Source organism: Pogoniulus pusillus, chromosome 25 (assembly GCF_015220805.1).
Source record: "Pogoniulus pusillus isolate bPogPus1 chromosome 25, bPogPus1.pri, whole genome shotgun sequence".
Classification (NCBI taxonomy): Eukaryota; Metazoa; Chordata; class Aves; order Piciformes; family Lybiidae; genus Pogoniulus; species Pogoniulus pusillus.
In genome coordinates, this window is record NC_087288.1 from 11,813,307 (window position 1) to 11,957,485 (window position 144,179).

Below are 144,179 nucleotides of genomic sequence, written 5' to 3' on the forward strand. Positions count from 1 at the left end.
CACTTAGTGCCATGGTCTGGTTGATCAGATGGGGCTGGATGATAGGTTGGACTGGATGATCTTGGAGGTCTCTTCCAATCTGGGTGATTCTGTGAAATATCAATGCAGATTTCTATGCAACATGGAGCATTTTTCCCAACACCTTGACCTAACTTTTTCCTAAGACAACAACACAACAAGGAATTCCATCATTGCTTCTTAGCATTTCCCAAGCAGGAGTGCAGCAGGACTAGTGCTCAGGTGAACTGTATAGTACAGGAACTCCATGGCATAGTGTGTTTGAACCAGAATACTATGAAAGATGTGCTTATCATTTACATCATGCTCCTTTCCCAGAACAGACCAGATTTTTAAGAAATGCACTCAGATGAGATGATACCTTTGGTCTGACAGAATGCCATCCTCTGCTCTACCTTCCAGAGAAGAAGCAGGTTGTGACTTTGGAGGCTGGGTTTGCACTTCATGCCAGGGTACTTTGCAACAGCATGGCAAACCCAAACATATATTGAATGGTATTCAGTATAAAAATAGTATCATTTTATGATTAAACATGACTGGGTAAAGATAAGTATGTGTTCAGCAAAATTTCAGATTAGAGCCCATTAAACATACTGAGATCAATTAATTTTCTACTGTTAAAAATGTTACATGTTAAAAAAATAGAGTTGGCTAATCTTTTAAGAATACTCAAACATATTTATCATTCCTGGCATTTGGCTACCTGTTTGTATTCACAAAGCTCTCTCCTGAAAGTGAAAATATGTCACTATTTTCTTGGCAATGTTTAACTTGCTGTTTCTTAAAACATGAAGCAGTACTGCTATTTAGGCTGCAAGAACAGAAAGGACACTTGCTCTGTTTAAATCTTCCCTTTCTGAAAGCATTGCTTACTTATTTCATAGAATCACAGAATGGTTTAGGTTGGAAGGGACCTCAAGGATTATACGATTCCAACCCCCTGCCATAGGCAAGGACACCTCCCACTAGAACAGGTTGCTCAAGGCCTCATCCAACCTGGCCTTGAACACCTCCAGGGAGGGAGCAGCCACAACCTCCCTGGGCAACCTGTGTCAGTGTCTCACCACCCTCACTGCAAAGAACCCTTTCCTAACATCTACTTTGAATCTCCCCTCTGCCAGTTTAAACCCATTACCTCTTGTCCTTTCATTACAAGACCTTGTCAATAGTCCCTCCACAGCCATTCTCTAGCCCCCTTCAGATACTGGAAGGCCACTCCAAGGTCTCCTCGAAGCCTTCTCCAGGCTGCAGAGCCCCAACTCTTGTAGCCTGTCCTCATAGCAGAGCTGCTGCAGTGCTCTAAGCATCTTTGTGGCCCTCCCCTGGACTGGCTCCAACAGTTCCATGTTCTTCTTGTGCTGGGGGCTCCAGAAGTGCACACAGTACTCCAGGAGGGGTCTGAGGAGAGCAGAGCAAAGGGGCAGAATCCCCTCCCTTGCCCTGCTGGCCACACTGCTCTTGATGCAGCCCAGCACAGGGTTGCTGTCTGGGCTACACTTACACTGCAGGCTCCTGTTGAGCTTTTCATCAGCCCAGACCCCCAGGTCCTTTTCCTCAGGGCTGCTCTCAGCCATTTGCCACCCAGCCTGAAGTTGTGTTTGCGATTACACCCACTCAGGTGCAGGACCTTACAAATTTATCTATAACATGTGGAAACATGCTTGAAAGGAAAAGAAGTTAAAAAATTATAAAAGTATCAAACATGAGTTATGAACTGAAATAATGGTATTAGAAGGCAAATACACAGAGGTTAAAAACACATCATGTTCATAATTCAGGGTGGAATTAATCAAAAATGGCAAGGATGCACATTGTCTAATCACATTCATACTACATTAATTGTTATTTAACTCAAAACCTTTGTCTTTTTAGTTGGTGTTGATCTAAGATATTAGAAATCATTGCAATGTAGAGAAACAAGGGGGGAAAAACCCATTTGTTAAACATGTCTGACTCTTGGAGATAATTCAAATGGAAAAAAATCCAGGTCATTGGCCTTTTTAAATAGACCCCCGGCAATATTTACTCCTCCCTAAATAGCACAGTCACATGAAATAAAACTGTGTTCAGTAAAGCCTGCAAAACAAAAGAACAATTTACAGACTGAAACGCAAACTGTGGCTCATGTGTTCACTGGGTAGGATTAAGTGAGCTTGCTGCCCAGTCTGTGCTTAGTGACTTGTGGTGTCAGACCCACTGGAAGGAGAGCAAGTCAGGTCACTGAAGGTGCTTCAACCTTCAGCAAAAAACGGAAATGCTGGGATCCTGCTCCAGTCAGTGACCTGTTAGAGGCAGCTTTGGCTACAATGTCACATTTCTGCCACAGTGAAACAAGATCCACAGCCTTTCCTATCATGACTAAGGGCACATCTACGTGAGGAAAAAATCACAGGCATCACTGTGCTGCTTTAATTCCACCACTATGGTTCTACTTCTCTAGGGAGGGCAGTACATTTCCCCAAAGCAGACAAGTCCTGATATGGAGGTACACACTTCAATAGCAGTAAGTCCATTTCACAGTATCACAGTATCACATTTATTTCATCTGCTGGCACAAATAAGTATTTTTGGTTGTTACCAACAAAAAGACAAGCAAATTACTTATAAACAGTGTTTACATGTCTCTAAAGCTCATGTCAAGCTCTTCTATGTGCTCAGTTACATTTATGAGTTTATCTCAAGTCTTGCTTATCAATATTTTTTTCCCCCAGCTCTGGAGATCATATTAGTGCTTAGGAACCACAGCTGCCTCTTATGTCTCTTTTGCAGTTCTCAAAATAGTTGAGAAAAACTTGACAACATGAAACAACTGCACACAAAAGCTGCATAAACTATACGACAGATTAGTAGTAGCCACAAGTGCATGTGACTTGATTTCATTCATTTCAACTGGGGAGTGGAAGGATTGATTATAATTAATCAATATTTAAGACTCCTTTTTACTAGTAGCACTCTCTCTGCTCTTGGGAAAACAAAAAAGAAAAAGAAAAGGCTTAAAGTATGTTCCTGAGGAGGTACAGTTTGAAATTGAGCCTGGTTAGACAGGACAAATTTGCAGACAGTGGGTGCCAGCCCACTTGCTAGTGGGCTGCACAGAACTGGCTGACAGACTTGGCTTTCTTTCCAGTTGCTAAATCACAGCACAGGCAGATGAAAATAAAAAGCCACTTCTCTGCTATTATTCTCCAAGGAGAATAGAATTACAAGGGGATAGAATTACAATTTGAGGTGCAAAACCAATTCCTTACAGGAAGTATTCTGCACTGAAAATGCTTGGAAATCCTGGTACAGCAAACTACTTCCACCTTGGATTTACAGAGAGATTTCCCAGTACTCTTCACTTCCCTTTGTGACAGCCTATATAACTGGTTTACATCCCTTAATCACGTTTTGTACTTTTCTGCCTGCCACATTCATGAAGTTTCCAAGAGCAGCTGATTCTTAGTATGCAGTAATTCTTTATAGCCTGCTGAGAAGCTGACAGAATAAACTTTGCTGTTTGATTCCCTTCACCAGGCATTAAGAATTATTGCTGAAAGAATTCAAGCTTCCAGGTGTTCACTTCTACATGCAAATGTTTCATAATACGAATAGATCCCTTTTATTTCCTGTAGAGATTGTTCAATATGGCATTTAGAAGACTATAACCCAGAGTATAGCACTTGCTGGCATTTACAAAGGTCTTGTTTGCCACAGACAAAAGCATTTTCAAAGTGCCAGAGGGCTGGCTGCAGTGTTTTTTGTTGTTAGCAGTGGTGGTTGTTTGTTGGGTTGGGTTTTTTTCTGCATTTTGGTGAATACAAGTGCCATTTGTTGTATTTTAAAATACCACAAATCCACTCCACTGGCTGAAGATCTTTCCCCACTTTATCCATAAAATGCAAACAAATCTTCATTAATAAATAATTAGGAAATACACATATGCTCATGTTCTGTAGCCTTTTGCTAAGGAAATGTCATTACAGCAAAGATGCTAACTGGTTTTGAAAGCTTAGTTGAAAACCTATATCCCTAAGGGATGCTTTGCATCTTATTGAGCCAGAAAGACTGCTGCTGAGTTCTCAGATAGCACTTTTTCCACCCAAAAAAAGGCAGGCAGAATTCAGCAGTTAAATTGGGATATGCTTCCATTGAGCTGCCAGTTTTGACGCTCAGTGTAGGTGTGCCTGTGTGCCTGTGTACACAAGCTTCTTAAAATACATTTTGTATTTGCAATGCAACCACTTTATTTACTTTAATTAAGAGGTTTTCAAAGTAACAACATACATCAGAGCTAGTTTTAACAATCCTTTGCCTGCAGATACCTGTACAGATAGTTTTGGTCTGAAAAGACTGTAATGATGTATTCATGCCAGAGGAAACTGAACTGATGGCCCTTACAAAGGTCCCACCAACTACTCTCCAAGTTACAGAATTTCAAATCCTGTTCTGGAAGGAATCTGTCATGTGGTCCCTGAGATAAACGGTGCTATATTAGCTAAGGATTTATACAGCAGAAGAGCAGGGAGAGCTTCTCATAGGTAGAAACTAGCCAGTGCTAGTAACCTAACATGTAAACATACAGTTTAACCTGAAATGTGTGAATAGATCACTTGGTTTAACTGGGACAGTCTAAGTGTTTAAACTTAATTCCATGCATAAGTATGTATGGAAAGCTCACAGCCCTAGCCCAGCAAGTATTTTCAGTTAGTTGAAACGATACAGTAGCAAACTAAGCATGGCTGCAGTCAACATGGCTTTTCCTTAAAACTTTCCTAGATGCTAAAAATATTCCTTCCACTGTCTCTGACAAGAGCTACATTTCTTGCAACTTGGCCTTTAAGCGTGTAAGTACAGAAGAATGGAAAAGCAGAGCTACAGTTAACTCATCATCTGCTGCTAACCAATCAACTTCCTGTAGCAAAACCTCAATGGCAACCTGGTGCTCAAAGCACCATGCTTCAGAGTCTGACAGGATTTTGCAAGTTAATGGTACATCACGTTCTCATCCACTTCGCCAAAGGTTGCACTCCTGAACAAAGGAGATGCTAAAGTGTAGGAGGTAAGCCTGTATGATTGAAAATGACTGCAAATGTGACTTTTAGTTAAATCTCTCCCAGAACATTGCTTCTCTGTTCTGAATAATCATCACAAATGCTAATGAGCTTTCTTCCAAGTCAAACTTGAGACATGAGGTTTTGCAGGATCAATGCCTCAGTGCATATTGAGGTCTCTGATTTAAGAGTGGGAATCATTTAGCATATAATTACTATTAACAACACTCTCTGTGGACATCTCAGACTTTTATGAATTTAATTTGAAGCCAACAGTTCATGACATGGCATCATCACTGTGTGCCTTTAAACTCACTCTAAAACCAAGGGGTTCAGAAGCTGACTCAGAGTAGCTCTAACACATGTAGAAAGCTGCATGTGCAGAAAGCAAGGAAGGGCAACCCTCAGCCTTCTTGAACGCAACTACTTCAGATTAACAGTCAGAGCTCTCACTTCTTTCTTTTTAATAGCCCAGTCCTGCAGGCCTGTACATTCCAATGGCTTCATGCATCCATGTAATTTCTGACTTCAAGTGTACATTAATTCAAACACTACCATTTCGCTTTGGAAAATGGCAGCTGGTCTACAAAGCTGCTGCTGATTCTTTTCTGAAACAGAAGTGCTACATAAAAAAGACAAAAGAAATCTCAACAGCTAAAAATATTACTCATTTACTCAAGGGAATAAACCAGGTTCTTTTTGTTTGCCTGACTCAGATTTCCCATTGTTTCTTTTATGAGTGACACATGAAGATATGGCCTGAAAATACTTTTCAGTGCAATTGACACAGAAATTCCACTATTGCAAGATTACACCTATTGTCACTGAGATCTTTGCATTATGAATTTCAACTGCCAACAGATTTTTACAAGTTTTAAACAGCACTGCAGTCATTAGAAAGCCTAGTAACCCTAAGCAAAATACTATGAAGTCTCAAAAAGATTGTTTTATATTACTTAGACTTTACATACGGCTTTCCATCCACACATTCCAAAATATGAAACTGATGAAATGAAGTTACAAGTCTTTCAAACTGGGAACAGGCAGCAAAGCTTGAGCTGCCAATAAACAGTGTAAAGAACACACTGGGCAGTGTTACATTCTAAAAATGGGTGCAGAGGAAAATGACAGCTGTTGGAGGGCAGGCAGGAGAGTCAAGGCCTTAGTGCTCTCTCAATAGGAGCTGCAGCCACCAAGGGAAACGTGAGTTCACTACATGAGCAACACAAGGATTTCCTTTACTGCAGTGAATAGGAGTTAGTAGTTTAAAGGAGATGTGCACAAAGACTGCCATTTTGTCTGTAAAATTGATTTTGTGATTTCTTTTTTTAATTAAATGCCTACATGGCCACAAAAAGGGTTACTGTCCCTTACTATTTCTAGATGGGTTGTATCCAGAATTGAATCTAAAGTATACAGGAAGGCATTCTTTTACTCTCCATCTGTTTCCAAACACTAAAGATTATTTCACCAAAAAAGACAGGAGGTACTCAAGTAATCCTACATTAAAAAGACAGTAGAGCTTGTGCTAACAAGAATGAGAGAAGGAAACAGATAACAGTTTCTACTGAGCAGGCCTCATCTTCTTTTATTATTGAGTCATTGTGATTGGAAAAGACCTTTAAGATCATTGAGTCTGTTGCGGAGGCAGGGAATTAACGCGGCCAAGCCAGGAATAGATATAAAAACAGATTTTATTTTCCTGAAACCCCACCCCCAAATATACATAGAGAATTTAAAATAGCAGACTCAGTTTCATTGAGAATATCTTATAAAATAGCCAAATTTATCTAGAGCATCCTTTCTAAGTCAGGAAATGGAAAAGGCTAAGCTATAAACACAGCTTTCCCACTATCAATCAGGCTGAGCAAAAAGTTACACTACTCCAGGTGAGTTAGGCTGAGAGAAAAGGCAGTCCAGATGCTTGTCAGCTCTCTCTCTTTCAAAAGACATCCGAGGAGGCTCATTAGGCCTATTAAGCTTGCACAAAGGGTGCTTATGATGGGGAGCCGTCCTAAGGAGGGACGGTCAGGTCCCTCAGGAGCTTATCCTTCACAGTGCCAGAGGACTCTTTCTGCAGGAACTATCCAGGTAGGGGAGAACTCGAAGTCGGGAAGCCCAAGGCGGGCAGTACCCCAATACTTATACCTTTCCTAGACAAAGAGTGGAGTTACCACTTCCCAGGCACAAAGACCACAGCCAATCACCAGCGCGATTCCGCGTGGGCCTCTCCACGTGCCCTAAGGACCCTTCACCCCCCCACCCCACCCTGCTCCTTCATGCCTGCAGGGCAGGGAAGGGAAAAACAGCTTTTTCGGCCTTTTCTCTCCCATTCAAACCACGGAGAGGAATTTTGGGGTCTCCAGGAATTCAGGACAGAGTCCAACCGTGATCTAGCTCTACCAGTTCTGGTGCTAACTATGCCCTTCAGCACCACATCTATGCATTACTTTATGTTCACATAACACTATCATGTATACTTGGCTTTGATTTATGGTTTATACATTTAAGATTAAACTCTAACTCATGAAGGCACTTAACAAGCATGTGGTATTTATGTCCTACCACTACTACTGAAACTTGAGAGTGTATTTAAAATACTACAAATACTTATTTGCTGAATTGATACCTAAAACTAGGCAGTAAGAAGAAATGTGCTGATGTGCAGGAAACTTACCTCTACATGAGCGACTATAAGCTAAGGCATCCCATGCTTGCAGTTCAAAAGGAGCCACTCATATATGGAAATATCTGAGCAAAAGTCACTTTAATGCAGTCATGCACTGTACACACAATCACGATTTTCATACGTTGCAGCAGTCACATTTTTTATAGCCTAAATTCTGCCTGAGCTACATCAATTGCACAAAACAGAAAGATTGCCCTATTAATATTCTGTCCTTCACAGTTAAGACACGTTCTTGTTTCAGGCACTTTTGTACCTCGAGCCTACAAAATGAGGCTGTGACTCAGTGCGAAAAATTAAACATCATGGAAACACAGGCTCCCAAGAGTCAAATTAATCCGAGAATGTGAAGAAGACTAAAACCGCTGAGGTGCTAGAAAGACAGGGAAAAAAGAAGCCACAACCCTTGGAGGATGATACAACGCATTCGCGCTGCCGAGTCCCGGCGCGCTCCGCTCACGGAACGCTCACTCTCCGTGAGGAGCATCTCCGGTTCAACGCGCCCGGCTGTTAGCGGCTTGCTGAAAGCACGGAGCGCCACTGTGGCTTTCCCCGCAGCTCCGCCACTGCCAGGGAAGCCCTGTCCGGCGGCCCTCAAGCCACCGGGGACAGCAGAGCCGTGATACTCCACTCCCTTATCTCGCCCACCGTCCGGCCCCAAGGACGGAGCATGCCTTGGACACGGGCCCTCTCTGCCGGCACACTCTTCTTTTCGACAATCCCCTCGCCCCTCGAATCAAACGCGTTAAGGCAGGGCGACTGCGGCGGGAAGAAAGCCTCGGCCCCGGGGCTGCGCCTCCTCCCGCCCGCCAGTCCCCCGATGGCTCGTGCCTCCACAGAAGGAACAGGGAGCGGGCTTGGGCTCAGCAAAGACAGAAGACCTCGGTCCCCAGAGGTGGCCACTGCGGGGTGGAGCGGCTCGGTGGCAGCGCGGCTGCAGGTCCAACATCCCCGCTCTGCCGCTTCCTCTCCCGCTCCTGCGCCCGACCACCCGCCCTCCAGCACCGACTGGCCGATGCTCGCCCCACCCACGAGCAGCGGCCCTTCCCCTTCCCGCGTGCTGTGCGTCTGCCAGGAGAGCCCCGCCCACCCCCGTTCCAGTCCTCCCGGTTAGAGAGCCTTGCTGTCAATCATCTGATCCCCGCGCCTGTCTCAGCTCCCGCGGCCCCCTCCGACCCCGGCCGGAGGAGGGAAGGGGTTGTCCTATCATCTTCCGCTTTCATTGGCTGTGCGGTGCCGTCAATCATATAGTGCCGTCAGCAGCGGCCTCTCCTCGCCCCTATCGCCGTTGCTACGGCCCCGCCCATTTCCCCTCTTCGCTCAACTCCGCTCGCTTCCTTAACTTGTACGGGCGCTCATCAGCCGTGTTTGGGCTTTTGGTGGTGGGGCTGCGGCGGCTAGAGGCACTTGTGGCGGCCCTCGGTGGAGCGGGAGCGGACAGAATGACGGCGGAGGCGCGGGGAGCACCCGGCAGTGGCTGAAGGCGGAGAAGGGGCGTGTGTGGAAGCAAGCGACTGGGGAACGGAGAGTGGAAACCGCCTCCCCGGCGAGCTCGGCCCAGGGGCGAGTCCGGCCGATGACAGGAGGCTCGGCGTGGGCTGGCGTAGGGAAGCCCGAGTGAGGGGGACGCGGAGCGAGCGAGGCGGGAGCGGGGCAGCGGTTGTGCCGAGGCCGGCCCCTGCCGCCTCGCGCCGCGCGCCTCGCGCCCGCCCTGAGGAGAGCGGCAGCCCTGTGCTCCTGCCGACGAAAGTTTGCCGCCCGCCCGCACTGCCGGGCAAAGTTGGCGCTGGGTTTGTTTGCTTTTCCCTTTCTTCCTGCCCTTCTTCCGCTCCCTCTCCGGCCGCCGCTTTCCCCTTCCTTCCCGGCAGCTGGCTCCACACGGAGAGGAAACGGCGGGGGAAGAAGGAGCTGAGGAGCGAGGCGGCGGCCCGTAGCCAGGAGCTTCTTCAGCGCCCAGCAGCCCGCGCCGGCTCTCCCGTCGGTGTGTTTGTGTACGCGGGCCGGGGTGAGGGCAGGGAGGACTTGGGTTTGGATTTTTAATTTTTTTTTTAAAGCCCCTTTTTTGCCCGCCCGCTTTCCCTCCGTTTTAATATATGCTTCTGGAGAGCGACGTCCCCCTGCGCCGCCTCACCGCCCAGCCATGTCGGCGGCCATCTCTGCCGCGGAGAAAGTGGATGGCTTCACACGGAAATCGGTGCGCAAGGCTCAGAGGCAGAAGCGCTCGCAGGGCTCCTCGCAGTTTCGCAGCCAGAGCAGCCAGGTGGAGCTCTCGCCGCTGCCCCAGCTCAAAGGTACTCCTCTGTGCTTCCCCCTTCTCGCACGCCCCTGCCCTCCGGTTACAGGTGCTGGTGCCCTTGACCGCCCGGGGCTTCCTCTTGTTGACGCCACAGTGCGCTACCCTGGCTTGTCCCGTGCCCCGTACCCGGTGCCCTTTACCTATCTGCTTCTGCCTTCCTTGTGCTTTCCAGGGAGGGACCCTGCAGGAATAATTCTGTTGGGCGGATGGGCTTGCTTCGTGTGCTGATACAGAAAAGTTGTATGGATCGGTTCTTATTTACTGTCCTGGGGGTTAACTTGCCACCCCGCTTTTCTGGGCAATTCAGGAATAAGGACAGGTCTACTTTTTGAGGACTCGCCACAGAAAACGTAGATGGTCCGTTGAGTTTAGGAGTGCAGGTAACAGAGCACGAAAACCTTGGAGCGAGTGGTGGCTCCTCCCATGGGGCAGTTTTGCAGAGAGGAACTCTGACTTAGTATCCTGAGTTACGGGAGAGAGTTCACGTTTGCCTTATTGTTTCCTTCTCATCACTTTTAGACAGTGTTTGAATGATGGTTTTCCTGCCTTATTTTAATGGTCAGGAATTGCCTCAGAGACCTTCTGCTGCAGAGTGCTGTTTGCAGTAGATCACAAGTGAATGAAAATTGCAGATGTTGGTATGGCTGACATTAAAATAGATAGCAAAGGTTTTAGCCCTTGTACTGGAGCTAAAAATCTTAAGAGACTCGAAAAATAGAAGTTAATTGCAACTTTCCACACCTTTTGAACATTACAGCGTTTCTGTATGTTTGTTCTATCAAAAATAATAATAAAGAAGTTACTAGACAATATATATTTATTTTTCAGTTCTCTGTAAAATATTATAGTAATAAGGGAGAGAGATTACAGTAACATGACCCAGCATATTAATTTCACTTCCACTAGTGGTGTTAAAGTCTAAGAATCTTTGAAGCTGCATCATATGATGAAAAAAATCACCGATGATTTGCAGGCAAATATCCAAAATCTAAATCAGATACAGATAACTTAGTACTTAATATCTGGGAGTATTTTTTTCGGCTTGATTTTGTGGCTTTGACAACTCTGCCTGTAATACTTAAAGGCATTTTTGTCCATTTGAGTGGACATGTACATGAACCATAAAATTGGCTATTAGCAGAAATGTTATGAAACAAATAAGTTTAGGCAGAAGAGTAACAAGGCAGGATACGTTTTATTGCACGTGCATTGAAGTGGCTCCAGGTGTTAGTTGTTACAGCATCAGGGATGTTCTTGCTGCTTAGGTTGGGCTTTCTTTGTGAAGCTGTGTCCTGTCTTGATACAGTGGTTTGGTTTAAGCTTATAACCAGAGTAATTTGTTTGGAATCAACGTTTAGTTTCTACTATTGACATGCTGTTTAGACAGTATATTTTCCTTCGAGATAATTTTTATAAAACAGTGTTTAAAACCTTGTAAAAACAACCTTATAAATCTTGCACATAGGTGGCAGACTTCAGAAAATTTGAGTCCTGATCCATCAAAGAGTTAAATATGCAAACTTTATGAAGGGACCAATTCCAGCTTAAATCAGCTAAATGTCCAAGTTTACATTCTTTGCTGAGTTGGGACTTCAGTGTTGAATTTTAAACTTTGTATGGTTAAGTTTTGTGAGTGTGATTTTACAGCTTTTTACTTACAACACAGAAATTTTGTGTGGTATCAACAACTTAGATGTTTGGACATTTGAGGCTGTAAACTCTTGGAGGAATTTCTTCAGTTGTGCAGAGTTTTACAGTTGTTTAAAGGCAGATGTAATTTTCAAAGACTTGCCCTCTAAAGCTGCTTTGGAACATTAATTATGGGCAGAATTTGCTTCTATGAGTTACACTATCCCAACTGGCCAGTTAGCAGAAAGTTGGATAGCACTCTTCTGTGTACTTTGTCCCTTGGATTTATCCTGTTAGATTTGTCCTGAATGTAGCAATGGGCATAGGATGATTTCTCATAAACTTACTTGAGGCTCACTCTCTCCCTTTCTCTCTTTAACCTCTCCTGCCCCCTAAACAAACAAACAAACAAAAAACTTCCAGTAATTGTTTGCTCTTTCTGTAAATGTGTCATTTTGTGTAACTTCTTGTTATAATCATACATGTCTTGAGAAGATGAAGTTTTGCTTTATTCTTTTAAATCTAATTTGGAATTTAGTTGTGATGCTGCCAGTGTGTAGTATCACATACAGAATAGTAGCTGCTGTTCCCAGAGAGGGGCTGAAAAGGAAAGTATAGTCATTATACTGATGCCTACCTAAGGGTGCTCAGCATACATTTACAAAATTAGATGAAGACTTTGCTTTTCCAGATACCTTAAAATAAATCTGGTTAAATCTGAGATATTTTTTCTTAAGCCTGTATTGGGAGAAAACTAGTATTTTGTAGATTAAAAAGCAGTTTGATATTATGCTACTGCAAAGTAATCTTATTTACAGTGATTGTTTTATCACCTCTAAGAAAAATATTATAAAAGAAACAGTTTCTAAAACTTACCAATTGGTTTGTCAAACTAGCCTAAAGTACTTGCATCTATTTTATTGGAAGGAGAGATGTTCCAGAAGGAAAATGAAAATTGCTCATCCACTTGAAAAAGTACTTTCTTGGGTATATAGTGCTTTGTTTTTGTTTTGTTTCGTTTATCTAGAGACTGTTGTTTGCCACTGAAGTGGCTAGATCAGACTGTGTAACACGCTTTCATACCTGTGTTGTTTGGAAGCTTACAGACAAGTAATCTCAAAAGTACTAGGGTTAATTGTACTAGTGCTGTGTATTAGCAAGTTCCTTAATTTCTCTGTGTATTTTATCACTGATAGGAAATAAAATATATCTGACTGGTACGTGTCACTCCCAGATAGCAGGTACTTTTTCCCTTCCCAAGTTTTGGTGGGGGAGTGAGATTGAGATGAGGAGCAGCAAGATTGTGTTGTCATTAATGTTCAGTTTACCATTGTGTGTGGTGGTATCTATCTTTTTCCTATGAAAGCTTGGCAAAATATGACTGGTGTCAGGATACACAAGTGAAAAAAATTAATTTGTGCTAGCAGTTTTCCTGTGTGTTATTCGGGAAAGTATCAATTTTATTGTATTTAAAAGCTGGTAATTGAAGACCTAGTGACTGTAGTTGGTGGGGGTGAAAGGCTTGTTAAACCTGTTAAAAGCTGAAGTACCTTCCCCCCCATCTCCTTTTCATTTTGTTACTTTATAGTTTACATAATACAAATCCTTGGAAAAATCTGCAGCCAAAATAACATGCTGGTTAACAACAGGATATTATCACTTCATGGACAAATCTGAGGGTGTTGAGTTTAAAGAAATCTGGGAAAGGAAGTACTTTGAACGTCTTAAGAAGTGGTAATTTTGTCTCAATAGCAAATCCTTTTAGAAGACTGCGGTGGCACATGCAGTTACTTTAATTTTTGAAAAAAAGTGGTGCAACTTGATCTTGGAACCTCACGTATAGTAAAACTATACACGTTTCTGTCTTTTTTGGTAGAAGCATGTGAAAATGACAGATGGGAAATGGCAAATGTAAAACACAACTTGTTGCTTTTGTTTAGCGCAGTTAATATGGTCTGTCAGCTAGCAAGGCAAATATAATCTTTTTATCTGTGTAACAACCATGTCAGGTGCATTTGGAACAAGTAAGCTGATGCCACTCTTTGGGCTTCTCAATAGTGAATATCCATTTGAGGGGATGTGTGTCACAACAGTCTCAATACCTATATCATACTTGGAGAACAAGTATATGAAAATAAATTCTTAGTATTTGCTTCAAATTAAACTGTCTCCCCACAGAGAAAACTCTGACCCTTACAACAGAATAGAGAGTAGTCAAAAAAACTTTCAGCTATAGACTAATGATTGTTACAATGATCTGTGTGAGGCTTAGAGTGATAGTACTGATGTATACTGCTATAAGATGTTTTTAAGACCACCTTCCAGTGTGTAATTTAAGCATTCAAATATGGGTCCAAAATAGATGTTAATAATATTACTTGCTTTACTGAAGCCCTTGAGAGAAAGAGCTTGGGTTTGGAAACTAGATACTGTGTTCAAGATAACCTTTTGCATATGGGTAAAGTTTTAGCATTATTACACCTATCATGGTCAGTTCAAACTTTAAGCTTTTGAATGTTTTGAATTATGGCTTGGATCAGAAAGGTTCTTAAAGCTCAGCTAGTTCCAACCCCCATACCCCAAGCATGGACATGTAGTTGTGTATGTAGTCATATAATATGTCCTTCACAGTAACAAAAATAAGTGGAGTTAAAAAGAGCTGAGAGGAATTATCTTCTTGTATTAAGTTGCCTTTGCTCCCCAAAGGACAGTATTCTTCAAAGTTTTAGAATGTTTTGCTACAGCTTTAGTAAATATTTTTAAGTGAAATGACAGTTCTCTGTCTCACCTTTGCACTTTTTTTGGTGTCCATCATGGTTCATTTTTATTTCCTCTTCTCTAGTACCCTGATCCTTCAGCTTTTGTAGTCAACATCCCTTGCAACTACAGACTTCTTGGGCAAGTTTTTTTTTGTCGAGAGAGAATCTCATATCAGATGAAAAATCAAGATGTTCTGTGAGGAATTTGCTCAAAGTGTGGGTACAATCTCAGTAGCCAAAACTTTCTTTAGTGGTTGCAGTCTTGAAGTAAGGAAGGTAAAAAAGCTCTAAGTTCAATATCCTAATGTAGTTCCCTGAAAAATGGACTGTTTAGGAACAGTTCCTTAATAAAAAAAAAAATAGTTTATGGAGTGGAACATTTAGTCTTTAATTCTTAACAAAATGACCTTTTTTTATTCTTAGATTTGGATTTTTGATCTTAGAATATACTTCCATCAAGAGACGCTCCTAAATATAGAGCCTATTGACAGTCTTCACATGAACTTTTCTATTTAAATCTTTCACATCTTCTGTGTGCCAGCTTAGTATCAGATTTCTTTTTCCGTATTCATTGCTTTCAAGTTTAGTCTGATATTAGTTTTGCAGGTGCTGAATTTAATGTTAGTTGCTGTAGAAAATAAAATTGGAATTGCTTACTGTTCCAGGTTGGTCAAAAGAAGATTACTTCATTCTACAGATTATGCACTTATCTATTTTTTTTAAAGTCTATATTACAATCATTCAGCGCTTCTGAAAAGATGTGATGCCAACAGTTCTGAGCAGATTAATGTTCTGTTCAGTCATTGAAGGTATACTTGTTGTGTTCCTATGGAAAAAAAATATAAAATGACACTTCCATGGGAAAGAGTATAAAATTCAGCTTCCTATCCTAGTGTAGTTCTGATGTCTGTTTGAATCTTAGCAGGCTAAAATTTATAGTCTCATAACAGCATGTGGATTTTGAAGACTGCAACCACAGCTGGACTAGATGAATAGGTTGTAAATAACATCTGTTTTATAAGACTCTATTGGCAAAAAGCTGTACTAAAAACTGGACTCGGTGACAGCTACTTTTCAATGTCTGAATCACTGATTTTTCTCACTCATCAAACTAGTTTCTCTTAAATTTTGCTGAGTTTGTGGCCAGTGAAGTATGTTGTCCACAAGATGCCTATTTTATGTTGTACTTTTGACCTGAAGGAAAAGCTCATCATAGTTAAGGTCACCTACAATTTTCCTTCACAAGACCTTATCCTCAGCTGCTTACAGCATTGCTGAACTGTTTGGACTGAAGTTTTCCATGCCAAGTATGGACAGTTTTATTTGGAACAGTTCCTCTGGCTAATTCTCTTAGTTTCAGCAAAAAAATAGTTCAAACTGCATTTAAGACTGGGGGGAAATAAATTGTATGGTGTCAATATTTAAAAAAAAAAAAAATCCCCCTGCCTTGAGGCTAATGCTTGTTTTACTTTGAAGCCTAGCACATAGTTCTTAATGAAGATACATTGAATTTGATCTAATTCTAAGACATGCCTGGTAGTTACTGTAGTTCAGTAGCAAGACTGACAATTTTGTATCTACTATGCTGTTTTGTCTAGATTCTTCAGGATCTATTGTGCTCTGTGAGGCTATGAGGCATGGTTTTAATTTGGCTTTCTTGCCTAATATTGATAGGCATGGCAACCAAGTGTGTAGAAAACATAGTTTTGTTTTCCTTTTCCTGCAAGCAAGAACCCAGAGTGTGTTACAGGTGGTTAGAGAATTACTGGGAAGAAAGAGCAGAGGCTGGTTCATTTCTGGGAGCTGCAGTAAGCTCAATATTTAGTCTCAATGATCCTGTTGGCTATGAAACTCTAGAATTGTTTCTTCTTGTACTCTCTTCTAATTTCTTCACTTTTTTTTTTAAATTGATTTATTGCAACCACAACTTCCCATGATCTTGAAACTTCATGAGCTTAGAGTTTTTGTTCTGTATATCAAGAACTGATTGCAGCTGAGTGATTTCATCCAATGAGAGCCTTGAGAATGTAAAAATGAGACCATGGAATTCTCTTGCAGTCCTTAAGTTTAGCAATACTGTTTCTGGTTACAGTATGTTTGGAGGTGTGTGGGAGGGGAAGCTAAGAAAGGTTGATGAAATGTAGATGCAGGATGTAGCCAACATGGATTTACCAAGGGGAGATCTTGCTTGACTAATCTGATAGTCTTCTATGAAACCATGTGTAGATGAAGGAAGAGCAGTGAATGTCATCTATCTTGACTTCCATAGTGCTTTTGATGCTTTTCCCTGTAACATCCTCATAGAAAAGCTCAGGACATGTGGCATAGACAATTGGTCTGTGAAGTGGATTGAAAACTGACTTGACAACAGAGTTTAGAGGGCTGTCATCAGTGGCACAGTCAAACTGGAGGCCTGTGGCCAGTGGTGTTCCCTGGGGATCAGTACTGGGTCCACTTTTGTTCAATACCTTTGTCAGTGATGTGGATGAGGAGATTGAGTGTACACTCAGCAAGTTCACTGATGATACAAAACTGGGGGGTGGGGTTGTTGACAGCCTGTTGGGCTGTGCTGGCATCCAACAAGATCTGGACAGGCTGGAGAGCTGGGTGGAGGCAAACCTCATGAAGTTCCATGAAGACAATGCAGAGTCATGCATCTGGAAAGGAATAACTAGAGGTACCAGTACAGGCTGGGAGCTGCCCTATTGGAAAGCAGCTCCATGGAGAAAGACCCTGGAGTCCTGGTAGACAGTGAGTTCTGCATGGGACAACAACGTGCCCTTGTGGCCAAGAGAGCCAATGGCATCCTGGGGTGCATCAAGAAAAATGTCCAGTGGGTCTAGAGACGTGGTTCTCCCTCTTTATTCTGCCCTAGTGAGACCACACCTGGAATACTGTGTCAAATTTTCAAGAGAGACAGGACCTGCTGGAGAGATTCCACTGGAGAGCCATGAGGCTGATTAGGGGACTTGAGCATCTCCCCTGTGGAGAGAGACTGAGACACCTGGAGCTGTTTCGTTTTGGGAAGAGAAGACTGAGAGGAGATCTGATCAATGTGTATAAATATCTGAGGGGTGGGTGTCAAGTGGATGGAGCCAATCTCTTTTCGGTGGTCCACAGCAATAAGACAAAGAGCAGTGGATACAAAATTGAACATAGAAGGTTTCACCTCAACATGAGGAGAAACTTCTTTATAGTGAAGCACTGGAACAGGATGTTCAGAGAGGTTGTGGAGTCTCCTTCTCTGGAGACTTTCAAAACTCACCTGGATGCATTTCTTTGCAGACTAACCTAGGTGATCCTGCTTTGGCAGAGGGGTTGGACTCAATGATCTCTGGAGGTCCCTTCCAACCTCTAATGTTCCATGGTTCTGTGATTCTATGATACTAGGCCTTAGCATTTTGAGGATATGGAAACTATGGGAAGAGAGTAGTCTGATCAGATTTGTAGATGGCCTGTAGCCTTCTGAAGTAGTATCATATAATGCTGCTGTGAATACAGTGAAAGAAAACTGATGTGGGTGTTTGGTTTGGTTTGTTTTTTAATGTAAGATTGTGCTGTTCTGTTGCCTGTCTGCTACTGCTAAAAGATTTCTCTCTTGCTCTTACCTCAGTTTTTCTCTCTGTCATTGTTTTCTCCATCTTACTAGTCTTTGGTGAAATTGGTAGTTTTTTTAGCTTTGTTGATAGGATTTAGAAGAGAATTACAAATTGTGCTGTGGGGCAGGGGTGTCAAGGCGCAAGCAGCAACAAAAATTGTATTTTCATGCACATATTCAAGAACAGTGCTACAAAACAAAGATGGTCTAATTTTGAGAAGTGATTTTTTTTTAAATCCTTTCAGATTTCAAGGCATTAAGGCTACCTCCCTACTGTAACAGGAAAGCTTTCAACATGCTGTACAAGCTTACTCTTCAATTTACTGATTTGAAGTTTATATCTGAGACCATCACACACTTGAAGAGTTGACAAGTCGTGGATAACAGGTGAAAGCAGCAGGGCAGAATTCAGAAGGACTGAAAGAGGAGGTGAGATGAGTGAGTTTAGAGAAAAGGACAGTGTAGCACAAAACAGGAAGGCTAATCTCAGGAAGCGCATTAAAAATAGCTACAGCAATTTGTCTGAATGTGAAGGGGGAAATGACCTTATTTATACTATTGCTGTATTTATAATTAGCAGGTTGCATCACTGCATAAACAAGAGAACTTTTAGAAGTGATTTTATGTGTTACTTTTTCTGTAGATGGTTAGTCCTTCAAAAAACAAAAGAGCAGCTTTTTCTTTATTAATGTCTTCCCAAGTTAACAAATAATAAATGTTGGTTCCATGTGTATGTAACAGCAACAAGTGAACTGAATTCAGCTTTTGAATTATATATGTGAAATGAATTTGTACAATTCAGCATTGTTGAATTCTATAGGAGAAAACTCATTATAAAATTAAGATGCAAATGTCAGAACTACCTGAACACTTATAGACTGGGTCCCACAGTACAGTGAGTAAAGATAGGGTTTGATAATTTATATTTCTGCATATTTTCTCCTTAAAGTAGGAAGCAGGAGCAAAACAGTACATCAAAATGGTGTAAATTATATTTTAAAAGAGCCAAGAGGGAATATATTTAAGTGTAGGATCCCTCTTACTGAACACTACTTTAACAGTTTCATTCTATCAAAAACTGGAAAGTAGTGTGGTTAAAATTGTTGAAAAGAGAAAGAAAAAAAAAACCTCAAACGTTTACTTATAAGGTTAAATGCTTAATTTAAATGAGTAAAGAGATGCTGCAAGTTATTGAATATTCATCTACTTAGGATGATCTGTTCACATGGAGGACAGTGGAAGTTAGGGCACTGAATGCAGCTGAAACAGGGTTTCACCTGTGTTTCCAGTGTAATGTTAGTTCTTCCTACTGTAACACCATTATAAAGTTTATCTTACTTTTCTAGGAAAATTTGGCAATTAATAAACACTGGTTTATCCAATTTGTAGAGCATATATTTATTTAAGGAATTAATCTAATACCTGTATCTTCCACTCAGATTTACACAGAGATTCAGGGGAAGAGGTTTTTCCTTGGCTGTCAAGCTATTGCATGCTTCCTTTGGCGCAGATTTCCTGTTGAATTACTCCCCTGTATATCATCTCTTCACACATTTGAAATAGCCAAGTGCTAAATTAACTGCAAAATGAGTTTCTGTGCTTCTGTGAAGTAATGTTAAACAGCTACCCCTTGGTTTCAAATAAAAGGTATTTTTATATTGCACTCAGCACTAATTTAGTGTGGTGTCAAACTAGAGCAACTTCAGCATCTTATTCAAAACTAATTTTATACTTGAGTAAGATGAGAAAATGACTAGGAAAAATACCAGTTAACAGACTTAAAAAAGAAATCCCATATCAGAGCCACTTCTGGCATAATTTATTGTCAATGCTAAGTATGATAAAATACCATCATTTCATTCAGAAGGTTTGCAGTTGACTTAGTAAAAAAAGAACTTATCAATTTGGAAATGCAGTTTCTCTCAAGATTAAAGTTCAGTTCAATTTACTTTAGTCTTCTGCTCAGTTAAAGTGTTTGTGTTCCTATGAATAATGTATAATGGACATTGAGTGTATTGACTGAGTCTGTGCACCATGCAACTTTGTCACCCATTTCTCAGCTGTCTATATTCTCTGGTAACGTATGTACAGAATACTGCAGCTGTGTAGGGGGTAAGAGAGGTAGCAGATTTGTTCAGATAGTCTTTTAATTCTGAAAGTAGATGTGTCTGTCACAACAAGAGTTGTTTTACATCTTAAAAATTGCATATGAAAATCCAAAATTGTATTAAACTCTTACACTTCAATAAATAGTGTGTCTTTAAGGGCAGATGTTTGGGGAAGAGTATAATTACCAGTTCATGTGTCAGGAACAAGAAACAAGGACTCATCCCTTCTCATCTTTTTCTGATTCAGCAGTCTCAGAAAATTGGTCTACAGTCTTTCTGTAGAGTCTGTTTGGTCTTGGTGGTTAATTTTCCCAGCACATGAGTTACCTGGAGTAACAGGTTGGGAGCCAGCCTTTTTGTGAGTGCTTTGAGCTTATGGCTAATATATGTAACCTGAGTTAAGCTTTCAAGAGAGGACCTGCGTATATACCCAGGACTTCACCTTGACCTTTATTTACCCATTCGTTAGGAGGATGTTTTGAAAGCATGTATGGTTTACCATAACAAACCCACTTGCATTTCAATATAACAAGAGCTATTTAGAAGTTGTGTTTTCAGCTTTGGGAAAGCAGTTTTAATTTTCAGGCCTTTGCATAAACTTCTGTAATTTTTAAGTTAAAGGTTGTCATATTTGCATCTCTGGAGAAATAATTTCCCATTCCAGAAATCACTTATTCTCTCCTTTCCCCAGTTTAATCACCTGGCTGTGCACGTGAATTCTATAATAGGATTTATCACCCTTCAATTTAGTACTATCTTTGAAGAGGCAGAGTCCCCATTTTAAGATTGCTAATGTTTAATAAACAAGATCTTTAAGCCAGTGAAACCATTGTTCGGGCTAATGTCTTGCATACAAGAGAGAATATCGAGCTCATATAACCTCTGGTTATACTCAGAATAGACTGATCCTGACATATGATCAGTCTTTGAGTTTTAAATGAGGACAGCAAGTACAGTAGTGGTAATGCTGTATGCCAGAGAAACACAAATTAACTTAAATAGTTGGCTTGATGGTTGAAGAAAGCTTGTTTCAAATACAAGAGGAATAGCGTAATTGGTTTTTGAGAGCATACACTTGAGCTGTGTAAGAACTGAAACTTCATTGCCTTTTATAATAAATACAGTATCACTCAGAACAGAATTTGCATACTGATGGCTGTATACAATCGTTCAACTTCCCAGTATTTTCAAAAGCACCATTGATTCATCTGTGTCAGGTCACGGGACAATTTTTTTTACCCCTTTTTTGTTTGCTTGCTTGTTTGTTTTGTTGTTGTCATTGATTTGAGCTGAATTTCAGTATAGAACTGAACTGATGAATGTGCTTTTGAGGAAATCTTTGTATTGTTCATGTTGTATCTTTTGTTATGGATGACTTCAGGGTGTTTTATGTCCCAGTTCCAGTGGCTGCAATGTTTTGATTTTTTTTTTTTTTTTAATTTAAGGAATCAGTGGTGTTTTAATTCTCCTTTTTGAGAAAGTGTGGTAGAAATTGGGTGAGTTGTGGCAGTTTGGTTATTAGAGCCTTACTATCTTAATTTTTTCAAGGACTGGGAGAGAGAAATTTGGCTACTAATATGAAAGGAGTTCAGCAGGGTGTTGTTGGAAGCGTCTTGGGTGACTCAAATCTTCATTAAAGTCAAGGGATTTAATGTGGTAGTAGCTAGAGACTCTTAACTATATGAGATTTTAAGAAAGCTTGGAAGATTGTTTCTACAATCTAAAAATGACACAGTTTACCAGCAAGGAATCATACTACAGAATTTGTGACAGATGCTGTTAGGTCAGCACAGACTTTTTAGGTCTTCTGAACTGATTTGTTAAGGTCAACTGCTGGCCATGTGGAAGGGCAGATAAGACTGTCTGAACAAACAAAATATTATTGGATGAAAGCTAACTTTCCAGGATTACTTTTAGTAAGTGACTTTAAAATTACCTGTACCCTAAACCTTTTAACTGACTTTGTAAACCATGATGCTGGCTGTGAATGAAAGTCATTGGTGATTATTATCCTCATCTAGTTTTACTTCTAATGTGTGAATAATCATAGAATCAACCAGGTTAGAAGAGACCTCCAAGCTCTTCCAGTCCAACCTATCACCCAGCCCAATCCAATCAATTAGATCATGGCACTAAGTGCCTCAAATAAAGTGTGCTGTAAGGACAGATGGGCAAGTATGGTGTTAAAATGTAATTTTGAAGTATTGCAGAACTCTCAGTGCAAGTCTTCCCTGATGATCATCTGCAGAATAGTTTACCTATAAGTGCAGTAAAAGTTTAGCTCACTCTTTTGATTTCTCCTTTGTAGTCCTTTTAATTTCTGAAGTAGAGGTTAAGTGTTAGTACGAGCACATGTCCTAGACAGGAGCAGCCAGTGTGCCTTCTGTACCTTTAATTCTGTCCCAGGTATTTGTTTTGGTTATCTCCTAGACATAGTATGGATTTCCTTGTAGCTCAGTATTTTAGAATATCATTCTACTTTGTCATCTTCCAAACCTCCTTCTCTAGCGAGCAAATATTTTACTGTATAGGGGGTTTGGTTGGTATCTTAGGTATGTTGTTCTGACTCCCTTAGATAACTTGGAAAGTTCGAGATCTATTCACTGAGAATTATGCAAATAATTCAACCCCTTCAGAGAACTAGCAACACCTGCAGACTTACTTTACAGGTGTATGGAATTACTGGCAAATGTTAGAGGCTACCAATACAGCCCTGTATACTGTGAGATTTTACAGGGACTACGTTTTTATTTAAAAGGGAACTTTAAAGTGGCTTTCTAAACAAACAAAAACCCCAGACCACCCATCCCCTCCCAAAAAAGCCCAGGTAAACAAAAGAATTCCAACAAAATGTGTTCTTCAGAGAAGTAGCTACTTAATGTGTAGATGGAATTTTTCAGTTGTCTCCTACCTCGGTAGGGGATTGATGTGGTTCTAAAGGAGATGGTGGACTCACTGCAGCTGCTCACTGCAGCTGAAAGGAGTTTCTGTTCCCACTACTAATCTCTTCCTGCAGCTGATGCACATCAGGCCCCTGCAGAAGCAATTTAACCTCACTAATATGGCCATGTTATTGAGTTAAAGCAGGTCGCAGAACTCTGACAAGTTCCAGAGCCATTATTGAGGGATGAATGTGAATGGGAGCAGAGGAAAAGAGAGGAGAAGGGGTTAGTGGTAAGAGCGACTTCTCTCAGGAGACTGAGCAGTAAGCTCATCAATGTTTATAAATATGTGAAGGTGAGTGCCAGGAGGCTGGAGCCAGGCTCCAGCAATTTTGGTGCAATTTTTGGTGCAATTTTGGTGGCAGGGATTGAGTGCATGAATACAGGTAGTGCTGATAAAACAGATCAGGTTTTCTTACTGCTCTATTGCTCTTTCCATAATTTACATCTCTTGCAGATGTGTTTTTTTTTTTAATTCCTCTTGTGAGTATGGAAGATGGGTGTGCATGTAGAATAGCACTTTGCATTGGTTTTAAGTAAGAGTAACAAAACAGATTAATGGATAGGTTTTTCATCTAAGAAAATGTGTTTGAGATCAATCATACTGCTAATTAAATGGGCTGGTAATACTTGGTAGGAGAGGTAAGATCTCACCCTAATGTCCAGCTAAAATTGGCTGATACATGGATTTTTTTGATATTCTAGGGAAGGTCATAAGTGATTTGATTATTTTGTCTGAATAGAATCATAGAATCAACTAGGCTGGAAGAGGCATCTGAGATAATCCCGTCCAACCTAGCACCCAGCCCTAGCCAGTCAGCTAGATCATGGCACTAAGTGCCCCATCCAGGCTTTTCTTGAACACCTCCATCCCTGGAGGTATTCAAGAAAAGCCCATTCCAATGCCAATCACTCCCTCTGGGAAGAACTTCCTCCTAACATGCAGCCTAGACCTCTCCTGGCACAACTTGAGACTCTGCCCTCTTATTCTGTTGCTGGTTACCTGGCAGAAGAGACTAACCTCACCTGGCTACAACCTCCCTTCAGGTAGTTGTAGACAGCAATGAAGTCTGTCCTGAGCCTCCTCTTCTGCAGGCTGCACACCCCCAGCTCCCTCAGCCTCTCCTCGCAGTTCTTGTTACTTGCTTTTAACCTTAGATCTTTAGTCTGTTTTAATGACTTAATATTAAGATGCTATCTGCTGGTTTGTAGTACTTTGAGGTAATTTTTTGTTAATGATATTTTATTGAGCATCAACTAAACACATTTCGTTAGCTGTGCCTCACTGCTGGGCTTTTGTAACTCGGACTGTAGTTAAATTTGTAGTGAGGAAAAACAAGAGTAGGTTTGACTCCTGCTTGAATCTATCAGCTTGGGGCTAATGTCAAAAAAAGCTGTCCTCTGTGTCAGTTCCTTAAATTAGGGGTTTTGGATTTTATCCTCAGCATGTCACTGCTATTGCTTTTGTTGCTATGATACAATACTTACTCATGCAGTCTGCTGTAGAATATTACAAGATCTGAGCTGAAGTGTTATGTAACTTACAAATGTTTTTACAGCTGATGTTCATTATCTTGCAGCATGTAACAATTCATGTCTTTGTAGTTATCTGTGTGAAGTAAGTATCTTGCAAGGTTTTTATTCAAAAGAAAAATGGTTAAAATTGCCAAATTAACAGTCAAAAATATGCATTGTTCTTTGGGGGAGTAGTAATTGCTAGCTTTTTTAAAAGCTCACCAGTGTTACGCTCAGTTAATAGGATCATGACTGTCTGCTGGGGAAAGGGAATACAATACAGGATTCTGATCTGCGAACTTCCAGGGCACTGTGAGTGATTGGGATTGCAGTGAGGTTTTTTCTTTCCATTTTAGCAATTACTTTTTGCTTATGGAAATGAAATCATTCTATCAGACAATTACTGAATATTAAAGTCACTGTTGACTGTTGTTGCAGGCAAGAAGTAGAAGGTGTTTTGGTGAGAAACTTGAGGGACTGGCATCAGTGTTTGAGACTTACTGACTTAAAATCAAGCTAGTGCAGTATCAATACTGCAGTGAATGGAGTTAATGGACTAGCAGTCTGGCTTTATGCATGGCTAAAATTCTTCAGAGGAGGAGATTTATATATAGAATTGGAAACTTTTTTTTCTAACAAAACAAGTGAAATCCCAAATAGATGATGTGATGCTACATTACTAGAGTGGCTTAGAACCTCAACAAACGGTTGAAAACAAGGATGAAAGGCACATTAAAGCAGCTTTTCATTTCAAAGTATGACTGCTTTTGTTGTGATCATGGAACTTTTGGACAGCTACAATATTCTAAGGATTTTTAAGTTTTCAAAGTGTGACATACTTAATACTAATGGAGTAATTTTACTTATCAGCTGATAAAGAAACTCAAATCTAAAATGAAAACGCTGAGTCATCCAAATACATCATCCTAATAAGCCGAAAAAGCTGGAAAACCTTACGTGACTAAGATTGCAATAAACTAGTTAGACCAAAGCTTGAAAATTCAGTATTAATCCTTTTGAAATATTGGAATTGATTCTCAGGAGAAACACTCATCACATGATGTTGAAAGTATGTGAAGTATTTTGCATTGGGTTGAAAAGACAAGGTTCCTTCAAAGCAGATTTTACAGTTTTTAAGCAGGTTACATAATAAGGGATTAGAGAACAGAATGAGACAAATCGGATGAATGGAAGGTTAGTATGATGCACTGCTTATGTACATGACTTTTGGTGAGGGAGAGTCGGTACTTATTAATGTCTGCACTTCAAACAGAGTTAATTCAGGAACTGATTTTCTGTAAATATATTTTCTGCTGTATGATTATCCATTTTTTTTTTCTTGTATGAAACACAAGTCATGAATGGCAGGTCTTTCATTCTAACATTCTTAAAGAAGTTATTTTCACTTCTGACAATATTGCATATTAATTTCCTGGCTGTGAAGCATATAATTTGCCATAGTAAAAACCTGATACCCATGGGTTCATTTTGGTTTTGTTTTGTTTTTCTTCTATAGATGCCACTTTCAATGAACAGCAGGATCTTTTTTGTCAGAAATTGCAACAGTGTTGCATACTCTTTGACTTCATGGACTCAGTTTCAGATCTGAAAAGCAAAGAAATTAAGAGAGCAACACTGAATGAACTGGTTGAATACGTTTCAACAAATCGTGGAGTGATTGTTGAATCAGCTTATGCTGACATAGTGAAAATGGTGAGTAGAATCTGGTAATATTTTGGATTTTAATAGAATATCTTAATTAGTTTATGACTCTAATGGCATCCAAATCAGAATTGCTGTTGATTCTGGTTATACAATATAATGTAATTTGTTAATGATAACTTGGCTTACAAGATTATTTAGAAAGGCTTGTAAAAACAAACAACTCATAAGTTGTAATTAGTAGCTGAAATATGATGCATTTGGGTTAATTAAGATGGAAGAACTGGTATATTGCAGATGCTAGCACTCTGGGTGAGCTTTGAAGTTGCTCTTACTCAGACAGTGGAGTGTCAGACTGAAGTTTTCTGGTAAAGCTTTTTGCTGGTACTAGTGTCAACAGAAAAGTTTATCAGTTAAGGAAGCAATCTTACTTAAGTACATCCTCTGTTTGGTTGATACTGTTTTGGCCTAGGAGAGCTGTGCTAGAGTGGCCTAAGTGATTTGCTCAAGTTGTAAACCACAGGATGACTTGTACTGTGAGTTCTCTACAAATGGCTTGTTGGATAAGCTACAAAATATTTGTGGTCATTCTCTGCTGACTTTCCCTTTTTATATATGCATTTTCCAATGCCACATAAGTGATTTTTTAGCTGTCAGAGCCTATACTCCATGTACAGGCGTCACAATTCAAAGACTTTAGTAACCTGAAGTATTTTCCAATTGTTTTTTTTCCTAGAAATTTGAAAAGTTAAAAAAAAAAAAAAAAAAAGAAATTAAATGCCTAGTGCCCATGCATTTAGGATAATGGTTCTCTCACCTTCAACTAACTTTATTCTGGCACAATGATCACTTTCAGAATAACTGTCAGGAATGTAAGTTATCCAACATACAGCCCAGGACTTTTGTGGCTTTCTATACAGTCTAAGATTAAGGTTTTGTTTGGTGGATTTTGTTTTCTTTCTGGGAGCAGCTGATACAGTTAATCAGATTTTTAATACAAATAAGCATAGCAATTTTTTCTGTTGTACTGAAGGGCTAGGATTGTTGAAACCCTTTTAATTATTTTGGCTGTATCACCAGATGCTTATTAAGTTTTACAAAAGATCTAGGACAGAGAGGTTTTTGTATGGCTAGACCCGTGTTTCTGTCCTAAATGTGTTATACACATCAGAAAAAGAAAGGCCAGAATATGGCCACCTCTTCTCTGGCTCACTTGGCTTTTGTTTTGTCTTCTGATGGTAGCAAACTTGAATCCTTGCAGTGTTTTCTTACTCTGTGTGCCCTCTTGTTAGAAGAAATACTATACAAAATAGCCTCTCTTACTTTATGAAGGGAGATTTTCTTTTGTATTGGAGTTGTTTTCTTTTTTTGGATATAAGGTGCTGTTGAGCTGTCCTCTTGAGGTGGTTGTTGTTGTGCAAATGATTTGGCCCTTTGGATGCTTACTTTTCCTTCCATGACAAATTTCCGTCTACTTTTCTCCCCTAAAATGACAGAAAATGAAGAAGGCCTTAAATACTTAGAGCTTTTTCAGACTTTGAGACAAAAGATCCTTCCGAGCCTGAATAGTACTTCTAATCTCCGTGGCAACTGGCAGGTCTTCCCTGTGAATTGGGACCAAGTACCAGCTTTCAGAAAGAATTCTGTATGGGTCTTTCCCTCCAAACAACACATGTGTCAGGCTTGAGGCCTTTCTTTGTAGTAAAACTTCTAGAAGATTTAAAAGGTTTTTTCTTTCTTTTTTTAATTTCCAACTGTTTAGTGTTACTATATTAAGACAAAAAGCATGTGAGGTTTTTTGCAGAATTTAAAGGACAATGTTTTGGCACATAAAAAAAAAATAGCCTTACTAAAAACCCAGAGATCATCTAACTGGTGGTAAAGTAGGAACAGACTACAAAAAATTCCCTGGAGAAAAACACTGTGGCAGAAAGTGGAGCCAGTTTCTTTCCAAAGCCCCTTGTCTTTCTCTAGGCCTGGGACACCTTTCCTCCAGCTTGCAGAGGAAGCAGCCCAGTTTCCTTGGAGTTGCCTGAGTCTTGGGGAGACAAAAATCAACAATCCCTTACAGATACCAAGAGGAAATAAATGTTGTTCCTGACCAGTGCATAGGCAAAGTCTGTGCAGGTGAGGAGGTCTCCTAGAATTCCTTCCCTTCACATGGTCTCTGCTACCATGATAGCTGCTGGGCTAGTACCACACAATGGCTTATGTAGTTAGCCCTGGTCTGCTTGGATCCTGAGGTAGGGAGCACTGTCTGCTACTAGTCTTTTCAAGACATCAAGGGTGGAACAAGTTTGAAGATAAATGGAGAAAACAAATCTTTGTTTAGGCAAATGCACGGGACATAGAATCATAGAATCATCCAGGTTGGAAGAGGCCTCCAAGTTCATCAAGTCCAACCTATCACCCAGCCCTATCCAATCAACTAGACCATGGCACTGAATGCACATAGGCCATGCACACAACAGCATTATGAGTATTTAAAGTTTTAAAACTTCCTGGGAAGTGAAGAAAGTTCTAGCCTTTAACAGATTTGGGAGCCAAACGGTAATGTTCCTCCAGTACACATCACTTTTCCATCTCCTTGTGTCTGCCAACCTCTTCTCCTTCCCTACCAGCATATAAAAACATCCAGTGTAAATTTAAATTTATCTTGGAAGCTTGTGGAAGCTGTGACTTCAGAACTTAAACTCATCAGGAATCCCTATCTACATGCTCAGAAATTATAATTGAATTCAATCTAGTATCTCTCCAAGAGCTCAGCTTCTAGGAAATCTACAGACAGTAAGGATTAAAAAACAAATAAATTTAATAACATTCAATTGCTGTATCTTAACATGTTAACTGTGACATTTTCAGATGTCACCTTTACAAAACTTTGTGAGATTTAATTTAGAACAGTAACACTAGGTTTCTCTGGAAACCTATCCAGCTGGAAAATCCTTTTACGATTCGTACTTCTCAAACAATTTTTGCGATAAGACCCCACTTAGGAAGGAAAAGGGATGTTTTAAATAGTTTAAGGGAATGCAGAGGAGAATTAGCCTATGTAAAAGCAACAGAGGTTTTAACAAATTTTTGATCCGTAATTGCAGGATCAATATTATTTAATCAATATTGGAATCATAGAATCCACCAGGCTGGAAGAGCCATCTGAGATCATCCATTCCAACCTAGCACCCAGCCCTAGCCAATCAACAAGACCATGGCACTAAGTGCCCCAGCCAGTCTCTTCTTGAACACCTCCAGGGATGGCGACTCCACCACCTCCCTGGGCAGCCTATTCCAATGCCAATCACTCTCTCTGGCAACAACTTCCTCCTAACATCCTAGCCCATTTCCTTTGTGCTCCGGAATCCCAGGTCCCTTGTGTTTGCAGAATTAAAGGACAACTGTACTGCTTTGTTTGGTTGGTATATTTTCCTGCTGCACAGTAAGCTGGGAGATTACTGTAGTGCCCATCCATACAGAACATCATTGCCCCTCCACTCTCGAGCAGCAGTGCCTGCAGCTTTGCCTTGTGCCAGTAGGAGACAGTGGCAGGATGTAGAATGAAGCACATTAGAGGAAATTCCCAAGTCAGTGTATGCAGTAGTTTTATTTGTTGTTTGATGAGGCAGACCCAGTTGGGTGACCTTGGGATTTTTTTTTATGTCCTTGCACAAGATTCATCAAACACCTTGGAGATTCCATGGAAGCTGTGCAGTAGCATTTGTTGCAAACTGTCAGATGTTTTCTTTTGTATTTAGTAATCTTGGGTGGTCAGCAGCTATTTAAAACAGAGTTAGTCAAAAGGACTGAAGGGTTTGAGAATTGATTAGAAAAGTTGTGCTAAAAGTTCCCAAAAAGAGTAGAAAATGCAGGACTTCGTTCAATTTCATGTTCTTTTTCATTTGCGTTAAGAGTTTAAATCCATTGTGATACAACTGGCATAAATGATCACATTGACATCAGAAAGATTGGTCTTTATCCAAACTTATATATACATCAAGTGCAGAGCCCAGCATCTAGGGAGGAAGAATAATCTGCACCAGTACAGGCTGGGAGGTGATCTGCTGGAGAGCAGCCCTGGGAGTGCTGGTGGTTAACATCTATGGGATAGCAATGTGCCCTTGTGGCCAAGAAGGCCAGTGAGTTCCTGGGGTGTATTAAGAAGAGTGTGTCCAGCACATCAAGGAAGGTTCTCCTTCCCCTCTACTCTGCCCTGATGAGACCTCATCTTGAATACAGTTTTGGGCTCCCCAATTTAAGAGGGACAGGGATCTGCTGCAGAGGGCTACAAGGATGATTAGGGGACTGGAGGGCATGTCTAATGAGGAGAGGCTGATGGACCTGGGGCTTTTTACTCTGGAAAAGAGAAGGCTGAGTGGGGCTTTAATAAATAAGTGAGGGCTGGGGGTCAGGAGTGGGGGGGCAGGCTCTGCTCACTTGCTTCCTGTGACAGGACAAGGAGCAATGGATGTGAGTTGCAGCACAGGAGGTTCCACCTCAACACAAGGGGGAACTTCTTTACTGTAAGGGTCACAGAGCACTGGAACAGGCTCCCCAGAGAGGTTGTGGAGTCTCCTTCCCTGGAGACTTTCAAGGCCTGTCTGGATGTGTTCTTTCATGACCTGAGCTAGATTGTATGGTCCTGCTCTGACAGGGAGGTTGGACTAGATGATCTTTTTGGGTCCCTTCCAACCCCTAACATCTTGTGAACCTGTGAAAATCCTTGAAGAAACTTCTTAAACTTGCCCTTTCGAAATTGATTTGTTATGACTATGTCCCAGTTAGAGTAACTTGGTAGCTCTCTTAATTTGCTTTTTTCAGAGTTGCTCTGTTAAAGCAACAAGCTGCAATTACTGTGTATTTCTGGCTTCTCAAAACCTTGACATATCTTAAAATTAGGAAAGGTGAAAAACTCTAAGCAGTTCTTCAGCTCTTATTTGAAAGTGAGAAATATCTTGGAATTCAATGAAGAACTCTAAAATTAGGTCTATTTTTGGGATTGTCTCATATGTGAAGAGAGCTTTGTTTAAACCATAGCTGGTTAATCACACTATTTGTAGTCTTATACTAAACCCCAGCTCTTGGTGTCACATAATTAAAAACTTATCTTTTTAAGGGAAAATGGATTTGTTTTTCTGTTACAACTTTTCTCTGAAACCGTGAAAATTAATTATGACCATGTTTAGCTATAAACCTGTAAAAGACCTGGGGCGAGTTGCTTTCTAGTTTTCATTGGCATATTTCAGACCTTTGGCTGTTTGGATTTAGCAGGTTTTAGAGAATAAAAGTGCATTATTGTATTACTTTTTTTTTCTTTTAAGATGGTTTTGTTTCTTGTAATTTTAGGATAAAATCATACCTTGCTGTGTGTGATTTGTGGAAACATAAAAAAATGATTAAATGATTTTTTTTTTTTTCTCTTGCAGATCAGTGCTAATATTTTCAGAACACTTCCACCAAGTGATAACCCAGATTTTGATCCAGAAGAAGATGAGCCAACTCTTGAAGCCTCATGGCCCCACATACAGGTATGTGATTCCTTTATTTTCAAGCCTTCTGATAAATCAGGAGTTGTGAATGGATACTTGAATCATTTTGTGTCTTTGGTAGGAACATCAAAACTGCTTTTATAATACAATTGAGTTTCTATACTTGGGAGGGAGAAATCTTGAGCTTTCTCATAGTGTCATTAAGTCATGGCAGGATGTAAGTCTTCCAAATCGCAAATAGTTTGTTGGGTTTTTTTCAAACTGTTGTTTGTTCCACTGTTGAAATGTGGTATGTCTTAGAATATATATGGATATTTTAGGTAATTATGTTTTCTGCACTTGAGCAGCTTTCTTATGTGATCTCAGTAAAATATAAGTGGATGTTAACAGCTCAGTTTCTTGCGACAGTAACAAAAAATGGACTAACAGCCTTTGTCTTTTGAGCAAGAAATAGATACTTCCTCATTCTTCCCACCCTCTTCCCTCCTTTCATGCAAAAACCTTACAATATAGGCATTGCTGTTGTTTGATAACAGTTGGTTAGTTATTCTATTGTTGCACTCCTATGCCAATCTCTTGATTTTTGTAGCATTGCTGTATCCATCACGTGACTTGCAGTGATTTTTTTTTTTTTGCTTAAATTAAAAGTTGAACAAACCTAAATTTCTTGTCATCAAGGTAGTATCTTAAATGTAGGAGCTCCTAGCAGTGGATAGAGAATTAATAGCTACTGCACATCTGAATACCATTCTGTCTCCAGAGAGTTGGAGTGCTACTTTCTACCTATCATAGAATGGTTTAGGTTGGAAGGGACCTCAAAGATCATCCAGTTTCAACCCCCTGCCATAGGCAGGGACACCTCCCACTAGAACAGGTTGCTCAAGGCCTCGTCCAGCCTGGCCTTGAACACCCCCAGGAATGGAGCAGCCACAACCTCCCTGGGCAACCTGTGCCAGTGTCTCACCACCCTCACTGCAAAGAACCCTTTCCTAACATCTAGTTTGAATCATCTCTCTGCCAGTTTAAACCCATTACTCCTTGTTCTGTCATTACAAGACCTTGTCAATGGTCCCCAGCCTTTCCATAGGTCCCCTTCGGATACTGGAAGGCCACTATAAGGTCTCCTCAAAGCCTTCTCTTCTCTAGGCTGCAGAGCCCCAACTCTTGTAGCCTGTCCTCATAACAGAGCTACTCCAGCCCTCTGATCATCTTCGTGGCCCTCCTCTGGACTCACTCTGACAGTTCCATGTCCTTCTTGTGTTAGGCCTTCAGAAGTGCACACAGTACTCCAGGTGGGGTCTGAGGAGAGCAGAGTAAAGGGGCAGAAGTCTTTTCAAACCTAAACTATTTTATGATTCTATGTCAGAGCACTTAATTTTGCCCTCAGTGTTGATTAGTGCTTGATAACATTTCTATATAGTATGTCCTTAATATAGTAGGATATCACAGTATATGTACCCCCCCCCTTTTTTTTTACCTTGTCCAATAGTTGTGTTTTCAGTAGATTATCTATTAAGCTGTGACTCTTCTGGGAATGAAAGTGTTCTTGATGCTTGCTGCAATTCTTTTAACAAACTGCAGTAGAGGCTATGATGCATGAGGTGTCTGTTTCCTTTTGTTGTTTATAAGCACGTGAATAGAACTGTGGTTGTGGTTCTGGTGGGGCTGAGATTTTTGTTGTAGTGTATTTAATAACTTGAAAATTTTCATTTCAACATTTACAGTTGGTGTATGAATTTTTCCTGAGGTTTTTGGAGAGCCCAGATTTTCAGCCCAGCATTGCAAAGCGATATATTGACCAGAAATTTGTACAACAGGTAAGCAGAGTGTTTTCCTGTTTTCAGAGTTGTAGACCTCTCAGGCTTAACTTAACAGATGACTGTACAGCTGAAGACAGTATTAAAGCTGTTGTCTTGATGCAGGGTTAAATTTTAGTGGTCCCAACAGTGATTTCTGCCAAACATGAAATGGACAGCAAGCACAGCATACCACACAGGCTATGTGTACTTTGTATGTTCAGAAACACTTGGTTTTCAGGTATCAACCTCAGTGCTTTGCAATGCCAAGCTATGTTTTTAATGGTTTGTAACTTCCAGTCGAAACAACAACATGCTGATTAGATTTTTTTAGTGCTTTTTTGTTTGTTTTCCATAGCTTTACCATGGGAAAAATTAAAGCAAGGTTCTTTTTCCTGTAAAAAGTTTATGTACAGTAAATGTGTTCCAGCATCTGCTAAGTTGTGACTAAGTAGTGTCATTCTCTTCACTGTTAATGTGTTAATCACAGAGTGAAGATCAATCAAGTACATACTTGAGAATGTACTTTACCTTGCAAAGTAATTATAAGCAAGAAGGTTAAGTGAGAGTTCATATTAAATGTAACTTCTCAACAAATTAGGCTGTAGAATACTATAACAATTTTTGTCCAAGGTTTGTGTTGTGGTGTTTTTTTGTTGTTAAACCACACCAAAATACTTGTGAAGGAAGTGCTCAGTATCTGAGTGCTGGCACTCAGTACAGCAGTGAAAAGTAAAAACAAAACGATACTTTCCCTCCCTATGTTCAGTGACTGCATTTAATTCCCACTCGGTTAGTTTTGCTGTTCTTGTTTATAGGTATTTTCTTCTTCTCTGGCTTGTTCAACTCTCCTGCAAAATTTAGGTCAGAAGATGCTGCTGATCTGTTAGTGTTGGGCATAGGTATCCAATGTACTGATGGATCCATGTCTTTTAAGAGCTTCAATTCCTGACATTTCACTTGGTCTTTCCCCAGAGTGCAAGAAAAACAATGCAATGAACAGATAGCTATATATGAGGGAAAAGTGGAGGAGTGAGCCTGAGAAATTCCTTCTAAATATAAAAATTAAATGAGACTGGACAAATTTCCTGAACAGCTGTTTCCAGTCTCTTATGCTACTTGGTATAGACATACCTAACCTCACAGACCTAGACTGAACAGGAGGCTGTAGTGACTGCTTGAGCTAAGCTACTAACTTGTTTAGGGCAGGTAGCATTTCTGAGTATGTCACTTGGACATGCAGGGGAAAAACTTCCCAAACAGCTAAAGTAATGGAACTGAGGTATCTTGATGTCTTCAAGTGGGTATGGTCTTTTCTGTATCCAAGAAAAATATGTATGGAATACCTTGCTAGCTTATTGCAGAATGTAATCAGTCAGTTAAAAAAATGCATATCTTATGGTTATTCTATTAAATCTCTCCATCTTAAATCATAAATCGTGACATTTCATATGTAAGAATGCTTTTGCTTAGGTTTCAACACACAAGTTGCTTTTTGAGATGAACAGTATAGTGGCTTAAGAAATTGTAAATATCTGACACAGAATTGATCTGATTTCTTAAAGACCAAATGTAAACTACTTAGCTAAGGTTTGATAACCTTATTCTTTCAATTCGGTTTTTATTTGCTAGTGTAGTGATTGTTGCAGTGGCTTTAGGCTTCTGAAGAGAGCGAAGCTGCTGAGTTTATAAGAAATCACCAACTTTATTAAAAATCTGATTTTGAAAATACAATACTGACGTCCAAACAATTTTTTATTAAACTGATTCTAATTTTAAGGTAAATGTGTAAATTAAAGGTAAAGCTTAACTAACAAAATGCAAGTAACAGGTTTCATTTTAACTTCTGTAGTTGCTGGAGCTCTTTGACAGTGAAGACCCACGAGAACGTGATTTCCTAAAGACAGTTCTTCATCGAATTTATGGGAAATTCCTGGGTTTAAGAGCATTCATCAGGAAACAGATAAACAACATTTTCCTCAGGTATCCTCTGTGTGTGCAAGTAGGTTGAGGAACATTTTATTTAGCCTTCATGGTGTGGGTTTGCAGCGATTTTGTTCTTGAAATAAAAACCTGATTTGGGTCTGTAATCTGGGTTTCAACTGTTTTGAGTTTATGAAAGGTTGTTTCTTTGAAATCTTCCATCCTCTGTTTTGATTTTTTTGGTGGTTGCATTTTTCATAACAGGTTTATATATGAAACAGAGCACTTCAATGGTGTTGCTGAACTTCTGGAGATATTAGGAAGGTAAGTCTGAGCTGACAGAGAAAAAGCAAAATGTTTTGGGTGTTTGCTGCAGCTTTCCTGCTTTAGGGATTGAGTGGGGGGGAAGAGAATTTTTACAGTAACAAATGAAGAAGTGCAGTCATTGATATCATCTAGTACCAGAGAATCAGTCAGGGTTGGAAGGGACCACAAGGATCATCTAGTTCCAACCTCCCTGCCGTGCCCAGGGACACCAGCCTGGCCTTAAACACCTTCAGGGGTGGGGCCTCAACCACCTCCCTGGGCAACCCATTCCAGGCTCTCACCACTCTCATGCTGAACAACTTCTTCCTCATGTCCACTCTGACTTTCCCTGCCTCCAGCTTTGCTCCATTCCGCCTTGTCCTGTCACGTGGGTTACCATGTGAATATCAAATCAGGATATAGAGTGGAAATCATTCTTTTTGGTGCAAGTTTTAAAAATGACTGGCAAAATATTTCACAAGGGTCCTTGTTTGTCTTGTATCTGGTGGCTTGTTCTTCAGTCAGAAAATGCATGTTAACTTTGCCCTTGTGCTTTAATCTTCAGCAGGCTGGTTTTCATTAAATTCTATTTGGGAAAGTCTTTTAAGTGCTAGGGACTTAGAGTTTTCTTTTTGTTATTATTTTAAAATTTTAAATTCTCACATTTTAGTGTTTTTTCCAAAACTCACACATATTTAACAGTAAAAAACCTTTGTAAATACTACTGGTCTAGTTGAAAATCAAAACCCTATGGAACTACTGTGAAACAAATTTTCATGCAGATCAAATGCAGGATACCATTATTTTCTCAGATCTATCTCAAGTACTGGGGGGAGGAGAACCCTAAAGTTCCTCCTGAAGGACTTTTGTCTGTTACACAACTCAACTCTTCAAAGTAAGATCACTGAATCAGTGAGACCACTTTTTAACTTGGTTTTGGAAGAAAAGATTGTTCAGTGATCTCAAAAGCAAATGTTCAAACTGGAGTGTTAAAATAGTTGAGAAGTGTATGCCACCTATTTGTTTCCTTTGCACGTTGCCAGTGGGTGAAATGGATCAACTTCCTGATGCATCTTTCTAAGCTTTACAGTTAGACAGCAAGACTTGCTATAGGTGATTTTACTTTGAATGGAGGTTACAACAAAAATAATTCAGCACATCAAATGAGTGGTTTTGACTACTACTGCAGTTCTCTGGTATTCCTACCAAGACCCTAAACTTGTGTGATACCAAGATTGTAAAGGATGTGTACGTGTAGAGCTGTTTTATGACTTTGAAATAATCAGGTGTAGAAATTGAATCAGAAACGGAGTGTCTCTTGAATTTACAGAAACTCTTGACTTCTAGGAAGAAATTATTACTAAAAATAAATCCTGCTTATTCATGTTTTCAGTATTATCAATGGTTTTGCACTGCCTCTGAAAGCAGAACACAAACAGTTCCTTATGAAAGTTCTGATTCCCATGCATACCGCAAAGGGATTGGCTTTGTTTCATGCACAGGTAAGCTTTTGCCTGTTCTTAAGAGCGGTGGGGTTTGTGTATTTGCATTTGAAACCAATGAAATCTGGAGTAGTCTGTGTTATAATACCAGTATGCAAAAATATTTGCAAGTTCAGTCACCTTTTGTTTTTTTTTTTTTAAAGATAATGAGAATCTTATGTCTAAATGTTACTTTTTAGTTATTTAGCATATATTAGAAGTTAAATAATACAACAGTGAGTCAACTGAAGTGGTGTCAACTGAAGCAGGAAGGTTTTTTGCTTGCCAGTTTCATTAGTCCTTAAGATTAATCCCAGGACCTTGTGCTGGTACCACTACTTCTATATAACTTGAAAGCTGTGGATAAAGGAACCTTGAGTAGGGCTGGGTACTTCCTTCAGAAGTACTTTTTCATTTCTAAAACCGTACCAGTTGTGAGGAGGAGAATGCTGGATATACACAACAAAAATATTACGTAGATCCCTGACACACTGTCAGAATGCTGCAGTTCTTGATTTGACTCCAACTCTTACACCTTACACAGTCAGCATTTTAATTGAGACATACTGCACTTGGGTATTGAATACCATTGATGCTAACTTGCAAGTAATCCTGTGGCTAGTTAAAAACTTGCTTTGTTAATTTAGCTCACTAATACAGTTTCTTGCAGCCTAAAGACAAAAGGAAATTATTTTCTAATTGAAGTGGAATCATTATGACTGTATAATCTACAAACAAGATCAAGTCAAGAGCTCAGTTAATTCCTAATTCTCATATGAAGTGTTAATTAAATTATTGTCTTCATGGCTTATTGCTGTGCAATAGACTGCTCCAAGCAGTGTGTAAGGGACCAGTGACTTGCCAAAGCTCTTCTTGCTAACAGATGAGTACAGCAAGCTCTCCTTTTTCCTATGATACGTTTAATCCGGTTCATAGTACTTCAAAGGACCCTGTTACAAGTTCAGCTTCACTCTGTACCTGAAAGTAGCTTTTGGTGCTCCTCTACATAAACTGTGTGAGGTTTTCAGCACTGTGTTTCTGGGTTTTGTATTATCCTGAAGGTGTAAAACGAGCATTAACTCAGCTTTACAATCAGGAGTGGCCTGGTTGCTTTGTTGCTACAGTATAAGTAGCCTACCCTTAAAAGTTAAAGCCTTAAAGCTAAATTAAATGTGAGTCTTTGTCTTTGAACAATGGAGCATTACTGTACAATACTGCATGATAGGATTTCATGAGACTAATATGTGACCTTTGTCTTTTAAATCTACACACATACATCCTTAGCCTAAGGGTAAAAAAACTTTATTAGACCTGTTGTAATTACAGTATTGTAGTTGCCTGCTTTGGGATTAAAAATTGTTGTGGTGGGTTTTGTTGGGCTTTGGTTTGGGCTGGTTGGGGTGTTTTTGTGTTGTGTTTTTTTTTCTGTTAAAGGAAAGGCAATGCCTGAATTTAAGGACATTAAATCTGCAATGTGTAGGTAGTGCATGCAAATAATTTTTGTCCTTGCTTTATCTTGTGAGATGAAAAATAGTGGGACTTAAAATCAGTCTTAATGCAATCTAGAATTGTAACTGCTTTAAAAGGTCTCTGTACAGGGTTCAAGTGCAGTTATTTAGTTATTTAACTAGGTACTAAGTAACTGAATAATTATAGAACATATAATACCATGTTTTGGCCTGAGAAGACCAGTGGACAAAAATCACAGGAAGCTGGGAGAGCATGCTGGTGAATCAATCTCATTGTGCCTTCCCCCACTTCATACAGTCTTCCACAGGTATTTGTTGTTGGCCATTCCAGGGGACAGGATACTTAGTTGGGCAGATGCTGCCTTATGTCTTGTGGCCACAGAATACTTAATAATTTCACCTGTAACCTTCTCCCTGGACGTTACATGCTGTAGATGCCTAGTACTTGAGCAGTGTGCTCTGTCAAACCTGTTTGATTGCTTTTTTGTTTGATTGAAAGTATCACTTTTTAAAATCCCATTCTAGATATTTGAAAACTATAGTTTTGTAATGCTAATACAGCAATTGATACTGAGAAAAATGTATCTGGGTACTAGGATCTGAGTTAAGGAAGCATCTGCCAAGCTTAATTTTCTTCTAGGAGGAAAAAATTTGAAGATTTCTGGTTTGCAAGAAGTTTTTTGTAATATAGAGCAGGCCTGTATGTCTTGCTGCTTTAATTGCTGTTTGGTTTAGTTTGGAAGGATTTTAAGTTACATTCTAGAGGTGGTGGGGTTGGGTTACCCCCCACGATCTGAAGTGCTTCTGTTCTTTGTCTTACTTTGTGATGCTGCCATTTTGAATAGTGTCCATTTAATAATTACCTGCCTTGTGTTCCAGCTCGCCTATTGTGTTGTACAGTTCCTGGAGAAAGATACAACTTTAACAGAACCTGTAAGTGGTCTTCAGTTGAATGTTCTTCTGGTTTTAATTTCAACTAAATATTCTAGTGTAACTTGCCAGGATGATATAGCAATGCCTTCTGTGAGTCTTGGTTCTGTGATGTGCTAGGGGTGTGTATGATGGGGTGAGTTTTTAGGGTTTGGGGTTTTTTACTTCAGGAATTTTTTGGTTGGTTGTTTTTTGCTTATTAGGTGGTTTTGTCTCCCACATACACTGAAAAAAAAAGTTTTAAAATCTAGAGTAGTTGTTAAGGAACTTCTGGATTTGATAGGGCAGTCAAAGTATGACCAAAATAGACCACAAATTTAAGTAACAGTTTGAAGCACTAACATAATGAAAATACCTCATCTGAGAAAGCATGTAACAACTGTATTCCCTCCTGGTAAGAGCTAAAACTTCAGTGGTTTTGGTTCTGATAGCTTGTGCCTAGCCATGGCTTAAAGCTGAAATGTTTTAGAGAATAAACAGTCTTAAAATAAAAGTTGGAGAGAAGAATAATACTTTATTTAGTCAGAACTCTGATGTTCCAAGTGCGATGTTTATTCTGTCTCCTCAGTTACTAGAATGCCACTTGGTAGCTCTCACGCAGGTGCTTCAGGCATCAGTGGCTTTTGCCAGACCCAATCTCACATGATAGGTATTGACAGGCCAGCTAGAAAGGGGCTTGCAGTGCTTCCTGCAAGGGCACTGCCAATGCCCGTAAAGGAGAATGGAGGTTCAAGGCAGTGCAGCAGTTCCTGAGGACACAGACTTGACAGGCCAGCTAGAACAGAAGCTGTTTTTAGTTGGACAATCAGGGATCTTTCAGTCAGGAGTATGTTGATTTTAAAATATTTTATCCCTTTTTGTGACAGAAAAGTGAAATTCCTATGCAAAATCTATTATTTTTCTATGAAGGGAAAAAGATAAAACAGTTTTGGGGAAACAGTGTAAATCTTCACTGATCTTTCAGTGAAAGCTCATTTTCTGCACTTAAATACTGATGTTCTTCATCAGAAGACAAGTTACAGTGTAGGTGATGGGAGATGGCTGACCTGCCTGGCTGTAATTTGACCTTGTCTGCTTGAAACATTTTCATTTCCCCTGTACTGCACTGTCGCCAGTTTATCTTTTTTTTGTTGGATGAGTGAGGAGAAAGGAAATGCCTTATTCCCTAAGCTAAATGATAAAACAGCCCTGGTGTTTTAACAGGTAAAGTTGAGCAGATAATGTGTAGCATTAAAAACCTATGAGATGGAATGAAGCAACAACATGACAAAAAGTCAGAACTTCCTGATAGGAATTTACAGAACTGTGATGCAGGATCCCAGCCCTAACTTTGAAGGTGGCAGGGCTTTCCAAGGAGTGCCACAGAGCAACACTGAGACTTTGTCTGAACTACAGTATATGGAATTCCAGATGTATCCTCATCAGTAAGGATGAATACAGAATGGAGGACACAGGAGAACTGCCTGTGTTTGCTTGGGCATTACTCTGAGGGTACAGTGAAGTTTGCTTTATGAAAGAGTGAAAGTCAGCAAGATAAGAACTAAAGCTTTAAGAAACTTTCCAAAGGGCTTGAAAAGTAAATACTAAATTTTGGGGCAACTGATGAGATGGCATTTGAATTTTTTTTGGCTTTAGGTCAAGTAATATTTTAAGAACTCCATCAGAAGGCTGTCTTCACCAGTACCTTACTGTTATTTTTCTGGCAGGAGCTGTCACTCAGGGTCAATTTAGAGGACATTCAATCTGAGCTTTTGTAACTATGGTAGCCTGCCTAAGGTCAGTCCTGATGTTTGCAGAGCTGACAAGAACAGTTTGTTACCTAACCCAGTGGCCTTTACGTTGAAGAAATCAGGCTAAACAAGCAGTCCTTGTACATAGGATAAGTTTTGTAGCAGGTGCCTACTGCTGTAAGTCACTTTGTGGGAATTTTGTAGCTCTGGGGAGAGCTAATACTAAGAGGTTTGTGTAGAAAGAGCAGCAAGACCTCAGATCTGTAGAGTATTTCTTTGAACATAAATGTACATGTATCGGCTTCTTAAGATGAGAGTGTAGTCAAGCTGGAAACTGATAGTTTCTCTGAGGAGCAAGAACTAGGCATCTTATGAGGAGGTCTGTGCTGTTATACTTGGAATGTGGTCTTTATTTACCAAGTTGATAATGTTAGTCTCTTTAGTGAAGTATATTCAACATTCTTACAATAATAAGTGTGAGAACTGTGCTTTTCCAGCTAATTCAATTTTATGCTTTCAAGACCAGTAAATTCATGCTTCAATTAAGGGGTTGTGGTAGGTAGCTTATCTTTGGCTTCCCTGAAATTGTTTGGCTTACTTGCATTGCTCTGGGAGAAGGGAAGATGCCGATAGAATGAGCTTTTATAGCTGTAAATGCTGAGGTTTAGTCTTTAAAAATGCAAAATCTCCATTGTATACAACTGAGTCATTCAGTTTAATGAACAGAAGTGGTCCTAGATTTCAAGTGTATTTATATAGACTAAATTATGAATAGAGAGAAATATAATTAATTAATGCAAATCTGACTCCTTGAGAATGGAGGAGGAGTGAGTGAGTGAAGGACTGCAAGATCAGGTAATTGCAGAGAAATGGGGGAACCTCCGCCCTTGCTGTGCTATCTGCCTTTCTACTCTTGTCCATGGAGATAACAAGGACACCAGGTCAGAACCAGATGAGCAGTTCAGGGAGGGAGCTCTGTGGGACCAATGGAGGTTATGTGTGTGGGCTGACCCAGGTGTTCTGATCCTTCATCAGGTGTCAGATGCAGGCCTTTGTATTGCAGTTGTGTGCACCTTTCAGACAGCAAGGCAGAACTTGTATGCTCAAGGCTCTGCAGAGAATCTGTTCTTCCTGTGTTCCTGTGGATGTGAGCATAGGACTTAGCAGTTGCCCTAGGTTTCTGCATTGGCTTAGCGTCACTTGAAGTGACATTCAGTTTTGTAGTATTAGGATGTATGGTAATCCTCAGATAAGATTTGTGGGCACTTCAACTCACAATAACTTTTTCTCTAGAAAGCTACTTTTGATAGTCCACATAGTTGTGAGTAAAACAGCCAGCTGGGAAACTGGGAGAAGAACTCAACATGGCACACCCCAAGTGTGACAGTTACTCAGCTGCATAGTTTTACAGTTGTATATAATCCATTAGATGCTATTATATCACAAAAATAGAGATCCTTTCCTCAGAAGGAAAACTTTTATAAGGTTCTGAGGTTTCTGCTTCTGAAATGTACAGCATTTATTGTATTTTTTAGGCAGCATTAATTTTGCAATTTAGATGTTGCTTTCTGGGAAACAGGCCTCCAGCCGTTCTTTGTTTCTCCCCCACTCCCAATTCCTCCTGGAGGCTGTATTTTCTAATTCAATTTCCCAAAGGGTTTTTCCAGTCTTGTGTCAGCTTCTAGTGTAGACCCTGGAATCTCTTTTCTCTGTATGTTCATGGCTATTTTGTGTTTTAGTTTCCAGTCTTTAATGGTGCAAATTCTGGAAGGAAAAAGGCTGGAGGCCATAGTTGCTCTGTAGAGCCCTGTTTGTGCAGTCAAGGTATACCCCTAGGCCTTGGGCTTCAAACCTTGGTGCCAAGACAAGTGCTCCTCAAAATATGGATGACTAAAAGACAAAGTATTACAGGGAATCAAGCTACAGGGGAGAGGACTTCCTTGTGATGCCTTCATGTGATCAGCATCCTGTACATGTACTGGGACCTGGGACAGGAGTGGAGTGTGAGCAGATAATCAAAAGTCTGTGAAGTGATGAGAGACTGAATAATTCTGATAACCTAAATGAGACAGCACAGTATTTATTTTCAGTGGAACTGCATTTAACTGCATTGAGTTTTCACTGAAACTGTAGATTAATACTTTAAAACCTTACCAAATATGTAATCGAAATATGTTCTGGTTTAACTTGTTTGTCTTTTTAATATAGGTAATCAGAGGACTGCTCAAATTTTGGCCAAAAACTTGCAGTCAGAAAGAGGTTGGTTTTGTCTTTTGTTTCTGCTGTCTGCTATGATGTAAAATGTAGTGTAGTGGGTAAAAACATCTCACCTCTGCTCTGCTTCTCAAGATCTTGCAGTTCTCGGGGTGCTTGTCTTTCTCGTGCAGCTCAGTGCAATTGTTTGCATGTCTGCTCTTGTTGTGGGGTTCCTATGTTAAAATTATATCAGAAGTTGCATTCTCTGCACTAAAATATTGTGTAGAGGAAATGCTTTTCTGAGAAGTATTTAGTAGACACAGACCAGGTGGGAGGTAGTTAGCTGCAATAGGACACAGATGCTGAGTGCCTGCGAGCCTGGATGTGTTTTTCTGTAGAATAAAAAGAACTCCTATTTCTCCCATTTATTTGAAATGAGTTTAAAACTCAGGAGCTCAGATCCCACCCCCTGACAGCTATTTAAAGGTGGGGTTCAACCACAGAGTGGGTTAGATTGGAGGAGAAGTTAAAGATAGAATGGTTTAGGTTGGATGAAGGGTCATCCAGCTCCAATCCCCTGCCATAGGCAGGGACACCTTCCACTAGAACAGGCTGTTCAAGGCCTCATCCAGCCTGGCCTTAAACACCCCCAAAGAGGAGGCATCTACAGCCACTCTGGGCAACCTGTCCAAGAGTCTCACCACCCTGTAACAGGGTTGTCTCTCTTTGTGTGAGTGGTGTTGCATTTTCCTGTGCGTTCTGCTTGGCCTAACTTAAATTAGGAATTCACTGTTCATCAGTTCAAAAGCTCAGGTACAGGCAGTCTCTGCAGACTTTCCTGAAGGAAGAAAATGCTCTGGCAGTTTTTTAGCTGTAAAAAAAACATTCTGCAGAAGCAATTCTGTATAGTGTTTAGAGCCATCACACAAAAGAAATAATACAAGATGTGAGCTGCAAATGACCATTGACAACTTTCAGGCTATAAAAAAACCGTGTTTGTCTAATGCATTGTAATTACAGACAGAGCTCCCTGAGGAATTCATGACTAGTGTAGAAGCCATAATGTTTTGTTTCTGTTTACAATGGTGTTATAAAACATTCTCAGACTTCTGGATATATTTCTTTTATACAAACAGGTAATGTTTTTAGGGGAAATTGAAGAAATCTTAGATGTAATAGAACCGACGCAGTTCAGGAAAATAGAAGAGCCTTTATTTAAGCAAATATCCAAGTGTGTGTCAAGTTCACATTTTCAGGTAAAAATGAAGAACTCTCTATTTTTTTTTTTTTTAATTACTTGTAGTAATTTATTTTGTGATTATTGACCCTTAAATTTTGTTTCAGGTTGCAGAAAGAGCTTTGTACTTCTGGAATAATGAATATATTCTTAGCCTGATTGAGGAGAACATTGATAAAATTCTGCCAATTATGTTTGGCAGTTTATACAAGATCTCCAAAGAACACTGGAACCCGTAAGTAACTTTTAACTTTCTTGTCCACTCTTTCAGGTTTGGATTGTAAGCTTGAAAATGTTCTTTTTCACTTTGTCAGGTTAAATCAGTGAGGTTACAGGTGGTAAAAGAGATGCCTTTTTTTGTGATATCATGCTTTCGTTGGTTTGCATGGGGATGGTGGAGACTTGGACTTTGTTCCTGTTTGAATGAGTTTAAACTGCAACAGAGGAGACTTAAACTGGATGTTAGGAAGAAGCTGTTGATAGTGAGGGTGGTGAGACATTGGCACAGAGCGTCCAGGGAGGCTGTGGATCACAGAATGTGATCAAAGATGACATTCTGTGATCCACAACCTCCCTGGAGGTGTGTTCAGGGCCAGACTGGATAAGGCCTTGAGTGATCTGTTCTAGGGGGAAGTGTCCCTGCCTATGGCACAGGGGATTTGGAACTGGATGAGCTTTGAGGTCCCTTCCAACCTAAACCATTCTATGAAAAACATATGAAGAGAAGAAGTCAAATGATGATCTTTGGGTACAAGCTAGAACACAGGAAGTTCCACCTCAACACAAGGAGGCACTTCTTTGTGGTGAGGGAGCACTGGAACAGGCTACCCAAAGAGGCTGTGGTGTCTCCCCTGGAGACTTTCAGTACTCTCCTGAATGCATTCCTGTGCAGCCTACACTAGATAACCCTTCCAACCCCTAACATTCTGTGATTCATTCTATAACCATATTGGGTTTTGTTAAAAATGCAGCTTAATTCTATCTAGATCAAAACAATTCCCATAGGATGCTTCTGCTATATTTATGCTTTTCTGTCCTTTACTACTTTTGTTCATCTAAACTTCAGAAGTAGTTATTGCTCAGTGAGATAACAAGGAGTTAAGGATGCTGCCAGAGAAGGGCAATGCCTACCCCTATACATGAGTGCCTACTGTTTGTTTTTTTTAATGCCACAATGCTGATATTTTAGGCTGGAAAGAGGCAGTAATTACAGTAAAATACTGAAAAGCAAAATGTGCATACATCCAGCATTCTGAGTTGAGCTGCAAGTCAATTTGTAGAATGTAAGGTTTGTACAGGCAAAAGCCAGGCTGGGCAGGAGCTTTCCTTGAATTAAATGAGGTGTTCTCTTCTAAGCCCTTGGAGGCTCTGAAATTATTCTGAGTGGATGTAGATGGTGTCCAGCTCTTATCAAGTCAAGAGAGATGCTGGAACATGTCCAGAGAAGGGTGACAAAGGGGCCTGGAGCACAGCCCTGCGAGGAGAAGGATGGGGAAGACAGTCTGGCTGCTTCTGCCAGTAGTGACAAGCTTAATGATTAAGTAGCTTCTTAATGTTTAATTTTATTGCTGGTTTTGCATTTGTTTGCATAATTAAGAATGAGTGTGAATGAGATAAACACTACAATATGCCCCTGGAAGTGTTCAAGAAAAGACTGGATGAGGCATTTAGTGTCATGGTCTAGTTGATTGGACAGGGCTGGGTGACAAGTTGGACTGGATGAGCTTGGAGGTCTCTTCCAACCTGGTTGATTCTATGAGATATTAATGTTTTCACAAAGAAAAGACTTAGCACCCAAGATGGATATGGACAGCCACATAAGACACAGCCAGTACTGCTCAAGCTGTTTAGTATCTTCAAGAAATTAAGGTCCTGGAAACCAATTATCTGTTGTTCTCAATTTGGTTCCCAAATGGAGCATATGCAGCAAAACCATCTGCTGTCCAGAACTGCTCAAAAAGCACAAAACTGTGGTTAAAACTCAGTTTACTAAGCATAACTGAAAGGCTTTCTAGTACACCACAGTACTAAGAATTATATACTGTGCAATTACTTGGGCTCAGGAAGCTAAGGTTACCAAAGCCACTTCAAAAAATGTCTGAATAGGCATTTTATTAATTTACAGGGGAAAACTTTAGCTAAAGGATTTTGTTTCAGAAACTCACTGACCTTGCAGCACCACCTTCATTTATTTTTTGGGGCTCTAAACTTTTTATTTGAGTGCTTATTTAGTGACAGTGACTTTGTGCTGCAGAATTCTAACATCTGTGTTCATTTTTTTTCTAGAACTATAGTGGCACTGGTGTATAATGTGCTGAAAACTCTGATGGAAATGAATGGCAAACTTTTTGATGAACTCACAAGCTCCTACAAGGCAGAAAGGCAAAGGTACTGCTTTTTCTTCCACACATACCTACTTTGTAGTAGCTGGAAAGAAATATTGTACCTCTTCTAGCTGCAGAGTTCTCTAGCGGCATTGCCTCTCAGGCATCTGCTGCAGACACTCACTGGGGTGAAGCACTGTGTCAGTAGTAGCCAGGGCACTGACAGGAAGGCCCTGGCTCACTGTCCTGCTTGGGCAGGGAGAGTCTACTCTAGGATGGAAAACCTGGGCTGAGTTGCTGCTATGAGGGGCTGCTGGTGCTGGCTCTGCTGTTTCAGGTGGTGGTGCCTGAAGAAAGGGGTTTTAGCTGAGCTACCTCATAGCTCAGCTAAAACCCCTCTCTATGCTACTCACCAGTGCTGCTGGAGGTAGGCCAGCTGAGACTGCATACCATCTCCTTTCAGTAGTTGTGCTTTTCTCCCCCCAAAATGCTTAGTCCCTTAATTTATTTGTCCATGCTAAAGAACCTCATTAGAACTGCAGCCATCTGCACAAACCACACTGCAGCAATTGTCCAAGTTTGCTGGAGCAAAGTTTGCTTCACCACCAACTGTTACCAATTTATTTGCCCCCATGCTTTTTGATCCAGGAAACTGTAAACTAAAAATAGCTTTGGAGAAAAAGTTTCAAGATGATTACTAGATGTAAATCATGCTTGTTAAGTGATTGCATCAAAAGATACCTAAACCTGACAGTTCACTTCTTTCCACAGAGAGAAAAAGAAAGAGTTAGAACGTGAAGAGCTGTGGAGAAAGCTAGAGGAGTTAAAGCTTAAGAAGGCCCTGGCAGAGAAGCAGAACAGCACTCACAGCGTGCTGAATGCACACAATCCAAGTGCCAAATAAAAGAGGTGCCCCAGCTCTACGTGGCAGACATACTTTTGTACCCTTCTGAAATATGTAAGGATTTGCAAAAGAAACCTCATGACTATTACAGGAACTGCCAGGTTTTTCCTCTGGCAACTGTAAAGATTTGAATTTCAATACAGCAGTTAAGTGATGTCATTACCACAGCATATTGTAAATTTGTCTAATTATTGATATACTGTCACTTCCAACGTTTCATAGAGCTATCATCCTTAATGAGTGAAATAATTATGGGAGTGGTGAGAATTATGACTTGAATTTCTGATTGTGTTGCACACAGGTGGTATAGTTTGCTATGTAAATTTTTTAGCCTGTTTTATATGTGCTTTTCACATCACTGCATCCTTTGGTTAAGGTGATAGAAAAGGCTTCTAGTTGTGCTGTATTTCCTCAAATAAAACCAAGGTAAGTTACCAGTAACTTGAGATATTCACAATATGTCCCTTCCAGCATTGAAATGAACTCTGATACAGTGCTGTCTTTCAATTCCTGATTGGATTCAGATTTAGATTTATGCCATGTTCACGTTAATTTAAATAAGGCTAAATAGGGGGAGACAGACAGCTTGAACAGGTTGAGGTGGTCCCTGTGTCTGGCCCACCATTTGGTGAGTGCCTCTACCCCTTGTTGCCTCTTGGTCCTGAGCTGCATAGAGACTTCCTCCTGCTGAGGATGGAGCTTCCTCCTGAGAGCCCATCAATGATGCTCCTCATCAGCCCAAAGACTACCTGTAGAGTAGTGAAGGTCTCTAGAGAGAGTCTTGGACAATACTGCATTAGTGATAGCAGCTCATGGACTGAAGAATGAGACCAAAATGGAGTTGTGTTTTGTTGATGGGTGTTTTAAGTTGGGATTTTTTGTTTTGTGAGGAGGGAAGGCTGCCAATAAACAGTTCTTGTTTTATTTAAGGAAAATGCAGCCTGCTTCTTAAAGGCATAAAGTTGACAATAGAAGTCTTTATCTGTTTGCTTGATCAAGTAATTTTTCACATCTTTTATCAGAGTACCATTCCAATCTCTTAAATTGCAGTTGTGTGGAAAACTTTTGTAATGAAATCTTTGGGGAATTGAGCAGCATTCAATAAAGTCTTTATGTTTGTATTTAGTGCTGTATATTACCTCTTTGTGTTTATAAAGACCAGGAGGACTAGAATGAATTTACAGACAGCTGCACACATCTCTGATGACCTGTAGCATTTTACAGCACAGCAGAAGCATTAGGAGATGCAGACCACTGGGGTTTCATTTTTGGTGAGTAGAGTGAAAGGCTTTGTTCTGCTCTGTGGTGATCAGAACAGCTGAGGCAGGTGTCCTGGGCTTTTCCTACCTGGTGCTTGGCTGGCTCACTGACAGGATTCAAGCAGTTTCCAGGGGGTAGAGCCTCTACTACAGTGCTCAACTATTATGTTTTCATTAACAACTTCATTTGTTTCTAAGCAGTTGTTCTACAGAGGAAGTGTGAATACTGTCCGAAGCAAGTGGCTTACACTTCTAGCTGTTCCACCTGATCAAAACCAATTAGCTGCTACTAGCTATGTGCAGGCATTGTAAGACAACTCTCTACTCACCTGACCAAGGAAGACTTTGCCATAGTAGGTGGCTGCCCAAATCTGGGGAAGAGAATTCATTACTTGTCATATGCTTCTTGCACAGGTAAACACTGGGGCTGGCAAGGGTGTACTTGGGCAGCTCAGCAGCAGACGCCTGTCCTGCAGACAGCTTGCCCTTTTTTTCCTGTAGACAAATAACCCCCCAGCTTGAGAGCAAAACCATTTTCAGTTGTCCTACAGAGAAACACTGGGAAATGTAGCTCTTACCTTGTGGTGTGTGGTAATCTTCTCCTGAACATGAAAATCACCACCTTGTGAAGGTGGTCATTACATTAGGAACATGAAAAGCATCTCCACAACGACCACCCTGAAAGACCTGCCTGATGTGTCAGCTGTGCTGGTAGTGGCTAAGAGAGACTGCAGTCACTCAGCGCTGATCCCTGAAAGCCCTCAGGGAGGCATCGGGAAGTCACATATGCGTCGTAATGTGATGATGGTGTGGGCCAGGTGCAGCTACGACAAAGGAAGCATGAACAGTATATGCCAGCTGAGCTGGGGAAACATCGCCTGGGACATCTCAGGCTGGAGACAACAGCCCCGGAAAGTCTCCCACCACCACCACCCTGCTGAAGAAGAACCCCAGGGCGGTAATTACCTCTCCAGCTCTCTTTTCCATTCTCTTTCTCTCTCTTTCTCAATCTCTTCTTTCTCTGCCGTAAGTAAGTCTTGTTTTGCTGTATCATACATTTGTGTCTTAAATTCACTCACGGGAATGCTCAAAAGAACCACTGCCTCCTTCCTGACTTCCAGACTGTTCCACCCTGTCTCAAAGGAAAAATGTCTGACATTTGGAATTATTAGGAGTTTTAAAAACTTAAAAATACAGACAAGGAGTAAGTAAAACAACACAGCTGTCAGGAGCCATTCCACACAAAATGCACACCACTTGCTACTGGAATCGCTCCTATAAATGTGCATATAAAAGAAAGGTTTCTTGGCTGGAATTTGCTGGTCTGCTCTAGGGAAAAAAAACCTCCATCTACCTGTCCTGCCTGAAGCTGTCAGCTGCTTCCATGCCTGCACTTGCTGTGACTCTTGTTCTTATTACATGGAGCTGACACTCCTTTGGCCAAGGCTGTCTTTGGTCAATGTTCTGCCTTGATTTCCTCTGGAAAGAAGCTGAAAGGAGTCAATTTTATTCCAAAATGCCTCCTTAGAAAGCAGAAGAAAGAATGAGGGAGTACTTTAGATATTGCTTACCACTGCATTAACACTTCATTGGAGGATGGAAGAAGCAAACTATGACTTGGCATGTTCTTCCCCTTGCCAAAAAGCCTTGGGAGCAAACATGCAGTGGTGCACTGCTGCCCTGTAGATGCCTTGCTGGTTCGTGGTGGCTGGACTCATAAGGAAGAAGACAACTGCACCACCACAGCACAGTGACTGCACAGACCTCCTCTGTAATACAGAATCACACTGAAATGCCAGACTGAGGAAAGACTTTAACTTCCTTAGCAAAGACTGGAGGGAAGAGCAACATCCTGGGACAGGCACCTGATCTGATGGAGTTGAAAGTCTAAGTACTGAGTTGCTTGAGTTTACTTTCAGTTGGGCTGATCAGGAACAGACTTTGACCTCACTCCTCTTGCTGTAAAGCTCCAGCTGGAAGCACTTGCTGTCATATCCAAACAATGTACACAGTATCTTAACAGAAGTATTTTTTAATATTAGGTCAATATCCTTTAAATCAAAACAGACACCTAACAGAATTCCAGTGTATTCTGTTCAAACCCATGCTGTGGCGAGGGGAGGCCAGATGCTTCTCTTGAGTGCTTTACCTTCCACTAAACCTGTGAAGGAAGTAACTGTGTTACAGCAGCAGATGCAGGTTACTGCTCATGCAGAAGTTACAAGGTCTCCTGTGCCAAGCAGCATTCACATGGTTTGGGAACTCAACTACTATGGTGCTGATTTTCTGAACATCTCCTTCTTCCTTAATGCCCCAAAATACTGAGGTAAGCTTGTTAAATTTGGAATAGAAAATCATGAGTTTGTTAGACCTGTCCTAGAGTTAGCTGCTTTCTGAAGTTCAAAGGCCAGAAGTTCACAAGGCTGTTCCTCCTAATGTCCTTTTTTCCTGGAGAAAACATACCTGGTTTGCATCTTTAATTGCTGATGGGAGTTTATTCCAGTTACTCTCTATGAACAGTTAAAAAGTAACCTCAGTTTATGTGGTTCATTGCTTGACTTCTCTTCAGATGCCTCTTTCGGATTTTGATCATCCACTTCACGCTTAACTTAGCAAAGTCTGCTGCCTTAAACAGAGCCAAGAAGATACCACAAAGAAGAGCAATCATGTTCCAGGGATTTGCTGTGATGATCTGAAAGACAGTAAAGACAATATATGCTGAATGGGCAAGGGCAGTAATCACCTATTTGATGGCAACTCCATTTTGCACAATGATGTTTTTTGCAGCATATTCCTTTGTGCTGCGTAAGGTGGCCTGGAGTGACATCTCCACACATCTTCCTTGCACTGTGGGTTTTGCTGATGGAAAAGAAAACACACTGCAGTAGCTGCTACATTATTTGTTTACTATTTTGGAACACAATTATTTAAGGCTTTATAGATATACTTGAATTATTATTTAATCTTAAAATAAGCAGAGTAAATTGAATCTAAAAACATGTACAAAAACAAGCAGTCACATGAAAGATCTTCAAGAAGCAACTCTAAAAGCAACCTAAAAGCAACTCTACTGGAAAGCTTTAACAGGACAGCATTATAACACTAAACCAGGGTTTGACAGCAGTAACTCTTTCTGCAGACTTACAAGAAGCATTTTATTTTTCCACTTTTAACTACGTTTGATGCAAGAGTAGTGGCATTTACTTATGGTAATCAATTCTCCTTGCACCCTCCAGGCACAAAGATGACTTCTGGGATCTCAAATGAAGCAAGCAGAGGTAGGCAAAAGTAGCACACAGCTTTGCTGTGGAGTCTGCAGATCTGACACCTGGAGTCCTGTGTGCAGTTCTGGAGACCCCACCATAACAAGGACATGGAACTGTTGGAGCCAGTCCAGAGGAGGGCCACAAAGAAGTTCAGAGGGCTGCAGCAGCTCTGCTATGAGAACAGGCTACAAGAGTTGGGGCTCTGCAGCCTGGAGAAAAGAAGGCTTCGAGAAGAACTTATAGTGGCCTTCCAGTATCTGAAGGGGATCTAGAGGAAGGCTGGGGAGGAGCTATTGACAAGGTCTTGTAATGACAGGACAAGGGGGAATGGGTTTAAACTGGTAGAGGGGAGATTTGGACTAGATGTTAGGAAAGGGTTCTTTGCAGTGAGAGTGGCGAGACACTGGCACAGGTTTCCAGGGAGGTTGTGGCTGCTCCCTCCCTAGAGTTGTTCAAGGCCAGGTTGGATGAGGCCTTGAGCAACCTATTCTAGTGGGAAGTGCCCCTGTCTATAGCAGGGGGGGTGGAACTGGATGATCCTTGAGGTCCCTTCAAACCTAAACCATTCTATGATAAAATTCATTAACTCAAGCACAATTATTTAAGCATGAAGTTCAGAGCTGACCTGAAGCTACACTTTGCTAGAACCCAAGGGCACAGCACAAGCAGGTACAGACAGAACACAATGCCAGAAGGGACCAGTGAGTTACTCACGTCTTGAACAGTCTGGATGAAAGGATCTTTCCATTCGAATACCACAAAAAACAGCTGGTCACTTCTTGCTTTAGTTCTCTGGTCAATATAGTTCACTACACTAGTCTGAGGAGAAGGAAAAAGACAGAAATGCAGGTTATTTTCTTTGGTGTAACAACTTCCAATTCAGCCTTCTAAACCTGGAACAACAGGCTCCCAAAATGCAGAAAGAGCAGCTTCCTCCGTCTCCTCTTCACATCCTTTCCCTATTTCTCACTCAGTAAAACACTGCAATACCATTTTCACATCAGAAGCCAGGGACTTGACACTATTACAGATTTTTTTCCCTTCCAAGGGGGGCAATTTAATTTATAAAAATTCATCTCCTTTGAGCAATACATCATTTGGGAAGTTCTGATGAACAAATGAATGCTCAATTGTTTTTATTCACCAGAGAACTAGACAATGGTCCAGGAAGAAATTTCTAATCTTCTTTCAAAATATCAGGTGTAGAATCAACTAGAATATGCCAGCAAGTGCAGAATGAAACTGGGAGGGAAAGAAGCTTAGATGTTGACAATTAAACCATGCTTCCCAATACTGGGAGGCTCATTTACTAGGCTACCATTTGAAACAACTACAGACAGGCAGAGCACTTTAGCACAATTCCACCAGGCTACAGCTTTGGATCAGTGTTAACAGCCACATGAAACCAGTCCTAAGAATCACAATCAGGCCTCAGAATAACAATTAGGTTGTTTTGCCACACAGCTCCAGCCCAAAGCAGGAGCACACCAGGTTCGTACATAGACAGCAACATCACAGTTGTCTCCCCTGCTGCTAGGGGATGAGGGAAACTGCTCAAGAACTGCCTACTTAGGTAACAGGGAAGCACATGAGTTACAGCTTAACAGGGGGTGGACAAACTTCTCCCTGCTCCAGCTGTCAAAGGGATACTTACATCTGGGTATGTGGATAAAGGAGTACTGCTGCTCTTCCTCCATGAGCTTAAGGCTGTACTGAATAAATCTGACAGGGTCATGACAGGAACAAGACTGCTGGATCAAACTGCCCGCTTTGTATGTTAGGAACTTATTGTTCCAGGCAGAGTAGAGCTGAGCTGGAAGTCCCTTATCAGTCTGCTATTTTCACCTTCTTACAAGCCTTTCTGCTGTAAGAGGGATGACCTACTACAACCTCCACCTCACCCTCCACCTAGCATGACTTAGTTTCTGTACAAGCACTTCAAGATTTCTTCACAAAGCCACACACTCTGCCCTAGCCAGACTTTAGGTTGCAAACATATAGAAGCAGCAGCAGCTGTAGGTTTATTCAGAGCATATGTGGGCTCTACTGCCCCATGTTTTCTGGTTAAACACAGCTGCTGCTCTATTTCTACAGCTTGTTTACTGATTGCAATGGACCATCACCCTGACTATGCTCATCCAAGAAAGCTGCACACCAGTAAACAAACCATATACAAAGCTAAATGAAGGCAACAAGAAAGGAAGGAAAGACAAAGTCATGACTACCTGGGCTAGTCAGCAGACCAACAGACTCTACTGTCTGACCTAACATTTGTATCCATCTTTCTGCTATGCCACCTTCCCGTTTTAGATCTGAAAGGCCAATGGACTTCCCTTATGCCATCTGAGCAGATGTACTGTCAAATAAAGCAAGTGCTATTTATGTTTGAGCTACTTCAGCTTCTATTGAAACCCAAAATTCACATCTGCACTGATTCTATTTCTTAGGTTTCATTAAAAAAAACAAAGAGCAAACCAAGCCACAAAACAATAAAATAACAACCCACACAGTGTTCACCTACCCAGACGATCAGTGCCCATAATTGCTGGGCTAAAAAGATGATAATGCTCACAAAAAGACCAGCTTTTTACGAGTGCAAGTCAGTCTTTTGTTCCCACGTTGACATGTGAGAGACTTGGGCACACAAAGGACTTTAAAAAACCCTGCACTTGGTAAGCACCCAACTGCAAGTGACACAGAGCTGTAGGTGATGAAGGACAGACAGACAACTGCTGTTAGCACTTATGCAGCAACAGCTGACTGATAGATTCTTTCCTCCAAACTAAGGCTTTGGTTTGGGACTTGGAGGACTCTGAAATTTAGCTCCTGTCCTCCTCCAGTGGAGCAGTAAGGGTACCCACCTCACAGTCACAGCTCTGTTAAGGCTGTGTCACACAATGCCCTAACTCTGAGAACTACAGGTGTGAGAACTGAAGATTCTGCTTCATTTTGATAGCCACAAAAATTTGACTAAGAGAAAGTGTAGTCACTGAAAAACACACTCTGCATTTTCATTTCTCACCACTCATGAGACACTTCAACCAACACTGGGAACAAGACAACAAACTCAAAACCCAATTATTTTCCAGTCCATAAAAGAGAAGAAAGCAAGCCAAATTTAATTTCTAGTCAAGTGTGCATCTCCCACCTGCCTATTTTCTACTTTTAAATGATGCAGGGAGTTACTCCATGTTTCTAAGGATACTCAGCAGCTGAAAATTCCAAACCTAAGTAAAAAGCAGGCATGAGAAGTCTACCAAGGATACAAGGCTTACATTTTTACTTCTTCATCTTAACATCAGCCCTTGTGGTAACCTACACCAGACTTCTTTCCAATACTAGCTACTATTTCTGCAACTGCTTTGGCAATTGTTCCCCAGCCTGAACTAAAGGGAGCTCTGTTAATACTCTGTGGTGCTCCCTTTGGACCCTTACCTACAGCTGTCACTTATAACACATTCCAGGGCTGGCTTTTCCAACCTTCTCAGGAGGTGTTTTCTTCAGATGTCTCACAAGGCCATACCAACAGACATTAATGCTTTTACTAAATCTCTCTGTATTAAGAAAGAGTGCAAGTAACTATCCAAAACTGCACAGCACAAGGAGCATAAACAAACCCAAGCTCCTGACATTTCACTTGCACAACCACCCTACTTACTCTTCGCCTAACTCACACTGCTATTCATCCCAAGAACCGATTCTGTTGGCGGTCACTAAAACCGTGGCAGTAACTAGTTTAAAATAAACTCAGAGGTCCCCCAAAACCCTCTTCCCAAGTACTTTTTTTCATTGCTGGTGGTTTGTTTGTGTTTTTTTTACCTCTTGTTTGAATTCAACGGTCTCACTACCATCTTCTTCTTTTGTTTTCACCAAGGACATCTTCACCCAGGTTCGAAAACCTCCAGAGAACTTCCAGCTGGAATATGAACTTTCACAGTCCTTCATGAATTCTGCTTTTTCTGGACTAAAGGGAAAATGCCATTACTGACCACACTCAGAGCATTATCTAAGCACCACACATCAGACCCACAAGCACTGCAAAATATGTTCACAGTTCCTTTTATGTTTCAACCGCTAAAATTCAGTGCATTTAAACCACTGTGCACAGTGAGGTTTTGATTAATGGTAGCACTTGTACTCATGTCTTCTTAAGTGCTGAAGACTGCCCTGGTATTCTGCCTGCCCTTGGGACTGTTCTGCCTTACAGGAGAGATTTCTTCTGCTCATCTGTCATCTCTGGGACAGAGAGGAGCAGAGCCAAGAACCCTGGAAACTACTCCCCACAATGCTAGGAAGCAAGAGATGGAAGGAACAGCATTGAGGCAGGGCAGCCTGCTTCACCCAGTTTCTGGGATGCAAATAAACTGGTTGCAATACAGACTTACTTTAAATGCTTTGAAATGTACATTCAGCCTATTCCTGTTATTTTGGAAATGCTACCACAGGTATTTGTAGTCCCAGAAGAGGGGAACTGCTTTGTCTGTTAATACCATGACCAGAGGTTTCCAGTACTCCTTGTGCTGCAGGAGTGATTGTGCCCTTGTGCTTGGCATTGGCGAAGCCACACCTCGAGTATTGCATTCAGTTTTGGGCAGCAAAATACAAGAGAGAGATCGAGGTGCTGGAGCGAGTGCAGAGGAGGGCAATGAAGCTGGTGAAAGGCCTGGAGGATAAATCCTATGAAGAGTAACTGAAGGAGCTAGGGATGGTTAGTTTGAAGAACATGAGGCTGAGGCGAGACTTCATTGCTGTCTACAGCTACCTGAAAGGGCTTTGTGGAGAGGTTTTTGCTGGTCTCTTCTCACAGGTAATTAGTGATAAAAGAAGAGGGAATGGCCTCAAGCTGCAGCTGGGTAGGTTTAGACTGGACATTAGGAAAACAGAGAGAAGAAATCTTTCCAGAAAGGAAAACTAACCTGCTCAGCTACCCAGCATGACCAATGACAGTTCCAAGAGTGTTTTAGCAAGTTAGGAGTGCCTTTATCTATTCATAGCATTAGGTGCTTGTTTAGTGATCCCAGCAGAATGGCAGTACACCTTCCCAACCTCCACAAGGAAGATATGGGCAAAGTGTAGGGACAAAGGCCACAGCCTGTCTGCTCCTCACCATACAAGCCAATGGCACAGGGAGACCTAATCTGACAATGGTTCTTCCCCTTCAGTAACAGCTGACAGGGCAGTACAGAAGAGCACAGTGCCTTGCCACTCAGAGGAACACACGTAATTAGCACTCTGCCTATCAGTCACATGCCCAATGCCTGACTACATACAGCATCCTAGAAAAGCTTTCCAACCAACATGGAAAATTGAGGCAGGAGGTTATGACACTGAGCGGAACGCTGCAGCCACAACTACATGGTAAGCAGACAGCAACAGTATACTTTGTCTTCGACACTAATTGTAGGCTTGATAAAGGAAGATTAATAACAATTTAGGAGAAACTGTGGAGAAGTGATCTGAGAAGACATCTCCTTGCATGTGCCCATAATCCAGACCACTGCCACAGAGTCAGGGAAGAAAAAAGGAGGGTAGGGTTGGGCACAGCAGAGCACAAGGGCACAAGCTTTACATTAATGATAGCAGTGGACAAATAATGCAGCTCAAAAAACACACACAACTAAGTGAAGACAAGACAGGAAAGGGATTTTACCCTGAAGATCCACTCTCCAAGAAGTTTCTTTTAATTCCCTCTTTGCCCCCAAAGACAGACAACCTGCAAAAGCTGCACTTTTCTAAGGGGGAATTGGTTGGACATGTTAGTTTGGTATGTTGTTCTATTACATTGCCCATGGTAAGGTTCCCGGAATACTCTGCACCAGGCTCTCCCAAGACATTAATGGTATCTTAAGATTATCAAAAAATCCTATATCCCAGGAGAGAAAAAAGTGCAAGAGGTGAACTACAAAACCCTGATCTTCTCTTAGGCAATGCTCTCTGGTAACCATCAACAGTTCAATCTCTTAACAAGGGATCCCAATGCCCTAGCACAGCTGATCAACATCAGACCACAAGAGACAGAGTTTGTCCCAGTTGTGGGAGTTGCTAATTTATTTCTGGACTGGGCTGTGGAACTGCAGTGGATCTCTCTATGGCAAATCTCTATGGACCAACCCCTAAGAGCCAGAGGGAGCTCATGACATCCCACCAGCTGATTCCAACACAATGGTAAGAGCCAAAATGACAGATGGGTCAAAACCAGTTTATGTTTATTGCTTTAGCTTTTATCTAGACTAGGGCTCTTAGCAGGATCAAGACTTTTGGTACCACACCATCTGACTCTTTATTAGATCCTATGGCTATGTTAGGCACACAGCAATCTAGACCAAAGATGTAAAAGTGGAGCTCTGTTTAGACCCTTAAGTAATCACTGATCTGTTCAGATTGGTATCCATCACTTTCCACAACGGAGTGATTTAAGATAGTACACTAACAGCAGTTTTGTCAGTGGTATGTTCAGAGCAGTTTCTTTTTAAACCCACATATTACACTAATGACAGCTCAGGAAAGGAACTGGTATTTTTAGCTACACTTTTTTTGTAATTTACAAGAGTTTCATTATTTCCTTCCCTTTAATTAATGTGCTACAGACAGCAGCAGCCACTGTCTAAAAGGAAAAAGAAAGAAGAAGCTGAAGTCCGTGGCAGTAACCATTCAACTCATTGGCCAGAAACAGCACACACACCAGCAGCGTTCTGTGAAGGCCAGCACAAAACCAGCAAGCAGTGCCAGTTTCATGTGGTTTGTCAATTCAATGTCAACAGAAAAGCTGCAGAGAATAAAACCCCTGACAGAGGCAACTGGACCTCACTTGAATCCTCACCACTGGCTAAGCCTCAAAAAATCCCTTTCAGGATAGAGTTCCAAAGATTACCATGTACAGCTGTACATTATGCTGTCTACAGAGAAACTATTATAGATACAGCAGGTCTCTCACCAGTTTCAAGGGGGGGAGGGTAGATTGCAAAATACATGTGTAGGTTATTCCCTCATCTTAAGTCACAGTCTTCTGCATCAGCCCAATCTAAACTGATTGCAGCCATAGCAAAAAAAAATGTAAGGCTATGGTATCTCAGGAGTTTTAGCATACATCTCAGCATCTTTGCTAACACTCAAGGTGAACTGCTGGGCATAGTGCTACTAATATGCTTTCATAACCACTAAGTGATATACTTGGCCAGGAAAAGTAGCTAACTGGAACCACTAGTTGAAGTTTGTGGAGGCTGCATGGAAGGACACACAACAGTGTCTACAGTATCTTGAGTCCAGATTTCCCATCAACTAAATTTAGCATCTGCTGATGAACCAGAAAAAAACATTCTGTTTCCTCTTCTGCTGGAAACTGGACAGTACAAGTACATTCCATATATGCATGTGCTTTTCATACTCAGGAGAAAACAAACTTTCAATCTGCCCTGAGCTTGTCCAGTTTGTGCCCTGGATGCCAAGACAGCGATCCACAGTACTGAGCCAAAAAAAGCCATGCAATCTTTGGAGGATGCTACAGAAGAGACAGTACTGGCCTCCTGTGCACAGTCAGTTCCCTCACTGGATTTTACCTAGCCATGCAGATAATTTACTGCTAAGTTTAAGGCCTACATGCCTTTGTCAATTTTACCATTCTCCAGATTAGTCCAAAGCCCATTTTAATTTCTATTTTAACCGTCTCCTGCAAACAGGCACAGAAGATGCAGCCCCAAACAGATACCACCATTTCCCACCTTTTCACTTCACTTCAAACAGGCTCAACCTTCACTCTCACAGCTTTAATTTTGGCACCTTCCAACACTGAGACAAGGCAACTTCTCTATGAATAAAGCAACATTTGCTCATCTCTTCTGGGACTGATTGTGCAAGTTTGACCTGGCAAACCTAGAAGCAGGAGGTTGCAATCCAGGTTTCTCCCAGGCGACATAAGATGATTCTAACTGATTCACCTTCACTGGAAGAACCACAGCGCTAAAACTAGGACTTTTGCCTTTGCACAATATGTGGCACAAGTGTTTGGGACAGCAGCAAGAATGCTTGCAGCTTGCTTGCAGAAATACTGCCTATTTAAGTAGGACATAAATGTTTTACCTCGGGAAGAAAGAGCTCTGTAAAACAGCTTATCTGCAAATTGATGCAATAAGCACACAAATGCTGCTTCCAAGACTTGAGCACATATGGACCAAGCTGCATCTGGGTAAACTGGCTCATCCTGCAAAGAGCCAGGAACTAGATGCTCCACAACCCTGTCCTCTGCTCTGTGTTTCCAGGAATCAGTGTTGGGCCCGGTCTTGTCCAATATCTTTACTGATGATTTGGACCAGGGGATTGAGTCCAGCATCAGTAAGTTTGCAGATGACACCAAGCTAGGAGCAGGTGCAGATCTGTCAGAGGGTAGGAGAGCCCTGCAGGGAGACCTTGCCAGATTGGATGGGTAGGCAGAGGCCAATGGGATGAGATTGAACAAGACTAAGTGCAGGGTTCTACACTTTGGCCACAACAACCCCAAGCAGCACTACAGGCTGGGGACAGAGTGGCTGGAGAGCAGCCAGGCAGAAAGGGACCTGGGGGTGCTGGTAGATAGTAGCTGAATATGACCCAGCAGTGTGTGCCAGTCCAAATTATCATCCATCGCTATCCAGTCAACTAGACCATGGCAATAAGTGCCCCAGCCAGGCTTTTCTTGAACACCTCCAGGGACGGTGCCTCCACCACCTCCTGGGCAGCCCATTCCAACGCAAATCACTCTCTCTGGCAGCAACTTCCTCCTAACATCCAGCCTGTACTTCCCCTGGCACAACTTGAGACTGTCCTCTTGTTCTGTTGCTCGTTGCCTGGGAGAAGAGACCAACCCCCACCTGGCTACAGCCTCCCTTCAGGTAGTTGTAGGCAGCAATGAGATGACCCCTGAGCCACCTGTGACTAATATCTCATCTAGCTTGTAATTTGGATGACAGGAAGAAGATCAGAACTTGAATTTAAATTAAAAATTAAACAAATATGCATTGAATTTTCTCTCACAAGCTGGGAAAAAGAATGAGGCTTTTGAGAAAGTTCAAGACAGGATTAATTTCCTTTCTGTTAAAGTCAGAAGGTGGCTGAATGGTCCAGTGGCACCAAGGTTGAATCAATAAAAAGCAATTTTGAAATCCCCATCTATGACATTACATGAGCCTGTAGAAATTTACATGAAGGTAGTAGTACAATGAAATATAGTTAACCTTTCAGCAGAATCACATGAAAGAGCATCAATATAACACACTTCAAGAAAAAAAAAAAAAGAACATAAAAGCCAGTATGAGTTCTTCTCTAAAACCTCCTGATTTCACTTTTATTGTTGTAGCAAGTTCAACACATTCACAGACTCATCCCTTTACATACCTGTTGATGAATTCTTGGAAAGAAGAAAACAGAAGGTAGTCAATGGCACTAAAATCTTGGTCTGTCCCATTTAAATGGAACTGCAGAAATACTAGTTCCTTTTTCTTCACATCTCGAGGGCCTTGAACAACCAAAGCATACTTCTGCAAGCAAACAGAGAGGCAGTGAGAGCAGCTAAGGAATCCTCATTTGCTGTTTATCAATTTGCCATCTGTCACCAATACTCTCTAAAAATCTACTGTACACCAAGATTTTCTTGGCCACTATTAAGTTTACATCTATTACAGCATCTAACAAGAATGCAAACTCTATCCCTCCTTTTAGTTTAGAAGTTAAGACTTAACATCAAAATTTAGCATTTTACTGAGACTGCTTTAGTTCTACCACAGTCTTCTGGGTTCATGTGGAACTGCCAGTCAAGGTCCTGCAACCTGCATTCTGCAGGATAATCAAAACTGTCTTGAGCAATAAAATCAAGGAACTTTCAGCACTTAATATACAAGTTAACATGAAGTGTGACAAAGAGAACATCCTTGAGAAAGAGGAACAGTGCCCAGCACCTCAAGTGAGCTGCTGAAAGAAAACCAACCAAATTAAAAAAACCAACAAAAAAACAACAAAAAGCCACAGAAAAAAAAGTTAGCAGGCATAATACAACTTCAGCAGCACAGGCCTTGGATCACACAGCAAGCTGCTGCCTGCAAAAGGACTCAGACAATTCAAACTCTACAGAGTCCTCTCTGCTCTGCTGCAAGACCATAATCTATTGAAACAGAAAGCTTCTAAATGAAGCTACCATACAGCAAAAAATGGGTGTTGTTAAAGCACACAGAAAGAGCATGCTAGTAGCAGAACGTACATTAACTTTGCACTCAAAATATTACTTCCAAATATACTAAGGAGCTGCTTCCCAGAAAGCAATGCTGGCTAGCCAAAAGGCAAAACATGAAGAGGAAAAAAAGCTCAGCAAATGAGTACCTAGAAAGTTTGTTTACTCTCAGTTAAGTTTCTTTAAGAACAATCAAAGCAATCATTTTAGGTACTGGTGATCACATTTAATGCTTTGTTCTTTGAAGATTTATTTACAGAGAAGCTAGAGTCTTTGCATTATTAAGGGCAGCTTAAGACACTGGCACTTCATTGTACCCAGTTAAGACTTTTGCAAGCGTGACAAAACCAGTATGAAATTCCCAGCAAACATACAAAAAAGATAAGTTATCCTGTTCTATTAACTGCTACTGCTTTCAATCAAAGCTAGATTTACTGTGCCAAGGAATATGCCTGCCAGTTGATTTAAGAGCAGAATGAAGTGAGAATTTAATTGTTGAAAATGTGTCTGGTTCAGGTTTTCCTTCTGCACACACCCACACGACAGCTGATCTTCCAGAACATATATACAGACAGACTGAGCTCTCTTACATTTCTGAGAACAGAGACATGGCTTGGGAAAAGATAGAAGTCAGGAGTTTTTTGCAGCACTTATTAAATATTTTTACTTTCAAATATCATTATGCTTACTCAATAAGCTTTGTGCTATTATTGTTATTACCATAGTTTGATTTGTAAAAGGATCTGTGTAGTTGATTCTCTGAGTGGTGCACTCAATATCTCCTGGCTGACCCGGATTTATCAGAGGTGGAATGTGGTCATAGTAATGATGCTTGCAGCTAAGGAGCTGAGCCTTGCCTGGGTAAAAGGCAATACCTGTTTTGGGAGACAAAACATTGAAGAGAGCCAATTTCTTTCCCAAGCACATAGATTTTGTCATTTAATCCCAGAGAATACTGAGCGATCCTCAAGATCCAGCAAAACAATCAAATTAAACCACATGCTTCAGCAGTTTTTTGGAGCAGGGCAAAGAGTGCCATCTTGTCCTGACAAGGACAAAACCCCTACAATGCAACTGAAAAAAGTCAGGAATTATATTTTGCTACAATTCAAGGTTCACAGAAAATAACTTTCTCTAGTCTTCTCACAATCCAGCAGCCAATACATCAGTTCCTCTCACCCAAATGAAATGTAGACGTCAAGTAAGTTAGGAGGCTACAGAAGTCAAATGGGACAGAGTGCTTTGGTGTGTACAAGTTCTCAGATATCATTTAACTTGTCAAATTTTAATTGGAAGTAATGTATGTACTATGCACAATGGTTCAAAGATCACAGGATGACCAATAAAAGTGAAACGATGATCTCCAAAATATGGAGCGTTTGCTGTTCATTGAATACCATGTAATGACAAAAATCACAGAATCATAGAATCAACCAGGTTGGAAGAGACCTCCAAGATCACCCAGTCCAAATCAAAATCATCAAGCAAGTACTAATGGTTGCTAATACTTCACCTGTATGGAAATTCATATATACCATAAACCTACCACTTCAGACCCATAACATGCACAAGAACCTCAGCTGTAGAAGGCTATCAAAATAAAAGGCCCAAATCCCAAAATCTTATTAAGCCACATTACTGGAAACAAGCTTGCTTGAAAATAATCTAGACCAACTACCAAAATAAAAATCTGTGATTTATTAGATATGATTAACTTTCACAACTGAGATGACCTGTCCACCAAAACATGAAACACCAAAGCAGTCAGCACGGATCAAAGTAAAAATGCTTTATCCTTGTCTTCAGTGCTCCACACTTGCAGCTTGCCATCTCATCACTGCAATAGCACAGTGAAGTGGATTGGTTTAGGTTGTCTAATCTGACAGATTTCTGACAATACTTTTATATGTGCATTGGTCTGGTTCTTTAAATGGTATTTTACTGTTGCTGTATGAAAAGCTCACATGCAAAAAAGATCCATATGGTCCTACATAAGGACCTACTTATAAAGCAGAGCCTAACAAATCATATAGAAGAGCAACAACAGGAGTATACATACAGTTTGAAACACCTTTCAGCCACAATTACTGGAGTGGTCATTTCTAAAATGTGGTAAAAATAGTACTTGTTTGAAGTGTTAAGTGGGAAACTGATTTATGATTGAGGTGCATTTGCTGCCACAGCTCTATTTATGAATGGTTACTGGATAATTAACAAAAAAATAATTAGAGAACCTACTATTCATAAATGTTTCTGCAGCATAATTCCTCCAGCAAACTGCAACACAGTTTTCTGATGCGACACAGCATTTTTATGCCAACATTATTCCCTGCAGTCACATCACATTTTCATTGCCTGCTGAGGTAACAGCAAGTTGTAAACAAAGCATAACCCAAGTAGAAAGTAGCAGTGTGCTTATTTTGTAGTTGGTTTGAGAAATTCACCACCTTTACTGTCAATACTATCTTACTGTCCAGTGCAGTGCTGAGAGTCTGATGTACATTCTATACGGTACCCTGTTTGAATGATACCCTTTGGGAAACATTCCCATATGGAATTATCTTCCTTTCCTAAAAGGAAACTTATTCTATGGTCTGGAAACACTTCTTGCCTAACAACTACGGCATAACATAATGGCTACTGTCACAGAGAGGGACTTGCCATTGGAATGGGCTGCCCAGGGAGGTGGTGGAGTTGCTGTCTCTGGAGGTGTTAAAAAAAAAGACTGGATAAGGCACTTAGTGCCATGGTCTGGTTGATTGGACAGGGCTGGGTGACAGGTTGGACCGGATGATCTTGGAGGTCTCTTCCAAGCTGGCTGATTCTATGATTCATTCATATTACTGGCACGAAAGCTCCCCAAATCTCTCACACAGCATTAACACTTCTGTGCAAAGTCAACACAACATAGATTAAAAAACAGGAAGTGAAAGGCCTGGGTCAAAGCATTATATTCATCTCAGCCCCAAAGAACCAACATGAAAGCTTTAAAGCAATTGAAGACAAATGTGAACAACGATTTAACCAGTTTTGTTTGTTACCACTCTTACCCGGTGCATCATACAAGGACACTTCCTTGTAAGAGACAGACATCACTGGGTGGTTAAGTTTCTCCCTGAAGTCACTGATGGTTTGGTAGACAAGGAACACAGCTACAGCCATAAGCAGCAGATAAATAAACAGGAGAATTACTGAAAAAACATTCTTTAGGCAAGTCTTGCTGAAACGCAAAGAAGGGGCAGTGGTACCCAGTTCACTATCTGGAACCAAACAGAATATGGATTAGGACTTAAAATACAGATATTTGGACTGAATTTAGGTAGTGTGCATTTAATGATCAATCACTTGAAAAGAAACTTAAATCAGGCTAAGTCTGAAGCCTAAAAATCCACAACTCCTGCTGGTACTGATGATCAGTCAGATTTTTTTTTCAAGCATAAGGTCTAATCATCCAAAGATTGTGCCTCTCACTCACATGTTGAACTTGGCACTCTGCTTAAGGACACAGAAGGCAGGAAACTAGGCTTATTTTCAAGGAGGACAACTCAGAAACAAAGTTCAAAGCAAAAAAGTTTGCTGACAGTCATTCTTTCCTCCAGGAAAAAAACAACTCCTTTCCCCCCTCTCATTCCCACTCAGCATATGCAGCAGCAGAGAGATTTAATCTTCTGATGCTCTAAACCAGCTATGTGCATTGCATCTCCACCCTGGCAGGAGTCACTAGGTTCCCCTCTCATTTTTGGACTCTTGTTTCTAAGTCACTGTGTGTACTATGTAAAGTTTCATAAAGAGGATTCTTCCAATTACAGCCAGAGAAAGACCAACCCAACTCTCCCATAATCTCCTTGTCTTCAAAGATTATTCTCTGAAGGTCTTTACACTAACTAAATCTAACTTGTACACAGCCACACTCTTTGCATTCACCAGTTTTTTGGGCAATATTTGTAAGGAAAAAGTTTGTGTGCTCAGGTAGGTGACTTATGCATCATGTTTTGATTGTGAGCAGCATATAGCTCAAGACACAAAAGGAGCATTCAAATCCAGTGTAGGAAAGGAGATAAGCAGGCACACTTTACACTGGCTTTTCTGTCTGGTCAGATCCTCCCAGGCCACGTCACACTCTGCGCTTCAAGTCTAATAGCATGGTTTGCCATTTGTTCCTTACCACAGCAAACACTAGTCTATTAGTAAATCCTGTTGAACACAACCTCTTACACAAGTCCATGGTTACACACCTGTTCCCAAGTTATGTGCCAGGAGATGGCAGCCAAGGAAATTAGGACACTGCACTACCAAAACAAGCGTGGTTTGAACGGCTGCAGAGCATTTAGTGCTCATTTCATCTTGGATTACCTTAATGCCTAACCTGAGCTGCAAGAACCCCAGCTAACACTGCCCTGCACCCTCCAAAAGCAGGTCTGAACTAACTACAATCTGTTTAAAAGCACATATGTTCAATATTGCATCCTGCTCATGTACATCTGGTACAGACTTTGCTTATAATCCACTGCCATTACAGACACTGCAACTCAGGAAAGACACAACACAAAGGAAGAGAATATATTGAGCCAGCCAGAACTAGATCTGTTGAATCTTCATTGATTTAGCAGGGTTCATGACAAAGAAATGTTCTCATCTCAATTCACTGAAATGCTCCTTGGCTTCCCATCAGTAGGTACTCCCCAAACTAAGTAATTTAGTGTTTTGTTTGCTTTCAGAATTGCAATTAAAAATACTTCAAACACCCACATCCACACACAGAAGTATCTTATCAGGTACTTAACATCATTAATTTCTGGGTCCATAGTTCTTACCTGGTAAAATAACAGAGTTGGTATCTTCATGGACTTCCATCTCTCCTCCTCTCTCTTCTGTTGGGTTTTCAGATGCTCGCTCCACATCTTCACTCAGCTGTGTAGTTAAAACAGTGGTTCAATTTCCAAATATGCTTTCAACTTGTAATTGCTGGAATGGTACAAATAAAAGGGGCTTCAACTGTTCAAACACACAATAACATGCCTCCAGTCCAAGAGCACCCAACACCTCTTCCACTTGTTCACAGGACAACAACCACATCAATGTAGACCTACATCTAAAAAATGACTTGCACACTGCAAAAAGAAAAAGAGAGCACATTAAATTTAACCCACTTCTATCCTACTGCTGCAACAGCAACACCACCTTTTATTTCAAGATCAAAGTAATTATTTCCCTGGTAGCTTCAGCTCACCTTAAACCCCCAATTAGGACAATGCCCTCAGAAATAAGCAGGAACTTAATTCCTTCACTCAAGAATGCATGTTTAGGCATAAACAAACCACAGCACATACCACCAAACTGAGCATTAGCACTTCTTAATAAAGAGGTGCAAAAAGAGGGAGTTCCACTTGGAAAGGCATTAGGGCAAGTTCCTCAAACGCAGTCTCAGACACATAGGTTGGTGGGTCACTAGAAGACAACAATCAAACATCTGCCCATTTCTGGTAGTCATTTGCACTCATTGTACATATTAGTCTTCCACTGGTTCTAAAAGAAGCAACAGACACCAGATGGGTTTTTTTGTTTTGCTGTATAGTGCTCTGACCAGAGTGTTTTGGCAGCTTAGGCCCAAAGTCAGGAGCTTGTCTCATCAGGTAAGCATCACGGGAGACTGTAAAGTCTTAGACTTTATATATACACAAGCATCCCCTGTAGGTTTTCCAAATTTTATGTGTAGTAGGTGTATGACTGGCATACAAATTACAGCAAGGCAAACTGGAACATAAGTTTGCAGCACATCATATGCGGCACAGTAACTGTCCAAGCTAAACACAGTATCAATTACCTAAGACTACCTTTCACAGAATCACAGAACTTTAGAGGTTGGAAGGGACTTCCAGAGATTGAGTCCAACTGCCCTACCAAAGCAGGATCACCTAGGGTAGTCCACACAGGAATGCATCTGGTGGGTTTGGAGTGCCTCCAGAGAAGGAGACTCCACAACCAAGAGAGTGGTTGAGATACTGGAACATGACCAGAGAAGGGTGACAAAGATGGTGAGGGGCCTTGAGCACAGCCCTGTGAGGAGAGGCTGAGGGAGCAGGGAGTGTGCAGCCTGCAGAAGAGGAGGCTGAAGAGTGACCTCATTGCTGTCTACAACTACCTGAAGGGAGGTGGTAGCAAGGTGGGGGTTGGTCTCTTCTGCCAGGCAACCAGCAACAGAGCAAGGGGACACAGTCTCAAGTTGTGCCAGGGGAGGTCTAGGTTGGATGTTAGGAGGAAGTTGTTGCCAGAGAGTGTGATTTGCATTGGAATGGGCTGCCCAGGGGGCTGGTGGAGTCACCATGCCTGCAGGTGTTCAAGAAAAGCCTGGATGAGGCACTTAGTGCCATGGTCTAGTTGACTGGCTAGGGCTGGGTGATAGGTTGTACTGGATGATCTTGGAGGTCTCTTCCAACCTGGTTGATTCTATGATTCTCTCTAGGCAGCCTGTTTCAGGGCTCTGTCACCCTCTGTAAAGAAGTTTCTCCTCATGTTGAGGTGAAACCTTCTATGTTTAAGTTTGCAACCATTGCTCCTTGTCTTATTAGTAGTGCCAGCCACAATAGCTTTGTTCCTATTTCAGGGAAAACAGGGGCACAGTTAATGCAGCAGCCATAGTGAATGCTACTGCACTTTGCATCCCCAGCTTACCCAACAGTAATGTGCATGTATCCATAAGGAAGTGCTTTTATTTCACTCTAGTTCAGTATTGAAATAACAATTACACCATTAATAGATCATCATTTGCACTTATTAGGAAAGAGTCCATTATTTCACATCTTCAAAGTCTGACATACAGTCTCCATCACTTCCTCCTGTATTTCTGTATTCCATTCCACTGTGCAAAGCAAGTTAAAAGCAGTTACCCAGTTGTTTTTAAATGCCTTCCACATAAATAAAGCATGATTTTCCACAGTGTGAGGCATGAAGCAAACAGGTAATTAACAGGCTAAACTCAGCTCATTTGCAGGAGGCTTACCAGGGCCACAACTGAAGATTATATGAACACACCAGTTCTATTAGTTTGCCTGACCCAAATTAAGCTCTACTGACACAAGAACAGTATTTACTGAAACTCTTGTACATGTTAAGCTAAATCAGCTAAGAAGATAGTTCAGATTGCACCTGTGCAAATTCCTTACTCTGGAGCTGATAAAAAAAAAGGCTACATCTGATCCAAAAATAGTTATAAAATCACTGAAGTTTCCCAGGTGACTCTCACACGCCTCTGGTTCAACCATGGTTCCCCATGTATAGGCACCTCAGTGACTGAGGTTATGGAGAGAGTAAGCAAGGTTTGCTCCTGACAGCAAGGACATCCCAACACAAGCTTAAACAAAGACACAGTATGCAACACCTCTTACTCTCTCAAGAGGACCTTCAACACACAGAAGAGAGGAAAAACTAAGGAAATGTAACATTTTAGCACTCCTTAGAAATGAAACAAAAAACCCTTAATGTGCCTCTGCTTTTCCTTATCTCTAACAAGACTGACAGTTTCATAAGTTTTCTACACATAAAACCTGTGAAGGACCTGGTAATCAGAAGTGGGAGAGCTAATATTGCCTCAGGTGCAGTAAGTTGAGCTGATGCATTAAAACCTTCTAAACCCACTAATTTTACTGCAAATCCTCAGCACCTGATTTGACAACAGGTGAAGCTGCTAAAGCTACGAAGAATTGCTCATGGCTCAGCCTCCATGTTCTGAGTGTACAGCACACTGGCTCTACAAAGCACAACAGCACAGACCTACAAACCCAACCACCCACAGACATACTGAGCTACAGTCTCCTATCGATTGGGAAATCAGCACGGCATTACTGAATGACAGCCACAATCACAGAATCACTGAGGCTGGAAAAGACCTCTGAGATCATCAAGTCCAGCCTATGACCTAACACCACAACATCAGGTAAACCACGCCACCAAGCACCACATCCAATCTCTTCTTAAAGACCTCCAGGGATGGTGCTTCCACCTCACATTCCCTCCCAGTGCCTAATCACCCTTTGCATGAGGAAGTGCTTCATCATATCCAAACTTAACCTCCCCTGGTGCAGCTTCAGACCATGTCCTCCTGTCCTATCACTAGATGTCTGGGAGAAGAGCCTGACCCACACCTGACTACAACTTCCTTTCAGGTAGTTGTAGAGAGCAATAAGGTTCCCTCTAAGTCTCGCACAACTTTCCCTCCAGCCCCCTCACCAGTCTTGTTACTCTTCTCTGGACCCGCTCCAGCACCTCAATATCTTTCTTGAAGCCAGTTCTAGTTTCTTCAGGATTGACAAGAGTGAACTTGATGTATGCCGATAGTTTTCACCCTCCTAGGCCAGCTCTTCCTACATCTTATTTTGTATAAAGACATGAACAATGGTGCTAGCCAAGAACGAACATAAACTTGCCGGGCAGTTAAGCACGCAATACAATGCAGAGATAGGATAGGCCATCAAGAGCATGAAGGGCACAAAACAGACCTTTGTTCAGCATTCCTCTGGGCTCAGCACACAGAGCTGAGCGAGAAACAACTGCAGGAGACTGCCTGTGATCCAGCTGCTCCTTTTCAGCGCTGCACGCAGAAAATCACTGGACAAAAAGAAGCTCAGAAAAAGCAACTCCCGATATCTGAGCACACCTGCTAGGGGTGGGAGCATCACAGATTGCCCCAGGTGCCAGAGGAGGGAAGGAAGTGCAGCTGCTGCACTTCACACCATCTAGACTTACAAAACAGAGTTTGGGACAGTCCCAGATGTAGACAGTAGTGTCAGCAGTGTGTGATATACAAGGCAGAAACATGACATGTATAGCCCAGCCCACACTTCAGGCATCAGTGAAACTTCATTAACTCTCACAAGTACTTCCTCTACATAAAAGATCTCATATGAGTTAATTTCATTTTGATAATCACAGGATAAAAACTTCCTACTGGATAAACCACTCTTAAATATAAGCAGAACTTGTCCCTACAGGCCTTTTGCTGGTCCACTGATTCACCACCTTTCAATGCCTTCTAGCCCAGCAGAAAAAAACCCACAACACCACAAAAAAACCACCCCAAAACAGTCACCACAATCAAACTCAGAAGTTGACCCTCTACACAGTATTAAACTAAACCAGAAAGCATTAAAACGGAGCCCCAAACTGCCCATCAGGTACAAAGGAAGGCAAACATCTGCATTCCTTTCGACTGCAAGATACAAACACAAGTGCCAGGGTGCAAGCTATACTGCTGCTGAACTTGGCACAAATGGCTTGTGGAGAGATAGGAAGGAGCAGAAAATTCCGGTCGCTGGAGCCTGTACATTGATATGCAAACTAGACACTCTTGGCAGCCTGATAACGCGGCCTTCAGTTTCATATCCGAGAGCTCGGGTACCAGAATCCCTTCTCACGCCCGACAGACCGTCCCCTTGTTAGGAAAGCCGCAGCTACAGAGCCCGCTCGCCAGCTGTGCCTAGCTCATACACTCCATCTGACGCCGATTATTTCAACCACGCTGAAGGGCAAATCCCGCAAATCAGAGCGCCCAGAACACCCACTTCTTTCTGGCGAAAGAGGACGCTAGGAAGGAGGGCTCGGGCAGCAGCAGGCAGGTGAAGGAACGCGTCCACACGGTCAGACCCACCCGGTCTGGCCGCGCTCCCACAGCTGCGGCCGGGCCACAAGGGGCAGGTGACGCCGCGGAGCACCCCGCGCGCAGCCCAACCGCCTCGCCAGGGCTCCCCGTCCCCAGCAGCGACGCACCCGCCCTGCCGAGCCCAGAGCCAGAGACCGGAGCCCAGCCCAGCTCACGGACACAGCCTTGAGCATAAACGCTTAGCATACCCCGCGTCGGGCATCGCCGCCCGGCGACCTGCTCCAGCCCCTCCTGGCGAGCTGAGGCCCGCCACTCACTAGCTCTGCCCCGGCCTCCCCTATCGCTGCCTGTCTGTACCTCTTGGTAAGATGCGGAGACCTCCGGCCTTAGCATAGCATCTGCAGCGGGAAGCGGCCACGGCGGGGGCCGGGAGACGGCCCAGCCGCACCGCACAGAGCAGGGACACCCACAAGGAGCCGAGCCGCCCTGCTTAAGCCGGGCCACGCAAGCGCCGCGACCCCCACCCGCCCGCCGCTGCTTCCCGCCCCAGCGCCGCGTGCTCGCCACAGCAGCGCGGGGGCTGCTGGGAGCCGTAGTCCGGCGGGAGCCGCTGGGGCGGCCGTCGGCGTCTGGGAGCTGGCAATGAGCAGCCGCTGAGCTCGGACATCACCTCGGCGACGGGCAACGAGGAAGCCACCCCGGCATCTAACCCTTGTCCTTTTCCGCGTCCAGACTGCAAAGTAAGGAGCTCTGAAAAGCACTACAAGGTGGTACTACAAGGCTCGCAATGCTGGAGAAGGTCTGGTCCCATCTTCCAGAGCTCGCTCAGTAATTCTGCTGAGCTCTGCTGCTCTCAGCCAGTGCAGCACGATTGCTCGTTGCACGCGTAAAGGGTTGGGTTTCTTACACAGAATGTACTGTGTAGCGACGGCCACGTTAGTCTTCTACACCGCACACTTCACAACATAAACTTTCTTAAGCAGGACTGATTGGGAGAGCAGGTGAGAGCAATTGAACACAGTTTTGCCAGTTCTCCCACTCGCACCAAAAAAAAAAAAAAAAAAAAAAAAAAAAGGAAAGAAATGTTTGTTGCTCAAGGCTGCCGGCAGGACACCAAAACAACGGGCGCCCTTGGCAGCCAGATAAACCCTCTGCAGGGCTCCTCTAACCTCCCAGCCACCCACGCTGCGCCAGCACAGGAGCGGCGGCACTGGGGCACTCCAGGAAGATAAAAGCTAAAACCACCTAAGAGCTGACTCATCAGCCATCCATCCACCTCTATTTTTCTTTTCCAGCATGGAAGGAATTGTTAACGTTTCATCATCAAGAAGTGTGTGCAACATTTATTGCACTGAGGCACAGTGCTATAGTTGGAGTGCCTGCCTAAGACCAATTGCTAATAGGTTTATAACCTTGTCAAGGGTTTAAGTCCTTTGACAACGACATTCCTAGTATACAGCTTCTCCTTTCAAAAAGCATTTTACCTCTTGTTATTCCTTTTTCATATGCCTGTGTTTCAAAGGCAAGCTCTAACCCTCAAATTGTTGAGGCTCCAGACAGATGTTGGTTAGTATTCAGCAGTTGCAGCCCTCCTTATTTAAGAATAAAAGGTACATCTGTAACGTGATTGAACCAAACTGACAAATTAGACTTCTGCATATTTCCCAGCAGCATGGGTCTCTGCCATGTGAGGCATTTGCAGGCAGAGCAACCAGGCAAATGCCACAGCCTTTACTTGCATGTCGTGGGAGCATTCAGAAGCTGTTTTGTCCAGAGCCTTAGTAAAGGTCTCTTCTGTTTGACATTTCACTTGTAGCTTGTGTACTCAGCAAATGGATGTGATGGACAGCCAGGATAAGAAGCTCAGCTATTGTTTAGGCAGCATAGGCAAACTTCACTGCTTAAGGAGAATCACAGCCACAACCTTGTTAGTCCCTAGCAGGATAAATACTCAAGCCTGCCACACCAGATAGCAACTTGCAGCAAGCAGTCACAGAAACACACCTTCCCCACAACCTGTTTCTGTCAGGCTTGGTCCAGCTGATCACCTGGCTATGTGATCTGTTGGTCTTTACCCTCATACTCTGGTGACATGCCCTTGCTCCCCTATGTTCCTGGCCTATGGAGGTGTTGCTTTGGACTAGTTAATTCATCCCCTTTCTATCTCACATTTACTTACTGCCTGGATCCTCCTCTTAATCTTTAATCTCTTACAATACCTAGTACAAGGGGCAGAGACAGCAAAGAGATTTGAATTACACACAGTAGTCAGGAAGGCTGGGTAATTTGAACATTTCCTATTCATTCTTCGTCAGACTAAAAATGTCAACGTTTGGGTGGTTTTGTTGTTTCGTTTGGGTTTTGTTTTTTAATGCGCCATACAGATGAAGCCTGTCCCCCATGCGCTGGTTTTGCGAATAAACATTTAAAACAGCAAGCAGAGGAAGTCCAGAGAGTGAAAAGGGGTAGAAAAGCAGGAATCTTTCATTAGTTCGGGTGCCGTCTGCACACCTGCACACCCAGCCGGGAGAGCGCTCTCCAGCCGCTGCACTGAGCTGCTCAGACAACTGCTGGCACTCCTTCAGCTCAGTTCAGTGAGTGTGCATCCCGGCTTTAACTCTGTCCACATACGTCCATTTAAGCAAGCCGCCAGGGCTGGCACACGCCTCCTGCCACCGCCAGCCCAGGGCAGCAGAGGGGCCCGAGGCAGGCTCCAGCGGGGGCTGGAGGCGGGGCCGGCCGGGGCTCGTCATCCGCGGCATGGCGGGCAGCTGTGCGTGGGTGCTGCTGCAGGCTGCCCTGCTAGCCGCGGCCGAGCGGGAGCTGCACCTCAGGCCGCCCGCCGAGGCCCCCGTGCGGCTCTTCACCGAGCCAGAGCTCGCCAGATACGATGGGCAGAAGGTAGGGCCGGACGGAGTGGGGTCCCCGCAGAGCCGCGGCGCGGCCTCGGGCTCTCGGGCCGGGCCTGACCGGGCCTGCTATGGTATGGTATCGGCGTGGAGTCGAGGCTAGGGCCGGTAGGGCGCCCTGCGACGCACTGCCACCCGCAGCATTGCCGCCTTCTCTACAGTCACTTAAAAAACTAATGTGCCTCCTGCTCATCTGTTCCGTCCTCCTCGGGATTCACGGGATAAAGTGCTTGTTAGGCGCCCGTGAGAGGTTTGTTGGCATTTGTGCATTGCTCGCCGTCATTTGTCCTACTGGCAGCTGCCGATTGCAGCCGCTTAGGTTGCGTACAATTCGCAGCCACCTTCCTAGTTGAACAAGGCACTCATGCCAGAGAATTTCGGATTGTCATAAATTCGAGCCAAAGTAGTTTTTTTCAATAATTGATGAGGCAATCTATTTAGACTCACGTATGTATTCCTTTAAAGAACAGGATTATGGAGATAACTAAGCAGTGTCGACTTGTAGAGTTTTTAGCTTTTTTTTGTGGCAGAAAAATCCCATCACAGCTTGATATTCAAAATTTTAAAGCCCTGTATTGATAGAGATCCAAGCTTTGAAAAGCTTGGCTGCCCTGCTCAGGGTTCTCTCCAGATACTTGCAATGTTTTGCAACCTAACCAGCATCTGACTGAAAATACATCTTACACACAGAAGACAAAGCAGAAGCAGTGTCTTATTAAGCAAAACAGATGTCAGCAAATCAGATTTGTGTGTATTTACGTATTTCTCTGTTCTCTTAAATAAAGAATGCTGTTGGCCATGCACCTTTCTTTTTATCTTGAGCAATATCTATCTGCATTAGAAATAGATGCAGTTGATCACCTTCAAATGTACAGGGGTGCAGACAAGGTGACTTGCAAGAGGGGCATGTCTACAGTCATTGTGAAGTTTAGAGTATAAAAACTTAATAAAAAACCTAAAATCTCAGTTGAAAGCACAGGGGAGAAATTTCATGAGAGGTAAGATGTTTGCTTGGTTACATACACAAACAAGAGAAAGCATACAACAGAGAACTTGATTCTCTTCTTTGTGGCCTGAGTGCTTATAGACTTCATAGCTACAACTAACTGCCTTTTGCCTACACTGAAACGCTGAGGATACACTGATGGCTTGCTTTCCAGGAAGGACAGCCCATTTACCTGGCAGTGAAGGGAGTAGTATTTGATGTCACTTCTGGGAAAGGTGAGTTTGTTTCTGGCTTTGCTGTCTGCTTTGGTTTTGTGCTGTTGTTCAGTTGTTTGTTTCTAAATATTCCTCATGTATTATAAGCTTGCACTGCAATTGCAACAGTGAATGTATTTTTTTTCTTTTTGGAAATCTCAGTACATGTGGACAGAAAAGACAGTGTAGTCCAGTTAGTTGGGGAGCTGATGACAGGAATGCTGAAGATACCTGGTGAGACCCTAGTCCACCTCTAATGTGGGGGCCAGACCATGCAGAAGCCAGTGCTAGAGCACTGGATACGTGAGCTGACTGGATTAAAACTAACTTGGATGTATTCATACTGCACTACACAGCATAAGCATTGCTACAGCTTCATCTTGTCCTTTTGTGCTGATGTTTGCCTAGTTACAGTGTCAGTGGCCTGGTAAAACTCTTGGGCTGTGATTTTGAAAGGAGGGCAGAGAACTCAGTAAATTTTTTTCCCTCCTCCTTTAGAATTTTCTTATTTCATGAGGCTTCTTGTCTCATCACTTACACCTAAACCATTTATTGCCATATTTGCACGTTGGCTGATCTTCAGATCCTTGCCACTGCAAATTCTAGAGTCTGTGATCTTCTCATAAGAATGTAAAAGGCACAGCTCTGTAAATGGTAGCTAAAATTTAAGACTGCAGTTTTAGAAGTTCAACAGCTGTATTGTATAACCCTACCTTCTGATTACTGCTTTTGCTTTGTGGGTTTCTTTAAAAAGACTGGGCTTTGTTATCAAAAAGTGAATCAGTTTTGGAGAGAGTAGTCTTAAACTTTAGTTATTGCTTTCAGGTCACTGGCAAGTGTAGCAGGCTGGTGAAGAGTAAAGACTGAATGTACCCTGTACATTGTCAGATTATCACTGGAATTACTATTTTTTTCCAATGTGTCAGAATTTTATGGAAAAGGAGCCCCATACAATGCCTTGGTTGGAAAAGACTCAACAAGGGGAGTTGCAAAGATGTCTCTGGATCCAGCAGATCTTACTCATGACATAGTAAGAAAACAGACTATTATTTAAATTCTGTTTTGCTAAGTTTTACTGTTTTGCAAGATGATGAATGATAATTACTTGTATTAATTTGTTTGATTCACATATTTTAAACCAAAATGTATTAATATTCTTTAAATACTTGAAATGGAGATGTGTTTACTGCCCATAGAAGGTGCAGTGCTAGCAGCCTCGAAGAGGAAAGGTTTCATCTGTGGAATCAGTACAATTTATGGAAGCACATAAAACCAAAATTACTTGCTGTTTGAAAAGGTGCTTCCAAAGACAGTAAATAACTTTTTTTTTGGTCAACTGATGTAGTGTATCCTGTGTCACTGACATGGCAGTGAATGCTAACTCTGGCAGTAGGTTGTGGCTTGTTTGAGGTGTGATTTACTTGTGCAGGGAGAATGAAGAAAGATTAGTTGTTTGCTTTAACACATTATTTGTCAGGGCCGAATTTGAATGAAATGATATAACTACAGGTTATACCATCAATTGTGTTGTTCATGTTCTGCAACATAAACTCAAAAGCTAATCCTAAGGTTTATAGTAATTTAAGAAAAAAAAATGCATATCTGTACTTTTATTTCTTTGAGACAGAGCTTTCATTTCCATATTTCATTTAGACAGGACTCACAGAAGAGGAACTGAAGTCCTTGGATGATACCTTCAATAATGTTTATAAGGCCAAATATCCAATTGTCGGCTATACTTCACGACGAATTCTGAATGAGGATGGCAGTCCCAATCTAGACTTTAAACCCGAAGATCAGCCACATTTCAGCATTAAAGATGAGTTTTAAGGACCATTTTTGTACCTAGAGGGTGCCTGGGGAGAAGCATGATCTTTTCTGGAGTTCATTACAGCAATTAGCTATCACAAATCAGTTTTCTGTTTAGAAAATACATATGTGTGTGTATATACACATAATTTAGAGGAAGGAAACAGATCTGTATCAGTGTCATACGCCTGGGATGTTTGCTCTGAATTACGGGAATTACTTAGTAAGAAAGTTCTTTCTGCCTGGATTTCTCTGTTTACAAGTGTGTGATGTAAAATTACATTCCTTACACGAGATGAGGAAGTTTTTAAACAGTTGAAACATGCCTGGTCTTTTTGTAAATCTCAGATTGCTTCCCACTCTTTGGAAAAGACTGCATACATTATCTCCATGAGCTAACATTAATTCTCTGTTTCAGATGAGTCGAGGTAGCATGTTTACAACCAAGTGTATCAGAGGCTTAGATTTTAAAAAGCATTGTGGGATTTAGTATTCGACAGGTTTGAGAATACTGGACATAAAACCACTCAGACTGTTTAAATACAGTTACTGTGGAATATTTGTGCAAAGGCTACAGCTGCAGTAAGAAACAATAAGAATAAACCTTTTTCCCCCATGAGATCTACTGTGACATGTAAGACTACTATTTTATTAGTTTTGAATAAATGACACTTTAAAGTTTTTAAAAGATGTCTTCTGTATTAGATTATGAAGATTTCCTTCTAGCTTGCTCCACTTTTTCTCTGACAATAAAAGGAAATGATAGCTCACTGTTTACCACATACTCTTACCATGTATTCAGCACAAGTTTATTACAGTAGTTTTGTATTCCATGGATACTAAATTTAGCACCTTTGTATTGGCAGTTTCTCTTTACTATTGCTCTGGCTTCATCATTGCTGTTGCAATGAAGTGTACATACATACATTCCGTTTCCTTTAAATCTAAATGTCTTTCAGGAGCAAGAGACCTGTAAAATCACGTGTTATATAAATTGCTGCTAACCACTCACTTTCACTAACTTCAGTAGGATATAAATTGTCACATATGTGGATTTATCTGCTACTGTGACAGGTTGAACTGATATGGAAAAAAATAAGCAGCTGCTCCCAAGTCTGCATCAACAAGACAGAAGTAATAAAAATACAGTTCAGTGTTTTGTTCTATTTCTTTATCATTTAGACCATTTTCTTGGAAGGATTTTCCTCCTTACAGTTTGCAGAAGACAGCTGTCTGTGAGCTGAGTAACTAGAAAAGCTGTACATTTGTCTTTCACAGTGTTACAGATTTTAGTCTAAACTTCTGTCTTACTATTAGAGCACTTAATTTGCAGGAGGGATTCCATGGGCCCTCCTTGCTGGTGGATGGTGCCTTGAGGTGGAATAAGTAATTTATCATCTTCGAAAATAGCACTGCTTCAGAGAATTACAGTAGTAATTATAGAATCATAGAATCAACCAGGTTGGAAAAGATCTTCAAGATCATCCAGTCCAACGTATCACCTAGCCCTATCCAATCAACTAGACCATGGCACTAAGTGCCCCATCCAGTCTTTTCTTCAACACCTCCAGGGACAGTGACTCCACCACCTCCCTGGGCAGCCTAGTCCAATGCCAATCACTCTCTCTGTGATGAACTTCCTCCTAAACATCCAGCCTGTACTTCCCCCGGCACAACTTGACACTGTGTGCCCTTGTTCTATTGCTGGTTGTCTGGGAGAAGAGACCAACCCCTGCTTAGCTACAGCCTCCCTTCAGGTAGCTGTAGAGAGCAATGAGGTCTACCCTGAGCCTCCTCCAGGCTAAACAACCCCATCTCTGTCAGCCTCTCCTCATAGGGATTGTGTTCCAGGCCTCTCACCAGCTTCATTGCTGTTCTCTGGACACATTCCAGCACCTCAACATCTCTCTTGAATTGAGGAACCCAGAACTGGACACAGCACTCAAGGTGTGGCCTGAGCAGTGCTGAGTACAGGGGCAGAATAACCTCCCTTGTCCTACTGGCCACACTGTTCCTGATGCAGGCCAGAATGCCACTGGTTCTCCTGGCCACCTGGGCACACTGCTGGCTCATGTTCAGCTACTATCAACCAGCACACCCAGGTCCCTTTCTTCCTGGCTGCTCTCCAGCCATTCTGTCCCCAGCTTGTAGCCCTGCTTGGGGTTGTTGTGGCCAAAGTGTAGAACCCTGCACTTGGCCTTGTTAAATCTCTTTATGTAACACCTTCTCTTTTGGCTTTTTTCTTCCTGTTCCATGGAAAGTGTGAGTCGTCATTTATTTGTTTACAAACCTTACATTTAAATCCTCTTGGCTTGGTTATCTGTTGACAAGTAATCCAACGTAACAAATGGAGGTTAAGTTTCTGTGAAAAAGAACTCGTGCACCTGGATGAACTGCAGAGCCACAGGAAGCATTCTTGAATAAACAATTCCTATTACTGTTTCCCCTAGGTTAGTTGTAACTGTTGCCATCAGAAATTCTGCACTGTTAGTTACTGTTCCAGTGACTGTGTTCTGCAGAGCTTCCTGACACGAGCCTCTATCCTTTTGACATGAAAAGTTCAGAAAAATCTGGGTGCGAGCCATCTTGGGGATAAGCCATTCAAGGAAGAAAATGTGATGTAGTTTTCATCAATTTTAAGGAACCTCTCTGAAAAAGGAAAATAAATCCATGTCCCAATGTCTATATCTTTTCTCTTTCAGATTTTGTTGAAAGTTTTATCACATTGTGCCAAGGCAGCAGAGAATTGGATTTAACACTTGCATTGTGAAAATTTGAGTCCACTTCTTGGATTTAGAGATGATACATAAGTGGGCTGATTACAAAGAACACATGAACTAAATCTAAACAGGCTTAAACTTGTAGGAAGGCTTGAATGCAGAGCTGAATTGAGAGCCTTGCACCCTTCTTTTTTAGACAACAGAATCTCTGAATGAGAAAAAAACAATCCTTGCAGGTAGCACTTGTTTCAGTCAGTCTGGGCAGATAGAATTAGGTGACAACTGATGTGAAAACTTCCCTGTGCTGAGTTCTCTGCTCCTTTGCAGGGACACTAAAATCAGTTGTGGTGGATATGCAGAGCTTAGCTGCCAAGCAATTAATTGCCTGGAGGAGAATTTTATAGATTAAACTGATAAGTGGTTCAAAATAGCTGTGGCAGATCAAGAGTATCTTAGGAGGCTGTTTGCTTCATTGGAGGATAAGGCTACACACTCTTTTATTCTACATCAAAGCACTGTTTTGGTAATGACAAAAGGCAAAATGTTCATTCTGGACATCAGAACTGTGCAGCCATGCATCAGATCTAAATATACTTACAGCAAAAGTGTTAATTGAAGGGATTTTTAACTTTAGATTACATTCTAGGTAATATGTCTGTGTACTATCTCATAGAATCATAGAATGGTCTGGGTTGGAAAGGACCTCTGAAGGTCAACTAGTCCAGCAGTAAGCAGAGGCATCCTCAACCAGATCATCTGATAGATTATGCTTGGAAATGTCTCAGGAATATCACCGATTTTTCTTTATTTATTGTTTAACCATGGTCTGTACTTTAAACCAGGCAATACTTTTTAAGAACAGGGCAGTAGGACTTTGGAGGCATTTGTGACGTGTTTTCCTGTTAAAAAGACAAACATATCTGGATGCCTGAGATTGTCTAAATTGCTGGATCTGTCTGTTACCTAAGACAACAGCATTACAATCTTTCTGAAAATTGTTCCATTCAATGTATTTCTTAAACTGAAATAATGCCCTGCAGTTTTGATCCCTTGACACAATAAAAGCAGTAGACAGAAATGAAAATGTGGCCGCTAGAGGGCGACATCTGAAAAGCTCTCAGTAGTGGCATGCGAGAGCCCAACCGATCCCTTCCAGCGAGGCTGAAAGGCTTTCAAGGATACATATTCAGCAGGGATGCTGGAGTATGTGCTGAGCCTCTATAACTGCACACAGTAAACATTGTGTATGTCCCTATATTTTTTGTTGTTGTTGTTGCCAGGGGTTAGAAAAACTTCTTTCCATTGCCAGCAGAGCAAGGGAGGTGATTCTTCCCCTTTGCTCTCATCAGACCCCATCTGGAGTACTGTGTAGAGTTTGGAGCTCCCCACACAAGAAGGACAGGGAACTGTTGGAGTAAGTGCAGAGGAGGCCACGAAGATGCTCAGAGGGCTGCAGCAGCTCTGCTATGAGGACAGGCTACAGGAGTTGGAGCTCTGCAGCCTGGAGAGGAGAAGGCTTTGAGGAGACCTTATAGTGGCTTTCCAGTATCTGAAGGAGATCTGCAGGAAGGCTGTGGAGGGACTATTGACAAGGTCTTGTAATGACAGGACAAGGAGTAATGAGTTTAAGCTGGCAGAGGGAAGATTCAAACTAGATGATAGGAAAGGGTTCTTTGCAGTGAGGGTGGTGAGACACTGGCATAGGTTGCCCAGGGAGGTTGTGGCTGCTCCCTCCCTGGAGGTGTTCAAAGCCAGGTTGGATGAGGCCTTGAGTGACCTGTTCTAGTGTCTCAACCCAGCTGCAGGACCTTGCACTTGGTCCTGTTGAACCTCATGAGGTTGGCATGGGCCCACCTCTCCAGCCTCTCAAGGTCCCTCTGGATGGATCCCTTCCCTCTAATGTGTCAGCTGAACTACACAGATTGGTATCATCAGTAAACTTGCTGAGGGGGCACTCGATGCCACTGTTCATGTCACCAATGAAGATGGTAAACAAGACTGGTCCCAGAACTGATCCCTGAGGGATTCTGCTTGTCACTGGCCTCCACTTGGAAATGGGGCCATTGACAGCCACCCTTTGGGTGTGGCCACCAATCCAGTTCTTCATCCATCTAGTGATCCATCCATCAAACCCATGTTTCACCAGTTTGGAGATCAGGATGTCATGCAGGACAGCGTCAAAGGCTTTGCTCAGGTCCAGGTAAATGACATCAGTTGCTCTCCTTTCATCTATTGATGCTGTGACCTGTTCATAGAAGGCCACCAGGTTTGTCAGGCAGGATTTGCCCTTGGTGAAGCTATGCTGACTGTACCAAATCACCTCTTCACTATTCTTCTCAATAGTGCCTCCAGGAGGATCTGCTCCATGATCTCACCACGCACAGAGGTGAGACTGACTGGCCTATAATTTTGTGGCTCTTCCTTCTTACCCTTTTTGACAATGGGGGGTTATGTTTCCCCTTTTCCTGTCAGTGGGGACTTCCCCTGGCTGCCATAACTTTTGGAATATAATAGAAAGGGGATTAGTGACCTCATCTGCCAGTTCTCTCAGCACCCAAAGCAGCTGTTTGTGGCCTTTGCAGATCGTGACAGATTAACTGGAGTTTCTGTAAGTACCTACAGGAGCTTTTCAGCTTGAAAATAAAAAAAGTACAATCTTAAGAAAGATTTTATCTGAATAATTATAGCAGCTGTATCTGCCTCACAAAGTAATATATATTTATAGGAACCTTTAATGCACAGGGAAATAGTTACAAACTACTATTTCACAATACTGCAGCTCACCTTATTGCAAGCCCTGCCAGAGTGTATGTGTGTGAATTCCTAATGGCACCATGAAAACACAAATTAGTACAACTAAGCCTTTTAAACACAGCTGGTTTATGTTCCTTTAAAAAGGATTACAAAACACTCTTATTCCACTAGGCTGTTTGATTTGACAACAGAAATAGAGCAGGGATTGTCCTGATACTAGGTGAAAAATTATCTCAGTGCACATGTTTTCTTCACAGCTAAGAATCTCCTGTCCACTTGTATTTCTGTTCATAGCCACATAATATCACTGGAATAACTACATCAATTACTTACATCATTTAAAAAATCTACTTAAAAAAAATGTATTCTGTTGTTGATGCCATTGAACTGAAGACAAAACCAGCCAGCACCATATGACCAAGGAGAGCTCTGTGAGCACTTCTTGATTTACAAACAGGGTTTGGAAAGCCAAATGAACTCTGCAGAACGTTTATAGAAAAGCACTGGTCTCCATGACTTCCTCTAACTGGATTGTCCTTTCATTTATATCTTTTTTCCATCTACTCACTGCACTTAAAAATAGGTTAGATTTATTTTATCTTTTTATATTCAGAATAACACTACAAAATGGATTGTGCCTACATGCAGTTATCTGAGAGAACAAGAAATATCTTCTTATTCCAGCTTGTTCCTTTTGGTGTCTGAAAACAACTGAACCACTTAGTAAAGTGGTACAAATTTACCAAATTACCATCCAAGTCAAGGAAGCCATTTGCAAGAGTCTGACCCAAACTCAGTGTAACAAAGATTACTTTTGAGGCCACAGAGAACATCTCACTTTTACACATCCAGGGCTGCTCATGGAATCAACCCAGAACTACGCTGATGTTACTTTAAATAAATCCAAGCTTCTTGAATTTTAATTTTCTGCATATGGAATTTTTCCATGTAGCTTTACAACACTGGAGGTGAAGGAGGAGCTCTGTAAACAGCAAGTTCTTAACCTGTCTGGGACACATCACAAGAAAGAAAAAAACCCCAACTGTAGTTTATTATTCTCTGCCCTGCAATGTAGTCTTTTTAGAGAGAGAGGGGAAAAAATAAGCAAACGAACAAAAAAAAAACCACCAACAAAGAAGGGATTTGAGGAAGTTCAAAGAAGTGGGACTATAGCTGCACACCAGAGAGCTGGTATGAACTTAAGCAGTAAGGTTACAATTTTTTAGCAAGCACAAAGCTCAAAAATATTCAGAAACACTTAGAATCACAGAATCATAGAATCAATCAGATTGGAAGAGACTTCCAAGATCATCCAGTCCAACCTAGCACCGAGCCCTGTCCAGTCAACTAGACCATGGCACTAAGTGCCTCATCCAGGCTTTGCTTGAGCATCTCCAGGGACAGTGACTCCACCACCTCCCTGGGCAGCCCATTCCAATGCAAATCACTCTCCCTGTCCAGAACTTTCTCCTAACATCCAGCCTAGACCTGCTCTGGCACAACTTGAGACTGTGTCCCCTTGTCCTGTTGCTGGTTGCCTGGCAGAAAAGACTGACCTCCACCTTGCTACAACCTTCCTTCAGGTAGTTGTAGATAGCAATGAGGTCTGCCTCCTCTTCTCCAGGCTAAACACCCCCAGCTCCCTCAGTCTCTCAGGCACAATAACAGGCACGATTTACCTGTTATTTATCTACTTCAAAAAACAGGCTTCTCCTTCAAGCTATAAATTCTTAAGACCTCTAACTTTCAAACAGTCCATCACAGCTTGGCCTTCCGGTGTATAAAATTCATCCTCGTCTGCCTCAGTACTGTTTTCTTTCAAGAAAGGCTACAGAGAGCCAAATGTCTCAGCTGGTTGTGTTGCTATGTGAGACTTGTAAGTAAGTGTCTCTCTGGGAGTTTTCCTTTGGTTCTATCATTTAATATTCATGACAACCTTCATTAAGCTGCCAGCTGAGCCATCTTAGCATCCTGCCTGCAGATGAAGTCAAAAGTTTATTCCTAGCCTACACAACTCCTGGAAGCCTACATTTCCACATTACAGGCTATTTTTGTTTGGAATTTTGGTGTTTAAACTAACAGGATGAATCAAACAAAACAAAACAAAACAAAACAAAACAAAACAAAACAAAACAAAGAAAATCCAACCAGAAGTACTGCTAGGGAAAAGATGAAGCAAGAAGAAGACTGTGTTCAGTACTTCAAGTTAGCAACCACATAGGTAAGCAGCTAAATGAACCTGGTAATTCCAACCCATACATCAAGGCTTTGGGAAAGCTGCTAATTCAGATTAAACATAAAATATGATGGGACAAAAGGAGGTGCTTGGAAATGCTTGTTTTTAAGCTGCATAGAGTAATCTGTGACACTTTAAAATTACTCCTAGCCCACTGCATGCCTGTCAAATTAATACATGAATATTGGCAGGAATAAAAAATGTCAATGTCACTCTGAGAATATATCCATGCTCAAAGAAGATTCTGGGATTACATTATGCTGTCTACAACTACCTGAAGGGAGGCTGTAGCCAGGTGGGGTTGGTCTCTTCTGCCAGGCACCCGGCAACAGAACAAGGGGACACAGTCTCAAGCTGTGCCAGGGGAGGTCTAGGCTGGATGTTAGGAGGAAGTTCTTGCTAGAGAGAGTGATTGGCATTGGAATGGGCTGCCCAGGGAGGTAGTGGAGTTGCCGTCCCTGGAGGTGTTCAAGCAAAGCCTGGCTGAGGCACTTAGTGCCATGGTCTGGTTGATCGGCTAGGGCTGGGTGCTAGGTTGGACTGGATGATCTTGGAGGTCTCTTCCAACCTGGTTGATTCTGTGATTCTGTGATTTTATCCTGTTGGTATTTTAAAAAATACCTGTCTCTTCATTAGACTGTTTCTGACCTCCTTACAGTCACAAACTGTGCTTAATACTGTTTATTGTCTATAATTTGGTAGATGATGTTTACCCTCAAGTACATTTCACTTAAGTATTGTTCTATCCACAGCTGATTTAAACCAGCTAAAGAAGCAGGAACAGGACAGCAAAGTATGCAGTAATAAGTAACAGCCCTAGAGAGAGAGTTTAGAGGAAGTTTCAGTTTAGAGACTAGCTATTTCTGTGTAAGCAGAAATCACCTACAGGCAATTTTCCTTGGTTTTGGGAGCTTATTAACTTGAATACTTATGAAACTATTGAGCTGTTCCTTTGGAAGCAACTACAGAAAATACTTCTTATGGCAGTTATGAAGCATGGATATTTTTCTCTAGAAAGCTTCTTTAGAAGCAATGAATTCACATACACAGAAAATCAATTTAGTTCTTGCAAATATATCATCAAGGCAGCTAAAAGAGCAATCAATGTTTGCTTCACATTTCAGTCCACATTTTCCAGGAACTCCCAACTAGGAAACTTTATTAAATTTAATAGTAAATTTAATTTAATAAGAGCTCTCTTTTCACTGCATTTTTCTTCCCTCAGTGGTTTTTTTTCAGGTGGAAGATTTCATAACAGTTTCTTTGGTTGGTTTTTCTATACAGAAAAGCTGGGGAGGGACTTCTTAGGCTATCAGAGAGTGACAGAACTAGGGGGAACAGAGCAAATCTGGAGGTGGGGAGATTCAGACTGGACATGAAGAGGAAGTTGTTGAGCATGAGAGTGGTGAGAGCCTGGAATGGGTTGCCCAGAGAGGTGGTTGATTGGATAGAGCTGCGTGATAGGTTGGACTGGATGATCTTGGAGGTCTCTTCCAGCCTGGCTGATTCTATGATACTAATCTTGTTTATATCTTGTATTTGCAATTTGTCATGTTGGGAGCTGAATTGGTGTGATGCGATTTCAGTCAGCTGGGCAGCACTGGCCAGCCTGCTTTTCACACTGACCCATTTATCTTTCTGAGACGCAGGATTTTCATTGTGAATGGCAAGCCCTCACTCACATAAGCAGTTCAAGAGAGACATCCAGTGGCCAGACCATTCCAGTGTGTTTTTTAGCCTAACTGCAGACAAACTCGACTATGTTTTTGCCTAGCCCCTGTTCCTGTGCATGTAAGAAACCATTGATGAGCCAACTACTAGACACACAGACCAGCAGAAAAAAAACCCAGTGGCTGAAGCACTATTGGCACCTCTGCTGTGTATTTCTCCTGCAACCTGTGGACCTCCTCTCTCTGCATCACAGAATCACAGCATGTCAGGTGCTGGAAGGGACTATGAAAGATCAATCAGTCCAACCCCCTGCAAGAGCAGAATCTCCTATACCATATCATACAGGAATGCATACAGGTAGGTTTTGAATATCTCCAGAGAGGGAGACTTCACAATCCCCCTGGGCAGCCTGTTCCAAGTATTCTGTCACCCTCACAGCAAAAAAAAAATCCTTCTCTTGTTTACATGAAACTTCCTATGCCTCAGCTTCCACCCATTGCCCTTTGACTTGTCATTGGGCATCACCCAGCAAAGCCTGGCTCCAGCCTCCTGGCACTCACCTTTACACATTTGTAAACATTGACGAAGTAATCTTTGTGGCTCTGTGCTGGACTCTCTCAAGCAGTTCTATGCCCCTCTTGAACTGGGAGGCCCAGAACTGGACCCAGTACTCCAGATGCAGCCTCACCAGGGCAGAGTATAGGGGCAGGAGAACTTCTCTTGACATGCTAGCCACAGCCCTTTTAATACACCCCAGAATGGCATTGGCCCTCCTGGCCACAAGAGCACATTGCTGGCTTATGGTCAACCTCCCATCCATAGGATCCTCAAATCTTTTTCCCCTTCACTGCCTTCCAACAGGTCAGTCCCAAACCTATACTGATCCCTGGGGTTGTTCTTTTCCAAGTGCCAGACTCTACACTTGCTCTTGTTGAATTTCATTAAATTTCTTCCTACCCAGCCCTCCAGCCTGTCCAAGTCTGGCTGAATGGCAGCACAGCCTTCTGGTGTGGCAGCCACTCCACCCAGTTTGGTGTCATCAGCAAACCTGCTGACAGTGCACTGTGTCCTCTTCCAGGTCATTGGCAAATACACTGAACAGAACTCCATACTCCAAGTCCCATCTGTAGTTCTCCCTTCTTCTCTTCTAAGTTTAACTTCATTATTTTGACTCTTAACCCATACAAATTGGTATAGGTCTATTAACTTCCAGAGAGCTATAATGCTTTGTGCTAACCCAACATCTCATTCTAATTATTTGCTATCCAGACATGTACTTTTCACATCCACAATCTTCTATTCAAATATTTTTTCTAATCAACTCTATTTGTACTACTTACTCTTATCTGCCTAGTCAATAGACTTCCTGGCCATTACTGACATAAAATTCCAGAGAATCAGTGGTAAATCCTGTTATTCAGTGGTTTCATCTTTGTGTAGGAGCAGGAAGAAGGACATAATACTAATTTGTGTCAGTAAATCCAATAATCGAAGATACTTGTTTAAAACATCTGTGTCTTTACTGTCTGTTGTGGCAGGCCTTATAGGCCAAAAATGGGCTTATTCATGTCCCATCTTGCCCAGGCATGTTTTTCTGCTCTTGCCCCTACTTCTGCTGTGGGGTGAAGCAGCCACAGGAAAGAGGACAAAGAACCTGGAGCCACTGAGTCTAAGGACTCTGGCTTGTCCAGACCTGTTCCCTATTCCCTCCTTCTGTTCTAGGGAAAGCAACCACAAGAAAGGAAAATGAAAGCCCTGACTTCACCTAATATAGTCAAGCTTGGCAAAGCACCATTCTGATTGGTTAATCTATGTCCAAAGGTCCATTAGTCTTGGGCTGTACTGATAAAAAGGCATGAGCAGATAGCATGGTGTGCTGCTGCTGCCTCATTGCATCCTGAAACTGCCTGGCAACTCCACTGCCTCGAGTTTGCCAGGAACAGGCTCTGGATGCCTGCATGTGATCAGCCTGCACAGCCAGCCTAACGTTGTGCCACGACTGCACACCACATCACATCCTGCCTGCCCCTCTGCAAGGCTTCTGCTGAATCAGGAATCAAGAGGAACCAGGTCAGAGACTATGCTACAGAGTCCCAGCTTCCTGAGAAGAGAGCCTGGAAAACTCCAAAGCCTCTAACAGCTTTGAGACTGCTGACAGCAACCCCTCCATGTGCTTTGGGTACTGTCTGATACTATTTTGTGAGTAAATACTTAAAGCCTCTTGTAATTCACTAATTGCCTTCTGCCAGGCCTCTCAGCAAGCCTCACTCTTTGACTAGTTTAGGGAGGGATACTGAGTTGAATTCATGTTAGCTCAGTTCCAGGCCTTATGTGGTGTTGAACCACGTATGTATTAAAGTCTAACCAACTCTTCAGTGTCTTAAAAACCTGTATGTCAGAAAGCTATTACATAGAAGACAATCCACACAAAGGAAGAGGAATTTAGTACAGGGCATAGGCAGAGAAGAATGACAAATTCCAGCTGTTTTCTGCACAGCAAAACCTTCACTGAGGCCTTTATAGTAATACTTCATAACATACTGAGCGACAGCCCATCTAACACACATCTTCCACCCCTTGAATTAGCATTGATCAGTGATAAATTAACTGTCCAGTTGCCTCACTCAAGCAACCTAAGCTGAGGCTTTGTCTACCTGTTAAATTCTGAATAGTGGTCTCTGAAAACAGAGGTAAAAACAGAGGGTGACACCTTTTAATCAGTCTGGACTCATGAAAATCATCAAGTCTTACCTACTTGCTGTACTGTTGAGATTTGAAGTCCCTCAGATTACTGCTCCGTTTGGGATGCAACAAGTGGCACTGGCTGGAGGTGACACTTGGTTTCTTAGGAAATTCTTTCTTTCTTATTTCACACTTATGCCTGTGGAAGAGTGCAGAAAAATGCATGTGAATTTTCTTCTATCAGAAGAGTTATTCCGTTTAATTGGTGGAATTATATAATTGCTTAATTAGCACAATAATATTATCATGTATCATATTATATATCATTGTATAATATCACTATATACATAGCTTTTTATTATTACATTTAGATGAATACCAGAGAATAATTTGAAATTATTATTACCCTCTAGTTATCTAGTTCCAAGCCTGTCAAGTTATGTATTGCAAGCTTAGGACTTTAGCCATACAGACTTTGATCAATTCAAGGATCTGCTGGCCAAAGTATTGTGGGACAAAGCCCTAGAAGGAAGGGGTGCCCAGAGGACAGCTGGCCAGTATTCAAGGATCACCTTCTCTGTGCCCAGGAGCAAAGCATACCAACAAAGAGTAAGGCAGGAAAGAATGTCAGGAACCTGAGACACACTGTCACACAAAAAGATCTGGAACAAGGGATTGAGTAAGTTTGCAGATGACAGATGACACCAAGCTAGAAGCAGGTGTGGATCTGTTGTAGGGTAGGAGAGCCCTGCAGAGGGATCTTGACAGGCTGGATGGGTGGGCAGAGGCCAATGGGATGAGATTTAACAAGGCCAAGTGCAGGGTCATACACTTTGGCCACAACAACCCCAAGCAGCACTACAGGCTGGGGGCAGAGTGACTGGAGAGCAGCCAAGCAGAAAGGGACCTGGGGATGCTGGTAGATAGTAGCTGAACATGACCCAGCAATATGCCAGTGCGAGCCAGTCTGAGCCAGTCCAACCTATCATCCATGCTTGTGTTTCACCACTAGAGGTCACCAAAATGTAACCTCCTGGACAGAGTCTTTGGCGGAAAAGAGCGATGGCTTCAAGCCTGTTTAAACATACATAGAACTAACCAGGCTGGAAGAGACCTCAAATATCATCCGGTCCAACCTAGCACCCAGCCCTGCCCAATCAACTAGACCATGGCACTAAGTGCCTCAGCCAGGTTTTTCTTGAACACCCCCAGGGACGGTGACTCCACCACCTCCCTGGGCAGCTCATTCCAATGCCAACCTCTCTCTCTGTGAAGAACTTCCTCCTAATATCCAGCCTATTGTGGCCATTTGAGTTAGATTTCTAGGTCAGACATAAAAATATTTGGAGCAGAGAAATTTAGAAGTAGAAGATCTGAGTGGAGAGGTGAACATTGTAGGGATAGGACATATGATGGCAAGAATGGATAAGTTAATCTAATTTCATTGGAGCATCAAGAGCTTTATGTCTGGAAGCACAGCTTGGTCCTTCCCTTGTTGCTTCTGCTATGCCCACTGCTATCTCCCCCTAATGCTGTTTTGGCTGCTGCTGCTTTTGCTGCTTAGCTGCCACTTGACCCTTTCCCCGTCTTCTTTTAGGTTATTCTATATTTGTAGTATTTGATTCTCTTTATACTGTTAGATCTGAACTATAAGATATACAATTTCATTTTCCCCTGACTTTCCAAAAATCTGTGTAGTAGTGAGTTTATTCTGGGGAGAGGGATCCACCCTAACCTGGGACACCTATACCTCCCCTGGCACAACTTGAGACTCTGTCCCCTTGCTCTGTTTCTAGTAGGAGGATAACAAACACAAACTCCTTTCATACAACACACAACTTCCAGGCTTGGATGTTTAGATTGAGCCAGCTAAAGGTCAAAGCAGAGGAGATGCAACTGTACTTGTTAGAAGAAATTCAAGGCCTCAGTCCAGAAATGTATCCATGAAATTGCTTAGCTTTCAGCTGCTACACAGAAGTTCAGTTGTACTTTCCCAGATAGGATCTTAAGTATAGATTTGGTTTCCAAGTACTTTACAGTAGATTTACCAGTATTGCTAATAATATTCCCTCTTTACTTCACACAGTAGTACCCACTCATGTCATTGCTTAAAGCCCATGCAGTCCCCTTCCTATACCACAGCTGGGTCTGTGGCTGTCTTAGCCAGTGTTATTTTTCTGCTAGATGACTTAGGATGGCATTTGTTGTCTTAATATCTCTAGCAAATGAGGCTTCACATTTGCATCAGCACTGATGACCTGGACTCTCATCTGATCTGGCTGAAGTCCTACAGAATTCTCCAGTTCTAAAGTTGGACTAGTTCCTAGCAAGAAGTTACAGTGACAATAGGCTAAACCCCCAGGCTGGCCTGGTCTGCTTTTTTCTGCCCTGGAGGTTGCAGTTCCACATGAGATTGGAGATACTCTCACACCAACATCAGTTAAAAGCGCGGTGTAAGCATGCATATGGTATTTGTTTAGGGGGTGAAGAGAAAGTGTCACTTCCCAGAACTGCCAGCATGACTTGATACCTTCCCACAAACATGAAACCGTCTGGTTTGGAGGCGGAAAAAGAAGAAAGGTGAGATTCCCTAATTACTGTATTATCTTCCTCATACTGCCTAAATGACCTACTACACTGTGGTGAAGAATGTGAGGCAGGGGAAATCACAGAATCATAGCATGATAAGCATTGGGAAGGGAACCTCTGAAGATCATCTAGTCCTCCTCCTCCTCTGCTAACACAGGTGCAGCAGAAATTAATAATATTTCTGGACTGTGACTATTAATTTCGGAGTGAATATTAATTTTTACTATTAATATTCAGAATCAGGAAAATTCCCTGAGGTTCCTTAGATTTTGGCTCGACAGGAAGCAATTGCACAGAATTAAACAGTTTAAACAATCAGAACTTGGAAAATAACAATGTGAAAACAGGAAAAATTCTATCTACACATATGGAGTCTTGGCATTCACTCCAGCATATACTCATGACTCTTTGGTCCCTGAGTAAGTCCCTTGTATGAAAGACACTTTCAAACTCGTGATGATCCCGGGCTAAAAGGCGGTTTCTCAATCATCCCCCTTTATATACTTGGTCTGAAAATGAAACTGGCCAACAGGCACTAGCACCATTGTTCTGGCCAATGAATTCAAAGCTTCCTGCCTCCTGTGACTATGCAGGCACGGTGAGGGCAGCACAAGACACCTGACACGAGGTGCTAAGCTGTCTAGTCTTCAAGGCTTTGCTGGGGCCAAACCTTTATTGTTTGCTCATCTACTCATTCCCGGACCCCAGCATGACAGAAGGAGGAGAGCAAGGGTTAAACCTGCCTGGAAGGATTTATGCCCTACCAAGACAACAGGTATGATCAAATCAGGTGGCACAGGAATGCATCCAGGCAGATTTTGAAAGTCTCCAGAGAAGAAGACTCCACAACCTCTCTGAGCAGCCTGATCCCATGCTCCAAGACTCTCCAAGTTGAAGTGAAACCTCATTTGTTCTAGCTTGTATCCTTTGCCCTTTGTCCTCTCCCTGGCCATCTCTGAAAAGAGATCAGGCCCATCTTTATTACTCCACCCCATGGGCACTTATAAGATACTCTCTCTGTCTTCTTTTTTTCCAGGCTAAAGAGTCCCAGGTCTCTCAGCCTCTCCTTGAAAGAGAGAGGCTCCTATCCCCTCATCATCCTTGTGGCCTTCTGTTGAACCCCCTCCAGTAGTTCTCTGTCCTTCCTGAACTGAGGAGCCCAGAACAAAGTACTTCTGGCGCAGCCTCACCCATCATATTCTATCATTTGCTAGTGGCCCTGGGCAACCTTAAAGAAAACAAAACTAACCCAGACTCTCCCATCATCCTGATTAAAATCTTCAATTATTATTTTAGTCAACATTTTTGTCTGGGGCATGTGATTGATTCTATGATTCTATGATTCCATGGTTTAGTTAATTAGAGGGTGTTAGGTGATAGGTTGGACTCTATGGTCCCAGAGGTCTTTTCCAACCTGATCAATTCTGATTCTGATTTTCCTTCTCTCTCTGGAGATTTGCTCCAGTGATAATGATAGGAAAGCAAAAGTGAAACTGTTGTTCTGGGTCACAGAGACCCTAACCCCAGTCTCAAGTTCACTGTACATATGTTAATGTGAATCTGGGGAGGCAAACACTTCTTTACACTACGCCATTTGCTAGTTCTCCACCTCATGACCAAGCAACAAGCAAGTTCCCTGCATGCTACTTTCATCAAGCAAATACCTGCTCATCTAAGTTACACCTCTAAGATTTTTGGGTATGTGGCTCAAATTCATACCAAGCATGCAATTTAGACGAGCTATAGAATATCCCAATTAAGTCCATAAAGCTGTATTGCAACACTGCTTTAATTTAACTGACACACACAGCCCATTTCATCTCTTGTAAGCAGGGATCCCACAGGAAAATGGATGGCAAATTAATTAAAGAATGCACAGTCCAAATACATTGAACATACACTGCCTGCACACACTGAATTAGTGACTCACCCACTTTCATACAACAATTGTGACCTTTCATCTGACTACTTCCTCAAACGATACAGATAAATATATATAGCACACAGAAATCAGGAACCAACAAACTGGGGGAATCATAATAGCTCATCTCATGATTTTTTTACTCTTTTGCTGATCTTTACTACATGCTTTATCAAACATTTGTGTCACCTCTTGCTATCCTTTAACTAATTAACCAGATCAACTAAAGCAGATATTGTTCTTATGAAATGAGTGAAGGTAGACAACACCAGGACTTCTGAAGTATCGGGTCCTGGACAGGGATAACTTTACACAACACTACATATATGTATATATAAAACCAAACAAACCCCAAGCCAATCTGCAGATAACAAAGTTTTGTACTTTAAAAATTACATTTATTTGTACAACTAACTTTCCTTTCTGCCACTTAGAATATCAAGCTGGTAACAAGCAACCCTGAGCACATACATCAAATGTGATCAAATTCTATCAGCAAACAGAGTTTATACTTAAAATTCAGGAAAGTGAGGTTAAAATGTTACACCGTTGCACCACAGATCTTTTTGCCACAGTGTGTGAAAAAAATTGCAGGCATAAAATGAAATACTAGACATAAATCCTCTCAGAACCAGCTAGCAATGCTTCACCCCATCAAGCATTTAGAAATTATTAATTAATCAGAGGAAAAGCCCTACTTAACCTCTAGAAATGTAAGGTGAGACACATCAAGAAGAAAACTTATTTTAAGTGTTATGCAAAGATTTGGCAAAGAAGGCTGATGTAGCATTATTATAATTGAAACCCCAAACCAGCAGAGTTGAGACAGAGGAGAAAGATCAGAGTCCCATGACATTCTACCAAGCAATCATAGATTTAAAGGAAACAGGATAAATCTGAGAAGCAAAGGCTGAATGTACTTTCAGGGCACCCTATCCTGCAAATATCTTGCAGACAGTGAAAAGCAGTTCATTTTTCTCCCAACATACAACTTGTAAAGTGGTACTTCATCGTTTTAATTTTTTTTCCTTCTAAATCAGATCAGTTATGTCTTCTTAGTTGCTCACTTTTATCAGGTGTCATAGTATTTTAGAGACTATGTAATTAGCATCTTAAAACCCAGAAGAGATGGTTCCTTGGAATGTCATGGAGCTTGCTGCTCATAGAATCATAGAATCAACCAGGTTGGAAAAGATCTCCAAGATCATCCAGTCCAACCTAGCACCCAGCCCTAGACAATTAACTAGACCATGCTATTAAGTGCCTCATCCAGGCTTTTCTTGAGCATCTCCAGGGACAGCAACTCCACCACCTCCCTGGGTAGCCCATTCCAATGCCAATCTCTCTCTGACAACAACTTCCTTGTAACATACAGCCTAGACCTCCCACAGCACAACTTGGGACTGTGTCTCTTTGTTCTGTTGCTGGTTGCCTGGGAGAAGAGATCAACCCCACCTGGCTACAACCTCCCTTCAGGTACTTGTAGACAGCAATGAGGTCACCCCTGAGCCTCCTCTTCTCCAGGCTGTATTACACTACTACTACTACTACTACAGCGAGACTGTGCTGGCTTTTACTGAAAGTACTTCTGTGACCTCCATTCAGGAAGGAAATGAATGTTCTTATGTACTCACGAGATCTAAGGATTACTTTAGCAACACGATTTGTACAAAATACATCAAGGCCACAGGTTAAATGGGTGGCACTAGGGCATCATTAATTTTTTAACTTCCTGTCAACTGGAAAACACGAGATGAAATCTGTGTAAGAAGATGGTTATTTTAAGAGAGTACAAAACTAGGAATTAAGAAAAGCCTGCATTTAAAATCCTTTGTGCATTTTAATTCTGCTTGCTTATTGTTCCTCTCCCTCCTCAGTTACAAACCAAGCTGGCAAGTCCATGAAAGAAGAGATGCAATTGAGTTTTGTCAGCTATCCTTTCCTTTTTGCCCATCATCTATCAGTATTCTATTCTTAAGAAAATATACTGAAAGAAATAATTATTTACTTCTTTTTTACTGTGTAGTCTGTGCAGGTTTAAGCAGGGCTCTTACCAAAATAATTCTTGAAAAGACTTCACGACAAAGTCCTTGTATTAAAGATACAGTTTTTGCTGGGAGTACCTGTTGTAGACCTGAGACCCTACAGGAACTGTGCTAAGGGCCCTGCCCTTGGAAGGCATTTGATTTGAAATACTAAAGGTATGTCTAAGCCATAGTTTTTGCATATCACTCCTGAATAGTGATTACTTCCGAACGCTGCCCAAATTTGAACATCCACTGCAAAACACGCAGTGTGCCCTACTTCTGGAGAGTGGCCTTTAACATCAAAACAAATTAGCTGGATGCTGCAGTTCCTTTTTATGATCCCATTGAATTTACTGCATGCTATTCTAAAAGAAGAAGCAAACACCCTGGTTTGGAATGAAAAGCTGACACATCCTCTAGATATGAAGGAGTCTGAGTCACGGAGGCGAAATGCACAACATTAAAAGCCACAGTTTAGTGGTGAGTTGGTAGTGCTAGCTTAACAGTTGGACTCAGTCATCTGAAAGGTCCTCTTCCAACCAAAATACTTAGGTGATTCCACAAGACCATTAAAAAAAAATTACAAGGTATTTCCTTTTGGATTCTGCTGGTATACAACTGCAGAAGGCATGCTGGTTAAAATTCTGCATAGAGAGCATAGTGTTGTGATGAAATATATCTGAAGTTTCTTTCTTCCAGCATCATTTCTAGAACTGACAGTGTTATCCTCAGAGTAAACATGGTCAGATGGATATTAGGCAAATGAGGAGGACTGTAATCCAGGAGGAAGGAGTGAGTGACCTGCTGAACCACTTGGATCCTCACAAGTCCATGGGACCAGATGGGATTCCTCCTAGGGTGCTGAGAGTTGGCAGATGAGCTGGCCAAGTCACTCGCCATCATTTATCAACAGTCCTGGCTCACTGGAGAGGTCCCTGAAGACTGGAAGCTGCCAGTGTGATGTCCATCCACAAGATGGGCCGAGAGGAGGAACCAGGAAATTCCAGACCTGCCAGCCTGACCTCAGTGCCAGGCAAGATCATGGAACTGGTCATCTTGAGTGCCATCACACAGCACCTACAGGATGGCCAAGGGATCAGGCCCAGCCATCAGGGGTTTAAAAAGGGCAGGTTCTGCCTGAGCAACCTGATCTCCTTTTATGATCAGGTTACCTGCCTGATGAATATGGGGAAGGCTATGGATGTAGTCTACCCGGCCTTCAGCAAGGCCTTTGACACCATTTGCCACAACAAGCTCCTGAAATGGAGGTGGTGGAGTTGCTGTCTTCTTAAAAATCTGATGACTTATATCGATTTCAGTCAGCATTGTAGATACTCTGCTAGGATTTGAAGTTGCAGGTCACTGACAACTGCACACATACCATGCTCATGGCTATAGAGAATTATATAATCATAGAATCATAGGATCAACCAGATTGGAAGAGACCTCCAAGATCATCCAGTCCAACCTAGCACCTAGCCAATCAACTACACCATGGCACTAAGTGCCTCATCCAGGCTTTCCTTGAAGATCTCCAGGGATAGTGACTCCACCACCTCCCTGGGCAGCTCATTCCAATGCCAATCACTCTCTCGCAGAAGAACTTCCTCCTAACATCCAGCTTAGACCTCCCCTGGCACAGCTTGAGACTGTGTCCCCTTGTTTTGTTGCTGGTTGCCTGGCAGAAGAGACCAACCCCACCTGGCTACAGCCTCTCTTCAGGTAGTTGTAGACAGCAATGAGGTCACCCCTGAGCCTCCTCCTCTCAACAGATTTTAGAAATAAACATTTTCAAATCCACCAATCCATCTACCTCACACCTAAGAACGAAGACTGAGAAGACCTGAGGACTAATCATGTTTATCTTAGTAAATCACAGCACTCCAGGGAAATTCCATTTGACTGGAAAAGTGCTAACATTGTGCCAAAAATAACAAAGCCCAGCAGGATGATTCAGAGAGCTAATGGATAGTTAGTCTGACGTGACTTCCAGGTAATAAAGCTATTATAAAATTAATAAATAATTAAAGTACTGGAATATGGTTAGTACCAGTCAATTCAGTTTTGTGGCAAATAGGTCTTGTAAAATAAAGTTATTGCATTGTTTGATGAGACAGACATCTCACCAGTGAAAGTAATTCCATATGTGCAATATATCTGTGGAGAGCAGTTGACTTAATAGAATCATAGAATGGTTTAGGTTGAAAGGGAACTCAAAGATCATCCAGTTCCAACCCCCTGCCATAGGCAGGGACACCTCCCACTAGAACAGGTCACTCAAGGCCTCATCCAACCTGGCCTTGAACACCTCCAGGGAGGGAGCAGCCACAACCTCCCTGGGCAACCTGTGCCAGTGTCTCGCCACCCTCACTGCAAAGAACCCTTTCCTAACATCTACTTTGAATCTCCCCTCTGCCAGTTTAAACCCATTGCCCCTTGTCCTGTCATTACAAGACCTTGTCAATAGTCCCTCCCCAGCCTTCCTGTAGGTCCCCTTCAGATACTGGAAGGCCACTACAAGGTCTCCTTGAAGCCTTCTCTTCTCCAGGCTGCGGAGCCCCAACTGTTGTAGCCTGTCCTCATAGCAGAGCTGCTGCAGCCCTCTGAGCATCTTTGTGGCTGTCCTCTGGACTCACTCTAGCAGTTCCATGTCCTTCTTCTGTTGGAGGCTCCAGAACTGCACACAGTACTCCAGGTGTATGATATTCTTATTATGAAAACTATCACAATGCTAATGTGTTCAATGGACTGCAAACAGAAAGATTTAACAAAGTAATAATGCATGGAGAGTTGTGAAATAAAGTTTAGAGCTTTTGTGATTTTGAAATAAATACAAAGCATCAGTGAACTGGAAATACATATGTACCTCCATGATAGCAAGATCTGTGAGACCAACGAAACTGCAAGGATGACAGCCAAAGAGAGTCATGTACAACATTTTGAACTGGTTCATAAACTAAGTCAGCTCTAATTAAACATGCAAAGTGACTAGAACTAATATTTCCACCAGCAGCAAATATCCTTCCTGGAAAACTCATGGTCTGTAGGTACCAAGTACTGATCGCAGGTGTTAATATATTGAATACTGCGTTCAGTTTTGGATCCCTGATGACAAGAAAGACATTGAGTTGCTGAAGCATGTGGGAATGCAAGGTGAGAAGGAACAATAGCAGGCAGTATGTGGCCATTAGGCCTTGATTCTCATGGCTTCGGGATGCCTCCCACAGAGGAGGAAAGATAGTGGGACACCTGGTTAAAAGGATTACAAAAAGATGGCTACAGCAGCTATTAAAAGGTACCCTCTCACCTATGCACTTGGATGCTTAGACATTAAAGCAAACAACAGACCTGCCTGCACAGCACACTATATACAATCGTTTTACAAGAGAAGTAATATTTAACACCTGCTTATGCTCATTTCACACCACTGGAAAAAAAAAAAAAGGTGTGGGGAGAGAAATTTTCCCAGATAAATCATGGAAATTCACCCTAGAAAAGGTCAACGGATGTGTTACAATCATAGAATCAGTCAGGGTTGGAAGGGACCACAAGGATCATCCAGTTCCAACCCCCCTGCCATGGACAGGGACACCCTACCCTAGATCAGGCTGTCCAAAGCCTTATCCAGCCTGGCCTTAAATACCTCCAGGGATGGGGCCTCAACCACCTCCCTGGGCAACCCATTCCAGCCTCTCACCACTCATGCTCAACAACTTCCTCCTCACATCCAGTCTGAATCTCTCCACCTCCAGCTTTGCTCCATTCCCCCTAGTCCTGCCACTCCCTGATAGCCTAAAAAGTCCCCACCCAGCTTTTTTGTAGGCTCCCTTCAGATACTGGAAGGCCACAAGAAGGTCACCTGGGAGCCTCCTCTTCTCCAGATTAAACAGCCCCAACTCTTTCAGTCTGTCCTCATAGGATAGGTGCTCCAGCCCTCTGATCATCCTTGTGGCTCTTCTCTAGTCATGCTCCAGCATATCCATATCCCTCTTGTAATAGGAAATGGAAATGGCCTGCAGTTGTGCAAAGGAATAGGTAAGATACTAGGAAAAAAATCTTCACAGAAAGTATGGTCAGGCCCTGGAATAGGTTGCTCATGGAGGTGGTGGAATCACTGTCTCTGAAAGTGCTCATGAAATGTGTGGACATAGTACTCTGGGACATGGTTAAAATCTATGGTGGCGTTAGGGCAATAGTTGGACTTGATCTTTAGAAGTCCCTTCCAACCAAACTGATTCTATGATTCCATGACAAACAGCTGACACCGTAGCAAACGCCCCACACCCTCTGCAGTGATGGTTCTGTTTCAAGACACAAAAGTGAAACAGCTATATGCCATGCTGGTGAAACGTACAGTGAAATGCTACACCAAGTTTCAACATTGCACAGAGAATGCTTTCAAAACAGAACACAGAAATTGCAGAAGAGAGGAAAATGTCTTATGATTACATGTTTGAAGGCAAGATTTCAAGTTCACTTGTTCATGTTATTAACTATCTGGACTTAACATATCCCAGAAAATACTCCTACAAACTACAAGTTATTTATAACTCAAATTACCATGGGAATTCTCAATGGCACATTTATGTGTTGAGGTCTTCCAGTCTGGATACCTTTATGTGTTTTATTTGCATGCTTACTACTGAGTTGAATACAAAATATTCTATGCAGAGGTGAGTCAGACTCTGAGGTTCACTGTCAGAACAAGCATCACCTAGAAAGGATAAGACAAGTTTGAAATAGAGGTGGGAAAAGAGGGAAGCAAAAATCTTAAGCCTGATCTTATTGACACTAATATGTGATTTGTCACTGATTTTCAGAGGCAAAATCTGGAATGAAGTAGCCCATAACTCTATGGAAGTAGTTGCAATTTTAGCATTCTCAATTTCATTCACCATTTCTTCAGGAGCAATTTCTTGGCTCTGTGTATGGTGTAATAATGACAGTCAGACCTTCCACTTTTCCAGAAATAACCATGTCATAAGCTGCTGCTTCCTTGTTTTATGTATTTCTGGACATAAAAAAAAACTATATAAAGCCTTTCCATAATTTCTTCATATGCAGTAGTTTTCCTTTTGACACATTTTTAGATCCATTGCACTTAAACAGTACTTCCTCAACCTACTGAACTTTGCTCTGGAACAGATGATCTGTGATGGTTTAGGAGTTACCCACCCCTCCACATTTAAGAAATCACTCAGACTAGATTCAGCCAGATGGAAGTTAAGGAATGGAGCTATGTTTACAGCTTAGCACAATATACAAACAGATATACACACAAATATATACAGTTATATACAAGTTAAAAGTAATACAGAAACACAACAGCCCTCCCAGAACAATCAGATTGCCAGGAGCACTCCCAACCTAAACCTCCTCACCCTTCCCTCTTTCTTTCCCTTCAGAAATAACCAGATCAACCCACATATATCTCACGTGATAAATCTGGAGAGGTCTGAGGTGAGATGTCAAAAAGATGACAAGAAAGTTAGAGGAAAAAAGGATTAGGTCAGATTAAAGAGTTAAGGCAGAGGCAACAACAGAGACCAGCCCACCAGAAAGAAAGAACCGAAGAACTGCCAGCTAACTGAGCAGTGTGTGAGCAGTGAGTGTCTTATCTATGCTTTGACTAGTTGCATTTCTCAGCAGAAAAATGAGGCATACAGGGTACTGTTGGGTTTTTTTTTCCTTCTCACAGCTAAGGATTTAATTTCTCTCAGTAAAATATTGCAATTAGACTCAAACCAGCACATGATCACAAAAAATGCAAGTACTGTTTTAAAAGATGAGAGCAATGTTTTCCAGAGTACTTGTTGAAAGGGAATGGTACTATGAAATACAAAGAGTTAGAGTATGACTCCAAAGTGGTGCAGAACCTATTCTTAAAAACTCATTCATCTGCATTTTGAGTTGCCTCCAAAGCAAGCCAGGTGCAAATTTAATGCACAAGCAGCAGCAGCAGCTAATTCACGATCTTTCACAGAATAGAATCACAGAATCAACCAGGTTGGAGGAGATCTCCAAGCTCATCCAGTCCAACCTAGCACCCAGCGCTGTCCCGTCAACTAGACCATGGCACTAAGTGCCCCATCCAGGCTTTTCTTAAACCTTCAGGGACAGCGACTCCACCACCTCCCTGGGCAGCCCATTCCAACGCCAATCACTCCCTCTGGCAACAACTTCCTCCTAACATCCAGCCTAGACCTCCCCTGCCACAACTTGAAACTCTGTCCCCTTGTTCTGTTGCTGGTTGCCTGGCAGAACAGATCGATCCTCACCTGGCTACAGCCTCCCTTCAGGTAGTTGTAGAGAGCAATGAGCTCTGCCCTGAGCCTCCTCTTCTGCAGGCTGCACACCCCCAGCTCCCTCAGCCTCTCCTCACAGGGCTGTGCTCCAGGCCCCTCACCAGCTTCGTTGCTCTGTTCAGCTTTCTAGCAAACAGTGCCACACTGAAGGAAACTGCTCTTAACAGGTTTATCAAAGGCAGAATTGTAAGGGGTAACATGAGTCATCAAGGAAAAGCTGTGCCTATAAGCGCCTTTCCTTCTTTGGCACAAGCTACCAAAAAAGCTGTAAACATTTGGAAAGGGTATTCTCCTAAGGCTAGGTTGTTGTGTGCCTTCAGGCATATTACCTTAGAATGGCAGGAATGTACCCTTCCCTGAATTTTCCAGGGTAGGGGATATAAACAGGCACAAATTCTGGTTACTGGCTCTGGTACAGGAAACCTTTCTGTCAGATTCTGCTATTTCCTACAGAGAAAGGGGTGTAGCTAAGTACATCTGTGCTTTCAAGGTTATTCATGGTCTAAAAAGCTTTGACTGCTAAATCAGCAGAGTGTACAAAAGTCACAATAAACTACAGAGACATCAAGATTTTTTTTACATGGTTAAAGTATAACTAAATCAGCCCAAATTACAGTACTAGGCACTGCTGCATGAATGGATTTCCCTTCACAGGGCACAAAGTACACCAAGAAAAATAGTGGGTTGAAAAAAACAAAACAGCTAACTTGTATACCACAAAAGCTCTCTCATTCTGATTCTGTTTTGATCCCAGGCAGCTCACAAACATCTTACTGTGCAAAGAACTTGGTGTGGGAAGGAAACCTATCAGCATATTCCCATTGGATGAATAAACTTTTTATGTGCAAATTTTTGTTTCAATGCTGATTAGACACATAATTAACAATCAGAATATGGAGGAAAAAAGCCCTTGGAACACCTGAAATGTGCAGTGATTGTACCCAAGTTAGGAATCCACTGTGCCTTAGAATATGTGAGCATACGCCTTTCTACATCTTGTTGAGGAAAGGTCATAACATAGTATCATAGAATCAACCAGGTTGGAAGAGATATCCAAGATCATCCAGTCCAACCTAGCACCCAGTCCTAGACAATCAACCAGACCATGGCACTAAGTGCCCCAGCTAGGCTTTGCTTGAACACCTCCAGGGACAGTGACTCCAGCACCAACCTGGGCAGCCCATTCCAATGCCAATCACTCTCTCTGGCAACAACTTCCTCCTAACATCCAGCCTAGACCTCCCCCAGCACAACTTGAGGCTGTGTGCCCTTCTTCTGTTGCTGGGTGTCTGGCAGGACACCAACCTCAGCTGGCTACAGCCTCCCTTCAGGTAGTTGTAGACAGCAATGAGGTCACTTCTGAGCCTCCTCTTCTGCAGGCTGCATGCCCCCAGCTTCCTCAGCCTCTCCTCACCGGGCTGTGCTCCAGGCCCCTCACCAGACACAAATGGACTCAGAGTGGTACACAATATGAAAAATGATTGACACAAAGACAGACACATAAACAGTGTAATAAAAGGTATGGAAGCTTAAAAATGGTGGAAGTGTATGGCAATACGAGCAACTGAAGGCAGCAATAGCTGACTCAAACTGGCAAAATGCTAATTATACACATGAAGATAAAAGAACAGTGATGCACAGGGTGTGTGCTGGTGCTGATTTCACAGGAATGAAGCTAAGTCATCAAGGTTTATGGTCTGGAATTGATGGAAGTTGAAAAGCTGGTACAGGCAACCTTTTTCCTTCAGCTTGTATTAGCTGATATCCATTCCACCACAACTGCAATGCATGCCTACTGCAAGTTCCTCAAGCCACCACAAAGTGTCCTTCAGAATCCCCCAGAGCTCTGTCATACACGTGGTCCATATCTCAAAAAATAACAGAAGTTAAGAGGGCCTTGTCCTGTTAAGCTCCAGCAGCTGGCCCAGGACACAGATGTTCTGAAGTTTCCGCAGGAAAAATGCCCCTTTCTCAATTGTTATCTATCTTGGCTGTCCTTCAGGACCTCTGCAAACAGATGGAGCAGTTTCGCTACGCTTACGCACAAGGCATAGCTCCCAGCACATGACAGCCCAGTGGAACCCAGTGGCACGAGTTAGGATTACAGCATCAAGCCCACAGAGACTAATGGGTAAGATGTTCCTACCCAGGAATCTAATATTATCTGTTGGCCTCCAGACTCAGTTCTTATGTTCTCTCCTGACTCATGCTACCTTTCATCACTAGGTCCTAATGAATCTGACTTAAATCCACCCCTCCATGCTGAGATCACTGCTAAGTCTTCCCTACCTCTGTTGTCACAGTGGCGTACCCTAAGAAAAGTGAAGAATACAGCCTTTGTGGCAGCACTGAGTGAACACCACTTTTAAGGAGAATGTCCCAGATCTCATTAAAAGGAGATAAAGCCATCTGGATCCTAAGCCATTTGGTTTAAAAAAACCCCACAAAACTATTTTGAAACCAATTTACAAAGAAAAACAGAAAAGAAAACAAGTTTGCTGCCAACAAGTATTGTAGTCCTTGTCACTTATAACCACATGAACAAAGCACTCAGTGACTGACTCCAATACCATTGCCAATTATTATGACAACATACAGTATAATCGTATTATGTTTACAATATAATACATGTGAGTATTTGATAGAGCCTGGCAGGACTTCAGTCACTGCCTCTTTTATGCTTTAAAAAAAACATTTCTTCAAACTGAGTTTGCTGTATAACACTTTCTCTAATGATATATTTAACTGTATAGAGAACAATAAAGGCTATTGAAAGTGATTTCAGACAAACCTCTTTAACATTTAGGGAGGTAAACCACTTTTATTCACACACGTTGCACCACTACCAGCCAACATAATGTCTTAATAATAGAAACATGTCCCAGCCTACTCCTACTGGTATTAGTGGGAAATTTTCTGGAAGTTTCAACTTCTGGGCCAGTTTTGTTCAATATCCTTCTCAACGACCTGGATGAGGACATTGAGTGTACCCTCAGCAAGTTCTCTGATGATACAAAACTGGGGGGTGGGGTGGCTGACAGCCTGTCAGGCTGTGCTGCCATCCAACGAGATCTGGACAGGCTGGAGAGCTGCATGGAGGCAAACCTCATGAAATTCAATGAGGACAATGCAGAGTCCTGTATCTGGAAAGCAATAACTGGAGGTACCAGTACAGGCTGGGGGCTGCCCTACTGGAAAGCAGCTCCATGGAGAAAGACCCTGGAGTCCTGGCGGACAGCAAGTTCAGTTCTGCATGGGACAACAATGTGCCCTTGTGGCCAAGAGAGCCAATAGCATCCTGGGGTGCACCAAGAAAAGTGTCCAGTGAATGTAGGGAGGTTCTTCTCCACCTCTACTCTGCCCTAGTGAGACCACACCTGGAATACTGTGTCAAATTTTGGGCTCCCCAGTTTAAGAGTGACAGAGAGCTTCTGGAGAGAATCCAATGGAGAGCCATGAGGATGACTGGGAGACTTGAGCATCTCCCCTACGGAGAGAGACTGAGAGACCTGGGCCTGTTCAGTCTTGGGAAGAGAAGACTGAGTGGGGCTCTGATCAATGTGTATAAATATCTGAGGGATAGGTGTCTCTTTTCAGTGGTTCACAGCAATAAGGCAAGGAGCAATAGGTACAAACTTGAACACAGAAGGTTTCACCTCAACTTGTGGAGAAACTTTGTTACAGTGAAGGTGAGAGAGCACTGGACAGGCTGCCCAGAGAGGTTGTGGAGTCTCCTCCTCTGGAGACTTTCAAAACCCACCTGGATGCATTCCTTTGTGGACTACCCTAAGGTGATCCTGCTTTGGTAGAGGGGTTGGACTCTATAATTTCTGGAGGTCCCTTCCAACCTCAAATATTCTGTGATTCTGTGAAAAAAACATTAAGACCAAAAATACTCAGGTTGTCCTCAGCCTGGAGGCTTGTAATAAGTGGAGTACTGCATAGTGTATACTGGAATCTGTTCTGTTTCATATCTACTAACGACCTGGAAGAGGTAATGAAGGTCTACATTGAGTTTCAAGAAGGTACTAAATTGGGCTGACCAAGCAAATAGGCTCAAGAGCATAGGTACCAGACAAAGGAACCCAGATAAGGGTAAAGGGTTGGGCTCTTATCGCCGTGTTGCTGGTCCTAAAGTGCACTATATCAATTTGCCATCCTGTCCCACCATAAGCTGGGCAGGTATCCAACAGGCTGATATGAAATGATGAAATTCAGCAAGGACAAATGAAATCTTGCACTTGGGAAGGAAAAAAAAAACCATGCAACAATGCAATCCAGGCTGGAGACAACTGGTTGGGCACATGGAGACATTTGCACCAACAACGATGCACACTGACAGCAAAGACGGGCAACAGGCAAATAATCAGTATATCATTAGAAAACTATAAACCCCCTTCACTCAGCACACTTTCAACTGCCTTGAGAATACTGTGTGCAGTTTTGGGTCTTCCAGTGTGAGAAAGATGTTGATAAACCAGAGTGAGGTCACCAAAAGGCCACCAAGAAGGTCAGAGGCTAGAGCAGAGACAGAGTAAGGAGATGCTGAGGGAAGTGGGCTTACTTAGGCCAGAGAAGTTTTGGGAGCACTTAATGGCAGTTTTTCAACATCTTTGCAGAGGTTACCAAGATGATGAGGTCAGGCTCTTCTCACCACTGCATGGCAGAAGGATGAGACACAAAAGGACAAACTGAAACAAGAACAGCTCCAACTTGACATAAGGCAAAACTTTTTCACCAGCCAAGCATTGGAGCAGGCTGTTCAAGAGGTTGTGTAGTCTCTCTCCTTTTAAGTATTCAAGACCTGGGAGCTCAGAGCAGATGAATACAGATGCCATAACTTGACTTCAGGTTACTGAAAAACATGGACTTCTGCTGCTGAGAAGTGCTAAGAAACATGCCTGTACTGGCAGGTCCAAAGCAAAGCCTTGGTTCGATGCGGAGCAGAGTCAGGGCAAGGGACAGTTGCAGGGATGCTCTCTTAAATGTGGTGTATGACTTGGAAATTTTAGTGGTCTGAGAAGAGCTGCTTTGGAAACACCTGAAGAATATTTGGGGCCTCTTGGACACATCTCTTATCTCTGTTGGGAAATCTATTTTCACACTTCAGTGTGATTTATATAATCTAAGGTTCACGCAGAGACTTAACAGGAAAATTTGCCCTTTTATTTCTGTAGCACTGGCTAAAGAGAAAATGATTGAAAATATCAGGCTGAAGAGAAACTGGGAGTGTAATTCCTTGAGTATCTCTCGAGACATGCTTAATGTTTTCCTTAGTGATTTTGACACAGAAATTAGATCTGTGATCAGGTGCTAGTACAAAGAAAGAGTATTTCACACAAAGGAGAATGAATAACACTGCAGCAACAGAGTGGAATGACACAGTGCACAGTCATACACACAGGACTAAGAACAAGATGGAAATAACAAATGGGAAGAAAGAGAAGGATGTATTAGTCCATCACTGAATGACTATGAACAGTCACTGTGATGTGGCACAGATAAAACTAAGATATTCATCTGAGATGTTGTCAGGAGGCAGAAGCCAATGGGATGAGACTTAACAAGGCCAAGTGCAGGGTTCTACACTTTGGCCACAACAACCCCAAGCAGCATTACAGGCTGGAGACAGAGTGGCTGGAGAGCAGCCAGGAAGAAAGGGACCTGGGAGTGCTGGTAAATAGGAGCTGAACATGAGCCAGCAGTGCGCCCAGGTGGGCAGGAAAGCCAATGGCATCCTGGCCTGAATCAGGAACAGTGTGGCCAGTAGGACAAGGGAGGTTATTTTGGCCCTGTACTCAGCACTGGTCAGGCCACACCTTAAGTACTGTGTCCAGTTCTGGGCTCCTCAAGTCAAGAGAGATGTTGATGTACTGGAAGGTGTCCACAGGAGGGTGCCAAAGTGGTGAGGGGCCTGAGGCACAGCCCTGTGAGGAGAGGCTGAGGGAGCTGGGGGTGTGCAGCCTGGAGAAGAGGAGGCTCAGGGCAGAGCTCATTGCTGTCTACAACTACCTGAAGGGAGGTTGTAGCCAGGTGGGGTTGGTCTCTTCTCCCAGACAACCAGCAACAGAACAAGGGGACACAGTTTGAAGTTGTGCCAGAGGAGGTATAGGCTGGATGTTAGGAGGAAGTTCCTGGCAGAGAGAGTGATTGGCATTGGAATGGTTTGGTGGTGGAGTTGCTGTCCCTGGAGGTGTTGAAGAAAAGCCTGGCTGGGGCACTTAGTGCCATGGTCTGGTTGACTGGGTAGGGCTGGGAGCTAGGTTGGTCTGGATGATCTTGAGGTCTCCTCCAACCTGGTTGATTCTATGATTCTCTCGGGATACGAAGTGCTAATCAGAGTCAAACACATTACATGTAAGACCATCTTACATTCCAGAAAAAAAAAAAAATCAAAATAAAGCAATTACAGAAAAGTGCTACTTGAACTCCCAGCTAACACAGTAATACAAAAATAAGCTAAATGCTACAGGTATAGGTAGATTGTCTGGTATTAAAGAGCAAACTATTAACAAGGTGACAAAACTGACTACTTAGAGTATTTTCTTTACAATATCCTTCATATGTAAATAATTACTATTTTAAATGAGCAGCATTATATACTCCTTTGTTTCTCTAGGTATAAGTTTCAACACACTTTTCTCTGATGTCTCCTTTTTTCATCTTCTGCTCCATGACTACAGATAGCAGCAACTCTGAAATTTCTTTCAGCAGGGATTCTCACAAATACAGACCAACTTCTATCATTCTCTAAGAGTTACAGGAAATTTTAGCAGAAATATCAGTTGCCAAGGAGAATCAGAAATAACAGAGTTTGATTGTCCCCTTGCACTTGGCTATGGTGAGGCACAACTCAAGTGTTATGTTCAGTTTTGGGCACCCCAATACAAGAGATTTGTGGAGGTGCTGGAGCGGGTCCAGAGCAGGGCAAGGAAGCTGTGAAGTGCCTAAATCTTATGAGTAGTGACTGAGGGAGCTGGGGATGGTTAGTGTGAGGAAGAGGAGGCTGAGGGGAGACCTCATTTTTGTCTACAACTACCTGAAAAGACATTGTGGAGAGGCTGCTGGTGGGCTCTTCTCACAGGTAACTGGAGACAGAACAAAGGGGAATGGCCTCAAGCTGAGCCTGGGGAGGTCTAGATTGGACATTAGGAAAAAGTTTTTCCTGGAGAGAGTGGTCAGGGACTGGAAAGAACTGCCCAGGGAGGTGGTGGAGTCATCCACCTTGTATGTGTTTAAGGATTGTTTGGATGTGGTGCTTAGGGCTATTGGTTTAAGGTGAATCTTGTAGAGTAGGGCTCTAGGTTGGACCTGGTGATCCTGAGGGGCTTTGCCAACCTGGATGTTTGTGTGATTCTGTGATTTCATCATGAAAAGATAGTCTGTGCAATTATGGAAGTTGTATTGCTGGAATAGGGAATCTTCATTCTTCAGATGAGATGACTGAAAAGCCCCACCATTTCCCCCAGCAATATCACTTTGCTTTCAAGGCTAGGACATGTACAATATTCTTAAGTCAGACATAATGTTAAGTGTTATGTGGCACTTTGCCTGTTCCATTAATCCTCATTGCTCTCCTGGTAGGCAGGGTTTAGAGACCTGCCTAAGGTCACAAAAGTAAACAAACAAGAATAAGAACACAGCAATCTCCATCTCCCAGGTGTGGGTTGACCACTAGGTCGTGCCCCTCTTCTAGGAAGGGAACCTGGAAAATTCCAGGCTTTATAGGAAAGAGCCTCTATTTAAGCATTTAAAACTTTAAAGCACTTACTGGAACAGAAAAAGGAAACAGAAGTAGAAAAGATGAGAAATCTAAGTTAATCCAAGAAACATGATAGCAATTGATGACTGAGCAGCCTGGAAGGAAAATGCAATCAATACAGAGGGGAAGAAATTAAATAAAGATACCGCTGCTGTGATTGAAGCAAAGATACTCAAACTGCACCCAGGGTGATTAATTTGTTCCCACCTCTGCTGCAAGATGAAAACTAGAAAGTTAAACATTAAGAAATGTCATCTAATGAAAATATGGATCTTTCTCACTGTTGTATATAAGTGGTAAAATGTGAGTGCAAAATTGCTATTCAGAGCTTTAGAAGTGGCTTACTCACCAGGGTGCTTGCTCACTGCAAGGAAGTGTTTTGGTGCACCTATGCTTCTGGAAAAGATTAGCACGAAAATACTCCTGGCTTTTAATGTCTTTCCTAGATCTAGTGCAGATATTTTCATGACAAATTTGTATTTTTGGTTACAATTTCAATTTGTTTCCAGTATTAGGAATGTAACATTGCTAATGAAAACAATGCTAACACTAACAAAGATTATGATGTTGCTGATTTAGACAGGAAGCACCAGACAGGCAAGTAACCTAAGTACTCAGGAAATACTCTTTCTACTACTTTCATATAGGAAATAACTAAGGAATGATTGGAGCCAGGTTAGTATGGTGCTGTATAGAGAGGACAGCAATACTATTTTTGTTTGAACATTAGAATCTTTCATCAGAGAATCCAGTTTGGATTTTGTTGCAAGTATTGTTTGGTTGGTTTCTCTTACTTCTCTCCAAGAAAAAAAAAATAGGGAGTTCCCAGTCTGCAGCCTGGAAGACTCAAGTCCATACTCAAGAGCTCAAAACTCAAGCGCTCAAAACTCAAGCTGTATTACTCATATTTTAGTACGTGTAGCTACAGTAACTCACTGTGAACACTTTCACAGCACAGTATTATTTAGAAGCTAGAATACAAAATTTAGCTCCAAGATTCTAGGGAAAAGTTCAGAAGAAAATCTTGCCTTTGTGTTTCTTCATTCTGTTCTCTAGTGTCTCATAGAATTATCCCTGAGGAAAACACTTGAATACCTATCCTCCTATATCATCCTATACTTGCTTTCTGCAATTAATGTAGCTGGTATGATTTTAAAATATGAAGTAACAACCAACAAAAAACCCCAAAACAACAACAAAACCTCCAATTCATCTAGGTTACATCAAACTTATCTGGCCATCTGTTAGTACAAGAAGCAGAGAAGAATTATGGTCCTTTTACTTTTTCCTTCTCCCCTCAAACGGGTCAACATGACATTGGTGTGGACCTGACCACCTGCCTTTCACAAGCAAATAAATCACCCCCAGGAATACAAACATAGACATTAATGTACATCTTGATCCTTAAACACCAAGGTCAAATCAAACTCTCTTTTCTCTTACTTATACTACTAACTCTGCAAATATAAGACTCTTCTTTACACACACATTTCATTGAGTTTTGGCTCTAGTTTATATTTAACATAAGGATTCCCTTTGTTCAGTTTTCTTGAGTCTTATTTTAACAAAAAAAGTTTTCTTAACATTTTCCCTCAGAATTTAAACTCTTATTTTTTTCCCAAGGTTTAGATGACTGTTTCTTTAAAGCTGACACAGTAAGACTGAACAGGCTGTCTTAGACTGCAGGTCATTTCATTTCTCATAAGCATGCTATCATTAGCTACCTTTAGGAGTCTGAGTTATATTGATTGGTTCAAATCAAACTTGTGACCCAGTGGCAGTATTAGATGTTTGTAACAAAGCATCATCTCCTCATTAATCTTTCATTAGACAGCACGATCCGAGAAGCCAGCAGCAGTCACACCACGCTTACTCTCTCGAGTGATGCCACCGCAGAGGGCTCCCTTATTGGATCACAGTGATTACTGGCCTTACAACGCAGATTCTGAAAGCTTTATCAAATTTCCTCCCAGATATGGCAAGCTTACAAATAATCATATGCTGTTCTTTGGGTGAGGCCATCCAAAATGCACTCATCTCAAGTCATTTCCAATTAAACACGTGACTCGATTCTCAGATGACACATCTTCATTTACAGCATACAGAGTATTTTACAGAAAGCCAAAATACCTAATATTAAAGGTATCTTAAAAAGTTCCAGTCAAAGAATAGAAAACTGCCAAATCGGTTTTCTTCACAGGAGAAATGAGCAGAATCTCTGGTATCCAGATTGCTGGCATCTTCGCCCTGTGATTTAAAGGAACTGGCTACAGACTGCAAGTAAACAGCAGACAGCATGAGAAAGAGGCAGCCCAAAAAGAGGACAAAAAGTTCTTCTTTTCAACTAACAGCACATCATAATGAGGCATGGAAGGTGAAAGGTAATCACACAACTCTAACAAGACATGATTATTTGCAGGAAAGCATAAAAAAGATTAAAATATTACTGGCTCTGAGTGGAAAAGCCTTGATACACTGCAACTGTCCCATGCTTCCAGAGATTCTGAGGCTTATAAGAGTTGTATCACTAAGCTATTTTCTGCAGCCACATAAACCATTAGAAGAGAACTTAGAAAATGCACATTGCAGAAATGTTCTTACTTAGCAGCTTAAAAACTCTTTTGGCTCCACTACCAAGTTTTGATTAGGGACATGGACATAATGTAACTGCTTCGTTATTGCCTCAGGCAAAGCGATAAACACCTTTCAGTCCCACAGATGTTACACCTCCTACAAGCATTCATGGCAAACCCAATAGAGTTGTCTCCTACCAAAGACAATCAGCCTACCCAGAGCATTCCTTTCCTCCACGTGAAACAAGACCCACAAAACGTTACTTCCAATCTGCCTTGGGCAAGAGCATAAGCCAACAGGTAAGTTTTCTGGATGACAGTGCTATGTCATGACCAAATGCTTCAATAATAATGCTAATAAGTTAACAATTTAATTACTATCTAACACATGCATATAAAAAAAATAACCAGTGCAACCCTTAGAAGTTATGCAGGATTTACTCCAGCCATAGCTGAAAGGTAGGGCAAAAGACAACAGCTATGTTACACAATGGTTTTGGTTGGCAAACTCCAACTAAAATCACAGGAATCATTTAGGCACATAATTTAAAGATATAGAGGTTAACAACCTCAAAAACAATCTTTACTGACCACAAAAGGTAGTAAAACCTTGGAACAAGTTACTGAGAGAAGATATAGAATTTCTACCCCTGGGAATGCTCAAAACCTGACTGGAGAAGGCTTTGAGCAAGCTAAGGAAGCCAAGCTCTGCATGGTAGCTCGAACTAATCTCCAGAGTTCTCTTCACATCTGTATAACCCCGAGAATCTTGACTTCTTGTCAGAAACAGAAGATGGGACAGATATTCAAGAAAATAATGCTGTTAAGAGTATCTCTGGTACTTCTGAAGCCTTTTATTTATTTATTTAAAAACAAACTTGCTATTCTTCTACTCTTTTGCCTTGTTGAAAATATGTAAGACGTGTAGGGGCTGCTGTCATGGAAGAGACAGTCTTGATGAAGACTACTACTCCCACAAATCTACCTATTTAACACTACATTATTTACATCATAGAGAGTTGTTCAAGGAGTGTAAGGGCACCAGTTCTCATCTACATCAAAGATAAGGTCAGAAAGCTCTGCACAAGAAGAGTGCTCATCCTGTCCTGACTCCACTAATTTTTCTGCCTCTGATGTCTGAGATACACACATCCCAAACAAGGAAATCACATGTGCTGTCAGTGGAATAACTTCACTTTGGTATTCCCCAAAACACTTGTGTTACTATCATAGTCCAGTATCTTTATAGCAAAGGTGAATTACATTAGAGGATGTCTTAACAGAAGGTTTTTACATTTGTCCAGTGGTTTATGACATCTGTGTACAAGAAGTGATAGACATTTTGCTCCTAAAACTAGAAATTGCACTGTAGCATGAGTACATCCCATGCATTTCACAACTGAGAAAGGATAGCTACTGCTGCTGCTTTGCTTTTCTGCAGTTCACTACTAGTGAGGTTTTTCAGTTTTCATTAAGCAGGCACCTTTATTGCAGTGCTGTAGCACACTTCTTGATAATCAGAAGGAAGTAGGAGAAACGAAATGAGTGTTAGTTTCAGCAATAGCTGAGTCACAGTTACATTTCACTACGCAACACCCTGTCCTTTGTGCCCTTCTGCTTACAGGCTGCAGCAGCCTTTAACTGCCTACAAGTTGAAAGTCATGTTCAAAAACCAAACAATGAGATCAGCAACTTTTGTAACATGTCACATGGATCTTTGAGCGTGATTATGGGAAAGTTCCAAGTTTAGAAAATGTTGCTCCTACTATTCTAATTATGTGACAATAACTTTCTGTTTACATGGTTTATTTGTAACACTCTGTAGGATTGGGGGTTTCAGTCTGAAAATAAAATTGAGTTATTACTGGAAACTGACTAACAGTGACAATGGCCACTAATGGTCATCACTTATGTGTGGGTACATATTAGGAACTGCAAAGAATTAATCAACACATGCTTATTATGTCAGGCAGTAATCAAATAATCTACATCAATGGAGAGATTTATGCTGTTGTCAATAGCACTTGGATCAAACGAGCCATGATGCAAACCCATCCCAACCCCAAAAGAGATGATATCAGAACCCTCGAGTACATGTTAAATAAGGATGAGTGAAGCTCCCAAATTGAGATATTGTTTGTGAGTAGTCAGATTCCCAGGCTTCTGAGCACTCACAAGTGAAGTTAACCACCAGTAAATCTGGTCTTTGTAAAGCTTATATTGCCAGACCTCACAAACAGTGATAGAAACCCTTGTTACTGTTGGAGACTTGTCAGTTCATCTCTGATACTCATGGCTTTTTCACCCAACAAACTCCTATTCAAGATGCTCCTGTCTGTCTACATGGGGTTAACATCACCAAGTAGGGGGGGGGGGGGGGGGGGGCAAATGTATGAGCAAATCTGAACACAAAGCAACCTCAAATGTCTGCTAAATGAACATGCCCTTTGTGCAGCTGAACTCTACTGACAAAGCGATATACAAGCACAGAAATGCCTAACTGCATTTTCTTCCTACATTTCATGTATCTACAGTTCAGTGTATAGGGTCAGGTCATTATTATGTTTTTATGACCAGTTTATATTGAGTTTATCTTAATGGAATAGTGTAAGCATATTGTACATGTTGTACTGTGTACAGTTCTGGAGTACACAGTACAATTGCACATTATACAGTGTGCAGTTCTGGAGCACTCAACACAAGGATATAAAATTCTTGGAGTGACTCCAGAGGAGGGCCATGAAGATGCTCAGAGGGCTGCAGCAGCTCTGCTATGAGGACAGGCCACAAGAGTTGGGGGTCTGCAGCATGGAGAACAGAAGGCTTCGAGGAGACCTTATAGTGGCCTTCCAGTATCTGAAGGGCACCTATAGCAAGGCTGGGGAGGGACTATTGACAAGGTCTTGTAATGACAGGGCAAGGGAGAATGGGTTCAAAGTGGCAGAGGGGAGATTCAAAGTAGATGTTAGGAAAGAGTTCTTTGCAGCGAGGGTGGTGAGACACTGGCACAGGTTGCCCAGGGAGGTTGTGGCTGCTCCTTCCCTGGAGGTGTTCAAGGCCAGGTTGGATGAGGCCTGTTCTAATGGGAGGTGTCCCTGCCTATGGCAGGGAGTTGGAACTGGATGATTCCTGAGGTCCCTTTCAACCTAAACCATTCTATGATTCTATGTTCTTTATCCTCTTCTAAACCAGAACTTCCCAGTTTAAAAAAAAAGTTAAAGCCCAGTTTATAACATGCAACATGTATTTCTATATTGTCCTAACCATAGTTCAAACATGAACTCAATCACAACAGCAGTGTGCCACATCAACAATCCAAATTACACACTATGCCATGACTACCATGATATGGCTACCATGAGCTTATTCCAAACTGGAATAGCTCTGCATGTGCATGCCTAGGTGGTATATACATATGACACAGAGAGATATCTATCTAGACTGTATTTCAGAAGAGGACCCATCTGAGCTATGTAAAACTGGTTTCAATTTGCACTCATATGTACACAACAAAGCATTATGTACAACTCATATCCTGCATTTTCAGAACATGAACTAATATCTAGCATCCTAAAACAGAAGTTCTTAGAAAATAGATGCAAACAGAAAGGATATGCTGTCATATTTAATGTGACTGTCAGTGTAACTCACAAAACTTCAGATCATCCCTATTGTCAAGCTTTGTAAAACTTCTTTTGTAAACCATTAAGCTGTGAAGAAAAAGCATCTGAGGATACCCAAGAAAAGGTCACAAGTGACTTTCAGCATGTTCTCTGCATACTATATGACACAAAACAAATCTGTGAAGAAAGGCTGGAAAACATTTCTTCTGTGTGACTGCTCTCCTTTAATCTACTATATTCTGTAGTAAATTTATCAAATTATGTGAGAAATAAATGTTTTTTTTTATAGCTAAGTATTTAGCAAAACAAGGCAAAGATCACAAGACAGTCACAACAGCAAGACTGTGATTGGCTGAAGAGTTAAACTATACCTTTAGTGTGGTGTTATAATAATTAATTGTACAAATTGTAGGTCTTATACCTAATAAGTATCACAAAAAAAAACCCCATCTGTTATAAATGCTAAAACATTCTAACAAAATAGAAACTGTCAGGAGAGTTTTTGAGAAACATTAAGGGGGGGGGGGGGGGGGGGGGGGAATTAAAACCAACTGCAAGTAACATCCCTTACTTCTGTTGATATAAAGCAATACCTATGGCACTACTGCACTCCAGCACCATAGGTGCAACTAACACACCCTCATATAGAAAGGATTAGCTTCAAAACAGCACTGTCCCAGATCTTTCTTGGCCTCAAGAAGCACACTTACAAGAAGAGACTGCAAGACTGGGGACATACCTTATCTCCCCTCTTACTCTTTGAGTGTTTACAGGTAGAGAATGAACAACACAGTGGAAGTTTTGTAACAAGAAGGTACTCTCAAATCAATGCAACTTGGTGTATAAATAAGACTGAAGTGTTTTACAGTACTAGATTCTTCATTGGACATCATCAGCTACTCACTGACAGCCTCTCACACACATGAATACAGAAATAAACATTTTACCTAGCCTTTAAAATGACTGCTGAAAATTATTTTTTTAAGAGTACTTCTTTAAGGTCAATGTGCTTTATTTTCTTTTATACACATGGTCACTCTGTTTTGTATCTAGATTTACATTGCAGCACTTAGTACTGTACAAAATTGCTCTCTGTAGCTGGGCAATACTCTACCTTACAGTACATATTTCCTCAGTGCAAAATCAGAAATAACTAACTAAAAAAAGCATCACCTTGTTTTATGGTTCAAATGTACTACGACAAAAGTGTTGCTAAGATACATCTGGTTTGTATTCACACTAGCTTGGTTTAAATACATGTGTCAACAGATAATCCTCATATTTCAAGTCTGAGTGAAAACAGAGCTTTTTCAGCAAATTCAGCCTTGCCCTAATTTCTTCTGAAGTAAGTGATATTTTTTACTTTATTGGGTGCAGAATATCACCCACTAACAACGAAACTCTCAACAAACTTCAAAACTCTGCCTTTAATAATCAATTCTTACTTCATCCTATTATCCTTGATTTGAGAGACACAGGAACATATAATAGAGTCATAGAATGTCAGGGGCTGGAAGGGACCTGGAAAGATCATCTAGTCCAATCCTCAGGGATCAGTAAATAAGTTCCTAATTTCAAATCTAAAAAAGTACATTTTTCCAAAAACTGACAAAAAAGAAAAAAAAAGAGAGAATCATAGTAACTATTATTACAGATTCACTCATCTTCAACAACTGAATGCTTTTTTCCAGTGCTAAATAACTCAGTACTTCAGCAGAGCAGCAATAACAAAACAACAAAACTTTACAGCAGTTACAAAGCAGTAAAAGAATAAAACCTGGATTTTTTAATCTGCATTTTCAAGAGTTGTGCTAGTTTGAAGCTAGCTAGAATGTTGGGCACCAAGATAAAGATGTGATGGTTTGGGTGTTCCCTTCTCCCCCCCCTCCACTGCAGAAATCAACCAGACTAGACTCAGCCAGCTCTGGAAATAGAATGACATTTATATTTACAACTTAGCTCAATATACAAGCAGATATTTACAGTGTATACAGTTATAGACAGAAATAGACAAGGTAAAAAGGTAATACAGAAACACAACAGCCCTCCCAGAAACCTGAGTCCCCAGGAGGGGCTCTCAACCACTCCTTCTCCTTCCCCCTACCCCTCTCAACCTCTACCCCAGTCCCAAGGAAGAACAGAGGTTCAGCCAGGGGGTTAGGAAGCAAAGTGGATTAGTCCAAAATCGAAGGTGAGGTTAGAGAGTAAGATGCAGTTCAGCCAGCAGCCCAAGTGAGAGTGATGAACTATGTTTTTATTTCTTGTTCCTATACATCTCAGCAAGCCTATGAGCAAAGTAGACATCACCATTGTTTTCCTTTTACCGCCTGTAATCTAGTTCTTCTCACCATAACATTCTATCTAGCTTCAAACTAGCACAAGAGTTCATGAAGTCTGCACTAAAGATGGCATAACTGCCCACGAGGCAGGCAGAACACTACACTGCAATCACAGTTATTAAAACCAATCCAAATTACAGAAGCTAAAGCAAAACCAGACTTACCTTTCAGCAATATGTTTAGTACAGCACAAAGATTAAAAATAATTATTTTTCCCGGGTTATAAAGGGCTTTTAGGGCATAAGCCTCCACAATGAATTGTTTTATTCCTATTTTAGGTAAAATGAATTGCAATCACAGAAATGTGAAAATTAAATACAAGTTTTCAGTTATCTTGAGTAACATACAAGCACTATGCCACTCAATCCTTAAAAGAACATTTCATTAGGGATAAACATAAATAAAAAGCTTTAGAAAAATAATTCTGAGACACTGTATCACTGAAATGCATTTTTTAAAGTAGGCTAGTGATTTAACTAGGAGGAATCAAGCTTTTGTGGGAAATGATCACAGTTCCAGGAAGCATACAAAACTACACAAAAGCTGATCGGAAAGCTTTACAAGCCTCTGCTTACAACAACAATAAGAAGTCATCCAAGTTCAAACACAAGTCAATGGCCAGAAACACAGTTTATACACCTCATACTAGGAGAAAAAGCAGTAGACTACAAATAAAATCAGTACATTGAAATTATCTTAAAAGTCACTGAAAAGGAATGAAACTTGATGTTAAATTATCTTCCATTTTAACAGTGCGTGGGTAACGTGTTTTAGCAGTCAAACCTGTGGCTTTTGATCACACAATCTAGATAAAGAAAGGAAGTAAAGAACAGACAAACTCTCTCATCCAAAAACCTAAACATCCAGTCTGGTATCACTTCATTTAGCAAAAACTGTCACTGAGCTCACCAGGGACTGGCTTACATCCCAATTTGAACACCAATTTTAACTCCCTTGAATTACTCCCAAACACAGGTCAGAAAAGAAATATCACCTAATTCAATTTAAAAAGACAGTATTTTAAACACACAGGAGAGTTAAAGAAATGAAAGACTAAATTCTCACAAAGCACTAATTCCCTCCTCCAATTTTAAACACACAGGAGAGTTAAAGAAATGAAAGACTAAATTCTCACAGAGCAACAACTCCCTCCTCCAGCGTAAGCGGTTTGGAGCGTTTCTGCTGCTAATGATTAAATATTTTGCCTTAACCCTTGTTCATGCATGGCTTTGCTGCTTCTGTGCATTGAACTCAATGAGTAATAAATTAAGGGTTTCTTTGAAGCACTGTGCTCTCTCAAGATCAGTGTTTCACAGTACACAGTGCCCTGTTGTTTATGGAAGTTTCAAAATCATAGTCATGATCGACTGAGTCTATTTTCAACTTCTCACATTTAGCAAAGCATTCTGAAGCAAAGGCAAGTTCTGAAGAATCTAAGAACCTCAACTGGAGCTCTTGGGGAAAACAACTTTTTTTTTTCAACTTGTGTCATTACACAACTGTTCCTGCTTTGCAAAATTGACTTCCCATTGCAATTCATAGTATGCTACAGCTCTTTCTTGGAGAATTTTATTAAGTTATCTGCAATTTTTTAATAGTAGCTGCAAACCACAGTCAGCTGCAGACCACTGCCAGTCCCAGATGAAGGCAAATATCATGCCAGTGCAAACACAAAAAAGACCCAATGGATACAGATGAAGTGTCAGGAAATTTTGGAAGAGACAAAGAAAATAATCAAAGAGTCAGAGCTGCATCAAAAAGATTTGTGTGAAACATTTTGACTTTACAGTATTGTAAAGTCAAAATGTATTACAGGTTACAAAATGTATTACAGGAGGGCAAGAAGGATTAGAATGGAGAATACAGCAGCAGAGCTTAATTTATTTCTGAACTCTGGTGAGTTACATTTAATGTAAAAAGGTTGCTAAACATCCATAGCAACAACAGAAAGTTCATAAGATTCTGTAATTCATTCTGTCACAATAAAAACTACCAAGTAATAGAATAGAATAGCATCAACCAGGTTGGAAGAGATCTCCAAGATCATCCAGTCCAATCTAGCACCCAGACCTATCCAGTCAACTAGACCATGGCACTAAGTGCCTCATCCAGTCTTTTCTTGAACATCTCCAGGGATGGTGTCTCCACCACCTCCCTGGGCAGCCCATTCCAATGGGAAATCACTCTCTCTATGAAGAACTTCCTCCTAACATCCATCCTGCACTGACCCTGCAAATAGACTACTTGACCAACAGTCAATTACAAATTAATGGAATTATGAAAATTGTCTAATGGTAAATTAAAATATATGATAACCTTATTATTTGAATTAAAAGTTTGAGTCATGTAGGCAACTATCTCAAGGTCTGTTAGAGCTGAATGCTTTGAACTCTTACCAGGATTTGAGGGCAGAAATATTTTTTTAAAATAAGTTACTCAAATTTTCAATAATGTAACAAGCATCACAAATGGAATAAATTATTTGTGAGACTATTTAAGACTAGAGCAGTTGGGAACAGTTGTATTGGTTCAGTTCACACATTGCAGTATCTGAACTGTAGGAAATAGTAACATGTCCAGGGAGGTGGTGGAGGCACCATCCCTGGAAGTGTTCAAGAGAAGACTGGATGAGGCACTTAGTGCCATGGTCTAGTTGACTGGATAGGTCTGGGTGCTAGGTTGGACTGGATGAGCTTGGAGGTCTCTTCCAACCTGGGTGATTCTGTGTCAAAAGAAACAGGAAAACCTTTAATGTGCAACTTCCATTAATCTGAGGTATTTATATAAACAGCCTTAATACTGCGTTCTCCACATTGCTCTAACATACAAACCATACTATTTCTTTTCGGCAGAAAGCATTAAATAACTTACCTAAAACAGACTGAACACTTCCTAAGTTTCTTGCTCATAAGTACTTCTTCTTACCTGAAAAGAAAAACGCTCAGGATCACTGCTTTTGCTTATCCAGAGAAAGGAAGTTAGCACCTAAGAATAATAATTTCATTATTTCTCAAAGAGCCACGGATTCTTGATATTGGTGCTGCTAGAAAAACAAGAAGAAAAGCACGGGGCACTGACTCAGCGCCAAGGCTTGATGCAGGGCTGTTCATAAGTGATGGAAGAACTGCACACACTGAAGGTTTTATAACCTTATAAATGGTAATTTTCTCATATACCTCCATCATCCAGACAATACCCACTTCTACAACAACTTTTATCATGTCCCTTCTTGAATCCCACATTCCCTCATTAAACTCACAACCACAGTAATAAATAGCTTTAAGGGTAACTGCCATTCTCCACTTTGCATAACCTAACAATCTAATGAGAAAATTATATTTCAAAAGCACTTCAAATGTATCATTTTTCCCTAGAACAAAGAAGTCATGCTGCAAGAACTGACTTGACATCCAGCTCTGCTTCATACCAAATGGGAGTTCTTATGATTTTGAAGGAGAGAAGGTAATATATTTAAGTCACAGATATAACTCCCATTTATTTTTTTCAAGAGCACCCACAGAAAAAGGAAGACAATCACAAATCAGAAGTGCAACACAGCCAAATCGCCTTTATAGCCACAGGAAAGGTGCAACTGTAATTCAGCAACAACACAGCAACTCCTGCAGGCAGAACTACATCACAAACATAATACTGAGAAACAAACAAACAATCTCACCTAAAAAAAAAACACAAACAGCCAAACAACAACAAAACAAACAAAAACCAACACCACCCCCACACTCCTCCTTTCCCTCTACCCTCAAGTTTATATAAACTCAGAGGAGATCCTCTTTATTTCTATTGTTTGAAAACAAAAAGCTCTGTTGACTCGGGAAATACATATCTCTTTCTTTTCTTCCACTAATCACTCCCTCTACTTAGCCCTAAAAATGAATTCCAGACATAGAATGCCAATACATTTTTTATCAGATCAATGGATCTAAATTGCCAAGTACACATGGACCACTAAATCTGGTAAGAGCTAAATAAGCCAGATGTTTTTAGAGAGGATCACAGGCTTTATCCAGTTGGATGAGACCTCAGAGATCATCCAGTCCAATCCTCGACCCAGCACTGAAATGTCAATACTAAACCATGTCCCTTAGTGCCAGGTGCACATGTTGCTTGAACACCTACAAAGATGGTGACTCCACCACTACCTCAAGCCATGAGTTTCTGAAGAATGCTGTGGGAGACAGTGTCAAAGGCTTTACTAAAGTCCAGACAGACAATGTCTGAGGCTCTTCCCTCTTCCACTAGGCTGGTCACCTTATTGTAGGAGATCAGATTAGCCAGGCAGGACCTGCCTTTCATAAATCTATGCTGGCTGGGCAAAATTGCCTGGCTGTTTTGCAAGTGCTGTGTGATGGCACTCAGGATGACTTGCTCCAAGATCTTTCCTGAGTTCAGACTGACAGGCCTTCTTGTAGATGGGCATCACACTTGCTAGCCTCTAGACAACCAGGACCACCCTGGCTAACCAGGACTGTTGACAAATAATGGTGAGTGGCTTGGCAAGCAGATCTACCAGCTCTGTAAGTGCCCTTGGGTGAATCCCATGTGGTGCCATAAGCTTGTGTGCATCTAAGTGCCACTATAGGTCACTGATTATTTCCTCCCAGATTATGTGGGCTGCTTTCTGCTGCCCATCCCTGTCCACTAGTACCAGAGGCTGAACTCTCACAGAGAAACTGGTGTCACTGACAAATACTAATGCAAAGTAGCCGTTCAGCAACTCAGCCTTTTCCTCATCTTTGGTCAGCAGGTTCCCTCCTACACCCAGTAATGAATGGACATTCTCCCTACCTTTACTGATAGGAAGAATGCTTACTGCTAACATAGTTATGAAAGCAGTAATTAGCACTTAGAAATGAGGAGGGACCTTAATTATCACAGAACTTAACAAGCCCAGAGAAATAATTAACATCTGTGTTTTGGAAACATTCAAGTGGTCCACTTGGATTGCTTTGTGAAAATAGTCTCCAGATGCTGTCTGGCCATTTCAGCTTGAAAGATGCACTCTAATGCCTGGTAATTGTTCAGATCCATTTCAGTAACTTCCATAAAGAAGTATTCAGAACAAATACAGCACATTCTGGGATGGGAATGAGTGGGATCACAGTAGTTCTGCTGTGCAGGACACTTACTATACAAGACTCATGCATAGACTGATTCTGCTCAGTACTCACAGACTTCCAGGAAGGCTGCTTCTCATGAGGCACTGTCTGAAGGGCAAGGGGAAATTCTGGGAAAGCTTCAAAGCACAGGACTTCTTCCAAGATAAGGGAAAGAACCTCCAGAGAGGTTCCAATGAAGGAAAGTACATCACATACAGAGATGTACATCAGCACAGAATTTTTTTTAGAGTTACAGAAAGCTTTGCAATGGTATTCTGGTAGGTCATTCAAAAGCCCTTTTCCTTGTCAGCATACAGTCATCCTCAGAAAGGCAAGACACACGCTGTAAATAGCCCCTTTAGAGGAGATGCAGCCTTATTTCCAGAATTGACAACATATTCTGGGGCTACTTTGTTGCACTTAAGTGCAACTACACGTGGATAGGCCCAACACCATTCTGTTTCACAGAAGTGCTCACAGTTGCACGTAACTAGAAACATCTTCATGAAAAGTATCAACTACTAGACATCTAGAAGCTAATGAAGTAATCCAGTAATACAGAAGAGCTTTATCATAGCGATTTAAGGATGACTACAAATGTGTTGATACAGGTTTCCAGATTTTTTATTATTTTCAGAAGTAGCAAGGCTTCTATTTCTGAAAACTTATCCACTTTTATCTCCCTCTACATTATTTCATGCAATTGAGGCCACTCTTTACTAACTTCCCTTGGAATTCTGTGACAGCATCATTATAACCTATGTTTGCAATGCACCACACCATCACACAAGACAAAAAAGCTTTGCAAACGATATGCAACTTCTGTGGATATGTGCCACTTTATCAGAACAACGAAGGCAGGCCAACAAATATACCTTTCCTAATGCACTGCCACACACAAAGCTCCAAATCTCTACTTCTTTCATTTTCCAGTCAAGACTTTGGCCAAGCCCATCTAAAAACACTTGGAAATAATCTTGGCCAAACTACTTGGTTAAACTGTGGAATTAATGTATTCCTGTTATAGACTGAGTTCAAGTTAGTCTAGATTAAGTCAAATCATATTTAGGTCAGTACCAATCTTTCAGCTACAAAAAAATATGAGTTTAGGAGTTTGTGCATGCTGATGTGGACACCCTAGCCATAGTGGAAAGAAGGCAGCACACACATTTCACCTTCAGGCAATCTGAACCTACTCCACCGCTCTTTATTTATAATAAAGAGCTTTATTCGGTGCTTATTGCACAAGTCTTGGTGAACTCTCCTAGGTCTTTGACCTGCTCACTGTCATTACTAGCTGACCAGAAGCAACTTGCTGCTAAGCATAGTTGCCAGTTCAATGTTTCACATAACCAACCACATTTCCCTTAATCTGAGGAGATACCATCCCATCCTGAAGATGTTTGCTGCCTGGCCTGCCTACTGAAAGCAGTAGCCTTGGGAGACAGACAGACAGACAGTTACTGACATGCACAATTTCTCAAAAACCCCACAATCCACATGCAAAAGGCAGAAAAAACACCCAGAAGCTTAATAATGCCTACAATCGAAACCAGTTACACCGAGTAGGTGTGGTCTACCAAATACTATTGTGATGGTAGGTATGAACGGCCTTTGGGCCACACACAAACTAATCTACACATATAAATAAAAATATCTGATTCAGACGAAAAAAGGCAAAACAACCAAGACCAGCTGCTGCAGGGCAGTGTAAACACTCTCAGCTTTTGGTCCTTCACAGAAGCAGCGTACAGCCACAGAATATTCTCAGGTTGTTCTTGACAGAGAGGGATTTAGCAACTACAGTTGAAACAGCGCTGTTTGAGGATTCTAGATGTGACCTACTGCCGTCACTGGTGCAGCTGAGACACTGTAACACGAACAGCATCCTCGACATGTTATTTATGTAATAACTGTGGAGAATGTCACGTTCCAGTGAGTGCAGGAACTGTCCTCCCGAGTAACACGTTCGTTTACTGGGAGAGCAGAGTCCTCTTTCACACAGCACCCTGCAGAGGCTAAGCGACGTCGCAGGCTCCCCTGCCGATGCCAAATAAAGGAAAACCGACGCCATGGCACAAAACCTCCTTTCTCTGTTTCAGAAAGCTGCTGATCCCCACGATTCAGAGGCTAAGCATACGCAGAAATCGGCACCCCTGCTCCTGTCACGGGGCGGGCAGGGCTCTACCGGGCCCGGGATCCCGGCTCGCTCACCCTCCCTCTCTCCCCTCAGCCGGGCAGGAGACTGGCTCCACTCCCACCCGGCTGGCCTCCGACAGCTCTTCCAAGGGCCGCAGGCTCCTCACCTCTGCCCACCAGCCCAGCCTAACCCGAGCCCATCGTCGGGAACGTGAGAACAGCCCTGGCCCGGGGAGGGCAAAGCCTCCTCCGCCACGGCATGAGCCGGGGCCAGCCCTGTCACCACACAGGCGCCCGGCCGCGCCGGTAATCCCGGCGGCGCGCTGACGTAGCACGCAGCCCCCAGCGCCGCGCACCGCAGCGGCACGCCCCCATGACGTCACCCCGCTCAGCGCCGGGAGCGCCTCGAAATAGCCCGGGGGGCGGTGCGGGGACGGGGGCGGTGCCTGGGGCGCGCCCCGGCGGGGCCGTCACCACCGACGTCGCCACGGCCACGCCCACCCCCGCCGCCCGCCCCACCCTCACCGTCTATTTCTGTTCTTTTGTTTCAAGCCCCCGCCCCTCCGCCGGTAGTGCCGCGGGAGGGCGGGATGACGCCATCCGCTTCCCAGAACGGTGACGCGGCGGGCGGGGGAAGCCGCTGGAATGAGCGCGAGGCTTCGCTGCCTTAAAGGGGCAGCGTCCCCCAGCCCCGCCCCTGGGCCAGGGGTGGCCCTGACGGACGGGCGCAGCTGGTGGGGTGGAAGGGGGGGCGCGGAGGCGCTGAGCTCGGCCCTGTTCCAGCCCCCTGGTACAGCCGCCCCCGCACCGGCGAGGGTCTTCCTTGCCCATCTCCTGCCCCGAGCACTGCTGAAGGAGAAGAATCAGTCCCGAGGGGAGTGGCAGGTGCCGTCCCCGGAGGGAAGGTGAATTCACCTAGTGGTGATTGTGGCCGCCTCCGAGTGGGGTGTCCCGAGCTGGAGTCAAACCCGACGCGGTAGCTCTGCCGTGGGGCTGGCGGGCTGGCTTCCTCCCTCGCTCTCCCGGGCAGCTCTGTGGATGAGAGTGCGCTCGGCATCACCTGACGCTTGCTCGGGTTTTGAATTCAGCGGATCTCTTAATCACTGCTTACACTAATTAGCAGTCGTCTGTAGCAGTGCCCCGAGGCCTGGTTCTGCTGCGGCATTCCCTTATCGCCCTGTGTCGAGGTTGCAGGGAGAAAAGGGATGCCAGGTCGTGCCCTAAAGCAGCAGCACCGCACGGACTTTTGCCTGCCTCTACGGGGCAAACTACAAATACACATCGTTAGTAGAACAACACTAACTGGCAAAGAAGAAAGTCCTCAATGTATTTTCTAGACATTTCTAACCGAAACAACGAAGGACCAAATGCTACGATAAAGATTTTCTAGCATGACTGTGTGTGACGTAATGAAACACAAACAATTCAAACTTGGCTGAGGGTTTCACACTGCAGGTGTTGCCCATAGTAGGTTATCTCTGGTTGGGGATGTGCTCTGAAATCTAGCCCCTCACTTAGTATAAGGTCGAGATGATGCTGTAGCATCATATTTAGATGATGGCTCGCAGGGAAATCTAGGGTGCACTTAGTCACCTATGGTATGACCTTATATTCCCACTGAATTTAGTAACAACAGCTGGTTTCTTATGGGGCATGTGAGATTTAATTTATTAACTGAGTTTCTAAGACAAGTGGAGAGAAAGTCAGAAAAGACGTGAGATGAGAAGTCAGCAGATGAAGGGGAAATGCTTAGAGAGACGGAGGTCCCACACAAATGTAAGCCTTGTCTCCAAAGCTTCTCAAATAGGGCATTAATGTAAATGTAATTACTTATCATCAAGTATTTTTTATATGATGCTCTGAGTGTTTGGGGGTTTGGGCTTTGATTTGTTTTGTTTTGATTTTTGCCTGACTTTCAAGTCATCTGGTTATGATTTTAATTTCAGCTTTTGCCTTTTGTTTGGTTTCAAACGTTTTTATCAAATAGCACAGTGGGATCCACTGGAATACTAAAACTCTTGTGTTGAGAAAATGATGTTTCAGCCATCTGAAGAAGCAAAAAAAAGGCTTCCATTTACATTCAGATGGGATATCTTATTCATTGGGCTGGCATGGGGAAATATTGATGTATGTTTGAGCATGTAAAATCCTGGTAGGCAAATACCAGAGTAACTTGCCTCTAGATTATATGCTGCATCTTAGCCCAGGGATAATCAGTGTCTTACAGATAGAAGGTGTGTTACAGATAGAAGATATGTTACAAGACCTTCAGGCTTTTTAAAGAGGTTCCAGATTTTTTTTGCTGAGTTTCCAACTTCTTGCTTTTTTTTTTTGCATTGCAGTAAGCTAAAAAGGTGTTGGTTGTGTTTTGGGACTGTTTTGTTTTGTTTTTCCCTAAATGATCACTTAATTAAACTGAGAAAGTGGTAGAATTAATAAAACATAAGAGATTATTGACTCTGAAGTGTAATCTAATTAAGATGTCAGTTTAAGTAAATCACATGAAGCCATTGGAACAAAGAGGTTAAGGTGAAAAGCTTTTTATGTCCAAAAGGTGCCTGTGAAGTTTTCCTAGGAAAGTAATTCTTTTAAAAATCAGCATTTATTTCATTCTCACTCTTACAAATAATCAGGCAGGCTATTCTCTTACCAATTTTAGGTGCCAGTGAATCTGAATTTTGTTGTCACGCAAGCTGCTTATGAGTCACTATCATAATTTCATATCATTCATTAAGTGAAAGTTGCTTTTCCCCCTACATCCCCTAACCTGCTTCTGTTATGCCAACAGGAGCATTCAGAAAGCGGCACTAAGGTGCAGCTCTGATACTCGTTTTCTGTTTCCCTGTGACTCATTTGACATTAACATAATTATGTTACAGGAGTCAAAGTGATTTTCCAACTATGAGTAATGCACAATACTAGAGCGAATGTTTACAAGACACCGAGGCATATCAGCTAGCTGAAGTAACCAGCTGCTGATAACAGCTGAAGTAAGTTGGGGAATTAAAAAGTCTTGTAAGACAATTATCCTTCTTTGGCACTTGGTGTCGTGTACAGCCGTGAGACAGATTGTGTGCTCTGCGAGGAAGGATCCAGAAGCAGCACCATGCTGTAAAGGGAAGTAGACTGAGCCCATGAGCAGTTCACACAAGAAGTCTTCGTAGTTTTCTTTCCCCTTGCATATTTATATCAAAGTTGTGCTCAAAGGAGAGCTGTGATCTTTTCAAGAAGCAGCTGTATTTACCAGAGTTCATTCAAGACTCAAGTGACACACATCCTCTCAACCAGGAAAACAAAATCAAAACGAAACAGCAACCAAAAATATGAGGTCATCTCACAAATATTTTGAGCCATGTGCATGTGACTAACGCAGAAGAAGAAAACTGATAAGGATAAGGCAAAATAGAGGGCTGCTACCACAATGAGATATCTTTTCTTTGTAATAAAAATATCTAACTGCAGGTTAGTGAGAATAATACAGAAGAGGATTACAACAAATAGGTTCTGAATAAATAAGAGAAAAAGTAGCTACAATAGGGATAAGCCATAAGGAAAAAAAAAACACAATCAAATCAAATCTTAGTGGTAATGACTTGCTTCAAATGTTCCCCAAAATGATTAGAAATTATTAACTTCTCTGGATTTTTTTAAAAGCAGATTGAGAAATAGGTTTGTTTTTTTCCTGACTTGTGTTTGTTTGTTTGCAAATAGCTTCTGCATAAAATGGGTGCTTTCTATTTAGAAGTTTGTCAATTTCGGCTGGATATTTTTCTGATGAGTCTGTATACAGTAATCTGCTGAGCATCCAGAACATCACTGCTTCCATAAGAGATGAGGACACTTAGTTCCTCCTAGTATTAGCCCTGGAAGGTAGAAATCTAATTTAGAAATACCAACATGAACTAACTACATTTTGCTAGAGGACTAGAACTGAAGACAACCAGTTAACTTTCCTATGACATACAACAGTAATGCAAGTGGGGAAGAGTTGCAAATGCAGAATGAAATACATGCCAATAGCAGAGCTGATAGCAGAAAGTATGTTTTTCTGGAGATAGATTCAAAGATTTCAGGAAATAAAAATCCATGTAATTTCAGCTGAGGGAGCTGGGGTTGTTTAGGCTGGAGAAGAGGAGGTTCAGGGGTGACCTCATTGCTGTCTACAACTACCTGAAGGGAGGTTGTAGCCAGGTGGGGTTGGTCTCTTCTGCCAGGCAACCAGCAAGAGAACAAAGGGACACAGTCTCAAGTTGTGCCAGGGAAGGTGTGCTAGTTTGAAGCTAGCTAGAATGATTTGGTGAGAAGAATTAGACTACAGACTGTGAAAGAGACACAGTGGTGATGTCTACTTCACTCACAGGCTTGCTGAGATGTGTAAGAACAAGAATGTAAATATAGATAACACAGTTGCTCCCTCTCTGAGCTTTGGGCTGCATCTCTAACCTAACCCGCCATCTCTGTGATTAATGCACCTGCTTCCTAATCCCCCTGGCCGACCCTCCAAACTACCTTAAACATAAGGCAAGACCTTGAGTAAGGTTGAGGGGTAGGGGGAAGGTGGAAGTGTGGTTGAGACCCTCCTGGACTTAGGTTTCTGGGAGGAGTTCTGTTTCTGTATTACCTTTTAACTTGTCTATTTCTGTCTATAGCTGTATATATTGTAAATATCTACTTGTATATGGTGCTAAGCTGTGAATATAAAGCTTCATTCAATTTCCAGAGCTGCTGAGTCTAGTCTGGGGGATTTTACAAAGGAGGAGGGGGGGGGGGCTCATATTGAGCTTCTGGTCCAGCAGCACCCCCAAGTCCCTCTCCTCAGGGCTGCTCTCAAGCCAGTCACTGTCCAGCCTGTATTTGTGCTTGGGATTGCCTCGACCCAGATGCAGGATCTTGCACTTGGTCTTGTTGAACCTCATGAGGTTGGCTTGTGCCCACCTCTCCAGCCTGTCTAGGTCCCTCTGGATGGATCCCTTCCCTCCAGCCTGTCTGCTGCACCACACAGCTTGGTGTCGTCAGCAAACTTGCTGAGGGTGCACTCAATGCCAAATAGTTCTGCTCAGTTCCATGCCTACCTGAAGTCCTCTAATAAAGCAGCCTTGAAAGCTGTACCTTTGAGTTGCTCTGCATTTCCATCATCTGCTTTCTCACTGGGTTTTGGTGGAATTTTAGTCCTTCTAATAATTTTTGGGCCAGTTGTACCCCATGCTTCTCCTTCTTCCTTCTTGGAGAAGCTGCCATTTATCTGTAAAGAAATGTGTAGCATTCTGTGGTTACATAGAACCTGTACAAATTCCAAGTATTTAACCTTTGTTCTTTGCTGAAGCTTTGTTAATTCACTTGAAATAGCTGAGTGGAATAGGCACTGAGGGGTGTTTGCTGGAAGTAACTGATAAAATCTTGCAAGTGCTTCTTGTCCTTTCTGGTTGGTTGAGTTTTGTTGTTGTTAGCTTGTTTTTCAAGATGAGCTTCCAAAACAAAATGTTCCAGATGATTATTCAGTATAGAAAATAATTATCTGCTCTAGATGATCCTTCTCTGGCAGGGTGGCTGGACCAGATGATCTTTTGAGGTCCCTTCCAGACCCTGACATTCTATGATTGTATGATTATGAGTTTAGGAAGCAAACAAAAGTAAATAGATCTATCAAGATGTAGCTTGTTTTCTGAATAGAGAAACAATAGCTGATATTAAATTGTTTTTGAGTTCTCAGAGTAAGAAGGCCCAATGATTCTGTAATAAAACTTTTGGTTTCTTGGTGATAACTGAATTAGCAACAGAAAGCAGATTTGGTTGTGCAATGAAAAAAATTTCATCCCCTTACCTGGATAAGGCTCCAGTGGCACTGTCTGGATGGGGCAGCACTGGCTGCTGCCGTATCCCACTGCAGGAGAGCCAGGAGACCACAAGTAATCTTCTGCACAGCTGCTGAGGGATCTGGCAGCATGGATGTTAATGTCAAACCACCACCGTGGCAAAGGCAAGCAGACCACTCAGAAACACAGGCTCCATTAGGAAATCCTTGGGTAAACCCTAGGATGAACAACACACACTGCTGGTGAGGGGCCTGGAGCGCAGCCCTATGAGGAGAGGCTGAGGGAGCTGGGGATATGCAGCCTGCAGAAGAGGAGGCTCAGGGCAGACATCATTGCTGTCTACAACTACCTGAAGGGAGGTGGTAGCCAGCTGGGGTTGGTCTCTTCTCCCAGGCACCCAGCAACAGAACAAGGGGACACAGTCTCAAGTTGTGCCAGTGGCGGTCAAGGCTGGATGTTAGGTGCAAGTTCTTGCCAGAGAGAGTGATTGGCATTGGAATGGGTTGCCCAGGGAGGTGGTGGAGTTGCCATTCATACTTTCTGCTGTCTAAACTTCTTCCCACTGCTCTCTAAAAGGGAACTGTCCCTGTTGGTGGTGCACTTGAATCACCACAGGAGAAAACAAAGTGGTTTCTCATGCTTTGCTGGTAATTGCTGACCTTATTGGATAATGTAAACTTACTCAGGAACCAACAGATCTCTCAGTGCTCAGTCACTGAAAACCTAGTCATGACAATACCTGCCTTCTGGATCCTCTGTCTTAACACGTCTTAATCTTCAGTTGGAAGACTTTAGTTCTTTGAAGTGGCTCCCAAATCAGCCACCAGGAAGAGCAGGGGGGCAGCTCACCCTCTTCAGGGTGAGAAGAATGACCTCTTACTGTGGAGGGGCACCTCTCTGCTCTTCAGAGCTACAAACCTGAGATCTCTGCCTGCACTTTTGATCTCTTATTTTCAGTTTAGCAAGGCATCACTTCTGTCTTCCAATGTGCTACTTCCTTTAAGCACTTGGTAAGGATATGTAAGACCCAGGTTCAGTTCTACTGACTGTCTGAATAGGTTTCATCTCATATTTCTTTCAATACGGGAAGTTGCCTGAGGCAATGTGGGGAGAGGAGCACCCTTCTTGCTTCTTGCTGAGGCTATGTAGAAAACAGAGGATAGCTAGCTCAGGAAAAGGCTGTTTTTTGTCACAGGCTTGCTTGAAGATTTTACACAAGCATTTTTTAGAGCAGAAATGGAGCCCTATTCTCACTTCTTTGAAGCAAGTGCCCCAAAAGAGATCTCTCAGGTTTTAAAGAAAGTCATGACTGTCCCTACATATACAGTCATGACCTGTGCAGTCCTCAATTCCACTGCACAGGATAGGCATGATGAGAAAACACATACCTTGGAGGATCTGGGGAAAGAGTTAGCATCAAGAACCCACTGGACGTAGTCCTGTGGAAGGCCCTAGCTGGGCAGCAGAGATACTTGGGGGAAAAAAGTGTGAGATGGACAGGAACACAAAGGTTGCTAACTGCAGCACATGCAGGTTCTATGTGGCTGTAGCCCTGGGCATGGATTTTCTCTAAAGGAGCTTGGGATTTTCTTTACGTTACTCCAGCTTGTCCACTTTAAAGCTGCCATCCAAATCCATCATAGTTTGAAAAGGTTTGAAAAGGAGAAGTATCCAGACCCCCTGTGGCTGTGGTTGAGGTTCTGCACACCATCCTTGTCCTTTCAGGAGAAGGTCACAGAAAGGATATTTCCAGTTTAAATCAAAGAAATTATAAATATTCCCCCAGGAGGGGATGTCTACTGGGTGAACTTTAAGATGTGCTCTAAAAATATGTTGCTGACTTCCCACTTGACATAATTTGTTTCCCTATTAAACTGTAATATAATTAGGGCCTCCTCTAACCCTGCCACTATTTGTTGTATCAGTGGAAACGTGGCCTCACAGACTGTGGTGAGAATAAGGTATACATGTAAAGTCTAAAATAATCCAGGCAGTAGTAGAAGGAAGAATAGCTGGTAGAGAGCACTCACCCCTCCTACCTTGCAAGGTATTTAGGTGTCTTATCACATAAGTGTAAATCAATGTTAGGCTGAAAGGCTTTGAAAACTTGGACTGGGAGTTCAACTCTCTTTTCATTCATGCGAATGAAGTATAGCTGAACCAGAGTCCATGAGGTCACAGAGGGAAATGAAAGGAGAATTGGGACCAAAATGGATTGAGACCAAGAGCTGAGGCCAAAGACTCTTGCATCAGCAAGATATTTTAATTGGAAAATAGGTGATGACTACGCTGGTGCTAACAGTCACTATGATGATTATGGTTGATGACTGTTAGCACATTTAATCTCACCTTCTGTTTCTGCTAAAATCTCACCCAGTAACCCTTCTGTTGAGTTCTGGGAGATATGTGGCAGGTGTCTTGAGAAGCAGGGACAGGTCTTGAACTAGAGTAGTAGAAGTAGGCTGGTTAAAGCTCCCCTAGATTTTGTAATAGGTCCATGTGGGGCAGACACTTTCATAAATAAGGTTCAGTGAACAGATTATGTCAGGAACCCAAAGGATGCTGAAGTTTTCCCCTTGCATAGTTTAAAGGAAAGAGTTTAGAGAAAAGGTCCATGCCCATAGCTCCATCCTACTGATACCCTGCAGTAGAGACACCCCCACACTCTTAGGAAATCACCCAGACTAAACTCAGCCAGATGGAAGTTAAGGAATGAAGATTTCTATTCACAGCTTAGCACAATATACAAGCAGGTATTTATAATATTTACAGCTATAGACAGAAATAGACAAGTTAAAGGTAATACAGAAACACAGCATCCCTCCCAGAAACCAGAGTCCCCAGGAGAGGTTCCCTACCATCCTTTCACCTTCTTTCCACTCCTCTACCTTACCCCAGAGTATGTCTTACAGATAAGGTGAGCTGCAAGGATTGGCAAGGGGGGTTAGAAGAATAATTAGTTGGGTTATGCAGGGAGAAAAAGCACAAGCACTGACTGTGACAGAGACCCACACACTCTGTCTTATCTATGTTTTGTTTTCCTGTTTTTATACATCTCAGCAAGCCTATGAGTGCAGCAGACATCACCATTGTTTCCTTTTCACAACCTACAATCTATTTTTTCCATTAAAATATTCCAGTTAGCCTCAAACCAGCACAACTTCTCTTGTAAAAGCACATATAGTGGGCATTTTTAAAAAGGGAAAAGTGTGGTGTTTCAACATTTCTTCAAACTGGTGACCAAACCTACAAGCGCTTAGACATCTGCATGGATATTTAAAGGATACAGAGTATCCATGGAAAAATTAGTTACATCATAGCTGAGGGAGCTGGGGTTGTTTAGCCTGGAGAAGAGGAGTCTCAGGGATGAGCTCATTGCCGTCTACAACTACCTGAAGGGAGACTGTAGCCAGGTGGGGTTGGTCTCTTCTGCCAGGCAACCAGCAACAGAACAAGGGGACACAGCCTGAAGTTGTGCCAGGGGAGGTCTAGGCTGGATGTTAGGAGGAAGTTGTTGCCAGAGGGAGTGATTGGCATTGGAATGGGCTGCTCAGGGAGGTGGTGGAGTTGCCGTCTCTGGAGGTGTTTAAGAAAAGCCTGGATGGGGCACTTAGTGCCATGGTCTGCTTGATTGGCTAGGGCTGGGTGCTAGGTTGGACTGGATGATCTTGGAGGTCTCTTCCAACCTGGTTGATTCTATGAATATGACAGGCATCCATGTCTTTAAAATGAGATGGTGAAGCACATTTTACTTTCATCAGCTTTCATGTATGTGTAGAAATTATAAATTTCACTTTATGGGAAGCTAAAGCCTTAAAAATTGTAAATCTCTCCCTTAACATGGAGCAATGCATTACTGAATTCCTCTACAAGACACAATGAATTCATAACAAAATCCACTGAATACTCCTAACAGCCTTACTGAATACTCCCTAACAGGACTACTTTTAAAGCTATCTTTACTTTCTCTCTCTTGCTGACTGATGGCTGATTGTGTATCACAGTCTCTTTTCTGCATATAAGGGGAGAGTAGTGTTTTCGGTTAACTAGGTCATTACAGTTTTAAAGTACTGTGTATGTTCATGTGTGAAGTACCACTAAAAGTCCTTCAATATTTATCTGCAAAAGCAAGCAGACTCTTGACACAATAACCAGCAATGCTGGAGAAGCAGTCCTCTCTCATTATGGTTACAGCTATGCAAAATTAATTGGGACTGACCTTGTACTGAACTTGATGGCACTGGTATCTGAGGAGAAACTCCCACATTGGTTGCTAAATGTCTTGGTAAGTCCTGACAATCAGGAAGCACCTACTCTAATCAGCTCCATCTGTAGTTGTTAGGTTGCTTCCACAGGACAGCTTTCTGTCTCTAGAACAGCCACCAAAGTGTCCTCTTATGCATTATCCAATATTCTGCATCACCTTGGTAATCCCCTCTGGTCAGCAGAATTTCCTCAGATTTTCAATCAGTCAGGGTTGGAAGGGACCACAAGTATCATCTAGTTCCAACCTATCTTCCTTCCTTCCTTCCTTCCTTCCTTCCTTCCTTCCTTCCTTCCTTCCTTCCTTCCTTCCTTCCTTCCTTCCTTCCTTCCTTCCTTCCTTCCTTCCTTCCTTTCCTTCCTTCCTTCCTTCCTTCCTTCCTTCCTTCCTTCCTTCCTTCCTTCCTTCCTTCCTTCCTTCCTTCCTTCCTTCCTTCCTTCCTTCCTTCCTTCCTTCCTTCCTTCCTTCCCCCCTTCCTTCCCCCCTTCCTTCCTTCCTTCCCCCCTCCCTCCCTCCCTCCCTCCCTCCCTCCCTCCCTCCCTCCCTCCCTCCCTCCCTCCCTCCCTCCCTCCCTCCCTCCCTCCCTCCCTCCCTCCCTCCCTCCTTCCCTCCCTCCCATCTCATGCTGCTTAGTTCCTCTAGCATGGCATTGCATGAGACCTTTTAAACCTCTTTACAAACATTTGCCTCCTCTTAACCCAAACAAGCTCAGGGGCAGCTCCACCACAGAGCATGTGGCACATGCAACAGGGTGAAGAAACAGCAATTCAAGAAGGTGTCCTCATAAAGAAAGAAAGAAATAAAGTAGAAGCAAGATTTCACAGGTGCTTCTGCAAATTATGACCTGTCTACTCCCAGAAAGGAGCAACAAAAAAATATAGGCAAGTTATAAGGTATAGACTTGCTAGTGTTTAGAACAATACCTAACTTAGAAAATCATCCACTTCAGCTTCTTTAGAACAGCTTGCAGAATCTCTTGATATACAACAGCTCTCCTACCTCCAGTTCTGGTCCCTGCAGTCCCCAGGCCCTCGGGTGCAGTCCTATTTCTACTTTTATTACTATTTATTATTTGGAGTTTAATTTGTTCTATTTGGAGTTTAATTTTTGCTAGTAAAGCAGAGCTGATCTTTTTCTTCTTTATATTTTACATTTTCACAAAGTGTATCAGTAAAAACTCCTGATGAGAAAGGCTCAGAGACAGAGATAAAAATTCTTCCAATTAATTGTTAAACTCTCAGAAAATTATTTTCTTAGTCATCATTTTGTATACTCAATACACATTAGCTATTCCTTCCACTTCAGGAATCATAGAATCATGGAATTAACCAGGTTGGAAGAGATGTCCAAGATCATCCAGGCCAACCTAGCACCCAGCCCTATCCAGTCAACTGGACCATGGCACTAAGTGCCCCACACAGTCTTTTCTTGAACACCTCCAGGGACGGCGACTCCACCACCTCCCTGGGCAGCCCATTCCAATGCCAATCACTCTCTCTGTCACGAACTTCCTCCTACCATACAGCCTACAGGCTGGCACAACTTGAGATTGTGTCCCCCTGTTCTGTTGCTGGTTGCCTGGGAGACAGCTTCAAAAAATGCTTCAGCCAGAAAAACTTAATGGCCTCAAATGTGCTGAAGTTCATCTGGGCTTGTGAGATGGTGTGTGTGAACAGCCAGATATTAATCCAGTGCACTCCTAGTTCAGTGCAGGAAATGTTTGCCTCTAAATAACTTGCTAAAAAAGTAAATTTAAAGTATTTGATAAATTCCAAACATTAGAATTAGAATGGAAATGAATAATAAAGCAGACAGTTGACCTTAGAAATAGTTATAAAATGCAGTGTAATATTTTTTACTAACTAGGCTCTCTTCTAACATCTGCTACTAAAACAGACTTTAGTGTTAAGGGGTGGAGAAAACACTCTACTTTTGTTCTCTATGTCAAATTTTGGTTTTATGGTCCAGATCTCTTTAAAATTCCTAGGTTTTTGCTTATTTTAATAGTTCAGTATCTACTCATTTTTTAAGCTTTTGTTGTTTTAGAAAAGTAACTACTTCAGAGTTCTCTAATGAGTTAATGGATCCTTCCATACATGTAAGAAAACTGCCCAAATAAGCTACAGTGTTATACCTTGTCAAGTATTTTCATCCCTAATGTGTTAAAAGAAATATAATTCCACAGGATTAAGTTAAATTATTTATGGAGGCTACTTTAGATTTTCACTAGCAGTAAGCTTTAAGATAAGCCAGGCTTTTAGACAAGGCCTATTTGGCCATCTATTTAATTGCTGTGCTGAATCTAGTCTTCTGTTTGACAGCTGAAAGATTGTCATCCTTTTTAGAGAACAATATAGAACTCTTACATGTAAGAAAAACACACCCAGAGTCCTTACTGGAGCACTAGATACTGCTGTGACACACACACACTGGAACAGAGATGCATCTAGAGAGTATCTAGCAACAAAAGACCCAGGACTGATGGCACATTACAGTGCTAATTAAAATGAGACATAAAGCAAAAATACATCATCCTTATCCATTATTTGTTTGGAAATCATAACTACTTCACCCTAGAGTGTAAAATACTGTTATCCATTTGGCAGGCCAGGAAACAGAAGCAAAGACCATCAAGTTTCCCAAAGACGCTGAATAAGGAGCCCTCTCATCTCCTGGCCCCCCGCCCAGTGAACAGCATTGTCCTCATCTGTCTTGTTAATATTTATTCCCAGTGTAGAAAGACTAAAGCCCACAAAAAGCTGGGCATAGTGTAAATGAATGTCCCAGTCTCTCACACGTACCTTGTAACCTGCAAGGCAAAATCATGCATTGTTCTGAGACATTCATGGCCTCGGACTTCCCTTTTAAGCTTGGACTGGGGATTGAGCTGATCTTTTAATAAAACTCAACCAACAAGAGCATTTTTTCTACATGGAAAGGCATGAACTGGGTTCTCACCTTCATCTGAGAGGAACGGAACTCTTCTTTCTTTCTCAGGAGAAATGCTCTAACCAGAAATGATCAACCATGCTGCTCGGAGGATCTTACTGTAGACATTCCTTGCTCAAGCCGTGATGTCCTGAAGTTATAAGAGAGTTAGACAGTAAAGCACATGGTGCCTGACTTTACAGTGTTGTGGTGAGGACATGCCCTTGACAAGAGGCATCCTGCAGCCTGCTTTTCTCTCACTGTAGCCATGTTGCTTCAGTCACTGGACTCTACCCCACAGTGGGTGGCATTGCCCACTAGATTGACACCACTTAGGAACCCCAGGCAGGTACACTGACACCATGCACCTTCCCCCATTGCTGAGGTGACCTCAGCATATCCACAGAGCAGTCAAGATTTGGGCTCAGGGAATGCTTCTGTGACTAATTAAGGCAGTCTAATTTTAAAACTGCATGCAGCTCTATCGGTTTCATTTTACTTACACTTTATTCTTATTATCTGGATTGTTAATGGAAAAAAAATCAGTAAAGATAAGAGGCTGCAAGTTAAGATGATTCATGTGTTCCTTTCATGGCAAGGCAAATGTGAAGTAGGTGAGAGGACAAACAATAAGCAGAGTGGAGGGTGCAATGGCAGCCTTGGTTTTGAATCTTCTGTGGACTGTAAATCTATGCCATGCATTGTTCACATTTAAAATGGTGTCTGTGTAGAAATCACTGTTCAATAATTAGAAATGTGCATCTTTAATGACTGTGGCAGATTGTAATTTACACAGTTACCACGCAGATGAGAAGAGCTGTTTAAAGTATCATTAATGATAGCAAGTCCCAGAGTATTCTTTTACACAGGCAGTGTTCCAAATGCGGTCAGTGGGAGCTGTTACTTTTTATCGGGGGATGCGTGTGTGTGTGTGTGTGTGTGTGTGTAGTAGTAGCATGGTGATTCCATAATGTATCCAAAATATTTGTAGCTTGTTGAAGTAAAAATGGACTCTCTTCTTCTCACCCTCTGTGTTTACCTGGCACAGAAACCCTACTAGGTAAGTCCAACGAAAGGAAACATGTACTTTCAGGGAATAACTGCCAGCATTTCATTCAAGTAATTTCAAGAGGAGAATTTTGTATGCTGAGAACTAGTGTGACTAAATGTTCATTTTTTTTCCCATAGTCTCTGAGGGCTTAAATTTCTCTCACTGAAGTCAATGGGAATCTTTCCATTGACTGTAATAACAATTGGATCTGGTCTTAATACTCTCATCAGTGATCTTTTTTTTTTTCACACATAAAGCCATTGATGAAGTTCTCTCTGGCAAGCCTTTCCAGTGTGGAAAAAATGAGGAGGGGAAAATGAAGGGGAGAATCTGTGAAAATGGAGCTTTTCTTTCCCTTAAGTGAATGAGACTATTAAGGTATCATAAAGGACACACACTTGCCTGAGTGTTATCATTTTATCATTTTGCTTGTTCAGTGGAACCAGTGAACTTGCCTGCTTCATTTTGGTTGAAGACGCAATTCTTTCCTCTATGGGATGTCTTTTCCTTGTTGATTATTTGGATGTATTCAAAGAGACCAAAGATTGTAAATACAGGTGACTGTATTTAGCCAGCTTTTATGCCAGTGCCACAAGGTCCATCTGAAAAACAAACAAACAAACAAACAAACAACTCAAACAACCAACCAAAAAAACAACCCCACACCAAACCAAACAAAAAAAAGAAATAAACCTCAACCAACCAACCAAAAACCAAAACAAAAAAAACTAAACAACCAAACCAAAGCAGAACAACAACAACAACAAAAACAACCCAGGACCCTTGAAAGGCTTTGGCAAAAAGAAGCTTAAAGATATACTTGATTGGCCCAAAATCAGGGCTGTCTCTCAGCTAGAGAGAAGGGATGTTTGGATAACTTGCCCCTTCACCCTTCAATCCCAAAGCACAATAATATGTGACAACCTTGTGGAGCATTTAATTTAGTAAAGTCCCTCTGAAGTTCATGGTAATTTTGAACACCAGAATCTGATCCGGAAATGTGTGTCATGTTGCACCCATTGGTAATTTTGTTATCAGTGCCTCCATTTTATTAGCAGAGAAATGTAAAGTGAAATGACAGAAACCAAAAGAGAAAATTTAAATGGTTCATTTAAGATTAGGAAGCTACTGGGAACAGCAGAAAGACTAACGGGATTAAAAAACCACTGGGGAAATGGAACCGAAAGGGAGATGACAGAATCCAAGGATACAGGGAAGGAAAACAGAGCAGTAAGAAGAGGAGAAAGAGGGAACTGAGAAAAAGAAAGCACAAAAACAAAGAGAGAGAGAGAAGAAGAAAAGGAGAGAGAGAAGAAGAAAAGGAGAGAGAGAAGCTGTTGTTTTAAAGAAATTGGAAAGATAACTGTTACTGAAACAAAGAAAAAAGACAGTTGGAAATAAGATGTCCAAAAGGAGACAATAAATGGAGAATAAATTTAGAAATATAATGACAGATATGGGAAGTAAGGGGGAAAAAATAAGTTGAGGAGAGAAAAGCAAGGAGGAAATGAATTTCATCTTCAGTGTTAAAGAATAAAAGGAGTTAAAATAGTGCATATGCTTCCCTCCAAAAGACTCATCCACTCGAGTAGTATTACATCTAAAACAGTAGCAGAGTTTGCCACACAGCCTCTGTGAGAAACTGTCCTGTAGTTCTGTGGGTTTTAACTCCCTTAAATATTTGGACCTGTAGAGATCTAAACCTTCCAAAGTGAATTTGATCCTCACTGCTGTAGGTTTGGTCATTTTTTTAAAAGTTGCTTTTTGGAGAAATTCTTGAGAGTAGCCCACAAGTGCCCAAGGGGTCTCCAGACAGCAGCTGAAAAGCCCTGGGATGGGTGGGAAGGGTTGATGTTACTTCTACTGCACATTAGTCTCATAGTTCAAGCAGCAGAAAACTAAACCTTGGGAAAAATAGTCCCATATTTCACCTCTGGTGTTCAGTCAGATGAGAAAATTGTCTCAAAAGTAGTGCATGTTTTGGGGCATGGGGGAGTCCACACAGATTCAGACCTGAATGTACCAAAAGCAAAAATCACAGTGAAAGTTAATTCCCATTGCAGAAATAAAGAATATTTGGCAAGAGAGAAGAGCAGAATCAAACCACCTGATTCTGTGTTGATTTTACCACATGATAACTCTGTTAGGGTTACAGTAGTTTAAAAACAATATGATTAAAACTGCAAAGCCCACAAAGAGACAGATTTTGCTCACAATACAACTACACATTTTATTTATTTACATCATGTTAATATCTGCTCCTGACAAAATGTATTTAATGGAACTGCACGACCCTAAAGCAGCATAGGATCTGGATGCAAAACAGGGATTTTAATTGTGTTACTCTGACTGACGTGCTACAGTGGCATGAATGTGAAGACAGGAGAGAACAGAAAACTTTTCTCATAAGGAGTCTGTTCCACCGTATAATGATGTCTACAGCTTTGTTTAGCAAAGCAACAACCATGTTTTAGTTTTAGTAATGTCAATGTTTATTAGTGTCAATGTATGTGAAGGCAGGATTTTGTCAGGGAAAGATAAAGGAAAGAATTCCGCCCTCTACACTGGAGACTCCTGGAGGGCTGCAAGGTCCACACCGTGGGACAGTATTCAGCCTAACATCTCTGCAGAGTGAAAAGTACTCAAGACATGTCAGTCTTGTGGTGATGAGCTGCCACACCTGGCACAAGGGAAAGTAGAAATAATGAACATGAATGACACCTTGGTGAAATGACTGCTGTTTCAGAGGGGTTGTCCCACGAAGCTGGTGAAGAAAGAGGGAAATTAAATGGGAAATGTGCAGCAAATGTTCAGAGGGAGGCAGATGAAAGATATGTATGAGAAGGAGAATGAAAGTGGCAAAAAACGTTAGAGCATCTGAGGGCTCTACTGAGTTTTGCTTTAACTTCCTGATAGGCTTACCTCTTTTTTTTGTTGGTTTTTTTTTTTTTTTTTTTTTTTTTTGGGTTTTCTTAGCTGTAGTGTAATCCTGCATCTTTACTGCAATCAAGTCAGATTTGGGTGTAAAGGGAAGCAGGGTAAAACCTATGTAACACAGTGGATTTATTTTTCTCTGTGGTTTCATTTTCTTTTTTTTTTTTTTTCCACAGAAGATTTTCAAGCCAGGACATGTTTCAGTGGCCTAATCTTAAATGTGCACAGGAACAGCCTCTCTGTTTGCTTTGCAGGGAGGAGCTGGCTCACTTCAGGAGTAGTTCAAGAATGAACACAACTGGTTTGCTGTCAGTTTTTAGTACTGGCTGTAGCTCACGGGCAGTAATAGTACCAGAAGCAGAGTTGTACAAAGCTGAAATTTCTAGGCTTTAGTTTTGCACAATACAATACTATTTCAAAGCAAAATAATCATCTGCCTGCTAGGTGAAATCTTGTGGTTGTTGAGTAGGTGT

General features: G+C 41.9%; 3 protein-coding genes and 1 long non-coding RNA gene across 10 annotated transcripts; 2 read left to right on the plus strand and 2 right to left on the minus strand.

The window, feature by feature from the left end:
* Positions 1-9,634: 9,634 nt before the first annotated feature.
* On the plus strand, positions 9,635-49,146 carry PPP2R5A (protein phosphatase 2 regulatory subunit B'alpha). Of its 2 annotated transcripts, XM_064164469.1 has the most exons (14): positions 9,635-9,718; positions 9,843-10,028; positions 26,101-26,297; positions 31,667-31,768; positions 33,454-33,546; positions 35,378-35,508; positions 35,713-35,772; positions 37,148-37,256; positions 39,584-39,637; positions 43,573-43,623; positions 44,697-44,816; positions 44,905-45,032; positions 47,084-47,185; positions 47,893-49,146. In XM_064164469.1, the coding sequence occupies exons 2-14, from the start codon at positions 9,878-9,880 to the stop codon at positions 48,023-48,025; spliced, it is 1,431 nt and encodes a 476-aa protein (XP_064020539.1). In that variant the 5' UTR covers positions 9,635-9,718; positions 9,843-9,877; the 3' UTR covers positions 48,026-49,146. The 2 variants fall into 2 exon arrangements, with proteins under 2 accessions (XP_064020539.1, XP_064020540.1); XM_064164470.1 differs by lacking the exons at positions 9,635-9,718; positions 9,843-10,028 and adding an exon at positions 23,300-23,364.
* On the minus strand, positions 40,129-51,016 carry LOC135186605 (uncharacterized). The gene is made up of 2 exons (XR_010307055.1): positions 49,863-51,016; positions 40,129-40,409 (listed from the first exon to the last, which is right to left on the minus strand). It is a non-coding gene; the product is annotated as an uncharacterized LOC135186605 (long non-coding RNA).
* Positions 51,017-51,300: 284 nt separating this feature from the next.
* PACC1 (proton activated chloride channel 1) lies at positions 51,301-90,520 on the minus strand. 6 transcript variants are annotated; one of them, XR_010307056.1, is made up of 9 exons: positions 72,698-72,858; positions 67,560-67,656; positions 65,796-66,005; positions 63,466-63,620; positions 61,917-62,059; positions 56,370-56,514; positions 53,265-53,369; positions 51,748-51,976; positions 51,301-51,445 (listed from the first exon to the last, which is right to left on the minus strand). XR_010307056.1 is itself a non-coding variant. In XM_064164474.1 (8 exons), exons 2-8 carry the CDS (start codon positions 67,597-67,599, stop codon positions 51,818-51,820), a joined length of 957 nt encoding a protein of 318 aa, XP_064020544.1. In that variant the 5' UTR covers positions 67,600-67,656; positions 90,395-90,520; the 3' UTR covers positions 51,301-51,817. The 6 variants fall into 6 exon arrangements, 5 of the variants coding, with proteins under 5 accessions (XP_064020544.1, XP_064020543.1, XP_064020542.1 ...); XM_064164474.1 differs by lacking the exon at positions 72,698-72,858 and adding an exon at positions 90,395-90,520 and having other exon boundaries at positions 51,301-51,976; XM_064164473.1 differs by lacking the exon at positions 72,698-72,858 and adding an exon at positions 90,391-90,520 and having other exon boundaries at positions 51,301-51,976.
* NENF (neudesin neurotrophic factor) lies at positions 75,019-78,946 on the plus strand. Its single transcript, XM_064164482.1, has 4 exons — positions 75,019-75,241; positions 76,410-76,470; positions 77,376-77,479; positions 78,103-78,946. Exons 1-4 carry the CDS (start codon positions 75,101-75,103, stop codon positions 78,277-78,279), a joined length of 483 nt encoding a protein of 160 aa, XP_064020552.1. The 5' UTR covers positions 75,019-75,100; the 3' UTR covers positions 78,280-78,946.
* Positions 90,521-144,179: the final 53,659 nt, after the last annotated feature.

Bases quoted from the DNA above. Each gene is read 5' to 3' on its own strand.
- PPP2R5A (XM_064164469.1), top strand. From the start codon at position 9,878: ATGTCGGCGGCCATCTCTGCCGCGGAGAAAGTGGATGGCTTCACACGG. The intron at 39,638-43,572 runs GTAAGTGGTCTT...TTTTTAATATAG, and splicing joins ATACAACTTTAACAGAACCT to GTAATCAGAGGACTGCTCAA. The intron at 45,033-47,083 runs GTAAGTAACTTT...TTTTTTTTCTAG, and splicing joins TCCAAAGAACACTGGAACCC to AACTATAGTGGCACTGGTGT.
- PACC1 (XM_064164472.1), bottom strand. From the start codon at position 72,733: ATGCTAAGGCCGGAGGTCTCCGCATCTTACCAAGAG. The intron at 67,657-72,697 runs GTACAGACAGGC...TTAACTACACAG, and splicing joins TCTCCGCATCTTACCAAGAG to CTGAGTGAAGATGTGGAGCG. The intron at 66,006-67,559 runs GTAAGAACTATG...GTTTGGTTCCAG, and splicing joins CAACTCTGTTATTTTACCAG to ATAGTGAACTGGGTACCACT.
- NENF (XM_064164482.1), top strand. From the start codon at position 75,101: ATGGCGGGCAGCTGTGCGTGGGTGCTGCTGCAGGCTGCCCTGCTAGCC. The intron at 75,242-76,409 runs GTAGGGCCGGAC...CTTGCTTTCCAG, and splicing joins CCAGATACGATGGGCAGAAG to GAAGGACAGCCCATTTACCT. The intron at 76,471-77,375 runs GTGAGTTTGTTT...CCAATGTGTCAG, and splicing joins TGATGTCACTTCTGGGAAAG to AATTTTATGGAAAAGGAGCC.